This window comes from Solanum dulcamara, chromosome 4 (genome assembly GCF_947179165.1).
Source record: "Solanum dulcamara chromosome 4, daSolDulc1.2, whole genome shotgun sequence".
In the NCBI taxonomy this organism is placed as follows: Eukaryota; Viridiplantae; Streptophyta; class Magnoliopsida; order Solanales; family Solanaceae; genus Solanum; species Solanum dulcamara.
In genome coordinates this window covers 5,876,250-6,017,799 of record NC_077240.1, presented here as the reverse complement: position 1 = coordinate 6,017,799, position 141,550 = coordinate 5,876,250, and the positions used below count along the sequence as shown (strand labels likewise).

The following is a 141,550-nucleotide window of genomic DNA, read 5'->3' as shown; positions in this document are numbered from 1 at the left end:
AATTTTATATGATGCCGATTTCTCACTAGGCACAATATTTAAGAAAAGACATGACATCAAAATTATCGTTAACATATCATAATTTTTTATGATTATTTAGGGAGTGGAATTTAAAGTTAAAGAGTTCTATGCATAGAAAAACACATTCTCCTGCGTGTTAGGATCGAAAATAATTAGGTGTCATTTGAAAGTTAGCAAAGTAAACTTTAAAATACCATGAGTAAAAAGATAAACGAAAAATATATCAAAAGACACAAACATTTAACATGATTCGATCAATCGACGTACATCTACGAGAGGAGATGAGCAATCCACTATATAAAAGAGAGTACACAATATCGAGAGAAATGGCCTCACACAATTAACTCAAAAATAAAAAGAGGTTCACATAAGTGTTAACGTAACATTTGTGTCTCACCATTTCTCCCCTACACAAAATTAAAATCTTTAACCCCTTAAGATTACTTTGTGAATACTATCAAGTTAGAAGTTATGAACCTCTACTTATAAAGTCATAAACATTTTTCTATCAGAAAAAGAATTGATCAAATATTAAAACTTTATATTTTCTTTTAAAAAAAAATTCAACTATTCTAAAAAAATCAAGACAAACATCATCACTAAGAACTGAATTGTGCAGATAAAAGTGTCATAGAATTGAACGAGTGACGAAAAAGGTGAATAAATAAATACAACTGTCAGTAGGAATTCACGTGTTGATACATGTAAAACATATATAGATTTTTGTGTTTTTGGACCTTTATGGGATAAGCCGTTTAAATTTCTTTGTTTTGTATATTGGTTGCAGTTATTACATTTTCACAACCTCTTTTTTTTAATTTTAATGTGGATGGCATTCCTACCTTTTTAGTATTTTTCCAGTTTAGAATTTAGGAATGTATACTCGATAGGTAGTTGGGTTTTCTGGGCTTTGATGCGGCAGAGTGTTTTGCGCATTTGTCATTAAAGCGTTCAAATGATTTGTGCTGGATTAATTGAACGAAATCTTAGGAGTGATTCAATATCGAATTTCAAATCTCAATAAAAAACTAATGGTAAGAAAAGATCGTGACAAAGTGATGTTAATCAAGAGCCGACATCTGATCATACGAACGTCATCATTATATTTGGATAAAGGCACTCAATAATTGTTATACAACTATACAACCAACTGATAAAGAGCCCGTTTGAATGGGCTTAAAAAATATAACTTTTATGTATGAAGTGTTTTTAGAACTTTGAAGTGTTGAAAGTTATTTTTATAAATAAGCAGTTGAGTGTTTGGATAAAAGTGCTTAAATGAGGAAAATGATGTGAATTTTAGAGTTAAAAGAATAAAAAGGGTAGTTTGGGAATTTAGTTAAAAGAAAAGGGATATAAAAGTAATTTTCATGGTCAAAGAAAATGACTTTAAGCACTTAAAAAAAAGTTAGGAATCCTAACTCTTTATTTTTGACTGACTTTAATAACTTTATGACTTAAAGTTAGCATTAGGCAAACACGTTCCAACGACTAAAAAGGGGCTTTAAGTTGATTTTGACCAACTTAAAGACCATCCAAACGGGCTCAAAGCAAAAACAGTATACTAAGCGTAGCCAAACAATTAGGTGTAACTTGATTTGATTAATATATTTAATACATTGATTTTACCAAATATTGATTCTACTTATTGTGATCACAATATTCGTGTATTGATCTTCTTACTTAAATAATTGGAAATTTTTTAAATTCAAGAGATAATTACAGGTCAGTATCTTTCAATGATCTTATTTACAAAATAACAAGTAAACGTCTAGGTTTTGTATACATAAAATATACATAATCAATATATAGATTTTCATTTTATACATTTGAGCTAACATTCAATATAATTAGGAGTGTGCAAAAACCGAATCGATCAATAAATCGAATCGAAAAAAATATTATTGGGTTAACAGGTTTTTAATGATTTTATAAGAAAAAACTATGGGGTTATCGGTTCAGTGTTGGTTTTTAGTATTGGATTATTGGGTAAACCAATAACCTATTAAGACGATAGTAATGTACTACTTTACCCTTCATACATTTTAAATATTAGTAATAATTTAACATAACTAGACACTATATCAGTACGCTACAGTCTTCACAGTACTTCTACTTCATATTAGGCCGCTTTAGTTTTTATTCAAAACCTAAAGATGATTAAACTAAGAACTAAGAATTGTTCAAGATTGTCTTGTTGGAGTGCTTGGTTTTAGTTTTAGTTTTATTTTATAATTGTACCTTTTGTAAATTCGTAAACGTCTGAAATTTGATTAACATCGAAAATTTCATATTAAGTTTTGATTGTAACATGTAATTGTTGCCTTCGTACTAAATCTGCTCTTATTGATACAATTTTTCATTATCTTTCTTGTTTCAGTATATCAAAGCATTTTCAGGCTTAGAACTTATTTGCTTGTTTCATTGTATTGCGCCAAATTGTTAGGGAAGTGAGAAGTCATATGTTTATTTTATGAGCATTTTTTATTGGATAAATCGAAAACCAAACTGTTAACTACCAAAAATTGATAAACCGAAAACTGATAAAAAATATCTTATTAATTTATTATTGGTTTAGCATATTTAAAAATCAAAAATCGATAAACCTAACCCATAAATACATAAAATCGAACCGAATCGACCAATTCACAACCCTACATTCAATAATTAAGTTTGACCAATGGGCCAAAAAAGGCCCTAAAATTAATATCAAAAGTCATCTTAAACATTGATACAACTTTTATGTAAAGTACTTAGTTTTTAAAAAAAATGACCCACTTTTTTTTTTTGTATATTAAAAACAATGACCTTTTTCTTTTTTTGACAATATTTTAATTTTAATTTTTCACGTGACATATAATTTAAGGCCACAAAATTAAAAGACATTTTAATACATTTGACATAATCTCAATAAGATTGAAAAGTCTTTTTTATTTTTTAGACTAAAATTATTTTTTATTATAGGCTTTGTTTGGCGGTTGTGCAGTATAAAAATCCCTAATATCTATCAACTAACTACAACTCAATTTCAAGTTAATTGAAGAATGTTACATGAAACTTATGTATCCATTCAGGTCCATTTGATTCCAATATTTCTGCAAAACAACACAATTACCAAAAATATACAACCTCCTCTTAAATCAACTTCAAGGGATTCACTTATTACACATATTTTTTAAAAAGGAAATTAAAGTGAAAAAAAATTAAATGAAAGTAGTCATGAGTTTTATACTTTAGGTTAAACAGAATAAAATTAATTAACTTTTCAAATTGAATGATGAATCAATTGGAATACGAGTGGTATTAGGCAATCTTGTTCCATGAACAAATGTGGTGAAAAGATGCAAAGCCCTAGATGGTTGTGCATATGGCACCATATGAGCTGCTCCTCTTACTGTTGCAAATGTGAGTTTTTCTCCATATTCAACTTGCCATCCTCCTACTTCTCCTTTGTGAAACCATGCCCCATATGGTACGGTGGTCTTCAACTTTAGATCCCGAGCTAATTCACGCACCAATGTTCTTGACCCTATAAGTGGTACAACTGAGTCTTGATCTCCACTGTACGTCGTAATTAATAATATTTACAGTAAGATAATTGCCAATAAATAAAAAGTGAATTCAAGTTATTAATTTCCTTAGCATTAATTATAATTAATAACTTGTGTACGTACGTACCTAAATATCCAAAGAGGTACATCATGTTGAATAATGTTTTTGAGGGATGGAAGCATATCAATATCACCATCTGATTGAGAGTAATTCAGCACACTGTCTCGTAAAAAAACAAAACAAATTAAATTAATAAATAGAATAGTACGTGTCATTATTTAATTTTCTTATAAGTTAATCAAAACAATTTTTGATTAATTACATACTCACTGCACATGCTCCATTCATAAGGCAAATTAGTACGATTAGCATGAAGAGCCTTTTGAACCTCAGGAAGGTTGAAATAGAAGTATCTTTCTGATGTCATGCAAACATCTACTCCCACACTCAACTTAGTTACCTAGTACATCTCCAACAAATAATATAACATTACGATTAATTTCACGTACAATTACTGAACTTTATTATATATAGTTTTAAGAAATTTGATTGCTTACTTGTTTGTGTAAACGCAGCTCTTGTTGAACAATAGATGGATAACAAACATCCAAAATAACGTCGTAGACATTAACGTAGTCAGAAATTACTTTGTATGCTTCATCAATAGCTTGATTGCACGTGATTGACACATTATGAGGAACTGGGAATTCATAATCATCAAAATCACAATTCTCTTTGATTATCAAATATAACTCATCTGATATCATTCCATGTGACCAATAATAATCGTACACTGCTGCAACATCTCTGTCTACTCTCAAAAGTGGATTTCCAATCTGAAGAAAAAAAGAATTTAGGAGGGATGATTTTAATTTTAATATATAGAATGAAGAATAAAAGTATATAGTATATATATTTGAGTAATATTCTTACAGCTACTCCCGTTAGGTTAAACTTAAAATCCTTGGACTGCTTGTTGTAGTCTAGTATGGCATTTGCCAACTGTGGTATATAATGTCCTATCATCACAATGAATATGGACATTAGTTAGCAAGTCGAAATTTAAATACAATATTATTAATGTTTCTTAATTATGACTCAAAGATGTAACACCCCAATTTTTTTCCATTAAGATTCGAACCATTCTTCATGTACGTATAAGATCGAACTCGAAGGATTCAATTTGTATATATGATCTATGATTGATTCATAAGTATTTAAATTATTATATGTGATTTGGGGTCATAAGGAATCCCAAAAAAAAATCAAGCCAAGTCCAAAGAATTCCTTTCGGCTAAGTTTCCGAATGAGTTAGTATAAGGGTCAACTTCAAACGACCATATCTCCTAAAATATAACGAACTGGGTGTCCCATTACCTATCAAATTAAAGGTCTTTGAGTCTTCTTTCCAACTCCACCAAGATTGTATTTTTCCGAGTTCGGAGTCAAAAGTTATGCTTGATCGAACAGAAAAGACCTGCAGCGAATTTTGGCCGATTTTCTAGATTTTGTAGGGATATTTTGGTAAAATTACCTAATATCTATATACATAACTGGACGCGTTTTGGATCATAATTTCAGTCTTTTTCCTCTCCAAATAACCCAAATCTTTATCTCCTTCTCTCTCAAATTATCTCCAATAAAATCCTCTCAAACTCAAGGATTCAAGTTTCCCTTTGAAGACCTAACATCAAGGTTTCTTCAAAATCTACACTAAGGTATGTAAGGCTACTAAAAACATGGATTAAATTCACCATGTGCCCTACATCTTATTTGAGATTGAATTTTCATAAGAATTGGGTTTTCTTGATAGATTTATGTCCTAATGAGTTCATACATCTATTAACTTGTTTTTGTTATGTTGATATTGATAAGTTGAGAAATTGATAAATGTTTCATGTTTGATATGAGTTGATTGATATGAGTTGTTATACATATTTTGTTATATCTAAGAGTTGATTGATATGAGTTGTTATACATATTTTGTTATGTCTAAGAGTTGATTGATATGAGTTGTTATACATATTTTGTTATGTCTAAGAGTTGATTGATATGAGTTGTTATACATATTTTGGTATGTCTAAGAGTTGATTGATATGAGTTGTTAAACATATTTTGTTATATTAACAATAGATAATTAACTTGCAGTAACTTGAAATCCGTTGGTACGTTACAGTTTAATTCAACTACCAAATGATGGAACATAGAAAGAATACTAAAATGTTGGTTAGGATGTTTTCATTAGTTTAACACCTTCACAGATCCAAATTGCTAGAAATAAGATGGGAACAATATTTGATTAACCTTTTAGTTAGCATGAATCCAATTTCTATGAGTTGATGCCTCAATGGAATTCCATTAGCATCATAAAATTAAATTATATTTAAGAAAAAGTTATATTCCTATTAGTATATTCATATAATACTTCCACTTTGATATATTCTAATAATATAGAAAAAACTAACTTTATCATTTATTTCCTAATTTTACGTGAAGTGTTTGGTTTGGTTTGGGACAACTTGGATAGTTATTAAATAATAATGTTTGGCAAAAGAACACTATGGAAAGACATTCTTTCTAGTCAAAGGTGATGACAGAAAGTAAAGTAAGCAATATTCTTGAGATTGCCTTTAAAATATATATATATATATATATATATATATATATATATATATATATATATATATATATATATATATAAGATTGGGGTTGATTGGATAATATGATTGGTCAAGAGGCTTGATTTGGGATAGAATTGATGAATTGACAGAGGTCCAAACGAGACTGGTCGATATGATTAGATTGAATTGATTGGATAGAGTTTTATGAGCATTGAGTCTTGGGAGGAGTATCGAGCACCGAATTGGGTAAGAGTAAGTAATAACTCGAATCCAATAACTACGTCGCCAAACGTAGGAAGGAATTGGACCGTTAAAGTCGGATGTTTTCCAAATTACTGTCCTGATATAATAGGACTTGATTGGTTATGAATTTATGATTTATTGATTCGTTCGTACCCTGGCAAGGTATGAACGGACGTGGCAACAACGTCGGCTTGTTGTACTATCACTGGCTCATAAGTGATGGTTGTCGGATAAGAGAAACTCCCATATAGGTCTTGATACTACTCTGAGTCGGATTGGAATGGATTTGGCTGGATTGTATGTTATTGGTCCTGTCTAAATTATATTTTGTTTAGACTCAGAACATCTTGATTGAGTTGTACCTTCTTCTGAGTTGAGATTCTGAGTTGATTTGATCCCACCTTGATGTATGTTTCATTCGGTTTACATACTCGTACATTCCACGTACTGACGCCATTTGGCCTGCATCGTTTCATGATGCAGAGACAGGTACTAGAAATCATCAACAGGCGTATCGTTGAAGATCTATTCACTTCCAGCTAGTTGGTGAGTCCTCCTTGTTTTTGGAGGATACCACAGTTATCTTTTCAGCTTTGAGTTAGTTTTCCTTTATTTTGATTTGTGGTAGCCATGAATTTGTCATTGGCACCTCTTATATTGTTGATAGAGGCTTCATAGACTAGAGTGTGGATGATGTTGAATTGTTTCGTTGTGACTAGTTTTATTTTTTCTAGTTGTTGAATGGAGATGTGGTTGGCCTTTGGCTTTTTTTTATGAATAGTATTCTTATGATTTGAGTCTTCCGCTAATAGAGTGTAACTGAATGAAAGTGTGATTGGACCAAGTGGTTCGCTTGAAGGCCAGAAATGATTTTCGAGTGCCGACCACGTCTAGGGTACCCTCCCGGGGCGTGACAAAAGATTTCTCTCGAAATACTTGTCATGTTTCGTTTATACAAAAATATTATAAGTTGTAATTCTTTTTCTATTAAATTTTAAAATATTGATCAAACTTTATATAGTTTGAATATCGAGAAGTTAAAAGTGAAGAAGGGGGAGGGGAGTATATAATAGTAGATAAATACATTAGAATTGTTGAATGGATGAAAGATTAGAGTGACCATCAGCAAGCCCATTTATAATGATTAATCCCGCATTAATAATAGGGAAAACTACACAAAATGGACCATTTAAACAAACTATTTACTATTCCATACCTTTTCTTTAAATAATTTTTTATATACCCCTTTGGCCAAACTAATTACCCTTACACCCCCTCTAATTATTTTTAAATTCGCGCGCTGACGTCATGCTAACGTCAGCGTCCACCCTACATGATACCGATAGAGTATCATATACCAATGAAATATCACAGAGGATTAAGCTCAGTCTTTTCTTAAATGATACCGATATGGTATCAACATACCGACGGAGTATCACAAAGAATATATTTACTAATTAGTTTAATAAATAAGATTGTGATTTTAATAATTTTCTCTTAATTATTTTTTTTTTTAAAAAAAGAGCTCAATCCTATACGCTACCGATAAGGTATCAATATATTGATGTTATGATATCATTGAGGATTTTAAAAGTGTTTCATTAAGGATTTTCAATATCATTATAATATACTAATATACTGTGGTAGTATCATTCATGTAATATCAAATGACTTGGAAAAACTTTTATGATACCATCACAATATATATATATGATACCATGCTATTATATATGATATTATGTGATGACATTATTGATATTCACATACTGCGATGGTATCGTGCATGATTTGAGGAGTGTTACTGATTATATGAAATAATCCTTAGTGATACCATGTCAGTATATGATGGTTTCATGAAAATGTAGCTGAAGGATTGAAGTAGACATCAATGATACCATGAAAATATATAGATATACTGTGGTATCATTAAGAACTGAAGCAGCCTCAATGATACCATGTCAGTATATTGATATTGCGACAGTATCTTACTCGCGAATCTCATGCTTTGGGGGGTATGAATTGTAAAGGGGTATTTATTTTTAATTATTTTGCTTTTATGGGGCATGGACTTAGTTTTTCCTTAATAATAAAGTACTCCTCAGTTCACTTTTACTTATTGTATTTTATTTCATTAGAGTTCATTTGATTAATTTTTGAATTTATATAGTAGAGTTTTTTTAAAATTAATATTATCGGGACCATAAAATATTATTATTTTATAGAGTTATTATTTAATTGATAAATTAATATTTATTAATTTAAAGAGTGTTTTCAAGATTCAATGAAGGTTAATTTTATTTAGATCAAAAGCATTGTATCTTACTAATTTATGTATTAATTCAATAAATATGATACATAAATTAATAAGATACAATGATTTTGATGTAATCAAAATTAACCTTCATTGAATCTCAAAAATATTCTTTAAATTAATAAATATTAATTTTGATTAATAATATATCTACAAAATAATAATATTTTATGGCCTCGATAATATTAATTTAGAGAGGTTCTACTGTAAATTGAATTAGATTAATCTAATATTTAAAATTTAGATATTCAAAAACTATAAGAATTATACTATATATATGTTATAATTCTTCTCATATAAATATAATAGAAAAACACATTTTAAAATATTAATCAAAGTTTATAGAGTTTGACTTTGCATGAAATGTAACATGTAATAATAAACGGAGGGAGTATATGATAATTTCACATAGGGTATATGTCGTACCTGCATAACTTTCACCTGTAAGGAACAAGGGCTTAGATTTTAATTCTGAAAACTTTTCGTACCACTTAAGCATGAAGGTGAGCATATCCTTGGCTGCAAAAGTAAAATAAAATGAGAATATTAATTTTTCCTTTAATTTCTTTTTCATAAATTAACGAAATTAATTAAATACCAGTAGAATCATCTCCGCAAGTATAATCACTCGATGTGTTTGAGTAAGACCATCCAACCCCAGCAGGAGATTCAATAAATAGCAGATTTGATGCTATCAATTAAAACAAATAAATGTTAATGCAGAATTAATGGTAAGAATTAAATCATGATCCTTTTTTTTTTTGTATTTATGTGGAAAATTTAATGTAATATATTAATATTATGATACCTTTATTCCAAGATTTAGTATTTTTTCTGAGACCATGGCCATCACCTCTAGGAAAAAAAGGTCCTAGTTCTGTAAAGGCACCCCCTCCAATTGATGAACATCCTGGACCTGGTAAATTTAAAAATAAAAAGATAGAGTAGTAGTAATAATTTAATTTTTAGAGTAGCTTGTATTAATTAAATGAGTACTTTACATTAAAAGGTTTTAATTCAAATGTTGAGTAATGATGTTGCACATTGCTTCATTGTATCATGAGAATCATCACCAATACTAGTGAAATTAAATTGAAAATCCTTTACATAAAAGTGAAATCATTAAGAATAGACATCTATCTGGAATAGAGAAAAAAAAATATCAAACAACTCCCCACTTTGACTACAGCAACAATACATATATTCTCAAGTCTGGAGAGGATGTTGACCGCTAATCTTACCCTTAATTTTAATTATTTTCGATAAATGTTCGGCTCAGTTTTCAGAACATATTCCAAAGAAATATACCAGTTAAAAAGTTAAATGAAATATGAAGAAAGAAAGAAAGTACTAATTTGTAGAAATAATCAAGACACCAAAGTAAAAGAAAGAGAAACATAGTTACAAAAAATATGAAGAGAGACAAAAAAAAAATTAAAAAAGATAAATACTTTGACTATATTATAGAATAATAATATTAGCCAAATGACTTTCAAAATGGTATAATAATTGTCTAGTTGTCCCTAACCTCATCAGATGACCTACATGCGGCGAGTACTAGGCAATATCTTTTTAGGTAAAAAAAAAATTTTAAAAAAATATGACTTAATAAGGTTGAATATATACTTTTTCTTATTTTTGGTTTATTTCTTTTATACATATTTAAAAGAATACTTTCTTTAAAAACAATCAGACGTTTTGAAGAAATAAATCATTAAACAGATTGGTCCCAAAACCTGCAAATATCACCAACCAACCAAGTTAATTAATAATAAGGTATCGACTAGTATAGTCCAGAGTATATATATCATCACTATATACATATAGATAAGGTGGTGATTAATGGAGAAGTTGAATGCTCTTACATATTATTTCCCCACATAGTTATTAAATCATTCAGTGTGCCATTAAAAAAAATGGGGCAAAAAGAGAAACTGTTCCTTCAATGTTAAGAAATAATATAAAAAGATATTATACATGCAGATCAGAGTAGACCAAAATCATCATTAAAACATTTAGATTTCTTTTCCAAATAAAGAAGAAGAAATCAATTGCAAAATATCAACAAAAAAAACCTCAATTAAGACATAATATCTTGTGATATAGTATATGTAACACATAGAAATGAACATTTTTTTTAGCACAGAATCCACAATTCAAATGACTTTGAATTATCGATACCATTAATTTTTATTTTATTTTTATGATAAAGGAACCCACCATTGCTATTCTTAAGTGCCCCTGCATTAATATAATAGACCGCAAATCATACAGAAGAGAGATAAATCGCAATAGATAAGCTCCCTGCAATGAGCTTGATTAAGAAAACATGACGGGATTGCAAAAGTCAACATTTTTTTGCATATCAGGAAAATTATCCGGCTTCAAATTTTTTACAAAAGTAATCAACTTAATTGGGTCCTTTCAATTGACATAAATCTCAATTAATTCTTAGGCAATAACAATATCTCCAATAAAATTCCATAAATGGTGTCTGTTTTTGAAGGTCGACTATCGAGTCAAGTATCGAAAACTCCAAAGTGGAAGAAGAAATTAAAGAAGAAAAACAAACCTCCATTTAACCAAAGAGTAAGAGGTAGTTTGTGAGCATCTTTTTCAGCTTCAACAAAGTAATAAAACAAACTTCTTCCAGCCTTTTTATCAACATCCACATATCCAGCATATTGTCTAAATCCAACTTTTGGTTGCCCAGGTAAATTTTCCACCAGATCTTCTATTGGATATCCATTCCCAATATTCAAAATAATAATAAACACAAATATTCCTATAAGAAAAGAATGTTGCATATCTCCCATAGTGTTATAAGAAAGTTGAAGGGGAAATTGAGGGAAAGAGGAGGAAAATATAAAGGAGTCAGTCCCCTTTTGACTATTATATTATATATTGAGAGGAAAATTAATAAGCCATGCATGCACATAAAGAATGGCTTTTTGAACAACTAATTAAAGTAAAGATAAAGCAATATAACTAAAAAATAAAAAATATTTATAACTTTGAAATTCTATTGATCGATGATAGAAGGCACGTGAATTCGGGGATTGCTTTTGCTTTCAAACATTTATTTAAATTCATATATAGCTGTAATTTTTTTTTCCTTTTGAAATGATTTTCCTTTAAAAATAAAATATTTTATCCAGATTTGGAACCAGAATTGTGTTTTACGTCTTTCTTTTTATTCATTCTTTTCTGAAAAGAAATATACATACTGAAAAGATATGTTTTGTGTTTAAATAGAAAAAGAATTACGTAAAAGATTTTAAGTTTCCAGATTCTCTTTGGTCAAATCAGTTTTTCCTTAAATTGGATCTTTTCTAACTTTTTGGTAACTCAGGTATATATACTCTTCTCGAGCCAACTAATTTGTGCAATTAATTTTTAAGTATTATATATAATCAAACATAGGTATTACAAACATTTCACTATAATAACTGAAAATAACAAAAGGTAAATGTAAAATATAATGTAGTTAGTGAAATTCAAATCCTGAATATAGGAGTGCATTGGGAAGACCTTATACCACTAAGTTGTGTTTTAGTTCTTGTTCAGGGAGTTCAAACTTAATATATGTACGCAAATACAGAAAATCTATCCTATATATACATTGTAACTTTTTACTGAGAGGGTTCGGGTGAGCCCCCTCTCACCTCCCTAGATCCGCCCCTGATAAGAGTCATATATATACTCAAATATTGTAATAAAACATTAAAATATTTATGATAATCGTCATCAATATTATACACATATTAAATTTCATTTAATAAAAGATCTTAATTTTCATTATTTAAATCCTAATTATAAACTTTTTTTAATTTTTTAATCATTGTATCCATAAAGTAAACCACCTGTTTTGACTCAACAAATTACAGCCTGAATGGACATCAAATTTCAAAATGCAAGTAATTCATTTTCCTTAACTAATATGTGGTCCAAGCTTGACCATGGTTGGTAATTACTTAATAGTATTTGTACACCATAACTTAGCATTTGCTTCGAAGTAGCAACGGCAGAGGGAACTGTCAAGTGTGATTTGCTCCTTAGATTCTTCTGTATTACTCTCGAAAATGAAAAATTTTAAGTGTGATTTGCTCCGTTATTGAGTTTGTTGAAGTTCTATAATTGAAGTGCAGTTTTTATAAACAGTTTAATCCGTTCTATCAAGGGAATAATTAATTAATCCAAAACTTTACATTAATAATTTCTGTATTCATCTTAATTTTTTGTTTTTGAGAGACCAAGGTCTTTGTGATTTTTTACTCTAATTTATTACTTGTTTGAAACATATAAGAACTTGGTCATTTTATTAAATTTGGTTATAGATATCGAAGATAACAATGACTACGTACACAAATGCAAGTTTTATCACGAGAAAGAGACTTTTATTTTCAGTTTTTTATTATTGTATTTTTAATTTTCTAAAAAATAATTTGTCTTTTTTTTTTCTCTTTCTAAGATATGTTTCAGTATTGAGCATTTTTCTTTTCTTAATTGGTCTACTAAGCCAATCCGAATCAATCAGACGGATGATTTCGAATAATAAATGATAAGCAAATAATATGAAAAGAGTTTAAAATTAGATCCGTTTTAATTTTCTGGTGACAAACAAACAAGTATTTGAATTTCCTCGTGTGTTTAATCACACAACTTAATAACTACGTAATGGTGTTTAAAGGTCCGCTTAGACAAAACATAAATTTATTGATTAAAAAGGCCTCTTTAACATAGGAATTCAAAAAATAAGACACTTTTATTTACATTATCAGCAACCTATCGTTTCGCTCGAATAACTTTGTGCTATGTACATGTATCAATGAAGCACTTTTTAAAAAATTGAAGATTTGAAACTAAAATTAAATTCAATAATACAAATATCATAAACAAACTCTCATTTCAAATCAATCTTTAAATTGAGGTTCCAAATCATATGATTAAAGCCTACTAAATGCTTCCTAAAAGAGGATAGGAAGTAAAAGTTAATTAGTTGGACCTTTTTGCCTCATATTTTTTAGGGTTAATTACATTAAACATTTGGGTAATACTACTATTAATTTTGTCTCAAAATGAAACTTGAGTAATGCTACTACTTCCTCCATTCACTTTTATTTGTTCAGTATTTTAAAACTAAATTTTTATTTTTATATATTACTTTTAACATATTAAAAAAAAGACAAATATTTTTTTTATGTTTTATCCTTGATATTTATTACTTATTTTTTTAAATAAATTTTTAAGATATAGTAATAAATATTAATTAATAGAAATAATAAAATAAAATAATCATATCAATTTTTGTTAGTTTTAAATTTTAAAGGTAAAAGTGATCGGAGGAAGCATAGTATTACTTTGTCTCAAAATGACAATGCAAGGGACAACTAGGGACCGGCCATTACAAAGGTTATTTAAAGTAGGGTTGCGTACAGAAAAATAAATGTTTTAAGTAAAATAAAATTAGGGTTAAGAACAGAGTGACCGACCCGATTCTTCAAGATTGGGTTTCGTTTCTTCTTTTGAGTAAACCGCTACCAAAACTTTTCTCCAGTCTCTGCGTATCGTCGCCGCACTCTCACCTTTCTCTTCAATCTTCTACGGTACTATTAATTTTACTCAGCATTAAACTGCAATTTTTGTTTCTTAATATCTATTTTCTTTCACTGTCTCTCTCAAAGATCTAGTTTATTTTGGGGGAGTCTGAAGTTTTAATGGTTAATTAGGGCAATTGGTGATTTGGGTTTTCATTAAAATTGTGAAATTGTCATGCCCGTGTTCTTTTCTTGAAGCAATTTTCTCTACTGTTTGTGTTTCAATTTCTACTTTATCGGCCGATAAAAGATAATGGTTTTTTTATTAATCACTGGATGCCATTTTTCAAGATGAATAAAGAATACACTTCTTGATTAGTGATGAACACAACTTAAAAATATTTTTGTGCTGTACACAACTTAATGGGGGGTGAGAGTATGCTAAATAATTAATACTGATGGGATTTTTTAAACTGAGTTAGAGGTGATAGATTGGGACTGTGGACTTGTTGCATATGATTATTCTGTACAAATTTAGAAACATTTATCCATGTTCCGTGCATAGGAAAGATGGTCATTTGATTTTTGGTGTCTGCCATATGGTAGGTTTTACAAAATGATTTTGTTGGTTGATGAGCTTTCTGTGCAAAACTTATGTTCTCATGTATTTTTATTCCTTTATGTATTATCTCATGGTAACTTTGCAAGTTCTCATTATATTGTTATGAATTTACAATCAGAACACCGAAGCTAATTGTTCAAACCCAACAACTTTGTAACAAAATGCAGTATATTATTATTCCAGAGACTGCGTAGAGGAGTATGATGCAGTCATAATCCTTTTTGATAAAACCTAAAAATAGTAACTTGCAGTTTCTGTTGTTCAAGATTTGTCCCATGGAATTGTATTTTCATCCTTTGTTGTTGATGATTATCTAGAGCTCTTTACTTGTTTATCTAAGCCTATTTTTGTCTGGGATGGAGAAAATTGATCTAATACTGTAATCCACATGAGCAGGCCCGATTATCATAACTGAGTTAATCTTTCTGTACACCTGTTGTAGCTCTTGGCTTGACTTTGCTCCCCTGTCTATTTCCTCTCCAATCTCTCGTCTTATGTCTTTTCTTTCAGTAGAAGCAATCTATTTCAGAAATGTCGGAGGACGATGAATATCGCTGTTTTATCGGTAACTTGTCATGGTCAACTTCTGATCGAGGATTAAAAGATGCATTTGAGAAGTTTGGCCATCTTGTTGATGCAAAGGTGAGGATGGTTGATTTTTAGGTTGTTTTCCAATTGGTTAATTTGTCAGAGCATGGTTTTTCTTTTGCTTCTCCTTTCTTTTTCTTCTTTGTTGTTTTTTGTGTATTTCTGCTGGGATAATCATTTGTGTCAGGCTGCTGGTTTCCCTTGTCATCAAAAATAATAATAATCATTTGTGTCAAGATTTTGTTTTTCAGAATTTCGCCTCTTCGATTAGACTAGAATAGACCATTCTTACTTGTGAACTCCTTCCCTTTCAAGAGGGATGAGGTTTTTGACCATTTTCATGCTATTTCCCTACTACATGCCTGTTAATGTACCTATTTTGACTTCTTTGGGTGAACAATTCAATCTTCTGAGTAATTTCTTACTATTGCTAAGAGGAATTATGCAAAAGTTGAATTTTTATCATTTGTTTGTTGCTTTTTTCGTTGAGCAACTCTAGTTGAGTGCGTGTTTTGCATGAAGAAGTAAAGTCGCTGAGCCTGAATTTGGGACTTGTCCAAATCAGTGCCAAAAATTCTCTACATACTTCTCATTGGTAAATAAGATCTCTTAACTTACCAAAAATAAAAAATATTAGTCTTGCGCTTTGAATGCTATAAACATGCCTTTGTACTGATGTCATTGTACTCCTCAGTTCTGACCTCACTCCCAACTTCTAATGAGTAAAGTGAAGGTAAGTCAGTGTCTTTTTCCCATGGTTGCACACATACATCGTCAAGGGATTGTGGAAAAGGTTTTCTTCTGCTTGCTAGCCAATTAAAAGTTCTGTAATTCTGGAACTTCCATGGAGCATTCTTTCAAGCCAGAAATAAAACCTTAAAATTCATAAGAAAGAAATAGTTACTTTGGGAAAATGTAGCTTAGGTACTATATATCAGACAAGTATTAAATTTTAGTGTAGATGCTAGAACAAATGAGAATGTGAGTTCTTGTCAAACTTTTGTGATTCAATAGATGGTTTCTGGTGTTGTGAACTATGAAGTCTTCGATGAGAGTTAAAATAGTAGTTGTCTACCTCTGTTTCTCTCCTTTTCTTATTTCAATTTCCACTCTCTTCTCCTTTATCTGGATGTTAAATTTCAATGTTCCAATGCCTCTATCCTTTTTGGTAAAGGTTGTACTTGACAAGTTCTCTGGACGATCTCGTGGATTTGGTTTTGTTACATTTGATGAGAAGAGAGCAATGGAAGATGCCATTGAAGCAATGAATGGAATGGACTTAGATGGCCGTGCTATTACTGTTGATAAAGCCCAGCCTCAGCAAGGTTCAGGTAGAGATTTTGACAGTGATCGACCTCGTGACCGTGACCGAGATCGGGGTCGTGACCGCGATCGCGGTAGCCGTGATTATGGTGGTGGTCGGGGATCTGGTGGTGGAGATTGCTATAATTGTGGTAAGCCAGGACACTTTGCCAGAGAATGCCCTAGTGAAGGGAATAGAGGTGGTCGGTATGGTGGTGGAGGTGGACCTGACAGGAACGGAGATCGATATGGAAGCCGCAACAGCAGAGATGGTGGTGGTCGTGAAGGAGGTGATCGTTATAACCGTGATCGTTCTGGGCCATATGATCGTCGCAGTTCTGGAGGCTATCGAAGCTGATACTTTAAATTGTGGTAGGTTTTTATATTTTTTGAGTTTCAGATCTGATGTTCACGGTATCTATTACTTTGGAGCTGATTAAATTTTGATTTTTTCTGGTGCAGCTGAAGAGTTAAAAGTCCTACTAGCTGGATGCAAATGTTTTGGTGTATGTCTACTTGGTGCCTTGTTTCCCTGGCCTGTCAGTGGAATCATTTGAGCTCATGAAACCTGGCTGTTATAAACTACTGTTCTATGTCCGTAAATGTTTGATAACATGGTTTGATTGGGATCTTATGCTTTGCTTACTTTGCAAATTTGAATATGGCCTCACACTTTCGAATGCCATTTGAAAACTGTTGCTTGGTGCTGGATTCATAATGATTTCTTGCATGGAAATTGCACCTCTGAAACTTTGCCTTGTGATTGATGGGTCTGATGAATTACCTGAATTTAGTAACTGGTGATCAAATACCTGGGCCAGCAGGTATTCATATCTAATTGGAATGTGTAGTACATCCTCTTCTTTTCTTCCTTACCCTGTGGGCCGCTGGGATAAAGGGATGGTGATGGGAGTGTTGATGAATTGGTGGAGCCGGAGAAGGAGCTGGAGCTTCTGGGGCATTTGATGGTGATGGAGAAGGTGGTACTGAAAAATATGCAAAACCACCATTTCTTGGGCTGAACCTCCTCAGTCCTAGCAAAGTTCTGAACTTCTCCACAATCAAGATTTGCTTTCCATCCGAGATCTTCTTAATTGGACTTCCTTTGTTCCCTTCCCCATGTCTGTCCTAATAATGTTGCACTTTAAATCCATGAATACTATTCAAGTACTTTGCAGCATTCAATGAGACATCACTAACCAAAATGTGTGTACATACAGCAGAAAGATACAAGAATGAAGATGATGATGACCTATTTTCTTGAATCCAAAATCATGAAAGAAATCATCCATCTTTATGTAATATAAATTTGACCCGACATCCATTTTTTTAACTCTGATTAAAAATGTAGTGCACCAAAGTTATTTATTTTTTTTGAAGATGCAAGCAGCAGAGAACTCCTTATTGCTACTCCAAGGAACCCCTGAGTGTGGCAACTGTAGGGGTACTGGACCTTCTTTACTTTCTATGTTATTGTCCTTGTCACCTCTTTCTCTCCTCTCCCTCCAATAATTCTCCCTGCTGAATACTGTTAATAGTAGTACATCACTTCTCTTTAGTATACTTATGTTCTTACTTACCTTTTTTGAGTCTATCTTGTTCATTCCATGTTGGTGGTGCTCCCACCAGTTCAAGCCTCACTTAGGTTCCTGCCATCTTGGACCAGATGGCTGTTGCAATTTTGAATCAGATGTTGGAATCACTTGGTTTATTTTCTTGTTAAACTTAATATTCCAAGCAGAGCAGTTCTATTTTTGTGTCTGTTTCTTGTTTGTTTTTGTGTTTTTAAGCTATTGAAATATACGTGCAATTTGTGTAATTCTAAAGCGCGAGTCTGAAAATGATAGCTTGGTGAAACAGTTTTTATCGTTTTCCCTGATAAAATATAAAATATTTTATGCGTAAAAATAGTTCTAAGATAGTTTCGAGGTGTTATTCTTGCACAAAGAAGAGCGGTCTTGGCATTTTATATTTTGCCTATCCCCGTTCTCTAGTTATCATATTCGAATGGCAATAAGAAAAAGGTCTTGAACAAAGAGAGTGTTGGCCAATAGGATCTGAAAATAAAAAGCACAGGAGCTGACAAAATTGGGGTTGTATATATGAATGCTAGTTCAATCTAAGGTATATTTATGACGTACTGAGTTAGAATAGCTTCTGTCTTCCATATGACTGAACCAACCAAACTGAAACTTCTGTTTGCCATATGATGAAACTGACCAAACCAAAAAAGAGAGAAGATAATTTGATGGAAGAAATGTAATTTGGTATGTACGAAAACCTTGTCCCTCTCCTTTTAATTTGCTATTCAGATTGATTATAAATTTACTCAACTACGCAACATAAGATGATTCTGAACTAGGTAAAGGGGCAGGAATAAAAATTTCCTAACACATCCCCACGCCAGTAGAGCCTATCGGTTTGGTCAGCCAAAAGGTAATGGCCATAGCCATCCATCCACCAATTAAAACTCTTGCACAAGATTTCACCATAGGACTGCTGCCCAAAAAAGCACCAATTCATCCAAATGCTAATAATGCCCAAGATCACTGCAACCACAATCACAACTAGCCTCAGCTTATCGTTAGATAAGAATCCAGCAGCAAGAATTGGTATTATGCCCCCCAATGAGAATGCAACAGCTGAGGCTATGGCTGCCAGAAATGGACTTGCTAGTCCTTCATCTTCTTCTTTCTCTACATGAGAGTACACAGACAAAAACTCTTCTATGGCCATGCTACAAGCACCTACAAACAACCATGCAAAGCCGGTAAGGATCATGGCGTTGACATCCTTTTGAACAGCGCCAACACCCATCATCAAACACGCAGTTGAAACCAATCCATCATTGGCTCCTAACACAGCAGCTCGAAGCCATTGTGCCTTTTGGGGGTAGTCAAAATCCTCTTCAGGGGCTTGGTTCTGGTTGTCCTGTTCTTTAGGGATGGTAATTTGGATATGGTTTTGAGCAGCCATGAAGAATTCTAAGGAAATGTTTTGAGAAATTGAAGGAATTCTTGTTTATGAAGATTCAATCTTCCCTCTGATGGTATATAAAGGGCAGGATGACTTAAGTATTCATCAGCCTGAGAAGAAAGTGGTGCCATTAAAAAAATTGTAGTGTGGTGAGCACAAGGCTTTAATTTTGTATTTCATCTCTTTTTGCTGATTGCATGCTTTGCTAAAACCTTTTGCTTTTTTTATTAGCACCTCCAACCTTGCAAAATGAATTTGCAATTTCATATCTTCTTTTCTTCTGGTCCTTATCTTCTGGTGAAACTTTATATCTAGTGACAGTTCTGAAAGGATGAGCTTTTTAGGATCACTATCTTGCAAATTACCTGTATAATTGATACAAATACTTTCATATGATGGTTATCTTTCGAGCACCAAAACATAATATTTGAGAGATAGAGGCCATAACTCTGTTACAAATTATGAAATAGATACATGAGAGGCTTGTGAAAATGGAATGCCATATAGGAAAGCACTTTGCATGAATGGAGAGATAATGGACATACTTTCTTTGGTATATAAAAATAGGGTGGAGTGTGCTCTCCACATATTATACTAAGGCCTGAGAAGTGAGAAGGCAAAAATTATAGTATTCCAGGGAGTGTGCCATCACATAAAGGCCACAAGCTCTTCGATTTCTTAATTCCAGAGTTTTAATAAAGCCACTTTGGACCAAACAATGTAAGGATTTCTGTATAGGAAGTCACTTGCTATGATATGAATCATATATTATACTTTCTTATTTATTATAGTGTGGAGTGTGCTCTCCTAAGAAAGTGAAACATTAAAATATTCCAGCAAGTGTTCCATCCACCTAATGACACTGAAGAATTCAGAAGGAAGAAAAAGAGTCAACTCATTGAGGCCAAAAATCTTTATAATCCACTAGAAGATCACATAGTGTTTTAACACCATTTCTTCTATTTGACTGAGATTTTTATCAACCTCTCAGGCTGATTCAAGATTTAACTACTGAGATTTATGGACGTTACTTATAAAGTAGGATTGTTTTGAGAATTTAAACATTTGAATCGAAGCAGGTCTTACAAAATAGGATGTTTGAGGACAGTCTAGGAGCCAAAAGAGTAATACAGAACCTGAATTGCAACGTTATAAGAGGAATAGGGTTTCCAGTTAAACAGCTTGGTGCTTGCCAATTTGCGTAGCTTGCACCCTCAATACATTCCTCATCGACAATGTTTGGGATTTTGAGGCTTCTGGAGTAGGGTACTTTCAAATTTGTAAATACTTACAATTTTTTTAAGATAGAATTGTTAGATTATGACAGGTGTTGATAATGCCTCATCTAGTAACAAGTGCCATGGTTCAAACTTGATAAAAACTCTACATTAGTAATATGTTACTTCACCTTGGACTGCAAAAGTTTGTTACCAAAGAGTTCAATAAAGATTTGATGATGCCAAACATATTGAAGAAGCAAAGATTACAAGTATATAAATTTCAGAAAACGCGTCACTATCATTCATTCACAACAGAACCATTACAGAAAGAGATAACTTCCATTTATTCTAATCTTATCCTGGAAATTAAGTAAGGAACACAACAGACATGTGTTAAAAAAAGATGATTCTGGACTGGGAATAGAGACACAGGAACATAACGTTCCAGTCACATCTCCATTCCAGCAGAGCCGATCAGTTTGGTAAGTCCGAAGGTAATGGCCATAGCCATCCATCCACCAATTAAAACTCTGGCACAAGACCTCACTGCAGGACTTTTCCCAAGAACAGCACCAACCCCTCCAAATATAAACAATGCCAAGCTGACTGCCACCACCACGACACCCATCCTCACCTTATGGTTAGATATAAATCCAGCAGCAAGAATTGGTATTATGCCTCCCAATGAAAATGCAACAGCTGAAGCTACAGCTGCTAGAAATGGATTTGGGAGTCCCTCCTTGTCTTCTTCTTCTTGATGTTCTTGATTCTGTCCTATTGTTTTGGTGTCTCTCTTAATTTGGGCTAACTCTATATCTAGTTGAGAGTACACAGAAACAAACTCTCCTATGGCCATGCTACAAGCACCAGCAAACAATGCTGCAAAGCCGACTAGTATCATGGCGTCAACGTCTTTCTTGACAGCTCCAACACCCATCATCAAAGATGCAGTTGTAACTAATCCATCAGTGGCTCCTAATGTAGCAGCTCGAAGCCATTGTGCCCTTTGGGAGTAGTCAGAGTCTTCTTCAGGTACTTGGTTTCGGTTCTGGTTATCATTTTCTTTAATGACAGTGAGTTGAACATGGTTTTGAGCAGCCATGAAGAAAAGTTTTAAGGAATTTTTTTGAAAAAAGATGATTTGTTGTTTAGGACTTCTTGTTTTTGAAGTTCCAATCCTCCCTCTGATGGTTATATATAGGGAGCAGGATGACTAATAAATAATCAGCCTGAGCAGAAAGTGGTGCCATAAAATAATAGTAGTGTGGTGAGGACAAGTCAGTTTGCATTTGATCTCTTTTTTCTGATTGTGTACTTTCTAAAACCTTGCATTTACTTATTAACAAACTCTTAACTTTGCAAAATGAATCTACAATTTCATATTTGCATTTGATTCGCAGTCTTTCTGGTAAAATCTCATTTCCAGTGAGAATTCCTAAAGGTTTGGCTGTGAATATGGAATGATGTATAGGAAAGCACTTGCATGCATGAATCTCTAGAGATACGGGACATACTTTCTTTGGTATATAAAAATCAGGTGGAGTGTGCTCTCCACACTAAGGCTGACAAGGCAAAGATTATAGTATTCCAGGGAGTGTGCCATGCATAGAAAGGCCACAAGCTCTTCATTTTTTTAATGAAGAGTTTTAAGAAAGTTTCTTACTTTGGACCAAATTTATCCACTAAGAGAACACCTACTTCATATAACAGATGTGCAGCAGTCAGTCAATCAAATTCTTTTTTATGTTGTTTCCCCTTTTCTCTTAATGGTATTGCTTATTAGATTCTGCACGTTCTTGAAAGAAATCACATACCATCATTCTTATATGTGATTAAACGGAAGTATAAACTTCAACATGATACTGATAACTTTGCTTGCTGATTGCCTGTTTTATGAAGTCTCTTGCTTTCGTTTAATCAGAAAAAAGTGAAATCTGTCAACAAGAATCCAAAATTCATGTCTCATAGATTCAAAATGCCTTTAAAAATGATAGATTTCAAGAGGATTAGCCGACTACTGCTTCTTTTTGTTTTCTGTGTTTACTTCAAATGACCTAATGAGGACACATTGCTGTATAGGAATGCACTTAATTGAACAGAGATATGGGATTATATTTTGTTGCATTTTTATAATTTTGGGTGCAGAGTGCTTTCGACACTAGAGGTTAAAGAAAAATACTAGAGTATACCAAGAAGTGTGCCATTCACAGAAAGGCCACAAGCTCTCAATTTTTATATCTTTTCTGATCCACAATGAAGTGGAAGTTACTATCTTTAAACCATAAACTCTAAATCCACTAACTAATACCATCTTCATGATGTTTCTGCACCATTTTTTCATCAAACAGATATTTGTCCCAAGTCTGATAGGTTTTTAGACCATGTCAAAATTGGACGATTAAGATATGTGGAAGTCAGAGAAATGTAAAAACAGAAAGTTCCAATTTTCACATGGTTGAAGTTCGAAACTCATTTCATACAAGAGAAAAGTCTGTAGCATTGTGTTTTCGATTTAAATTACACATTGTGACAACATAAGTAATTTTACACTATCAGTGCAATTGAACTAATTATAACAAGTTATTATTCTATATTCAAATTTACCATATCAGACTTGATAATAAGAGATGGTAGATAGAATAAATTTTTGATACAACTTCAATGCACGGAACTTAAATTCACGTGTTCAATGAACCACATGATATAACAGATTTCTCATCATAAAGACGATAGAAAAATTGCTAGCTAGTTACAGTCTAAGTAGGAGTATGGGGCATAAGAAGGCAAAGCCATTGCAATACAAGGAATCGGGTCTTGCCATCGTTGTATGTCTTGAGGGGTTTAGCAAACAAGTCTTGGTCGGATAGTAGCTAATCTTCCTAGCTTGTCACACATAGAAGTAATCAAGTAAAAGATCTCCACTCAAAAGATCTGTCAGGCTATATTTGGGGCTGTCTTGATTAGGGAAAAAATATACTTCTAAATGTATGAAAGACTAGTACAGATTTCAAGCGTTTAAATACTTGGCGTATTATTTGTCTCAAATTTGATTTATGTGGAAAGCTAACAAGCTTTTACCTTCAATTTGCTGTTGTGCACAATCTTGAAACTGGCCAAGGCTGATTATCCTTTCTTTTCTTCTCTTAATTGTCGTGAATTAATATGATGAAGTGTTAACTCCATCCATACTGCAGAGTATGTCCCTATCTTAAGTCCAGAAAAAGAAGGGTTGCCTTTAGTTAATGACCAGTGTAAAATTAGTCAAATTGAGTCCTCTAGTTAATGGTTCATTGGGAAGTCGGGCCTGAATAGAGAAGAATGTTTTTAGAAGATCTGATATAGCCTTACCCCAACATATTTGGAATTGAGGAGCTGTTCTTGTTTATTGATCAGCCCTTTGACGAAACATTATTTTATCACAGTTGATGATGCCTAGCATATCTAACGAAGTAAAACATTGTTTGTTATAGCTAATCTTTACCGTAGTAAAATGGATTACAGAAAAGAAAATTTAATTGGACATGCATGATACAACAACGATTTCTTAAGCAGCTGCTTCTGAACTAGATAAAGGTCCAGTCACAACTCCATGCCAGTAGTAGAACCAATCTGCTTGGTAAGGCCAAAGGTAATGGCCATAGCCATCCATCCACCAATTAAAGCTCTGGCACAAGATTTCACCATAGGACTTCTGCCCAAGAAAGCACCAATACCTCCAAATGCTAACAATGCCAAGCTCACCGCAGCCACAATTACAGCCAGCCTCACTTTATGGTTTGCTATAAATGCAGCAGCAAGAATTGGAACAATGGCACCCAATGAAAATGCAATAGCCGAGGCTACTGCTGCCTGAAGTGGATTTGTCAGTTGTTCCTTGTTACCTTCTTCACGTTCTTGGTTCTGTCCTCCTGTTGCTTTGTCTCTCTTCATTTGAGCTCTCTCTATGTCTAATTGAGAGTACACAGACACAAACTCTCCTATGGCCATGCTACAAGCACCGGCAAATAGACCTGCGAAGCCAATAAGTATCATGGCCTTTACGTCATTTTGGACAGCTCCGACACCCATCATCAAGGATGCAATTGAGACTAATCCATCATTGGCTCCTAGAACAGCAGCTCGAACCCACTGTGCTCTTTGAGAGTAGTCAAAATCCTCCTCAGGGGCTTGTTTCTGGCCATTATGGTCTTTAGGAATGGTAATTTGGACTTGGTTTTGAGCAGCCATTGAGGAAGTTATAAGTACTTGTTAGTTATAGAAGCTATTCTTTCTTAGAGATGGAGTTGTATGAACACTCGGTCAGCGCTATTTATAGAGTAGGATGATTAAAAAAGTAATTGAACTGTTCCATCAGTTGTGCCATTAAATATTGTGCAGTGTGGAGAGCACAGGGCTTAGTAGCATTTATTGCTTTCTTCACTGACCCCACCCACCCACCCACACTTCACATTGTAAAAAAAAGTGCTCTTTCATCCCTTACACATTACTACTTTGTGAAATCAATTCCCAGAAGATTGGGATAGTAATCTGTTGAAAGGAATTTCTCAGTATTATCTGTTTTCTCTTCTTTCTATTAAAGTCTTATAAGATATAACCCTTATTCTCTTTGATAGTATTGGATACTACATTTTACATGTTCTTGAAAGAGATCACATAACATCGTTCTTAATATATCATGATATAGAACTATAAACATCATTATAATACAGATAGATAACGTTGCTTGCTGATTCCCTATTTCCTGATTACCTTAATTTTTGTACTTCAAAATGATGGTTTTTTTACCTTTGCAAAAGGAGCTTGTGAGGATGCATTGCTGTGTAGGAAAGCACTTATTTGAACAGAGATATGGGAGATATTATATAAACTTAGGTGCTGTGTGCTTTGGACTCTAAAAGATAGAGTAGACTATTAGAATATATCAAGAAGTGTGCCATTCACACAAAGGCCACAAGCTCTTAATTTTTATATCTTTTTTGTCTTATCTGATCAGGAATGAAGGTGAAATTTTCTCTAAAGACCATCTTCACAATGTTTCTTCAATCAAACAGAACTATGTGGAAGTCTTTTGGAAATGTAAAAGAGTTCCAATTCTCAAATGGTTTGAAGCCTTGAAGGTCGTAACTCGTTGCATACATTAGAAAAGTCTTCTTTTTTTCATAGTGTTTTGGATTTGATTTATATATATTGATAGTGTAAAATGAAAAAGTTCCATACACAGTCAATGCACAGAACTTAAGTTCAGTGTATTTTATGTACTTCAGTGAACCTCATGATACATATTACAGATTTCTCAGCAAACTGACGAACAATAATTTGCAATATGAGGAATGGAGACCTGCCATTTATTGTATGTATCGAGTGGTTTAGCGTGTCGAATATTGCTAATTTTCCTAGCATGTCACTCATAGAAGTAAACATTAACATCACAATTGAAAGTTTTTTATTCTGTGTTTGTGACTGCAATGCTTTTGGAGAAATGTACTTCCAAAAATTTGAAATACTTTAATAGATCTAAATGCTTAGATCATAGGCATATTATTTCTGTCTCAAAGTGATTTATGTGGAAAGCTAAATTATCGAGTTTTTATCTTCAATGCACACAATCTTGAAATCAACTGGTCAGTCCGATCAGATTTCCTGCCTCCCTATTGTCTAGTCCTTTTTTCTTTGTATCATTCTCTTATTGAAATAAGCTCTACTCTTTGTATCATAGTCTTTCTGAAATATGCTTTGATGAAACATTTAACTCCAGCGAGGTTCTAGGAACATAGTCAAGTGTGTTGAGGTAAGTGGACAGCTACAACAACAACAACAACAACAACAACCCAGTGAAATCCCACATCGTGGGGTATGGGGAGGGTAGAGTGTACGCAGACCTGACTCCTACCAATGTAGGACGGCTGTTTCCGAAAGACCCTCGGCTCAATAAAAGTATAGAACAAGGTTAGACAAGAATATTAGAGTAAATAAGTAGATAACGAAAACGATCCAAACAATAGTATAATCAAAGCACAAAAAAACAGTAGATATTATTATTGGATAATAACATAAATACCATAAATAACATACAGCAGAGTACCAGAAATCATAGTGCGTTAATACGCCTACGAATAAGTGGACAGCTAGAATAATCAAATCATGATGGATACTCTTATTAATGAATTTGCTGGGACGTTAGTCACGATTGGCACAGAATACTACCAGAAAGATTCATATAGTCAATTCTAACTACATTTGAGAATGAAGTGTAGTTTGATGAGTTTAGCTTCAATGTAATGTTAGATTATGTCAATAGATGAAGTCTGTGTTCCATAGCTAATGTTATCAGTAGGAAGATCAATATAAATTCAGAGTATGTTTCGCATTATTATTACACAGAAGGTTTAGTCAACTAGCAGTACAAATTTCTTGATAAGATGAGATTAAAGTAGAACAAGGGACGGGCCAGGAACAGAAAGTTTCAATCACATTTCCAAGCCAGTAGAGCCAATCAGCTTGGTAAGGCCAAAGGTAATGGCCATAGCCATCCATCCACCAATTAAAACTCTGGCACAGGATTTCACCATAGGACTTCTGCCCAAGAAAGCACCAATTCCTCCAAATGCTACCAATGCCAAGCTCACCGCTGCCACGATCACAGCAAGCCTCACCTTATGATTTGCTATGAATGCAGCAGCAAGAATTGGCACAATGGCACCTAATGAAAATGCAATACTCGAGGCTACTGCTGCCTGAAATGGATTTGGAAGTTGTTCCTTGTTACCTTCTTTGTCTTGTTGATGTTCTCGGTTCTGTCCTCCTGTTGCTCTGTCTCTCTTCATTTGAGCTCGCTCAATGTCTAGTTGAGAGTACACAGAGACAAACTCTCCTATAGCCATGCTACAAGCACCAGCAAACAACCCTGCAAAGCCAGTAAGAATCATGGTTTTAACGTTTTCTTGGACAGCTCCGACCCCCATTATCAAGGATGCAATTGAGACTAATCCATCATTTGCTCCTAACACAGCAGCTCGAAGCCACTGTGCTCTTTGAGAGTAGTCAAAATCCTCTTCAGAGGCTTGATTTTCTTTAGGAATGGTAATTTGGACATGGTTTTGAGCAGCCATGATGAAAAGTTATAACTTGTGAGGAAATGTCAGCTAATGAAGGATTGTTTTCTTTCAAGATTGGTGTTTAATGAAGACTCTGTCTTTGTTATTTATAGAGTTACAACATTTTTAAGTCGAGTTTTTAAATAGTTTCTTACTATATAATATCAAATTTTTAAAATGCCTTTATAAAATCACTTAAGTACTACTTTTCTTTCTTCTTCTTCTTTTGTGTGTGCACTGTGTATGTGTGGTGTGTACCTCAAAATGACCTAATTTTGAAAGGTAGAGAGATTCAGATGGCTTTTTGATTTCTTTGGTGAAGGAGCTTGTGAGGATGGATTGCTGCATAGGAAAGCACTTGCTAGAATTGAGATACTTGTTAGTATATAATAAAACTAAGTGGACTGTGCCTTTGACACTAAGGTTAACAAAAAATACACAAGAGTATACCAAGATATATGCCATTCCCACAAAGACCACATGCCCTCCAGTTATTTAATCATTTATTTTTATCCAAAATAAAGATGAAATTACTTTGTTTAGACCATTATGACTTTATAATCGACACTAGCTTTCTCGATCCACTACTATCTTACTAAAAAAAAAAAGAACTTTTGAGTTAAGAGAAAGAAAATAGACACACCCCTGGCAGAAAAGAAGATGGAAAGAAAGCCGATTGATACCCTAGCTTTGAACCAGCTTCTTCAATCCTGCCGAAGTGTTTGGCCTTTCCTTCTCCGCGCTCGCTCAGGCTTCGCTGACATATCGCATGGTAAATAGAATGTAATTTTTTTGTCACACTAGATCTGTTACTACATTCAGGCTATCAAGTCTGAATACTTTTTCTTTGCCTCTGATTGATTTGAATTATTTTGATGAATTGAACATTTATAATGTAGTGTAATACGACTGTAAGTCTTCTTATTGATTAATTAATATGTTGGAATGTTGGGGTCGAATAGAAAAGAATAGTTGCAGAAAATTCATATAACCGATCCTCAACTTTATTTATTTTATTTGGGACCAAGGCATAGTTGATTGATTTATCCACTATATCGCGAATAAGTAAAACATGGAGAATTAAAGTAGTAATTAAATTGTAAAATAAAAATATAGTTCCAATTAAACTAATTAAAGAATGTAAGAAAAAACTAGCAGAAAGTAATACTAATTACCAACTACCTTCACCAAGCAAAGCTAAAATCTAAATTACCAAAAATACAAAAGAGTAACGAGTGTACTAAGATTTGATCAAGCTTAATTCACCCTTAATGATGACTGCAATAGTTCCTGACTTTGCTTAGGAAAAATGGTACCCTCTTGAATTGCATGAACCTTCTATAAAAACAATCATCTGAAATTGTTGAAATGACTTTGCAGTATTGTATGGATAATAAAATTTTATGCTTAAATACGAAAGTGAAATCTGATAGACAATCATCCATCTTGATGCAAGAAGTTGTTGGAGTTGGGGCCAAAGACGGAGCCGTGTGCGGTGGCGAAACCACATCATCAACTCGGGATGGAGCCGCATGATTTGGTGAAGAAGTCATATGTGATGGCGAAACTACATTATCAACAAGAGATGGAGATGGAGCCACGTGAGTTGGTGGTGATGGCTTTTTTGGGTGACGACGCCACCACCATCCGATTGAAGGTACATGATGACGCCGCCACCACCATAGAATTGAAGAAGTACCAAACAACTCCTTGGTGTTTTCTGTTTCGGGTTCCGTTTCAGAAAAAAAGAATAATTACCGGTGATTGTGAGAAGGAACAAATATGAGTTGATATATATAGCCAAAAGAAGCAGGGGTACTTCTCAATCCCTTTAAACTTGGAACATCTAATTCTATCCAATTTCGGAATAGAATTATTGGCCAAAGAATTTAACCTTAGGCGGCACTACTTCGCAATCCCATTATACTTCAAATATCTACTTCTATCCAAACTCTAATTTCTATGTCAGGAGCACTTTTAATTATTTATAATCAAGACTCCTAAACTGTCTTGGAATCAACCTATAACTCCTTGAAAATTAAGAGAAACGCCAAAAAACAATTTTAAAATTTGTGAATTTATTTGACATCAACTTGGTTGGGACTGCTTTGATTTTGGACAACATATCATAGATCATACTTGAAAGTTGATTTACAAAATTATCCTTCAAAAGTTAAGTGATAATTTTGACCTCATATTAAATAAATGCAATCATGCGTACAACTTAATTAAAAGGAGTTTCATTTACCCAACTTAATTAAACGTTACACGTTATCTTATATTTATTTCCTTTCTTCTCGCCTCCCATCTGTTGTCAGATGATCTATAAACAGCACCCTTAATGTTGCAAAAATCAAAACAGATTATGATCTCTCTTTTCGTGTATCACAAGGACGACATTTTCTCAAATCATACTTTTAACGCATATTATTTATGAGGGGAAATTCAAGAATTTATCTAGCAGAAGTTTAGATCGAGAATCTGAAACAAGAAGAGGAAAAAATGATCCAGATAGTAATTGAGATCAAGAAATTGAAAAATGACCTTTTAAAATTCGATCAAATGTTATTGTCATAGTATAGAAAAATATATCTTTTTATTTTGCGATGTAATGGATTTAGGTATGAATGAACATGTAAATGTATGTTTTGTTTCAATTTGTTGAGAAGTTGGCTTTAAAGCTTTTAATATTGTATGTCTCAATGGTGCAAATATGCTATACATTCTACAACAACAACAACAACCCAGTGAAATCCCACATCGTGGGGTCTGGGGAGGGTAGAGTGTACGCAGACCTGACTCCTACCAATGTAGGACGACTGTTTCCGAAAGACCCTCGGCTCAATAAAAGCATAGAAAAAGGTCAGACAAAGATATTAGAGTAAATAAGTAGATGGCGAAAACGGTCCAAACAATAGTATAATCAAAGCACAAAAAACAGTAGATACTATTATTTGATAATAACATAAATACCATAAATAACATACATACATCAGAGTACAAGAAATCATAGTGTGTTAATACGCCTACGAATAAGGGAGAATAAAACCACTATGTACTAGCCTTCTACCCTAATGTGTGTCCTCCACACCCTCCTATCTAGGGTCATGTCCTCCGTAAGTCGTAAATGCGCCATGTCCTGTCTGATCACCTCTCCCCAATATTTCTTCGGCCTACCCCTACCTCTTCTGAAACCATCCATGGCCAACCTCTCACATCTCCGCACTGGTGCATCTGGGATTCTCCTTTTCACATGTCCAAACCATCTCAGTCGCGTTTCCCGCATCTTGTCTTCCACCGAGGCCACTCCTACCTTTTCTCGAATAGCCTCATTTCTAATCCTGTCACTCCTGGTATGCCCACACCTCCATCTCAACATTCTCATCTCTGCAACCTTCATCTTTTGCACGTGGGAGACCTTAACTGGCCAACACTCCGCCCCATATAACATAGCTGGTCTAACGATCACTTTGTAGAACTTGCCCTTAAGTTGTGGTGGCACCTTCTTGTCACATAACACACCGGAGGCGAGCCTCCATTTCATCCATCCTACCCCAATACGGTGTGTGACATCCTCGTCGATCTCTCCGCTGTCTTGCATAATAGAACCAAGGTACTTAAAACTACTTCTCTTTTGGATGGCTTGGTCCCCGAGCCTAACTTCCGCGTCAACCTCTTGAAGTGTCTCACTGAACTTGCACTCTAGGTACTCTGTCTTGGTCCTACTCAGCTTAAACCCCTTAGACTCCAAGGTGCGTCTCCAATCTTCCAGCTTAGCGTTAACTCCGCTACGAGTCTCATCGATGAGGACTATGTCGTCCGCAAAAAGCATACACCATGGCACCTCACCTTGAATTTGTCGCGTCAATCCATCCATCACCAAGGCAAATAGGAACGGGCTAAGAGCTGATCCTTGATGCAACCCCATCATAACTGGGAAGTGTTCTGAGTCCCCTCCTACTGTCCTTACCCTGGTTTTGGCACCCTCGTACATGTCCTTGATCACCCTTATGTACGCTACAGGTACACCTTTAGCCTCCAAACATCTCCATAGTAACTCTCGTGGGACTTTATCGTAAGCCTTTTCCAAGTCAATGAATACCATATGCAAGTCTCTCTTCCTCTCCCTATATTGCTCCATTAGTCTCCTCATAAGGTGGATGGCTTTTGTAGTTGAGCGTCCCGGCATAAATCCGAACTGGTTCTCTGAAATATACACGCCTCTCCTCACCCTCATCTCTACCACTCTTTCCCACACTTTCATAGTATGGCTTAGAAGCTTAATACCTCTATAGTTGTCACAGCTCTGGCTATCCCCTTTGTTTTTGTAAAGCGGGATCATAGTGCTCGATCTCCATTCTACGGGCATCGTTGCCGTCGTAAAGATGACATTAAATAACTTAGTCAGCCATTCCAAACCTACCGAGCCCGCACTCTTCCAAAATTCTCCAGGGATCTCGTCAGGTCCGGTCGCTCTTCCCCAGCGCATCCTACGAACAGCATCCTTAACCTCATCGACCGTAATACTCCTACAATCTCCAAAATCGTGACTCCTTCCTGTATGTTCCAAATCTCCCAACCCAATTTCTCTGTCCCCTTTGTCATTCAAAAGTTTATGGAAGTATGACTGCCATCTTTGTTTGATAAGGGTCTCCTCTACCAATACTTTTCCGTCTTCGTCTTTAATGCACTTCACTTGATCCACATCGCGTGCCCTTCTCTCCCGGGCCCTGGCTAGCCTGAATAATTTTTTGTCCCCACCTTTCTCTTCCAGTTCAGCATAAAGGCGTTCAAAAGCTGCCATTTTTGCCGTTGCAACCGCCGACTTTGCCTCCTTTCTCGCTATCTTATACAGTTCTCCATTCGTCCACTTCTCTACCTCATCCTTGCTCTCCATCAACTTAGCATACGCCACCTTCTTTGCTTCCACTTTCCCTTGCACTTCTCCATTCCACCACCAGTCCCCTCGATGCCGACTACGACTACTTGTCGAGACTCCTAGCACTTCCCTTGCTACAGCCCTAATATAACTAGCTGTCCTATCCCACATATCGTTCGCATCCCCACTACTATCCCAGGCCCCCATATCCTTCAATTTCTCTCCCATCTCAAGGGCGCTAACCGTTGTCAAACTCCCTCATCTGATCCTAGGTCGTTCTTCCCCGACCCTCCTCGTCCTCGTCATCTTTATCCCTAAATCCATCACTAAGAGCTTATGTCGGGTTGTAAGGTTGTCGATCGGGATGACCTTACAGTCTTTGCACAAACCTTTATCATCCTTCCTAAGGAGTAAAAAATCTATCTGAGTTTTAGCCACTGAACTACGAAAGGTTACCAAGTGGTCCTCCTTCTTTGGGAAACTCGAGTTGGCTATCACCAATCCGAAAGCTCTTGCGAAATCCAACAGTGCGGTTCCTCCTCCATTTCTGTCCCCAAAGCCAAAGCCCCCATGCACATCATCATACCCTCCCGAAATAGATCCGATGTGCCCATTGAAATCCCCTCCCACGACAAGCTTCTCAGTAGGTGGTATGCCTCCCACTAACTCGTCTAACTCCTCCCAAAAGCGCCTCTTATCCTCCTCGCATAAGCCCGCTTGCGGTGCATAAGCACTAATAACGTTCAACGTGATCCCTTCAACGACCATTTTAATCGACATCATCCTATCATTGACTCTCCTAACCTCCACCACCTGATCCCTTAAATCACTGTCTATTAAAATGCCTACCCCATTTCTATACTTCGATTTACCAGAAAACCAAAGCTTATACCCGTCTACCTCCTTAGCTTTAGAGCCGACCCATTTTGTCTCCTGGACACAGGCTATATTAATCTTCCTCTTCTTTAGAATCTTAACCAGTTCTATGGATTTACCCGTTAACATCCCAATGTTCCAAGAACCTATTCTCAGTCTAGACGCTCCTTTAACCCACTTACCTCTCCTTACCCTCGTCCCCGTCCATGAGCGAGAACATGACCCTAGTCTACCATCACTATCCAAAGCCACGAAAATGCGTATGAACTAATAAATTATTCGGGGGTTTAAAATCGGCAAAATGTAACTACAAGTATATGAAATATACAATCTGAAGATGAAATATATATACATTTCTTCAATATGATATAAATAGAATTAAAGCCAAGTATTTCAATACATAAAAAGTAAAGTCTCTTGAATCCCCCAAAGAAATTTTCATATTCACCTGCATAAACAAAAAAGTCAGAATTACTAAAATTGCAGCAAAACTGCACCAAAAAGCAGCAAATCTGCATGGTATAAATCTGAATAGGCAACGCCGACAGAGTCTTGTTCTAGGTTATATGACTGTGGCAGGTTGATAGCTAGTGTGAAAATGTCATGGTAATTAGTCTTCCTATTAATTAAGTTGTTGGGATGTTGGTGTCGAATAGAGAGGAGTAGTAGCACAAAGATTCATATAACTGTCCTCAACTTTACTCGAGGATGCATAGTTGATTAATATGTCTATCGTATTGCGAACACGTAAAAAGATTGTGTCAAGTTAAACATGAACAAATAAATATGCGCAGAAAGAATAGTAATTAAACTGTAAAATAGAGATGAACTAACTAAAAAATTTAAGTGAAAGTATTTAACTACTTCCCCTTTTAACTCCTATTAAGGGACAAAATCCTATATAAAATAAGCTAAAAGACAAAAAAAAAAAAAAGGAAAATGTTGTGTTATCCTATTCTATAGCTAAGATTTGATCATGCTTCAGCCTTGATGATGACTGCAATAGTTCCTCACTTTGGCTAGGAAAAATGATATCCTCTTGGAGTGTGTGAACCGTCCGTAAAAGCAATCATCTGAAATTGTTGAAATCGCTTTGCAGCATTGTGTGGATAATGAAATTTTATTCTTGAAAACTGAAGTGACCAAATCTGATAGACAATCGTCCATCTTGATGCAAGAAGTCGTTGGAGCCGGGGCCCAAGACGGAGCCGTGTGCAGTGGTGAAACCACATCATCAACTGGGGATGGAGCCGCATGAGTTGGTGAAGAAGCCATATGCGATGGCGGAACTGCATTATCAATGGGAGATGGAGATGGAGCCACGTGAGTTGGTGGTGATGGTTTTTTTGGGTGACGACGCCACCACCATCCAGTTGAAGGTACATGATGATGATGATGCCACCACCATCAAGGCCACACTAAAATTAAAGAAGTACCAAACAACTCCTTGCTATTTTCTGTTTTGGGTTCGGGTGCAGTGGCGCCGTTAACGATGCTTATACAAATACCCAATAAAAGAAATATGCATAATAATGGCCACTTGATCTTGACATGTTTCAGAAAAATATCTAATAAATTACTTTGTGACTTGAAAACTTTTTAGAAAAAGAAGAATAATTAGCAGTGAATGTGAGAAGGAAAGAAATATGAGTTGATATAAAAAAAAGAGACAAATAATTTAAGGTACTACTTCCGAATCCCAATCCCTTTAAACTTGTAATATCTACTTCTAACCCAAATTCGGATTCTATGTCACACTTAATTTGAATAATTTATAATTCACTGTCAAACTAAAACTCCTTGTCGTCAACCGCCAAACAAACAATCAATAATCACATGGGAGGAATTTTATTATTTGCACAATAAATTCAGCCAAACAAGTGGAAAGATTCTCCTCTGTTTCTGGAGGAGTTTACTATAATTTGCACAATTCTGCATCATAAGGTAAGTCGTTCCATGTCAAAAACTTTCACGATGTGATAATCAGGAACCTTTTTGAACAACTTCTTATAAGTAAAACATTTGTGAGCAAGTTGATGGGATATAATGTATAGTGTAAACTGTCGTAGCAAAGTCATGATCATAGCAGTACCATTTTGTTCACGAATATATATGGGGACAAGAGAGGTGGTGATGAACGATCCCCTCGAGCAAAAATATTTGATAATTTACGATACTCATCATCCCAATTGGATTGTACCACTTTTATATGACGCTCAAAGAACTTCTCGATGTGAGTTTTTAAGCGCAAAAATATGGTATAAACCTCATTTTTGGAACTCATAGGAAATAATCATGTAAATTTGCTAAAGTCATTCTTGGTGTTGTTGGATTGTAGGCTTCTTAAATGAGTTATCATTCTTGGTGTCGTTGGATTATCTAGCAGACAAATGGACTTGGCCTAATCCTTGTTGCAAAGTTGATGCAAAATTATAATCCTACCTCTAATCTCATCCTATATATCTCATCCTTCTACAAATTCAGGTAAAATATTACGTCACGTCAGAGCTATATAATCATTGATGAACTCAATAGCTTTTGCTTAAATCTCATATTTGTATTTAAAAATCCATTAAATTATATATAAATATTTAATTACGTACGAACCCAGTAAATAAGTAGAAGAAACTATGAATTTGATTCCTCTATTATTCACCAACCCTCTAATACAAGCACGTGTGTTATCAAATGGCCATGAAAGTAAATAGTTGTCGAGTTTCACTTTTTAAGAGTCAATTTGACTAATTTCAAAACTAAATTAGATTAGATTAATTCTATATTTTAAAATTAAAACTTAGACATTCAAAAACTATACGAAACGTACTACAAATTGCAAATTTTCTCATATTAATATGATGACAAAATATATTTTAAAATATTTGTCAAAATTCATTTCATTTAACTCTGGAAAAAAAAAATTGTGACGTTAATCTCTTGTCCTCTACTGACCCACCCCAATCAGCATTATTATAGATTTCAATTCTCCCGTGGCTGAAAATAGAATTGATTTCACTCCAAGTCCTGACAATCATATTTAAAAGTAGCAAACCATAAGGGCTTTCAGATAAGTTTCTTTTGAAAAAGTATTTTGAAATGAAGGGAGTATATATTGCATGCATTATCCTTATTATGTAACATAAACAGAAAGATATTACTACTATTACAACTTTCCTTTAGTGATCTTTATTATGTTTTACTGTTTATCCAATTAAAAGTTTTTACGCTCATTACGTTAGGCTCTTTGTAGGTTGTCTTTGATTATGAAGTTCAAAATATGATGCAGTCATGCAGCTGTAAATACTGTTGATATTAACCAAGCTCGCAAAGTAATGGTGTATAACTATGCATAATAATCTAGTATCTCTCTCTTCTTCGTTTTGCTAACAAATTAAAGGAACGAGAAAAACTATTACAAAAAGCAGTAGCAACTAGTAGTAGTAATTAAACTGTAAAATAGAGATGAAGATCTAATTAAATTGTAAAATAGAGATGAAGATCTAATTAAACTAATTAGATAATTAATTAAACGTATTTAACTAACATCAATTAACTTCTATTAAAGAGGGAATCATATAAAGTAAGCTAAATGAACAGAAAAAACTACATCATCTTATCCTATTCTCTTTAACATCAGTAAAGAGCGGTAAGATTTGATTATACAATAGTTCCCCACTTTACCTAGAAAAAATGGTAAACTCCTTGTAAAAGTAATTATTTTAAATTATTGAAATGACTTTACGGCATTGTCTAAATAGTGAGATTTTACGTTTAAAAATAGAAGTAATCAAATTCAATATGCAATCGTCCTCTTGATGCAAAAAATCGTTGGAATTGGAGCCCAAAACAAAGTCGTAGGCAATGGTGAAACCACATCATCAACTGGAGAAGGAGCCACATGAATTGGTGAAAAAGCCATATGCGATGGCGGAACCACACTATCAACGGGAAATGGAGATGGAGCCACATGAGTTCATGGTGATAGTTTTTTGGGTGACAACGCCGCCACCATGATTGAAGGTACATGATGTCACCACCATCAGGGCAGGTGCCACCATAATAGAATTGGAGAAGTACCAAACAACACCAAGAATGTGCCACTTCCCCACATATTTTAGGAAAAAAGATCAAATAATTGCCTCCGACTTTGAGAAGGAACAAATAGACAAAAAATTTAACCCAAGGTGGCACTACTTCCGAATCCCTTTAAACTTCGAACATCTAATTCTATCCAAATTCTGATTCTATGTCACATGCACTTTGAATAATTTATAATTCAAGACTTCTACACAACTGTGCTGCAATCAAACTATAACTCCTCCTCGTCACTCGAGACAAACGCCAAAAACAATAAAAGAAAAACAAAGAAAAATGTGAATATTTTTCACGACTTGGTTGAGGCTTCTTCGAACAAAAACTCTGAAGCACTAACTAAAATCACGAATGCTCTTCTATGAGTTATTGAATAGGATGATACTGCTCTGATACACGTTTTGGAGGCAATTTGCGCAGGATATAAAGCACCAAAACAGAAGGCAATATCTCCACCACCTGCATAAAATATACATAACAGATGGATTAGCTTGTGAAAGATCTTTTAGGCCTATAAAAAGTCTCAAGGGAGCTTGAAAATTACGAGATGATCATCGATAAATAGAAGATTAGATCAACCAGAAGCATACTATTCAAAAATGGGACAACAGACTCATAAATGTTTCACCAGCTATCGTGTAACAAAATTAACTAAAATTATTACCATGTAATAGAAGAGAATGAGAACTGGATGGTCAATGACATCAACATCAGCATTCCCATTAAAAGCAGAAATAGCAACCTGCAAGAAGGAAATGAATATTCTTAATCATGCTAACTAGGGTCGAACATGCCTACCCCGGATATAGTGGAAACTTACCACAACACATCTGATCATGAAACAAGTGCAACAAATACCAGTCACGAAACCAACCTGCCAAAAGCAGAGCACATATCATTATGCAGGAATTATGTTTTTCCTTAATAATTACTTTTCCCATTATGATAATACCAAATCACATTGAATGCTCAATATTTTTTAGACGTTACCTTTCATGTATAAATTTGTTTGGATAAGGAAGAACAATAGTTACCTTTCATGTATAAATTTGTTTGGATAAGGAAGAACAACCTCCCCCATCAATAGATCCTCACTAGTTCAATCAGAATCTTTCTAACAGACAGAAAATAGAACACAGGATCATGTACCCAACCGCCAACTTATGTTGCTCGGACTCTTCAAAAATGTCATCGGGTGTGTGTCGGATCCTTCAAAAGTAATTCATTTCTAGAGGATCCGACATGGGTGCAACAATATTTTTGGAGAGAGTCCGAGCAACTTAGCCACCAACTAGTTTGGACTTAAGGCACAATTGATTGATTAACTGATATTAATATCATAAATCCTTATTTCTTTAATATTTTGATAAAGGCGGTATTCTTGGACTATTCCACATGTATATCCTCTAATAAGTATAGGTACATTACATGATAACTCTACACTAAAGATTAGACAATTTTTTAAGGGTAAATCCTTTAGTTGTATTCTTTATATTGGAAGATAGTACCTTCCTTCCTTTCTTTCTACTATTTATTTGTTATTGATTATTCAGATTATAGCACCTATTATCTACGCTATTAACAAAAAACAAAAAGGATGGGGCTAGGAACTCGATTTCTAGTAGTTCATTGGTGAAGACACTATTAATAAGGTTGGGTATAAATGGGAGCACTTTATACCAACAAAGGCTTCAAAAAGATGCATTTGTTTCTGAGGCAAAAACAAGCACCAAAATGAAATGTAGCCTCGATTCTGACTGAAGCAGTATACATGGAAAGAGAATGATTTAAAAGAAGAGGAAGGCAGCTATTTCATGTACAAACCTCATGGAGCTTCTTTTGACGGCCTCTAGATTCAATAGGAAAGCGCCGAAGCATTGCGAACAACCTCAAGAGGGATTAAAAAGGAAACGAAAAAAGGATCAATTTCATCAAACATGGATATAGGAAAGTGAATCTGGTCACTTTTACAATACTGGCCACCAATTACCTTCCACCATACATGAAAAATCCCAAAGCAGCACAAAATGAAATAACTGCAGAAAGTACAAAATCAGATTTTTAAACTAAGATAGTAGGACTAAAACGGCCTAGTAATATTGCCTGCCGAAAGAGAGAGAGAGCACTGACCTGCGAAAAAGAGTTTAGCAGTTTCGACACCAGCCGAAGTTGAGCCAACCCTAATGAAGATCCATATGCATATCTGCAGTCATATCATGGTTACATAAATAGGAGGAAACTCAGAAAGGCTTTCGTTGCTTATGCATGGACATACTTCTCTATGATGTAAATAGAACTCTGATGAACTACCTGTATAAGATATACGACAGCATTAATTGCATAATATGCAGGTCGAAGTTCATCAATTGGAAGGTTTCTTGCCTGCGAAAAATAACAAGCAATGAGTAAGACTTGATCAATGATGAAAATAATTAAAATAGTTAGTGATTCTTCCACGAGGAAAATAATTGATGAACAATCCAACATGATTCCCTTGAAAATATCTTGTCTTGAGCAGTTCGTTAAAGACCTTTGAGAACCAAATAGCATTACCTGATGGAATATTTCAGCCCAAAACAGAACTAGTAGTGTATATGTAGAGAAGAACAGAAGACCAGGGAGATCCAGAAGCATCATCTCAAGTGCCTGTTTAAATGTTGATTGGTGTTAGCTAAGCAGACAAATCATAATGCCATAATACCTGTTCTTTAAAGATAATTTGAAATTGAACTCGAATCCCAGTTCTGATGCATGGGATGTTTATAATTTAAAAAATAAAAGTGAAACTGTCCTAATATGTATCCTGCAATCAAATTCAGCAAGGTCTGGAAATATTGGTCTATTAAGGTCAGAATGGGTTCATATCAACCACAAAGTGATGGAATAAGGAGAGGGACAGACAAAAGGAGATAGTAGTAGGAACGGGTGATTTGACTATTTGTGCACTGGGAATTCCTCACACAATGGTCCAAACAGACAGTACTAGCAGAATATGCAAAAATGAGCGCCAAAATATCAAGCTAAAGTCCATACATTATACATTATACATTAAACTCACAGGCTGGCAGCAACTGACATGGTTTCCTGATATGGTGATAAGTTGATGCTAAACAAGGATTTGCATATGATTGTTTCATCAACGTAACATTAAACAAATGCTACTTAAAAGGTGACGTTCATTAGTTAAAATTCCTTCTTTTGCAGTGTAATTCCCTTGAAAGTCCATTCTAAAAGATTTAGGAGTCAATAGTCTACTTTGCAAATTATTCGCCAGCAATGCAGAGAAACTGAAATAGTCCTATAGGAATTGACTGGTCAAGTAAAGAGAAAGAAAATACTGTGCGGAGAAACTGAAAATTGTCCTATAAGAATCGACTGATCAAGTAAAGAGAAAGAAAAGACTTACTTTTGGTCTCAGATAGAACACACTCCTGTAGACACCAAATAAAATTGCTCTCACTGCCAACAATCATTTGGTTCTAGTTAGCATTAGAATAACTTGATACGAACAGTTTCTAGCAGAATTTTGAGAGAGTATAGCAAATCTTACATCCACAGACAACAAAATTCATCAAGTGAAAAACCTTTTGTGTTGTCCAACCAATTCCTGAAAGACGCAATTGGATGCGGATGAGTTGTACCTGTAATGCAACACATGGAAGCATGCTGAGGTGTTGAACTCCAAGAATTTGCCATATGTCTCATCGAGACAAGCTAGCTGGAATGCTGATGGAAATTTGGATACATTTCAATTATTTTTCAAATCTCGCTGTAGTAGTTAAAAAACCTGCAGTGGCATCATTACTTTACCAGTGTCCAGACCATTAAAATAGTAACAATCCAATTTAGCAATGAACTTTTTGGGATAACTCCAACGGGTTTTAATATAAATTATTATTATTATTGACATTCCATTCATTGTTCAGTGTAATGAAATCTGCATCTTGCGGATTTTGGTCCAGTCAAGTGTTAGGCTTCACAAGGCTCTACATATAGACCATAACTGTAGTAGTTATTACTAAATGTGTCTACATTGTTTTTTAATAAGATTATGAATTATTGATCTGAAATGTAAAATCTTTGTTTTGACCCTACCTCATTCAATACATAAGGCAAAATATACATGGTTCAACCAGCATCCATGGTTCGGCAAAACATGTCCACCTCATCTAAAAGAAGTGTGAGCAGCCCTATGTTATTATTTATCACTTACAGCAACAGAGCGATGTAAAACAAGGTATCGCTTCTTATTGCTGAAGCAATGCAACTTCAAAGAAATGTGCACTTTGGAAACTGAGGGGCAGAGTAATCGAGCGATATCTAGTAGTTTCTTTGAATTGAAAAGTGTGGTAGAATCAAATAAGGCTATCTTAGCAAATATGAACACAAGCTCATTTAAGACCAAGCTGACATAGGCCTATGGTATGCACTAGACATTGTCTTAATCTAATATTCTCACCATTAATCACTGTCACGCCTTCTCCATCTGCTAACCAAATGACCCCTTTGCTAAAAGAAGTCAATGTCTCAACCTGAAGGTACCATTTGGTTGCCATGAAATGATTAGAAAAAGAAATGCACTGAAGAGTTAATTTTCTTGCTTTTTGTGTATTGGATAAGGAGGGATTTTAGGAAAAGCCATTTAAAAATTTCCAAGATAAAAACTTAGAAAAAATGTATAAAGCTGAGGGAAAGGATTTATTCTTAATTTGAACTTTCATTCCCCTTTCAAACAAGAAAATAATCTCCTTTTCCTTCACTAGAATTGTAACAAAGCACTTGAATCCGAATAATCCAAGGTTTGAATAGTCATCTCTTTCAAAGAGAGTAAAACACCCACGATAACATGTAGAGGATATCGCTTGCCAATAAAGAGTAGCTAGCCTATTCTTACACAGATAAGCGGTCATCATTGAATTAGCTTTACTAGGGATCCTATAATAGGAATTTTCATTCCTAGTAGAATTCCTCAAGCAACTTCACTAATACTAACAAATAAGAGGAAAACCAACATTTTATATATTGAAGGCGCCCAACCTAGCTTTCCACCTCCATCTGGTGGTACTGCTACGATGTAATGTGCAGTCGACCTAAGCAAGCAGAATGTATGGTATAGCCTATAGGAGCCTCTTTTTTTTTTCTCCCTTAAAAGTCCTTTATGGGCTTTGAGGAGTCAGGAATAGAGTTGTGGCTATCACAATTCATTCTCTTTCGTACAATTTTCACTAGACATCCATACGAAACTGAAGAAGGAATTCCTAGACCTAAGAAGTAGGGCTAGGAGCACACTCCTCATTATAGATGGAGAATTCCACTAAAAGATAGGATTTTAAAACGAATTTAATTAGGGATTCGGCATTAAACACAAAAAACAGTTCATCAGGTTGCATTAAAGGTCAATCGAATAAGATCCAGATGGTAGAGAATAAATCATAAATGTGGTGCAAATTGAGAAAAAAAATAGTATACCAGGGCAATAAAGGAGACAAAGGCGTAGGCGGCACATAGAGTATAAAAGATGCCTTGTTTCCCATCATCGGAGACGTCCAACATTCCATTGAACCAATCAAAGATGGGAACTCCCGCTGTTCCATTATCGTAACCCTTTGCCAATTCAAGAATAAAACTTTTAGCTTTTACCATTGCTACGTCTAACAAAAAATGGCGATTGAAGAAAAATGTAGCTTTGACTGAACTGATACGAAATGTTTGTTCAAATAGAGTGAAGAAGGAGACGGGGAGGGTTTGGAGGAGGCGCACGTGGATGAAGGGGAACAACTGTACAGAACACGTGGGAAGCTCAATTTTTCATTCTCTCGAGTCATCTTCCCTAGATTGATATGATCTTGCCTTCTTAAAATTAATTTATTTTTGAAAAAGTGTTTCTATCAGAAGTATTTTGTGTTTAATTAATTAATTTTAAAAAATATTTTTCAAATAATAATTACTAAACTTTAGTCAATAAGATTTGAGAGACTGATTTTAAATTTTAATTTCAAATTAACATTTATTTAATAAATTTACAAAAAAAATTAATTTTAAATTTAAATCATGATTTCAAATCTCAAACTCTCCAACAATTTCGAATTTAAATATAAACATTAATCTGTAATTTGATACTATATATATAATTTTAAAAAATACGTGATCAACGCGAAAACATTATTTGTATCATTGGCAAGTGAGAAAAATTTATCAAAGAATAGCTAGTTCCTATAATTGATAGTATATTGACATGTATATTTTTTAAAATTATATGTATCTGAAAGTTCGTAATAACACGTATCGTAAAAATTTATTTATAAAAAGAATAAAAAAATATCTTATTTGTGATTATAATTTGCTTATCTGATAGATTTGTATAAGAATTGAATAAGTTTTGATAATCTTCACAAATGATAGGAATGTTCATGTTTATAAGAAAAAATATAATTACGGAAATCTGAATTGTAGGTTGATTTGAAATTGTCATATCCAAACGAGCCCTAGTGTGGTCAAACTTTTCAAAAGTTGTGTAGTTTTACTCAAAGTTTTTTTCAAAAATATACTTTTGAAAAAAAAATTAGCTTTTGAAAATAACTTATTTATTTTCAAAAAACATTTTTTTTTCTTTTAAAAAATTAACCAAATACCTCATTTTTTAAATAAAAAAAGAGCATTTCTCAAGAAATAAAAATAAAAATAAAATTAAAATTTCTCAAAAGTTTGACCAAGCAAACTATATATTAAGTTTCCAATTGAATAAGTTTTATTTCGATTAAAATTTATCATGTATTTACACCCATTTAATAAAGGTAACATGTGTCTTTCATACACAAGTTTATCACTTAATTGATATGTAACTTTACCTTATTTTTTATTTGACTAATGACTCACAAGTTTATCACTTAATTGATATGTAACTTTACCTTATTTTATATTTGACTAATGACTATTTAGTTAGATACAGATAAAATTTTATGAAATTACTATTTATAATAAGAGTCTACAACACAGACACAGTAGAGCATACAAAAGGTGGTCAATATCTGTGCTTTTAGTAAAACCACAACACACAGTATTAGCACATAGAAGGTGGTCAACTTGTGTGCTTGCAAAGTTGCTTTTTATGGACTCAAAAAAAAAAAAAAAAAAGGCTTTCACTCAATTATCATTGTCGCCATAGCTAAAATTAGAGTATCATAATTGGCTGAAAAAGAAATCTCATTATAGCTATAATTAATATAAATATCTGTACTCCTTGTCCAAAATGCCCCTATGTTTATCTCATCAATCATGGGGCTACCTGCTACGTGGTGAAATTAAAGGCATCTTCTCAAGACAAGTCATTTTATGCGGGACCCACCTGCATATATATATCCTTAACTCTCTGTTTGTGTGATTGTTACGTGTTATTTTATGGAAAAATTATCAAATTACACACTTTATATTTTTATATTTTTAATTATTTCTTATCATTGGTAAAAGTTTTAAAAATCCTCTTCTGATACATAGGAATAATGCTGATATATCGCGATTTGATACATAAGTCTTTTTCATGATACATCGCTAGTTGATACAAGTCAAACACAAAATGTATCAGTAAAACATAAGTTTTACTACTATTTTTATTTTGTTCGTGATATATTATGTGTTATAAGCTGATTCATAAGTTTTATTAATATTACAATGCTATTATATCACATAAATTAAAAAAAATAGCATATATTGAGCCCATATTGACACAAACTCTAATATCTTATAAAATATAAAAAGATTTAAAGAGAGTCTTAGTTTTAGATAATTCATAAAGTAGGAGGCCGTTTGGATTGACTTATAAGCTGTTTTCAGTTTTTTTTTAGTATTTGGTTGGCCAACTTAAAGTCATTTTGTGCTTAAAATAAGCTCCAATAAATAGTTGGGTTTATTTGGATGAACTTATTTTAAGCAGTTTATAAGTTGAAAACAATTTATAAGTCAAAAAAAAAAACTTGGCTTGCACCTACTTTTAACTTATAAGCAATTTTCAACTTATAAGCTGCTTAAAAATAAGTCAATCCAAACAGGCTATAGAACATACATTTCCTTTATATATCTTATAATCTTGAAGACTTTTTTTGGTCCATTTATTTGATCTGTGACTAAAATTTAAAATATTTTCTTTTTTTTTCTCTCTGTCATTTTAGAATGTGATTTGTTAGGTGTAACGGTAGCTATTTAGGCCTTATTTATTTTCATTAAGATTAAAATATTTGAAACTGAATGCACATTTGAATGACTGATATGTTATCTCTAGATCTGAACATTGAATGATTCAAACCGTTTGTTTTTCATCTGAATATACATAATCTATTTATATGTACATAATAAATATACAAATTAAATAAAAATTAATTTTAAAAAAATAATAAAATAAAATTATTATTTGATTAAAATTATGACAAATTTATACTTGTTTGTGATGATAGAGATAGTTTATAGTGATGGCCTGATGGTGATGGTAATAGTTGTTGTTAGTAGTTAGTAATGATAATGGTGATAGTTATGATCGTGGAGATGATTGGTGTTGAGATGACTATCATAATATTGGCGATTGGTAGTAATATTGACGGTTGTAATGATGAAGTTGATTGATGTTAGTAGTTGGTGGTGGTGACTTAAGGATGTGGGCTGATTGGTGATGTGTTTGTGATAATTGGTGGCGGTGCTAATTATGATGATAGAGGTGGTTGGTAGTAGAGATTGACCACAGTGATGGTAGTGCCTGATAGTAATAATGGATGTGGTGGTCACAGAAGAATGCATGATGATAGTTGACAGCGGTGTTAGTTGTGACGTCGGAGTTATTAGTAGTAGAAATTGACTATAGTGATGATAGTGATGGTGTAGGTGCCATCAGCTACATCGCAGCGGCTATAGAGACGATGGTAATAGTGGCAATGCATATAATCATAATGATGGAGGAGATAGATAATTAGTAACGGTGGTGGTTGTAATGACACATGTGGTTAGTGGTAGATGACGGTAATGGTGATGGTTGTTTTGATGGTAGAAGTGGTTGATAGAAGTGGTTGGTGATTGTGGATAAAGTGATGGTGAATATAATCCACACAAAAATACCTCTTGATGATAATAATATTTTGTTCTAGATCTTATACCCATTAAATTCGTAAATCTTAATAAAAACAATATACTTAATAGTCTAATATCTAAACCATTCAAATTCAAATCTTCATGGTTTATACCGAAATGGAGTACATCGTACTTCGTTCAAAATTGGAGGGCGAAGAGTTTTTTCCAGAATAGGAAAAACAACATTTATTTTAGTTTGACTGATCGTTTTTGTTGGGAGCTCAGTTTACAGACCAACCATAAGGCCCATGGAGACGGCTCACTTCTAGAAATAATTAGGGCCTGGGAAATCGGCCTTTCCCTTCCCTCATCTGATGCAGCGTATTAGACTCCCATGTCATTTTCTATAGTGATCCTTCAAAATAATTATGAAATATAGTGAACTCTTATAATTTTATAGTATATATATACACTAAACATATATTTGTATATTTAAAGACCCTACTTGTCATTGTCCATTCCAACCTCACCCGTTGAAGCATCAGTGTTTGAGTTGGCTGTCGGAAAATTGACGTTGCTTCATCGGAGATCGTTGAATACATACAACAAATATTGTACATACCTTTTCACATACAGTTAGCCGATGTTGTGTGTATACAGTTTGAAACATATATATTAGATCCTAAAGATCACATATACAATTTAATATCTTAACATATATACAATACATCTCTAGCTTCTGCTTTGAAAATACATGTATTGTTGTCACACATACATAGACAATTAGATACTATGTCCACACGAATCCAGTTAGGATGAGATATTATATGCATGCGGATACAATATTTTGCTACGTTTTGAAATCAAAATGCTGCTAACATTTTAAAAAAAAAGAAAAGCACAATCTCACTATATTTTACGAAACGGGTTCTAATCATGTTATTTATGAAATTTTCCGTTTCTTATTCGCCTTTCAATATTCAGCCAATAATTAAAATGAAATTGAAAAATAATCAATTTTCAGGTATAATGATCCATTTTTCCTCTTTATCTTCTTCATTTGAAAGCTGTGATCCAAAAATTGAAAATTGTCAGTTTCTTCCTTGAATCTCTAGGCTGAGAATAAGGATGAGTGTTGAATTTTACTTTAGTTACTGCAGTAATTTTCAGCTTAATAAGTTGCTTAAGTTTAAATAATTTGAATTTTAAATTTCTGTTAGATAGATTAGTTTGTTGAGATATTTTAAATTTAAATTATGTCAGATTTTTATTTTAAGTTGGCTATTTAAAGCCCTCCTATGCTTAATAAAAAAATATTTAAAGACATTTCAGTTCAAAGAAAGTTATTTCAATCCACAAGATTTACCAAATGATACCTTTTCTTTGCCTCCTTTTAGCTTGAAACTAAAACGAAAGATTTTGAAAAATTATTAATCATTATATTAATCGAAGGGGAGCCTTGGAGTAACTGGCAAAGTTGCTGTCATATGATTAGGAGGTCACGAGTTCAAACATAGAAAACAACCTTTAGCAGAAATGCAAGGTAAGGTTGCGTACAATAGACCCTTGTGGTCGGACCCTATGCATAGCGGAAGCTTTAGTGCACCGGCCTGCCTTTTTTATATGAACTTCGTAAGTTCCAATTCTATACTATTTTTGTTCTAGTCTCTTTTTACGGAATTGTTTGGAAAATCAATGCACTCAATTTTCTCTGATTATTTTCATGAATGCCATAAGAGAATAAGTCAAATGAAAAAAAAATTGGGATGGGAAGAAATCTTCTATGATATTTGTGATTTTTTTAACATAGTTAACAGGGAAGTATGAAATGCGTAACTATAAAATATTCTATTCATTTTCGTTTTATATAGCAATGTTTGACTAAGCACAAATTTTTGGCACATCAAAAAAACAAGCGTGAAACTTGTCATCTTAAGTTATGTTAAGGATGAGAATAGAACTCTTGGGCATCTATTGGTTGTTGGACTGTTTCCTTTGTGTATTTGTACGTATATAGACTTCAATTTCATAAATGTGAAAAATCATTCATAAGATATGGTGTGTAAGGCATGATATGAAGTCATTAATACCCAATTGAATAGTCAATGGTCTTCCTAATAGAATTGAATTTAGTTCACAAAAAGATTGTGTCTGCAATGCGCGTTGAGACAGCCCAGGCCCCAGGGCCCTCCTTTCACTGCTTGACCATTCATTCAACATGTATATATATATATATATATATATATATATATATATATATATATATATATATATATATATATGGTTATATGCCGGTTGATTTGAATCTAATATTTTTTTCTTACGTTTTCTGTATATACTTATAAATATTCAATGACTTCATTCAAAAAATTCATACACTTTAAATTTTGAATCCTCCTCTTCTACACGTTTGTTGGAAAAAATATGGATACATAAGTTACGGAGGGACACGGGAAGCTGGACTCAGTCTTGTCTCATTATCATGTGGTGTAATTTTAACTATGTCAATGTTAATACTTAATAGTAGTATATACGCATTGTTGAACTTATTGAGGCATTTGGTCTACCTGATTGTTTTCATTTGTCCTCCTCAACATGGAAAAACTTAGGTCCGTTTGGTTTGGTCCCCTATTAAATTTAATGTTGATATTATTTAATTTCGTCAATCAAGTAATATATTATTATGCATTGTATGTAAGCTTATGCTACCAGGCCCAGCCAAACAATTACTGATGTTAATACAATCAATTAAATATTCCTTAACTCAACACCCAAAATTTTATTTCTCATATCTAATTCTATAGCCTGTGCCCTGTAGTAAGAAAAAATAAAAATAACGATCAATTGAAAAAACAATTATTCTTTTGACTTTATTTGCCCCACATTTTCATCGAAGTGAGTAATTTGCTTGGACATTATTGGTAAATTTTGGGAAACTCATCATATCACGTGAACTGCAGATGCCAATTTTGCTTTTGACGACAGAGAGGCGAGAGCTTTACAAAAAGAAACTTCATCCGTTCATTTTATTTATCAAATATATTATTTTGGGATGTTTAATAATGTTTGTTAAGTTTATAAAATTAATAAATAATTTATGATAATATATCTATTTTATTTTTACTATTAAATATTATTATTTTTAAATATTTATATGACTTGTATTTAATAAGGATGGTTTGATAAAATTTTCCTATCATTTAAGGCTTCTTAATCTGTATCAAATCAATAATAGATAATTATTATTGAACGGAGGAAGTATAAGAAAAAGAAAAGGAATAAAAAAATAGAAGAAATAAGAAAAAGCTTCAAGTTCTCTTAAGTTGTTTAAAATACGAAGTACATTTTTGTTTTACTATGGCAAGAATGAAGTTATTATTATTACTATCATTAATCCTTAAAATAAAAGTTCATGATTTTTTTGGGGGGAAGAGTAGTGGGCAAAACTGGTGATAATTGAAGAATTGAAAAGCAAGGTTTTATTAAATTGAACCAGATTAAATTTAAAAAGTACAAAGTGCTGACCAAAGAACATGGTCTCAAGTTTTGATGATCAGTTCTTTTAGTACTACTTTTTCTGTTAACAAATTAATTTATATTAGTACTAATTCCTTAAACTTCCCTTTTTCATTCAGATTTTATCCCTTAACATTCTGTTTCGACGGTGACATCTCATAATTTCATAACATACGGTATTGTATGTTATGATATGATATTGTATTACATGTTTAGATAGATTGTATGGTTTATTGTTATTTAATGATAATTTTGATGTTTAATTTGATTATATGGTACTATATAGTCACTGATAAATTTACGAAAATGCACTTAATTAAAGATAAATTAAAATTATTTAAAATTAAGTAAACAATGGGATACCACCAAATTGGTGGTTTCAAAAATTGAGAGTTTTCATGATTACAAAACCATGAAACCAAACAAAACCATACCATATCATGCAATTAAATAAACAATCAAAACAAACATGGTTCTCTTACTAACCATACCATATCATACCATGGAAAACTACCATCAAAACAAGCTGTAAGTTGTTTGGCAGTTGGTTAGAGTCATGTAAATATTAGTAATGTAGAGATTAATTATGAGTAAATTTATGTACTATTTTATGCAAGAATTAGTTATACATATATTAATTATTGGAGAAATTACGCAAAATGGCAAACATTTAATGGTTATTATAACTTAAGCTATAATTTCGATTTATAATTAAACTCGACTACAATTTAATCAATTTTGCTATTTAATTTGTATAATTTGATTCCTAATTGTATAAATACAGAATTTGTATATGCTTATCCTAGTTATTTGTATGCGGTTTGTTTGATTTGTATAAGTTATTCATAATTGTATAAATTCAAAATTTATTTATAATTATCCTATTTGTATATGATTTATTGATACATGATAGCTGACACGGCCGAACGAACTCACCGATCTTGATTTGTATAAGTTTTGAAAATTTCTTAAATGTATAAATACAAAATTTCTATATACTTACCCTGTTTGTATATTGGCAAGCAAAATATACAAACGGTGTTTTGAAAATTCCTAAATGTATAAATACGAAAATTGTATATACTTACCATGTTTGTATATTGACAAGCGAAATATACAAACAGAGATATCCATAGGAAATGAAACTATATCCATGGAGCGTAATTAGACAACTATAGCTAAGGAGCATAATTAAGTACTAATAACAGATATTTGTGAAATTTCCTCTTAATTATTTCATCTTCTATCTTTCATTAAATAATACATAAAACTTCTCATAAATTATACATGTATTAATTATACTAGTTTCTAAATTATAATCAAACACCATTTTAATTTTATATATAATTAATTTACCTTCTAATTAACTATCAAATATAGTATTAATTATGCAAAATTTAACGCACGCATAACTCACATGTAAATCAACTATCAAATGACCCTCAAATCTTTTCATTTTTAGAAATAGAAATACCCCTTCTGTCTCATATTACTTGGTGATAGTATTAAAAATATACGTTTCAAATTAATTGTTAATTAATAAAATTAAGATAAAATTAATTAATTTTTCTCTATTTTATCTTTTGAAAAAATATATATCTTACAATTTTTAAAAGTTCCTTAATTGTTAATTTGATATTAATAAAGAAGGCACATAAATAAAATGTATTAAGAATTATTAAAAGATACTCCCTCTATTCTTATTTACTTGTCAAATTTTGACTTGATATACCTATTAAGAAAATAATGAATGTTATAGTGAGTTTACGGTTTTACTCCTATTAATTGATAGAGTTTTAAACATATTTATTTATTATATTTTTCAAAGACATTAACTCAATATTAATAAATTGAGGGTATAATAGAAAGAAAAAAAATATACTTTCTTGATTTCTCAAATTCAACAAGTAAAAAGAAAAATCAAATTAAAAAATATTTAATAAATAAATAGAAACGGAGAGAGTAAATTATTAAAAATATTTTTATTATTTATGATTTTTTTAAAACCGTATAAAAAGGAACATAGACAGAGGAAGTATAGAAGAAGAATCAAAGAGGAAACAGCTGTAAGAAGAACGAAAAAAACAAGTAGTCCCCTCTGACTGGCTGTAACATTAGTACAAACACAATTAAAGAAATACATAAAAGGCAACAAAGTCAATAAGGGAAGCCCCAAAACCCAAAGCAAAAGCCTTTTCTTGACAGCCATTCTCCCCTACACCCACAGCGAATCCAAATCTTTTTCTCTCCCAAACTCCATTAAACTCCTAAAATAATTCTTCAAGCTTCTACCTTTTCTTCTTTAAATCTCTGATTTTTGGTTCTGTTTGATCTCATGTATATTTAATTTATGTTTAAGCCAAAAGTCAAATCTTATTGATCTTTGTATCTTTGGAGTTTTGTTGACCGGTGGATCGGTGAGTAGATCATTCTTTTGCAATACCCAAATCTTGATTTTTCAAGAATTTGGTGAATCTTGAAAAAAAATGGATTCGTGGATATATTTTGATTTTTAAAATTTATTTGACGATCAAGATTCTGTCTTTTTGATGTTTCAGGTGGTCGTGAATATCAGGATTTTTAGGAGGGGGTTATGGTACACGTTGCTTACTATAGGAGGCAGCTGAGGAGTGACTGAATTATATGGATAATTTATGCTGCTTCAATTCAAAGTTCTCAAAGGTGAGCTGTAATTGGCAGCTAAAACTTTTGGGATCTCTTAGGTTTTGCTCCATGAATATTTATTTTCCCTATTGTTTAGCACTGTTATTTTAAGCCGATGATCAAGGGTCCTTTAGCTTTTCAGATGGAAGTATTTGAGGGTTTTAGTTTAAGAGTTTAAGTTATGTGCACTGGCAGCGTAAAAAGTATTTAAACAATCATGTCGTTTAAAAGGATAAACATTGATTGGTAACCTGAAATAAACGTTAGTAGCATGCTATAATAGATTAAATTACACTAATTGTGTAAAGATTCATTGTCAGTGTATAGAGTCCTTAGCTAAAGTATGCAGGGTCTTATTGAACTATTTTCCTCATTTGGGAGTAAATTTCTCTGTCTATCCTAGCGGGGGAGGGACAGGGAAGAGTGAGGATTTTCTAATTTATTTTGATATCTTTTTTTTGAATAATATGGTGTCCGGCCTAGCTTATGTGCACTTCAACCCTTGGGACTTAAGGGTGTGTTTTGTATGAAGGAGAATTCCAAGCAAATGTTTTCTTGGAAAACAAGTTAGCTTCTTACTTATTTTCTATTGTTCGGTAAGTAAGCAAAGTAATCTAGCCAAAAACTATAAGGGTGGGAGGGGGTGGGGTGTGGGATTGTCAAGGGGTTGGGAGCGTTGGGTGGATGAGAGGATACAATAAACATAGAATGTCACTTATAGAACTTGTTTTCCCTACTTCCATTAAAGCAGTCATTTTTAAGGTAATTGTTTTCCTAGAGAAAATGTTTTTCAAATTTTTTGTCTAACCAAACATGGAAAAATAAGAAAACATTTTCTGAGAAGTGTTTCCCTCCATACAAAACACACCCTTAAGCTGTTGATTTCTCTTCTTTGTTGGCCTCCTAAAATGCCTTGCTTTGTCCTACAGCATGCTTACAATTTTCGCAATGAGTGTATTTATGGAGTGTAATTTCCTGATATATAGAGCATCCTATCCTTGGTTTAATTGGGACATGTAGCATTGCTCTTTACCCCCCCTCCCCGCAGTGGATTACTGCCAATATTTTCCATGATTGGTCTTCCATTGATCTTCTTTTTACGAGCTCGATGATTGATTCCAAGAGTTTACTTCCATAACAAAGCCCCTTCCTGAATAGGTAGGTACATAGTATCAAAAAATATCCAGTGAAGCTTTCTTTTGTCTTCATCACCGCCTCTCCAAAAGTTTGCAATGATTTTTTCTTTAGTAAATTTTTTGGGGGTGAGCATTTAATCTCAGTTTATGGGCTGTCTGCATTGTATATTTGACTGGGTTGATCACAAAGCTGAAGTATCATTTTTCCTTTAGCTTGCAGGAGGACGGTCATCATGTAGCTCGGGGAAAGGAAGAAGCAATCAAGGGCCTACCAAGTATGGCTTCAGCCTGGTTAAAGGGAAAGCTAATCATCCCATGGAGGATTACCATGTTTCTAAATTTGTCCAGTTGCATGGACATGAGCTAGGACTTTTTGCTATTTATGATGGGCATTTGGGAGATAGTGTGCCTGCCTATTTACAAAAGCATTTGTTTTCCAATATCTTAAATGAGGTATATTGTGGGTTTAGGAACCTCTGCAAATTAAACGTCTCTGCTCCTTGAGGATCATTGTGGTTTTAGTAAGACAATTTACTTTGGGTGCAAGTAATGATGGCTATGTTATCGATTTTCATCAAAACATATTTAACACATGCTTCCGTCGCCCCCCCCCCCCCCCCCAACCAACACACACACACATATAGTGAAGATTCTTTTAGAGATCAACACACAATGCTAGTAGAGATGTTGATCAAGTTCGATATAAGTGTACCATGCCAAAAAACAAAGTCCTAACACATTACTGCTAACCAATCTAAGAAATTCCTTTTTACATCAAATGCATGATAATTTAATCTTGGGCTGTTTTATTTCTTTAATAAATTGTCTGTTTATTGTTTTCCTCTTTGGTGTTAGGGGGCGGGGTTTACTTGGGATTTCTCTCACCTTTTATGTTAAAAATTTCTAGGAGAATTTTCGGAATGACCCTCATAGGGCAATCTTAAAAGCATATGAGAGAACAGATCAGGCTATTCTTTCACACACTCCTGATCTTGGAAGAGGTGGCTCCACTGCTGTGACTGCAATTCTTATAAATAGTCATAAGCTATGGGTAGCAAATGTTGGGGATTCAAGAGCAGTGCTTTCTAGGAGGGGTCAGGCCATCCAGCTGTCAATTGATCATGAACCAAACACCGAGCGAGATGACATTGAAAATAGAGGTGGTTTTGTCTCAAACATGCCAGGTGCTTCTCACTTACTCCTATGGATATAAAACTGTTGTTCGTCTCTCTTCACTGTATATTGTAATACAAATTGAAAAGGATTGCATATATTAAGTTCCTTAAGTCTTAACTTCGTCCATACATATACGTATACATATACATATACATAACCTTACTCTTAGGCATGTATGGTCTATCTTCACTTATTCTTAATAAAGTGGAATAGTACCAATTCTGTGCTTCTAATAAAAGTCAATGAAATTTAGTTTAATTTCTCTGTTCTAATTAATTTGATACTTCATCTCATGTTACCGGGGTTCAGGATTAGTTGTCCAATGCGTCTTTTCGTGGTTTTATGTGATTGAAAGATTTTTGTTAACCCACTTTTTTTTACATATATATATGTACCTTCTTTTTTATAATTTTTAATATTGTTTAAAGTGAATAAAAATCATAAACTTAACCATTAAAAATTTGGGGCCTCAACATTTTGGAGGCCTAAAGCAGACGCGTTATTAGACTCACCCTTTACCACCCTTGCTAATTTGATGTTGACTTAAAAGGCATCTCAAGTAGTGTTGCATTTGGAGATTGTTAGTGACATACCTATTAAAATGTATATAATCTCAGGAGATGTTGCTAGAGTGAATGGGCAACTAGCCGTATCTCGCGCTTTTGGTGACAAAAACCTGAAATCACACTTGAGCTCTGATCCTGATGTAACAAATGCTGACGTTGATGCGGATACAGATCTTCTCATACTTGCAAGTGATGGTCTATGGAAGGTGCCATTAGCTCCAAACATCTCCTATCCTTCTGTTTTGGCACTCTGAGGTGCACTTTTTCCTTTTCTTGCTTTTGATTGTGGATTTCTCCAGGTAATGTCAAATCAAGAGGCAGTTGACATCGTGAGGAAGGTCAAAGATCCAGAGAAGGCAGCCAAGCAGTTAGCAATCGAAGCATTGGTCAGAGAAAGTAAAGATGATATCTCGTGCATTGTTGTCCGATTTAAGGGGTAATTTTGATCCATGGGAATTCATCCCAGTGTGCAGTATATATATATATTTATTAGAGGGGTATTTGTTAGATGAGGCGCGGTTTATAGACTGACAGAAGCACCAAGTCTCAGACAATTCTGCATAAATTATTAAAATGTTACCGCGAAGGAGATTATGATATGTTCCTCTCCCCCAACCCTCTGTAATATTTAAGTTCTTTACTCGGGCCGTGTGGTTGTTATGTGTTGATTTATTCAGTTTGTAGATTCCCAGAATCATTCTTTCTGTCACTTTGCATGAACACTCCAATTGTTGCATTTGTTGGCCAACTATTGCATGGTGAAAATGAGTGAGCGTTTTGATGATTTAGTTCAACAATATAATTTTGCAGAATGCCAAGTTTCATAATCTTAGTATGATGTTTTCAAAATCAAAAATCAATACTTTTTAAGTTATGGAATTTTGATCTTAAAATGGATACATTCTTTGGTGAGGCTTATAGGTTATGTATGATTTTTCATTATTTACTCAAATCGTATCCTATTTTTCAAGTAACTTGGTGTTACCAGTAGTGTAGTGATGAAATTCTCGTCAAAACAGATGGAAAAAAAGAAGAAGAGAACAACTACTTTTTCATGTGTATGGGCTTCGTTCTGTAACAGATTTTTGGAGATACTACTAACAAATTTTTAAGTTAAAAAATTATGCAAAAAATACATGTGATATATTTATTAGTTAGTATTAGTTATGTAATTGTTGGCTATTTTTAATTTAGACGGTTGGGTGGACGCCTAGACGGCTATGTAGATTAATTATAATACTGTTTAAGATATCAAAAACATAGACAAGAAAGAATTAAGACTCGTGCAAAACTAGAGAGACGAGATAGTTAACAACTCAACATAGCGTCATCAAGTAGCTAGGGGGTGGATTGGGACATAAGACCATAAGGAATTGTCAATGAATCGTGTTGAACAGTTCAACAATTGTACAGTAGCTACAATTCTTTTATGTGGCTGTCTCAAAATAAGAAAACGATGTCTTTTGACCTGCCAACCCAACTTGTTATCGAAGACTGATTATTGATTTAAAATTTTATGGATTTTAATCATTTTATATTAAAGTTTTTATCATTGAATCTATTATATTTTTAAAGTTATGACTTCATATTTATTAAGTATAATTTTAGTGAAGCTTTATTCTATATAAATTTACACAGCATTAAAATGAGTGAATTTAGAAAAACTCATTACCCAAAAGCTACATCCGCCCCTGCTTGTCATGACAGAGAGAGCTAAAGCTCAAGTAATAAATCGCTGTAAATGTAAGATCTCCAGATATAGTATAGTTCTTCTGCCTATTGTCATTAATTCTCCACCCACTAACACCGCGGATATAAGTAACAATTTTCCAAAAAGATAGGCACCAGTAAAGGCGTTGAATTTAATTTTTCCTACTTTCTTCTTTATGGAGGGTTGGATATCAATAGTCCGCATTGAAGTTCAAATTAAATTCGGATCGCACACTGCAGGTCCACTTGGGAGTAACGCTTCCAACAAAATTTTCTCTATACTTAGGGCTCGAATTCAAAACATCGGTGAAAAAGTTTCACCACTATATACCACAACCCATGTTAGTATCTCTGCCTCATAGTACTCTATTTGATCTGTTTGACCCACTCATTTATTACCTTTAATGATCATTTTTTTTCTTTGCATATAATAATAGCGAAAGGTTGATGTAATTCCAACTTGTATTAAGAGGTTGGATATCACAAGTTTATACTGGTCTTGAAACAGCAAAACATAATATTTTCGCCTTGCCTAATTTATTTTAGCCCGGACTCAACAAAGATGCGGCTAAGGTAACTTACCAGTTACTTCTGTTTCTTTTCCATTATATGTTGCGTTTTTTCGAGAATGAATTTGATTAATATTCAAAATTAAATTAAATTATATTAATTTGATATTTTAATATAAAAATTTGGATATTCAAAAATTATAAAAAAAATATTATAAATTGTAATTTTTTAATATCAATATGATGAGAAAATAGTACATCTTAAAAATATTAATCAAAATTTATATTATTTGATTCTCTAAAAAAAATCATAACAACTAAAAAGGAAGAAAATGTCAATCATGTTTTAAATAATGCAAGAGAAATGTGTACTAAGTATCTACACGCGAATTTACTGCCATTTGACAATAATGCCGATGAGACCCACCTTTGTGTTCATTTCCAATATGTTACACTAGTAAGTGAAGAAATTATTACTCTTTACCCAAGAAAACAGGATAGTTGACTTTGTAATGAGGTTAATAACATACATCGAAATTTAACTCGTTATGTTTGATTATTAAATGCTAAGTAAATAAATAAAAATGATAAATAAAGCAAATAAAATCGTAGGAAACAATGAAGCTCCGATGATGTGTGTTTGCACTGGATCCGGTGATATTAAAGTGTTGTTGGTCTCAAATTAGGGGACGCTTCAAGGAATAAAAGTTGTAAAGTAATAGCGAAATATAAAAAGCTTGAGGCACTAGAATAGTACAACTAATAGCAGTATCCCACATTACAATACTGTTGGCTAAACAATTAATATTCCTCTGTTGTTGATAATAGGATTTTACAAATATATCTAGCGTATTTGATGCTTTGTTTTTTGGGAAAATTACCTAACTATACACCTTATATTACTATATTTACTATTATTTCCTATCATTTATAAAAATCTCAAAAATTCCTCTTTTTTTAATTCTCTCTCCAACTCACTGATACATCCCATTCCTTCTCCCCAACTATCCTAAATTCACGCCTAATTTGAAGCCCCATATACAACGGTTTCTTTTTGAATTTCAATTCATATTTTTCTGAAATTCAAATTTCTAAATAAGGTAATTCAATTTCTTTCTTCTCTAGAATCTCTCTTCAATTCCATCTCCTTCGATTTTCCATTGATTTCAACTGTATGTTTTTGTTGATTTTAATCTTCTATTCACTGATACATATGGAATCATATCCATCATTTAGTGTTGGTCTCACATAATTAAATCAAAATAAAAAAATTCTTGTTTCATCGGAGTCTGATTCTTCTGGTGAAGGGTATAAAGAGATTAGATCCAAGCATCTCAACGATCCATTAATTATGGATACTTTACATGCAAAATCGAAATCTCAAATTGCAAAGTCAAAATTTATAGTTCAGCAATCACCTCAAAAAGTAGAGGAGAAAGTCGAAGGTGTTACAACACGACATAATCTTCCAAAGGTATGAATTATTCAAATATATCAGACCTTAATGCAGCGAATAAATGCATCAGACTATATGTATCAGATATCTTTTAACCATATCTGATATAGTCTATATGTATCAGATTTCTTTTCTTGTATTTTTAAGTGTTGATAAACATTTCATATGTTGATACATAAGGTTCTAATAAGTTTTTTGCTATTATGTACATGACACATAAGGTCTTCAGTTTTTTACGATTTTTCTGATACATAAGGTTTAATGCTTGATACATAATTTTTTCTGATACATAAGGTTTAATGCTTGATACATAATTTTTTCTGATACATAAGGTTTAACGCTTGATACATAATTTTTTCTGATACATAAGGTTTAACGCTTGATACATAAAATTTTCTGATACATAAGGTTTAACGCTTGATACATAAATTTTTCTGATACATAAAGTTTAACGCTTGATACATAAATTTTTCTGATACATAAGGTTTAACGCTTGATACATAAATTTTTCTGATACATAATGTTTAATGCTTGATACATAAAATTTTCTGATAATAAGATTTAATGCTTGATACATAAATTTTTCTGATACATAATGTTTAATGCTTGATACATAAATTTTTCTGATACATAAGATTTAATGCTTGATACATAAATTTTTCTGATACATAAGATTTAATGCTTGATACATAAATTTTTCTGATACATAAGATTTAATGCTTGATACATAAATTTTTCTGATACATAAGGTCACTTTTGTATCATATATTCTAATGTATCAAACTCCTATGCTCTGTTTTTTGAATTTCAGGAAACGTGACCCAACACTCATTAAATGTGAAGCTGCAGCAGAGATAAGCATTAAGCAGGAGCTTTTGTTCTCCATTCAGTTATATATCCAAGCATCGGAAGGGGAAATTAAATAGGATTCCTCTTCATCGTCTTCCATTGGCAAGACAGTCACCTCCGCCGCCATTCCGCCAATAATCATATTCTCTGTTTTTTAATTTTTTCAAGTCCCTCATAACTGTTACGCTTTGTATGGGTTAATTCCCTTATTTAGCTAAGTAATTGATTGAAAGAAGGAAACTTAACTTGATTTAAGTTACCTTTCCATAAATAAATCAACAACATTAATTATTATGTACACAAAACGTGATGTATCAGAAACACCACTAATGTATCAGAAATCTGAGAAAAATCAAAGAAATCGAATAATTTAAGAAAAAGTAGGGATAAGTTATAATTGGATTTTTTTTTATTGTGTCATCGAGACACATGTCTTTTTTCCTGTGTTCGGGCCTTAAGCTTCCGCTTTTTTTTCGATGACGATTATCACACGACCTCGATAACAAATCGGGTTGAGTTACAATTAAAACTAACAATTTTACAATGAGCACGTGTCCATCCTCTACTCTGCCACACATGCAAACTACTTTTTACCCAATATAATTATATCATTAAATACAATAGGAGTATATACGTATTTGAATGGTAAAACATTTACTACTGAGAATATCCTTGCATGAGTGTGATTCTGTTCCTGATTCTTTGACCAAAACATTTCACACGTTCTAATTTCTTTATTAGTAACAACTAACATAAATTTAGAGAGTATTGATGATTACTAATTGGTGGTGAGGAGTATTAGTCTCATTATTCAAATCTTCACCATTAACCTCAAATCTCGTTGGCCTTAAAAATAACAAATACCCCATTTTTTTTTCTTTTTCCCCCTCAAAATCTTTATTATTTGGAATTCAGAATCATAGTATATTATATTACCAATACCAAAGGAATATTCTTCCAATAATAACGACCTTGTTCATTTTATATTTCCCGGGATAATTAACTGTGCAGGAATTTTTTGCATGCAATGACGTTTAGTCCAATGTTTTTATGGTCCAAAATCAATCATCCGTGATTTTTCTTTATGTTTCTTCCGGGGCACCATTAAGCTGTTCAACCCGACCCGTTTTTTTGCCTATAATGCGTTTTCTTGGGCCTCAGATTTCCCATAATTGTCGTCTACCACCGGTGGGAGATTTTTCCGACCAACTGGCCATGACGGAAAGTAGTTCTTCCTCCATAGCTCCTTTGCTTCTTAGAAACCTATTGACATCGGCGTTTGTCTTTGCTGATAAACCCTTCATCCTCTTAGCAGAAAGATACAAACTTCTGGAAACTATACGTTATTTCCTTATTTCAGCTTTTCTCTTTTTTCTTCGCCTTTTACCTTCCTTATTCCCTTCTGGAGAAAATTACGGCTACCCTTTGAAACCCCAAAAGGGGGAGACTTATTCTCCGGCCGCAACGAGCGGGGGTGCGGAGTCCGGGATATATAGGGCCTTGACCCAAGTGTTGTCGATTATGAATGATATTCCGGTGAGTTCAAGGAAATATGAAGTGGTGAGATCATTGGCTGAGAGGCTAATTGATGAGAATCTCTTGGAGGGTAACGAAGCTTTGAGGGAAGTGAATTGCGCCGCCTTGTCCGCGGCTTTTACGCGGACGCTTAGCCAGCTGGAATCCGCCATGATGGCGGAAGAAGGCGGAGGTGTTAGTGGACTTGTGGCCGGTGGGGGTCGAGACGGCGGCAGTTACATAGGTAAATTGAGCCGCGGCTTGAGAGCGATTAGGTATTACGGCGACGTTGTGTGGCAGCGCGGTAGGGCGAGGAACCAGATGAGCCAGTTTGGGTGCTCGGCTGAGAAGCTGGCGGCGGAGTTGCTATGGCTGGCTCAGAAGATGGCAGCTTGTGGTTGTGTTGATGAAGCTATTTATATGTGGGCTTCGGCTTCACATGTGGCCTGGCTTGCTCTTTCTGCTGAACCGCGGCTTCAGGGGTCACTTGTTAAGGTTTCAGGTAATTGTCTATGGAATATTCTTTGACTGCAGTTTCTTATTTTCGCAGTTCTTTTTATTGGGCTTCCAGTCATGGATCTGTTTCGGATTGAAGCATAGTTGTTGTACGTGGAGATATCGAGCATAAGTTATATAGATTTAAAGTAAAATGAATCTGAAATTGAGCAAATATATACGGAGAACTCATCTGATATGGATTATGATCAATCTAGCGAATTAATATGTCTGATCGTCTATAATTGTCTAAAGATCTCCCATTGGATTTGCACTGCAGTGGGGTATTTAGATTGTAGTAGCAACTTCATAAACCTGAATGATTGCAGACACATATATATTTTGCATTGTACAGCCTCACATTTCCCTTCAAAACATCTTTTAATCCTTTTATACTAGATTTCTGCAAGAGAAGAGTCTTTCGTATTGCTTTCCTTGTCTTTCTCATCTTTTTTTCTTGTAGGCATTTCAGGCAATAGGAGTAGAGTCCAATCAAGAAATAGATGTTCAAGGTTTCCCAATTCATATTATTACATAGGTTGCACCTGCTGCATATGCTTAGACCCCTTTTCTGCAAATTAACTGTGTAAAACGTGGTTCGTGTGAGGCAAGCCATTTTAAGGAGCCTTCCATATAAGCTTCTATGGCCATAATATGTTCTTTTCTGTATTCCTCAGCTTTCCATAGCCATTTGATGAGAAAGTTTTTATTATGTATTCACATATTTTATTGGGTACTACATCTCATCATGAGTTGCTATTCAAATTTGATATTTGGTATGATATAAAGTTATCACCATTTGTCTTATTTAATTGCTTTTTGGGATAGTAAAAGCGCCATGTTCTGAATTTCTCTTTATGTTTTTGTGCTCTTTCTAGCGTTCTTATTCAAACAATCCAGAGAAATAGCAAAAGACGCAGAGGATGAAGAAAGTACAAAAGAGCATCTCAGGCGGACAAACATGAATATGCTGATGTCATGGCTGCCATTGCTATGTCGAGCAAGCAACGGTACAGACACTCCAGTCCTAAGTATTAGCGAAAGGGCTGAGCTTGAAAGAATATTAGAGCAGATCATAGGGACATTGGAACAAGAAGACGAGCAAGAAAAGGTGTTGTCCCTTTGGCTTCACCATTTCACCTATTGCCCTTCCTCTGACTGGCCCAATCTTCATGATTGCTACACTCACTGGTGCACAGCTTCTCGTAAGCTTTTGCTTCACTGAATTTTCTATGAAAAACCTTTGGGTTAGATTGATTCTAAATACTTGGAGTTCCATCTTTCTGGCAAGGAAGGAGTCTGTGATGGGAAGTGGAGGAAAAGATTATATTGCTGTGTTAATTCCTCTATCTGGCCCATCATTGTATGTAGGTTTTGCTCCTTAGCAGGAAAATGCTTATGAAGGTCCAAAGAAAGTGTATCAGTTAGCTATGTGTTGTAATTATTTTTCCTCTAGTTCAATTTATAAGTCCAGAGCACGCTTTCGTTGCATATGCACGTTTGATAGTATTTATAAAGTGCTCCAATTTACAGCAAATTTATAAGTCCAGAGCACGCTTACATTGCATATGCACGTTTGATAGTATTTATTAGGGCTGTACAGGGCAAATCGATAAATCGCACCAAACCGGAAAAACAATCCGACTAGTGGTTTGGTTTGACTTGGTTTGGTGTTGGAAAAAAAAATCCGACCATTATAGGGTTGGTTTGGTTTTAATTAAAAAAAGTTCAAACCGATCCGATTATAGATATACTACTTTTAAATTATGTTATACATAAAAATATTTATTAAAATGTAATTTATATATATTTTTTAAATTTTTTTCATGATTTTTGTTTTCTTTCTTACATTTAGATTTGGACTTGAAAAATCCATCTAAATAATATACAGAAAAACTCTATCTTATAAAGTTATATTATAAAGTTAAAACTTCAAATAATATTCTGCCTCCATCTTATATGTTGATATTTTGTACTAGAATTCTTTTTAAGAAGCACTGCTCTGTGCTTTTTATTAGATCTATGAAAAACCCGAGAAATCCGAAAAAACCTGAAAAATCCGAGAAAAATTGATATCGAAAAATCCGACTTTTATTGGTTTGGTTTGGTTTATAGATTTAATAACCCGACACAAATGATTTGGTTTAGTTTGTAAAAAATCCGAACCAACTCGGTCCATGTAAAACCGTAGTATTTATAAAGTGTTCCAAGTTACAGTAAATTGAGAAGAGTAGTTTACTTAATATCAGGCCTCAAATGTTCTTTCCTGCAGATTACATTGACTTCTCTTCTAGTTTTCTAATATTTTGAAGTTTTATTATTCGAGTACTCCATTTTGTGATATATCAATATAGAAACATCCCTTGATACTTAAGTTATGTCGAAAATTCTTTATAGGATAACAACAGGCATGTGGTGATTTCAAGCCTTCATGTAAAAGAGTGCTTCTTTTAATTTCCTATTGTTCATGTGGTTCAATTATCTTCCATGCCCTGTTCGAAATAACAAGCTCTGCTGCAAATTCACGACATAAAGGATGTGACAATATGTAGCTGTAGACAAGCTGACCGAGCAAATTTCCATCTGGAAGTTTTTCAGCGATATTGATTAAGTAAACATAACAAAAATATACGATTAGGATTCACACCAGAACAATACTACGAGTAAATCTACTCGTGATGGGGAGGGAAGCCGTATTCAAGATGGAGTTGTTAAGTTCCTATATAGCCACCACCTTGGCGTGTATATCAAACGGCTCAGACGAGGATAATTGAGGCTCCTGGGAAAGACCAATAAAATGCATTAGACAAGTACGACGAAGGTGCAACAGTGTACTGTTTTTTTCTTTTTCTTTTGACAATCTCATAGAAGCGTACCTGAGTTTCATTTGCACCATTAAGGCCTAGTCCTTTCTGTGCTTCACGAATCTTATTATGCATACTCATAATTAACCTTCCATAAGTCAATTTAGTCTCTTGCTCCAACGTTTGGATGAAACTATAAGTCAGGGCACCCATTGGAATGCCTGTGAATGCCTGCATAAATCCAAGATTGATGATTGAAGGTGCTAAAAGTGAACGTACCAATAATATCTCGAGAAATCCATGTGTCTTAGAACATAACACAGCACGATAGAAGTTAAAGACCTTTACAGGCAATACAAACTAAGTTATGATTAAGACTATTCCTGTTAGTATACTTGCATTAGTTTGGTCATGTTTGTACAGAAGTGTGTGATTTGCATTTACAAATACTAACCGTTGTATCTCCAGAACTTTGATGGTCGTCACAGGCACTGATAGAGAAAGCTGTTCCGCCGCTGGTACCTTTGTAAGAGCCGATCCGGTGGTCTTCCCACTCAGAGTATCCTGCCCTGCTTGATAACATTTTGTCATACTACTTTTACTATTAACTTAATCTGAAGTTTCATTGCAGGATCAAGCATCAATAGGGTTAGTTGCTTAATAACCTGTTTTTTATTCTGCAGACAAAGGCCAAATCTAGGAAAGTTCCACTGTAGCATGCATCAATTATGCCATGAAGTCTGGCTCCTGGGGGTAAAGGCCTTACAATGGTACTATTGATCTCATCATCTAGTATCCTTCCTTCTGTCTCATAATCAACAGGGCATAATGATTCATCATGCCCATCAATCTCATCACCATCGCGGTCTCGTACTCGTGCCCCGTGACCAGAGTAGTGGAACACTAGTGAATCTCCTGGTCGACAACCATGAACAAGCCAACGTAAGGCTGATCTGATATTGGCCTTGGTTGGGTATTTGTATGGATCTTTCTCATCCTCTGCAAAATTTTGTGTGTATACATGTTAGAAATCTGATTATTTATGTTGAAATGTCTAGTTTTGACTGTTTTCATTACTAGAATGTTAATTAAGTGAGACGTTCAAACATATAACAATACATACCTGTAAGGACAATTACTGATGCATTTGGGAACCCCAACTTCTCAACCAGAAAATATCTCATGGATAGAACATCATTAATGCTTCCCTTAAGACTCTTTGGATGGCCACGGTAATTAATTCCGCACAGAACTGCTCGTTTTCGTCCATGTACCGCAGGAGCTCGGATATTATTAATCTGCGGTGACATAGGGCGGTTGAATTGTTGGGGCTGGAAATTATTATTAGCATTTGGACTCAATCTTCTTGCCCTTGCAGGATAAGCTGGAAGTCCGGGGCGCATATTGTTGTTGGCAGGGGGGAAATTAGCAAAGCCATTGTTTCTTGCAGGTTGGAGTTGTGTAACAGATTGACATCTTGGACAGCTAATTGTTTGTGCTCCGATGGGAGCTGCCATATTCATGCCGCACCGCTGGCATTTGCATCTTCTCCTGTCCATTATGTGAAGGGTGATCAAAGTGAGGGTTTGTTTTGATTAATTTGAGAGGATCGATCAAGATTTATATAGGATGGAAATATGATGGTTTAATTACACGTTGTTTGAAAAGGAGTTCAAACGCTGGTGTGGTCGAAATCAATCAATGGACAGTTTTGATCCTATCGAAAATATCAGTAAATATCCCAATAAAAGTGAAAAATATTCCTAGTTGGAGGAATCAAGACAATTCTATTTACAGTACATAGAGAAAGAGACAGACGGGTTGCATGCTTTAAACATTATATGGGTGCCAATTCAAATTCAAAATCTATTATGTATGCTTTATTCATTGGAACTTTTTAATACATGCAAGATTTAAGCTAAACCTGTGTAGAGTTTGGATCGACTCCTTACTCTAACCGCTATATTTATCCCTATATATGGGGCAATTTTACGACATTCAACTTTCAATTTGTTGAATGAACCATAATCATATATAAAGCTGATTTTTTTTAATAACGAAAGAGTAACTTAATTATGCCTATTTTTTTTTTCTAGCCCGGTGCGTTTAAACTCCCGCTATGCACAAGGTCCGGGGAAGGGCCCGACCACAAGGGTCTATTGTAAGCAGCCTTAACTTAATTATGCCTATATAATAGAAAATAAAAAAATATCGAAAAATGTATATTGTCACATTTACAAAATAACCATGAAGTATAACTACATCAACAACTCACCAGGAGAACTTAGTATCTCAATTGATTTTATCTTATTGGTGAGGGATCGATTCCCCACCTTATAATTTCCTTATCCAGTCCCTAATTTTGTAAAAAGAAACAAAAACAACTCACAATACATAATACCACGTGGTTTTTAAAAAAGAAAAAAAAAACTCATTTTGTGAAGCAACCTATTATTTAGTGACTAATATTTCTTGACTTTTTTTAAAAATATTCTGCGATGTATTAGACATAATTGATTTGCTTTATCTTTCGTAAATTATTATTTTTATGACAGTGGAATAAACTAAAAGTTAGATGATCATATGATTAAATTAACCTCATATCAATATCATAAAAGTTGGCAATTAAGCACTTACAAAATAGATCCAATTGTAAAACTATTTATCTAAATTGAATTCAACTCAAACTATATCCTTAATAATAGATTCATGTGTAAATTATTTACCCTCTTAACCAACTTTCTTCCTTTTAATTTTGAACTCTTTTTTAAGAAATAAAAATAAAATAATTAAAAGAAAATTATTAAAATCACAATATTATTTATTAAACTCAAAATTAGTAAATATATTCTTTGTGATACTTGGTCGGTATATTGATACCATATCCATATCATATAAAATTGAGTTTAATCCTCTGTAATAATCCATTGGTATATTGATACCTTAAAAATGAATTTATGTCATTTTAAAATAAAAAGAAGTATGAAAGTAATGAGACATTTAAGGATTGCTGATGTAGGCGTGAATTTAAATAAATCTATGTTATTTTAAAATAAAAAATGGTATGAAAGTAATAGGTATTTAAGGTATAAGTGTTATTTTCCCATTAATTAACACATGTATTTAGGGGGAAAATGATTTTATATGTCAAATCAGCAAAAACTTTATTCTCTTTCTGTTGTGGATTGGTGATGGAGGAAACAAAACAGAATCATTTATTTGCGCCTTTCGGCATGATATATTCATCTTGTCTTCTGAAGGTATGATTGTTTTTCACGATTCTCTTAGAAAATTGAGAAATTTCTTTAATTTTCCTGTGTACTTTATCCATCCGAATGCATTGTATGGGAAATTCACTGCCTTTTTAACTAGTCAAGGAATCTTATTAGTGTTTCGTGAAGAATTACTCAATATTTTCCAGAATCCGAATTTCGCTACACAATTTATATATAGCACGTTGCCTGAGGAATTGTTAAATTAAGACAGAATAATTTTTTTAGTGATCTTGTTTCGTCTTTGGTTGTAGAAAATTACTATTGGCAGATCTGTGGTCTGCATCTAAGTAAAAATTAGGCACAAGGTGTAAACTTGTGGTTAATGAAGTGAGTTTAATATCTCAAGTTCAAATACCAGCAAAGACAAAAACATTAAATGGTATCTTTCCATTTGTCCTAGCCTCAGTAGACAGTTACTTGGTACTGTTGTTGATGAGAGTTATCCAGTGGAATCAGTCAGGTGCAATCAAAGTTTAGCCACCATTTCAAACGTAATTAGAAAATAGCAACCTTTTAATGCGATAATAATGTCTAAACAAAAATATCCCTTGCAAAAACACTCAGTGTTGAACTTCGACACTTCGACAAGTAGAATATACTGGAATTAGGAAAGTTCATGGAATTTGAAACGCCTGGAACAATTCTTGGAGTTTGAACTTAGAAAGGATCAAACTGATGTAATGGCTTCCTTTGCTATGTCGATCAAGCAATGGTACAGAGTACACACACTTTGGTCTTGAGCATTACTGAAAGGGCTGAGCTTGAAATAGTATAAGAGTAGATGATAGAGACGTTAGAAAAGAAGAGGAACAAGAAAAGGTGCTGTCCCTTTGGCTCCATTATTTCACCTATTGCCCGTCTTCTGACTGGTTGAACCTCCCGATTGCTACACTTGTTGGTGCACATCTTCTCTTAAGCTCTTTCTTCACTGAATTTTCTGCAGAAACCCTTTGGTTAGATTGATTCTAAATACTTGGAGTCCCATCTTTTTGGCAAAGAAAGGGTCACTAATGAGAAGCTGCAGATTTTTTTTATTGCTGTGTTAATTCCTCTATCCGGTCCATCAATTTCCGGGATGTAGGAATTGCTCTTAGCAGGATTTGCCTATGAAGGTCCAAAGAAAGATGTGTATCAGTTAGCTACATCTTGTAATTATTCTTCCTTTAGTTCAATTTATATGTCGAAGGCATGCTTAAGATGTATATCCATGTTTGATAGTGTTTATAAAGAGCTTATATTTACAGCAAAATTGAGTAGATTAGTTTTCTTGAACTAGTTTTGCTCTAGGCACTCTATCAGGTAACTGTTGGAGTGCCCATTCAATTTAATCTTGTTGTACAGAAATGAGACATTTATGTATATTAGCAGAAATAAAATCAGGCATTGTGCGATATAATAGGGGTAGTGCTGCAATATCTTCTTTTGAGTTTTGACAGATAACATGGTTCTATTATCGATGTACAAGAAAAACATTCATTTCTGGTTTATCTGTCAGTTTTAAGTGTGAAGTGCGCTGCAAATTTATCTGATTGTACAAATACATCGTCGACAATAAAATAGGCTGCTGATATGCGAAAAAATCGCACTGCACATCTTCAATAGAGTGATTTTGACAGATTCTTGTGATATGGTTTAATTTGCGTTATAGATGGACATGGAAAGAGAAACAAATTCATGACATAAAGGATGTGAACACATGTAGCTGTAGACGAGCTGTTCTGAGCAAATTTCCATCTGGACGTTTATTCAGTGTTACTATTAAAGTTTTACATAACGAAAATATATGATCAAGATTCACGCCAGAACAATACTATATGAGTGAATCTACACGCGATGGTAAAAGGAAGTGTTGAATTTATTACAACAAGATATAAGTGTTGAAATTTATTAGTACAGCAAGATTATGCAAGGGAAGTCGTACTCAGGCTTGAGTTGTATACTTTAAGTTCCTATATAGCCACCATCTTCGAGTGAATATCAAACTGCTCAGACGAGGATAGTTGGGGCTCCTGGGAAAGACCAATAAAATGCATTAGACAAGTACGTAGGATGATGATGCAATGAAATTTTTTGGTTCTCATAGAAGCGTACCTGAGTTTCATTTTCACCATTAATGCCTATGCCTTTCTGTGCTTCATGAATCTTATTCTGCATACTCATTAGTAAGCGTCCATAAGTCAATTTAGTCTCTTGCTCCAATGTTTGGATGAAACTATAAGTCAGAGCACCCATTGGAAAGCCTGTGAAAGCCTGCAGGAATCCAAGGTGCGACATTTTGATGATTGAAGGTGTTAGAAGTGAACGTAATCTATAATCTCTTGAAGTAAAAGACCTATACGAGCAATACAAACTAGTTATGATTATAGCTTAGTCGTGTTAGTACACTTTCAGTTTGGTGTCTTCCAGGAATCTTTTTAATTTATTTAGACATTTGAAACTCATTATAGGAATAATTATTTACAAATGCTAACCGTTGTATCTCCAGAATTTTGATGGTCGTCACAGGCACTGATAGAGATTGCTATTCCGCCATTGGTACCTTTGTATGATCTGATCCGATGGTCCTCCCACATAAAATATCCAGCCCTGTTTGAAAACATTTTGACATACCACTTTTACCATAGCTTAATATGATATTTTATTACATTAATCAAAGCGTCAAAAGTGTTAGTTTCTCAATAACCTGTTTATTCTGCACAAAAAGGGCAAATCTAGGAAAGTTCCACTGAAACATGTATCAATTATTCCATGAAGAATGGCTCCGCGGGGTAAGGGCCTTACAATGGTACTATTGATCTCATCATCTAGTATTCTCCCTTCTGTCTCAAAATCAACAGGGCATAATGATTCATCATGCCCATCAATCTCATCACCGTCATGGTCTCTTACTCGTGTGCCATGGCCAGAGTAGTGGAACACTAGTGAATCTCCTGGCTGACAACCATGAACAAGCCAACGTAAGGCTGATCTGATATTGGCCTTGGTTGGGTATTTGTATGGATCTTTCTCATTCTCTTCAAATTTTGTGTATTACATGTTAGATTAAGGCTAAAATAAACATTTATGTTCTAGTCGTAGGCGATCAATCATACATACCAGTAAGGACAATCACTGATGCATTTGGGAACCCCAACTTCTCAACCAGAAAATATCTCATTGATAAAACATCATTAATGCTTCCCTTAAGACTCTTCGGATGGCCACGGTAGGTAATTCCGCACAGAACTGCTCGTTTTCGTCCATGTACTGCAGGAGGTCGCATATTATTAATCTGTGGTGACATAGGGCGGTTGAATTGTTGGGGCTGGAAATTATTAGCATGTGGACTCAACCTTCCTGGCCTTGCTGGAAATCCTGGGCTTATATTGTTATTGGCATTGGGGTAATTAGCAAATCCGTAGTTTCTTGCTGGTTTGATTTGTGTAACAGATTGGCAACTTGGACAGCTAATTGTTTGTGCCCCAGGGGGAGCTGCTATCTTCATGCCGCACCACTGGCATTTGCATCTCCTGCTGTCCATTGTGTGAAGGCTAAAAGAGCAGAGTGATCAAAGTGAAGTTCCTCTTGTTTTGACTACTTCAGAGTTGAGATGATCAATCCAGATACATATGGGAGGGATATATATATATATATGGAACAAGTGGATGTATGATTTAAATTTTATGGGTGCGAATTTGTAAGTCTATGCCACAACCCTTTTGATTTGTAATAACTTGTACTTGTTTAGTGAATCTTTTAACACATATACAAGATTTGAGCTAAAGCTATTTGGTTCGGATAAACCCATAACTCTAACGCTATAATTGTCCTTGTATATGAATTTTTTTTACGACATTCAACTTTCAGTTAACGAAATTGAAATTTAATATTTTTCATATTCCCTTTTTTTATGTATATAAACATAACTGAGTTACTTTTTCATTTCAAAAATTAGTTTATGATTTTAGTGCAATAAACTAGTAAAGACTAGATGATCATGGTTGAATTAACCCCATATCAATATCTTTCAAAGTGGGCAATTAGGCACTTCAAATAGAATTAATACATGTGTCCCAGCTAAGTTTGAGGCAATTCGTATTGAGTTTCTTTCAAGGCAAACATTTTTCCCTCCTTTGACTTTTAAGCTGACTCGGGGATGTTTTCATAGATTCGATCTTGATTTACAATTATTGCTATCACATCAATTTGTTTTTTTTTTAAATCATTTTTTGGGATAAAGAATGAATAAGAATAAAAACAAATTGCTTCAAATAAAGATTTTTCTGATATCCTGTATCAATAAAAGTAAAGGGAAAAGGCATAAAAAAAATTTTAAAATTTGTGTCGAAAAGTCAGTTACACATTTAAACTATCGCGACGATCTACTACACACTTTTACTATTTAAAAGTGATTTTAATACCCCTGAGATGTGTAGCACCACTCTCACAATATATAGTGTATTACACTCACTGCCACATCAGCGCTATGTCAGCGCCATGTCAAAATTTATAATTTTTTATATTTTTTTTGTTTTCTTTTCTTTATTAATTAACTTTTTTTTGTTAAATATATTTTACACTAATTAATTTCTAATTAATTATTAAAATTCTCTAATAATTATTTCTTCCTTATCACTAAATTCCACCACTTCATCTCTCATTTGACCAAAAAAAAAATCATGTCCGACTACCTTCACTATCGATTCTTCTTCACCATAACTATATCACCTTCAATTCTTCCTCTTCTTCGCCCACCACCAAATATCACCACCATCATTTTCAGAATTCCAAATACAGAGCACTAGATTTTTATTTTTTACAAAAGAATCTTGATTTTCTCATCAACTTCATTCGATTAAAGTTCAATTCTTTATGAATTTTAGCTAGATTTGTTTTTTTTTGTTTTGAAAAAAATCAAGATTCAAAATGAATGATAAATGAAAAAAAGCAAAGTTTCCATTGAGTTTCCTCCGGCGATGGCGGTGGTGGCTAGAGGGAGGTTTTCCAATATTGTATTGTCGTCTCACACTTTGAGGTGATGAAAAAATAAAGAATTGTGATAAAAATAAAGAATGAAGAAGATGAGGATAATGGTGGGTGTGAAGAAGAAGAGACACGGAGGGTTGGGTGCAAGGAAGATTTTGATTTTTTATTTTTTTTTACTTTAATTTTTTATCTGACGCGTATGCTTTTATTTTTTATTTTTTTGCCACGTCAGTTTTAGGGGATAAATAAATTCACTTTTAAATAATAAAAATGTGTCGCTATGATAATTTAAACATGTAACTGACTTTTCAAAATAAGTTTGGGAAGCAATTTATGTTGTTTCCCTAAAAGTAATAGGAAAGATAAGGCAATATCCTTTACCCAATTCTTTGATGGGTCAAGTGGCTATCTCCTAGTGCTTTGTATATCAAATCAGCAAAAAGGCTTTATTCTCTTTTCATTTTCTTAATTGGGCATTATATAATTTCAGAATCATGAGATTTTCCATTTTCAGCAATGTACTTCACCCCTCTTTATCATACTCCTCAAATGTGTTACTATTGTAATCATTTACAATTTATTAAATATAAATTTGTAAAATGGTTTAATTTATATTAACAACAACAACAACAACAACAACCCAGTGAAATCCCACATCGTGGGGTCTGGGGAGGGTAGAGTGTACGCAGACCTGACTCCTACCAATGTATATTAAATTCAAGATATATTAGTCCAAATAAATATTTTGTATTAATAAAATTGGGTCAATTATTTAAGCCCAATAAATGTGGATTTAATTAAAAACTTAAATCCATTTATTTGGGCTATAAAGATGACCCTACTTTGTTAAGCCCAATATCATCTCATCCTAGAGGCCCATTTTCATGCCACGTGTCAAAGTTATGTGGCAATCTAAGTCAAATTAAATAAGCCACTAGAATTATGTCATGTGCCAAAGTTAGGTGGCAATCCAAGTCAAATTAAATAAGCCACTAAAATCATGCCACATGTCAAAGTTAGGTGGCAATCGAAGTCAAATTAGATAAGCCACTAAAATCATGTCACATGTCAAAGTTATGTGGCAATCTAAGTCAAACTAATGAGCCACTAGAACAATGTCACGTGTCTATGTGACATGTTCTGACCAATCAAATTAAAACTCTTCAACAAAGAAATCTGATTGGTCAGTTCAAACCAACCAATCAAATCACACCCTCATACCACTCCCTACAACTATAAATAGGGCTCCTCATTATTCTGAAAGGAGGGTTTTTTTGGAAGAACAAGAAGCAAGAAGAGAGCTCGTGGATCAAAAACCGCAAATTCTCTACAAAGCTACGAAGTTCAAGTAATCAAATTCAAGTTCATGTTCAAGATCAAGAACGAAGAAGAATATGAAGAAGATCAAGATCAAGTTACTTGTTCATATTTACTGTTCGTCATAACCATACAAGTGTTCGTGACGAATAATCCAAATCCAAATTTGAAGACGAAGATTCAAGATCAAGCTATTCAAGCCCTTGACTCTAAATCAAATTCAAGTTCAACGTGTTTCATATTATTTGAAGAATCAAAGGATTATCATAGAGATTGTAACCCGTACTATATTTTGAAATCAAATATTACACTTTGTTACTCCAATTTTCTGATCTTGATTATTTATTTTTCTCAACTCGAAAATTTGTTGTTTACAACTATATAGAATTTTGAAGTTTGCGAAGACAAATTCCAACTTGCTGGTTGCATCGGATGCTAATTTTTTGTGGGAATTGGCATTTCTAGTCAAAGAATCAAATTAGTGTGTCATTAATTACTAGTAAGTATTTTTGAGAATCCGAATTTTCCCCAACAATTGTTTAATTAAAAGAAATTCATCTTGTTTCGTCTTTGATCGTAGAAAATTAATATTGGAAGCAACTAGGAATATGAATCTGTCACCTCCATCTTATTCGATAATGCGAAAATAATATGCACTAGTTCGAGCATCCTTCTAGATGTATCGTATTCTCTTCATTTAATTAATCTTGAGATATACAAGAATCATTTTTGTCTTTTAATAACACATACTCAACATAAGATTGAGAGTTTGTTTTCGAAAAAGCTGGCTTAAGTTAAAAAATTGGCTTTTAACAAAAAAAAATAGTAATATTGTTTTGACCTCCAAATCAGTAAGTCCATAGATCTTTTTGTTCTGTTTGCAACGGTTTCTTAATTTTGGCAGAAGGCATAAAGAATTATAATGGCGGACAAAGTGCCAGAAAACTCAGGCCCAGCCGGTCTCGGGGTAAAGGCGAATGTACAACAGTCTTATCTCTTTTATTGGAGATTCGAAATGACTTCTAATGCATAAATTTGTTTATCCGGAAATCGGCGCAGTTGAATTTGTCACGAAGTCAAGAGCATGTGAATCGATCTAACTCTTGATTTGATTATTAAGTAAATAAATCCATTGTTAAATAAACTTATTAAGAACAACAAGATAAATAAATGAAACAATAAAATTCGGATGTTGTTGATTGTTAAAACACCATTGAAGGTGTTCAAGCACACTCTTCCAGAGATGAAGAGTGAGCTGAGAAGAGGAGAGAACTAAGAGACAGAAGCGTAGATAGAGAGAAAGAGAGAGAGAGAAATAGAAGAGTAAAGTTAGAGAGAGGAATATTGAAAATATCAGTATATTCAACTTCCTTATACTGTACATTTATATATTTATACTTGTACATGGAAGAGTATGAATATAGTTACTAACTAACTTCCTCTAACTGCTTCTTAACAGATTACTAACTACTTTTAGTTAGTCTAACTAACTCCTAAAAACCATTAGCTTGTCAACTAATCATTTAGTCAACACTCCCCCTCAAGCTTATGGTTTAAACAAATTCATGACTCCTAAGCCACTTAGGAGTGTTTGATGTTGTGCTTTGCCCAAGCTCTTTGTGAGCAGATCAGCCAGTTGATCTTCAGTGTGAGTGAACTCAATTTTCAGAACTCCTTGACAAATCTTTTCTCTTACAAAGTGACAGTCTATGTCTATGTGTTTGGTCCTTTCATGGAAAATTGGATTTGCTGCAATTTGTATTGCAGATTTGCTGTCACACATCATTCTAACAGAAAGATCAACTTGGATACCAAGTTCTCTGAACAAGCCAATCAACCAGGTTACCTCAGCTGCACAATTTGCCATACTCCTGAACTCAGCCTCAGCTGAGCTTCTGGAGACTGTCTCTTATTTCTTGGATTTCCAGGAGATGAGAGCCTCACCAAATTTAATTAAGTAACCTGTGACAGATCTCCTAGTTTCTAGACATGCACCCCAATCTGAGTCACAATAAGCAAGAAGTTGATTTGAAGAGACTGCTGGCATGAAGAGTCCAAGGCCTGGGGCATCTTTGATGTATCTTACCACTCTGAGTGCTGCAGCCATGTGTGATTCCTTGGGGAAATGCATATATTGACTTAACTTCTGTACTGAGAATGCTAGGTCAGGTCTGGTCATTGTAAGGTAGAGAAGTCTTCCAACTAGCCTTTGGTATCTGCCAGGATCCTTCAGCACAGGATCTGTGTGTTCTTCTTTGGGAGGAATACATTCATCAAACTTTACAGATGTGAGTTTCAGATTTTGTTCAAGTGTACCTGCAGGTTTAGCTCCCCCTAGACCAGCTTCAGCTATTAATTCCAAGGCATACTTTCTTTGAGACAAGTGTATACCTTGACAGGATCTGACAACTTCAATTCCTAGGAAGAACTTGAGTTCTCCTAGATCCTTCATCTTGAATTGTTTCTGCAGGTCTTTCCTTGTATTGTCTATAAGAGTTTGTCTGCTCCCAGTGATCAGAAGATCATCTACATAGACTAAAATAATAACTATGTCACCTTCATCTTGCTTAGTGAACAAGGAGTAGTCATAGTGACTCTGAGTAAATCCCAACTGCAGCAGTGCTTCTGTTAGCTTTAGGTTCCATTGTCTGGGAGCTTGTTTGAGGCCATAGAGTGACTTGTGGAGTTTGCAGACTTTACCCTTCTCTCCCTGTCTGGCAAACCCAGCAGGAATAGTCATGTAGACCTCCTCTAAGAGATCACCATTGAGGAAAGCATTATGAACATCCATTTGATGAATAAACCAGCTGTTAGCAGCAGCTAGAGCAATAACTGACCTGACAGTGACCATTTTTGCAATAGGGCTAAAAGTTTCACTGTAATCCAAACCTTCTTGTTGGCTGTACCCTTTTGCAACTAGTCTGGCCTTAAATCTTTCAACTTCACCTGAAGCCTTGTACTTGACCTTGTATACCCACTTGCAGCCAATGGGTGTCTTACCAGGAGGCAGGTCCACCACAGACCAGGTATGATTATCCTGCAAGGCAGAAATTTCAAGCTGCATAGCCTGAATCCACTAGGGATCTAGAGAAGCTTCAGAGTAGGATGAAGGTTCAGAGATGGCAGAGTAAGCAGCAAGAGTATGGACATAGGCTGGGGACAGATGAGCATAGGACAAGTGTGCAGAGATGGGGTATGAGGAGGAGGTGCTATGAGTGGCAGTGACAAAGTCCTGAAGCCACAGAGGAGGCTTAGTTTGTCTAGATGACTTCCTAGTGGGAAGAACATGGAGTGGAGAAGAAAGGTCTGTAGAGGGTGAAGGCACAGCAGGACAGACATTAGAGGAGATTGAAGGCATAAGAGGGGAGAGAGGAGGTGATGGAGAAGAGGGTTCAACAGAGTGTGGGGGAGCAGTGAGAACAGGAAAAAGTGGATTTGAGGAGGTGTGTAAATCTTTGAAAGGAAAGACATCTTCCTTGAACACTACATTTCTATTGACAAACAGTGATTTGGAATGCAGGTCATATAGAAGGTAGCCCTTTTGGGACATAGAGTACCCCATCATGACTGCAGGAATAGCTCTAGGGGCAAATTTGTCTGAAATATTTGGACAAGCAGCATAACACAGGCATCCAAAGGTTCTGATGTGAGTGAGTGAAGGAGGCTGTGAATGTAGCAATTCAAAAGGAGATTTGTAATGAAGTAGTTTGGAGGGTAGTATGTTGAGCAGATAGACAGCAGTTGTAACACACTCACCCCAAAATTTCAAGGGAATGCTGGCTTGAAACCTGAGAGCCCTGGCCATGTTCAAGATAGTTCTGTGTTTCCTTTCAGCAACACCATTTTGTTGGGGTGTATATGTACATGTACTCTGATGAAGAATCCCAAGGGTGGACAGTAGAGATTGGAATTCATGACTGAAGAATTCCCTGCCATTATCAGACCTAAAGGTCTTAACAGTGGTAGAAAAGAGATTGTGAACCAGTGAGAAGAACTTTCTCAGCACCACTATAGTGTCAGCTTTGGAGGTAATAAGAAACACCCAAGTATATCTTGAAAAATCATCTACTATAGTAACAAAATATTTCATTCCAGCATGAGTTGGTACTCTATAGGGACCCCATATATCACAATGAACAAGTTCAAACACAGACTTAGACACATTAGAACTAGTTGGGAATGTGAGTTTAGTTTGTTTAGCTAAAGGACAAACAGTGCAAGATAAATCCACAATTGTTTGTACAAGGTCAAGGCTTGTGGACTTCTTTATTATATCTATAGGTGCATGACCTAATCTTCTATGCCACAAAGACATGGACTCAATTTGACTTGATTGATGTGCTGAAGGAACAGGAACAGTTGTGACTGAATTGATGAAATCTTCCTTGAGGATGTAGAGACCTTGCTCTTCTCTACCAATACCCCTGACCAGTCCATTGGAGAGATCCTGAAAGATACAAAAATCAGGAAAGAATACAGCCATACAATGAAGTTCCTTAGTAAGCTGTTATACAGACAATAAGTTACACTTGAAGTCTGGAACAAATAGCACATTGCTGATACTTTGGTTTCCAAACACTTTTGTTTTCCCAGTGTGCGAGATGGATGTTACATTTCCAGTGGAAAGTTGTACTTCTCTCTTATCAGAGTTAGGCACAGGTTGAATTGTGTCCAGTGCATCAAGACTAGCAGTCATGTGATCTGTTTCTCCTGTATCAACTATCCATTCCATAGGTACATATTTGGATACTAAAGCAGACAAGATACTACCTGCAGAGGCTGCTTTGACTGAGTGCTCCCCTGCATTTTCAGTTCCTTTTGCTAGCATCTGCATGATCTGCTGGTACTGGCTTTGTGTGAAGAAGCCTGTTGGAGCTGGGAGATTTGAACTGGTAACATCAGGTTGGAAGGCCTCTGCTTGATTTGCATAGGAAGTAGCACCTTTATTCTTTGACTTCCAGCCTGCAGGATAACCTTTAACCTTGAAGCATTGTTCTTTGGTGTGTCCCCTGTATCCACACACTTCACACACCACCACAGCTTTCCGAGGCTTCTGTGGATGTGGCTTATATTGAGAGTCATAGTGTCCTCTATTTGGTTGAATACCTCCACCTCCTCCTCCTTGTTGATGTCCAAAGTTATCACTCCCTTGAGTATGAGTTTTCTGACTGAATAGGGCTGTGCTTTCAATAGTCCTATGATTGGAAGTGTCTGAACTTGCATTCATCAGATTTCTCTGACTCTCATGATCTAGGATGAGGGAGAAAGCTTTGTTTAGGTTAGGAGTGGGAGTCTGAAGTAGAATTTGACCTCTGGCAGCTGAGTAGGACTCATTCAGTCCCATTAGAAGCTGAAGTAGTCGTTGATACTTAAAATGTTCTTTGAATTTCCTGGACTCATCACACGAGCATCCTGGACACGGCATAATTGAGTCAAACTCATTCCATAGGCTCTTCAATATAGTATAATAGTCAGTTACTGACAAAACTCCTTGGTTTAGACTGTGAATTTCCTTATGAAGATGGAACACATGCACTCCATTGATCTTGTCAAACCTCTCCTTCAGGTCATACCACACTCTGTGGGCATCATCACTATACACAACACTACTGAGCAGTCCTGATCTTACAGCGTTCATGATCCATGACAGGACAACCGCATTGCACTTCTCCCAAATGTCAACATACTCAGGAGCAAACTTAGACTTAGGAAATCTACCATCCACAAACCCTAGCTTGCTCTTACCTCGAAGTCCAATACGCATGGATCTACTCCAGATTGCGTAATTTTCTGAACCTGTGAGTTGCAAGGAGATCAAGGAGCTTCCTGGAGTGTCGTTTGGTTGAAGATAGAGTGGATGGTTGTGGTCTATCACCGGAACTCTAAAGTGGTCTGTTTCAGCTACGAAGTTTATGTTTGGGTTGTTCATTTCTGAAGATCCAGCTTCAACCTCAGTTGTGACAGCCATGTTTCAACGCCTTGAGCTTTGATTTTCTTCTAAGTTGTGAATTGCAGATTCCACTGTTAGGCTTTGAATCTTGAGCAATTTAGTGTCGCAACACACCGTAGGCCACAGTATGGCTCTGATACCATGTTAAAACACCATTGAAGGTGTTCAAGCACACTCTTCCAGAGATGAAGAGTGAGCTGAGAAGAGGAGAGAACTGAGAGATAGAAGCGTAGATAGAGAGAAAGAGAGAGAGAGAGAAATAGAAGAGTAAAGTTAGAGAGAGGAATATTGAAAATATCAGTATATTCAGCTTCCTTATACTGTACATTTATATATTTATACTTGTACATGGAAGAGTATGAATACAGTTACTAACTAACTTCCTCTAACTGCTTCTTAACAGATTACTAACTACTTTTAGTTAGTCTAACTAACTCCTAACAACCATTAGCTTGTCAACTAATCATTTAGTCAACATTGATTTAGCTCAAGTTCCGAATATAGTTTGTTGTTGTTAGTTCCAAAATCGAGTGTCCGTATATATGTTCTTGAAAATAAAGGCATAGTATGTGAGGGAGAGAAAAACTCGGAGCACAAAAATATCAATATATTACTCGAAAATTCAACCCAGTGAATGAAATAACTATTTATAAAAAAAATGCATCACCCAATGAGAATCCTCCACCTGGAAATATTGTTAGGCCTTTCAACTGTCTCCTGCTGTTTGGTGGATTTTGTACGTTTCCATTTCCATCTTTTGACGCAATAGAAACTCTGGTGGTGAAGACATTCCCCACCTAGCTGACGTGTCTGTCCTTTTGTTGTTTTAACGCGTCGAGTTCCAGCGTTTTTCACCATTAGAATCAACCGGTTGAAGCAATTACGCCCGAATATATAATGATCAAGGAAGCTTTTCCCGATATCTCTATTCTGAATTCTTTTCCGGATTCACTCTCATGTTAGGTGTTCCTCTATCCTTAAGGACCACTGGTACATGACAATTTTCCCCAATACAAACACAGATGCTTTTGCTGCTCTTATCATTTTATCATAATTGATTTGGTTTGATTTTAAATTTTGAAAACTAATACTGTTTGATTTTGGTTTTATTAAAAATAAACTGCACAAAGAACCAAATCGAACCGAGAAATTATATATATATAAATTTCATAATTATTTATAAATTAAATATAAATATTTTATTAAATTTTAATTAACTAAAATCTTTAACTTTACCATTTTCTCAAGCCCAACACTTCAATTTTGGTATATAATTTTCTAGTACCCGTCCCCCGAGTAGTTCCTCAATTGTTGAGCTTGGGGGTTATCTTTTTTGTTAGAAAGATTTGATCTTTTGACCTTTGGTGTATAATGACTTTAGTATTGCTTAACTAAATCACTTTTTTCGTGTAATAATAACTCTAGTATTGCTTAATTGAATCCACAGTAGTTTTTCGGTGAATTGTTTCTGTATTAGGTGTTTGTGTCTATCAAGATGCGTGCCTTTAACAAATTTATTATTTGCAAACCGAAAAAATCCAAAAAAATTGAACCAAACCAAGCCGACGGTTATTTTTTTTGGTTTGGTTTGGTTTTAGAAATTTGAAAACCGATTAAATTGGTTTGATTTTAATTTTAAACAATAACCGATCCAAACCGAACCACAAACGCCCCTACATCCGAGTAGTGCAGTAATAAAAAGTTGCACAAGTAATTTTGTATATATGCTTATATATACAAAAGCTTATGATAAAAATTAGTTAAGACCCTGCTACGGACTTGGAAAGGACACCATCAGAACACAATTTCTTATATGAAAACTTTCAATTATTAACTCAGAGATGTAGATATAAATTATATAGTCAGAATGAGCATAGAAAAATGCCAAAGAGAGTATTTTTGATGCAATTCTTTGGATTGTCTTTTTAAGAAAGATAAACAAGGGTCAAACGAAATTGAAGCATTACAAGAGAAGTGTGAAACAAACAGCGCCCACGCCCTCATTTTATGATGGAACTGGAAACATCTACGTCCAAATCGTCTTTCTGCAGCAGATTTAGAGCTTGAACCTTATGTTAGTGTTGAAGTTTTCAGAAGATGATAACACTGGTTCCTACAAGGTTTAAATGTGATGATACAATATCATATCAGAAAAATAGATAAAAGCAAAATATCCAGTAAACCTTACAAATAATCAATTCTTATTGATGAGGCATATGCATATACTGTACTAAACTGCTAAATAACAACATTCTGAATTAACTCGGAAGATACAACACGAGTTTTTCCAATTTCTGGATATTTTCCTTAAATCCTGTGGATGAATGGTTATCTTCTAGAAATTATAGTTGAGAAGAGGTGCAGAACTAGTTTAACTTTTATATGCTAACAATGTAACTTTTTTGCCACTATCAAATCACCTGATAGTAACCTGGAAAATAAAGGTGAGTAACCTTCTCCTTGCATTGATTGTGTAAAAATTCTTTTAAATTGTCATATAAGTTACTAAATCATTAGAACAATAGCATTAGTTGATGCAGCATAAATTCGAGAATGAATATTTCAGGCTCGGAGATGAGTTACCTGGTCTATCTTGCGTTGGAGTACCTTCAACAGTGGACATCTAGCTTTGTTAACCTTTTCGATTGCTTTGTGAATATAATCAAGTAATCCTTGGTATGTTATATCCGGAATTTCCCAGATAGCTTTAATAAATGTGTAAGTCATGGCACCCATCATAGTTTTTTCAGCAGAGAAAGCCTGCATAATATTCATACAATAGTAGTTGAGGATAGGATATATAGATCAATCATATAAAGAACCGACCGAAGGATTGAAAAATAATAATCATACAGAGGTATCTGCAGCTAGTTGATTATCCTTGCAAGCACTGAAACCGATGGCCGTGCCACCATTCGTGCTCTTATTAACGCCGGATGGGGGTCTGTTATCAGTCCATTTATTCCTGTTAAAATTCAAATAACTGATTTAAGATTCTATTATTTAAAAGTGATTCTGAAGATGATACCGATTATCAGAATAATGATGAAACATCAGTTCATCTGAGCTTTTTAATTGATCGACTCTGTACACCATCAGTTTCTCTCATTTGTATTGTTTAAACTGATCATTAGCAAGAGGAAAAACTGAAATGTATAAGAATCATAGCTAAAAGTTGAGTAAAGAATGACTTATGCTAGTGTAAAATTTCTTATATTGTTAATGTAAACAAGTTAAATCCTATGTATTTTGACCAAGATTGAATAAACATATGAAACACCGATTGGAAACTAACAAGAACTTTTGGATGGTAAGAACATACTCTTTGTATACCCAAGGTAAGTCAAGAACAGTTCCACTATGACAAGAGTCAACGATAGCATGAAGTGTAACACCTGAAATCAGTGGTTTGACAAGAATATCATTGATGTCATTATCACTGATCATGCCGTTAGTCCTAAAGTCAAGAGGACAGATCGTTTCATCAAAACCATCTAGTTCATCATCGATAAAATCAGGTTGTCGTAAGCCATGTCCTGAGAAGTAGAACACCAACGAGTCACCTGATTTAAGGTCTTCCATCAACCACTTGAAAGCCTCCAAAATGTTTCTCCTAGTTGGAGGTTTATATGCCTCTTCTTCTGCAGGAGTTGTTTCATTCAAAAGTAAGGCACAAAAATTATTTCTTACTTAGGTGGATCAAAAATTTAAATTTAATGCGTTCAACCATTAGGTTCTTTCCACTGGTTCAAAATTTGATATATTTGTTAAGACTAGTGATTTTACATATATATATATGTGTGTGTGTGTTTTGTGTTGAAAATACTGGTTGAACCCATTGATATATATGTGTGTGTATAAAACTACTACAATCTCAACAAATATTAGATCCTAAATCCATAATTTCAAATGTACAACATGTCCAATATTAAGAACTTTAAAGATCAAACATACCAAATTTAAAATCATGAATTCGCCTATGATCATACTGTCAATAGAGAAACTGGAATACCTGCTAGAATGAGAATGGAGTCATCTGAAAAGTTAAATTTCCGAACAAGCAAGTCACTCATGCTGTGTACATCATGTAATGTTCCTCTAAGTCTGAATTTCTCCTTCTTGTAAGTCACCCCACAAAGAAGTGCGCGTTTCCCACTTGGTGGTGGCTTTGTGAAAATAAGAGACAAACGTGGACTAACGCTGGGAGAAGTAGATGGGCTGTTCTTTCTTGCACTGTCTCTCCTAAATTTATCTCTGAATCTTCTCAGTTTAGAACTGAATCTACCATGTTCTTGGACTGTCAATGACCTCTCACTATTGCCTAGAGGAATCAAATTGCCACACTCGCAACGATATAGTAGACTATGTGGTGGCAATGACAGTTGCTGTCGACATTTTTGACATGCCATAGACATTGCAAGGGGTATAAACTAGCCTCAGTAAGTAAAGTCAGCAGATCATAAGTAAGAACTGGGACAAGTTACTTCACTAAATGCACAACTTATTAAATGAATGTGAAATTGATTATTGTTCTTCTATCTAATTAATAATTAAAAGAAGGAACATATTCATAAACATTTATCAAAATGTGAACATGAGCTGTTCCATAAAACAAAAGTAAAGACACTTTCTAATTGCTTTTTTTTTTTGGTTGATTCTCAATTAAGCTTGTCCCTGTATTTCTATATCATTGAAATTCAATTGGCAATGCAATGTGTGAACTAGAAGAAGATGCCACTACAGAAGCAAGGGATGAAACTTTCCTTTTTCCATCTTCTTTTTGGAAAGTGAAGATTCTTATATAGATTGGCTTAGCACAATAGCATATTCTAAGACTTGCCTTGAAGTGAAAGAAAAAAACCAAGTTATCTTTAGACTTGATCTTTTTTGTCCTAGATTGGTCGATTAATTGGATCCAAGTACGAAGAAATTGATTGAAGTTGACATCCTTTGAGAAATTGATTTAAGTTTGACATCAGATTGAGCTCATGCTCGTACAACTAGCTCCTGTAAGATTGGACGGATGTCTATTTCCCCATGTTGTTTGAATGAATTCAGTTACATATAAAAGGAATAAAGTACTTTGTTCTGCTACATGTATAGATGAATTTCACTCTTTTCTCGTATTCTAGATATGCTTATGAATATTGGAAGGAATATTTTAGGGATTTAACGTGAAAAATGATAGGGTAGAACAAATGGTCAAAAAGGCAACTTTATTCTAGCTTATATCTAAAGCACAATTGTAAACATACTTTAATAACTTAATCCCTTAGCAAAATATAAAGCATTCCCAACAAAGCCCCTCCTCTTTTTGATCATCAAGATTCTGACAAGCTCAATGAGATTAATTTGCCAAATGCAAAGTGAGAGGGGAAGAGGGGTTATTATATTTGAATGACCATTACTGTGCCATTTAGTTTCGAACATTCACAATAACAAAATACTTTTCTTTCTTCTGCCCAAAAGGAGTTCAGAATAGAGTGTCATTGGAAAAGAGGAAAGGGTCTGTCTACAGCAAAATTTCTTACTTTTAATGTTCCTTTTACATTTATAAATGAAGGATAAAGAACAAGATGCTCATCTTCCCAAGTGGACTGAAATACTGTGTCACTTTTGCTTGTTCTGCTCATCTACATATAACTGTTCTCAAGTCTAAAAAATGGAAAACACAGAATTTAAGGCATCATCCAAGGATAACACAAAATAAAAAGTTACATTAAAAAATGGCATTGACTCATTACTTGGGAAACTTCACCAGAAAGCATGTTAGAGCAACCGTTCAAGGTGGCGAAAGTAAGCACAATCTAACATTCACAAGCTCGTGTCACAAGAAGATTAACATGTAAACAAACTGAGAAAACAAGTAGATAGTGTAAGACAACTGAGAAATGTGGTGGAATGATTCGAATCAAGCCCTGGGATTGGAGATCCTTTTGATAGAGAGCACTCTACCTACTTAGTGCGCCGACCAGGTGCAAATGCAGATCAATCCAATTAACTGGCCTCAAAAATACAGATGGTTAAACCAGAAAAAAAAATGGTAGAAAGCCAATGGGGGGGGGGGGATGTAACCCTCTCAAGATATAACTAGATTATAAAGAGGCTCATAGAGCTAACCAGTGACATACATAAACAGATATATACACATGACCAGAATATACACTGTTCAATTTCATACATAGAAACACATCTTCTGTCTTCTGTAATTCAACATACCGGAAAGAGGAATATAACAAACTACACTATTCCGGGGATGAATTTACAGCAAACTGAGTATACCAGCTAAAACTCCATCTCCTAAGAAAAGATCGCATGCATGCTTTGTAACAGCTATCTCTTTAGGTAGAAAATAGACCTGCAACTTCTGTAATTTAAGATGATATATGTTGAGTCAGTAAAATAAGTTTGCCAAAGAATAAACTAATACAGTGTAGTATTTTAGCAAGAAAAACTAGCTGCATGCCAATTTTTCACAGTTGAGACATGTGAAGAAGGAAATAAGTGGCAGAAATATTTGTTTGTTACTAATTGCAGCTAGAGCTTAAGCAAGTCAAGGAATTACCACATGTATCAGGACATTGAGAAGCACGCACCACAAGATGTCCCAGTGGAAATCAGAAACGTGAGGACTCAAGGAAAGACACTCTCCAGATGTCCAGATATTTTAGCCTTGCAGTCTGGACACATAAATCCAATTGAATCTGAATGAGCTTCTGTATCATAAGCTTCAAGCTTGAATTCCGCTCTGCACCACACACATACTGTTGAAAGTTGATTCAATTCTTCCATGTTTAACATGATTCCTCCAGAATCAAATCCAACCGATGCAAAAGCCTCTTCCATCCTTGCATCATTACCCAATCCAATAGAAGTTGCGGGTAAAGATGGAGATTCATGACCATCATCAAAGCTGTATTCAAAAGGTTCTATCTCATCCAGCCTAAGCTCCTCAAATCCTGTTCCATTATCCAGATTCTGACCAATAGCAGAAACTTCGCCATTGTCCTACAGAGGTTTTAGGAAAAATAGATTACAAACCCATGAATTAGGGAATTAGTTGAACAAGAATTAGCAGGAGTTATAGCATCTATCAAACAGAATAGTCATGAAATAAGCTAATATCCAAAACCTTGCTGCATAAAACCACAACAAAACAGTGATCTGCACATATGGAATTAGCAATAACAGCGATAATTCTCAAAGAATTAAATCCTTTCAAACAGTCAGGATAGTGGAACTAATAACACAAGTTAGATTAATGTAAGAAACACAAGAGGATAGTAACATGTTCACTACTTAAGTAGATGCTACAGTAAGTGGGATAAAAAGTTATAACATCTTAATGATTCCTAATGATGATAAACTGACGGATAAAAAGGCTTCTTCCTCAGTGCATCAGATAGGTTGGGTTATCAATAAGTAGTAAAAACAGTATCGAAAGTTGATCAGACCAGGAATGTATTTAGAGGCTTGGTAAACCTTGAGAGTAGAGGGGTGTCTTAACATAAAACCTTTTTTCTGGATACATATTTTGGACACCCTTATCTTCAATCTATATATTTTGTTTCCATACAGACTGAAGTAAGCACATTATAGCTTTGGCCAAATTGACCTGAAATTGTCATCATAACCAAGTCATGCCATTTTTCATTCTCACCTATGTTGGAGATGAACAAAAGACAAAAAAAGCCCTAATACAAAAAATCCTAGGCAAGATAACCAAATTAAGTTTTGAAAAAAACAAAATGATCAGGAATCAACGAAGTTGAGTATTTGTCAGGAACTCAGAAAAGGAGGAAAAATTGCTTGGTGCATTTTTTTACAGGATAAAAACAAAGAACAAGGTCGTCCTCAGCAACTATGAGATAAATGTATGACCTCCACAGATGCAGAAAATGCATTTTTACCTTACTTGATCCTGAAAGAATGCCAGTAGAGTTGTGGAATGATTGCACCATAGGCGTTGAAAAGCCAGCTAGCCCATCTCGAGTAGCATATTTCTGAAGAGTGAACTCCATAGTCTCGGATTCCACATCATTATTTGCTTTAGTCAGGCTGTGTCCAAGACAAACTGATAGCTGGTTATTCCCATCATTCTTCATGTCATCACTCTCAGGGTGCTCAAAAGCACTATGAGATGGTTGCACCATAGACACCGAGAAGCTGGTTAACCCATTCAGAGTAGCATTTTCCTGAAAAGTCAGTTCCATAGTTTCTGATTCAACATCATTTGCTTTAGTCAGGCTGTTTCCCTTACCCACTGCTACCTTATCAGTTCCATCCTTCCTCACGACACCATCCCTAGAGTGCTCTAAATCATTATGCAGCGACTGCACCATAGAGACTGAAGAGCTAGTTAATGCATTCTGACTAGCGATTTCCTGAAAAGTTAATTCCATGGTCTCTGGTTGAACATCATCATTTTCTTTTGCCTGCTTGTTACCCAGGTCCTGCGTTACCTTGTTGCTTCCAGCCTTCTTCGCATTATCACCCTCAGGATGCTCAGAATCATTGGTGGAGATCACTCTCGGATTGAACTTGTTGGCCAAGATCTCACCACTCTTATCTTTATCTACTTGCGTGAAGGCATTATCAGGCTGATTTCTGCCTTGTTCAAGACATGTTTCAGCCTTAAATTCCTTGGTATCTGATAATCCAGTATCAGTGTTTGACCACGCCACTTGGTTAATGTTGGTAGCCATATTTCCATCCAAGTCCATTGAAGTACTAGATGGCATGCCGCTGCCCTTGGTCGCAGGTCTAGCACTAGTAGTTTCTACAACTGCATTTTGGGCAATTTCAATTAAAGCATCCATTTTACATGTCCTTGAAAACAACCCATCAGGATGTGGAGATTGAACACCCTTGTTTGCTGCAACAGCAGCAGCTACATCCACAGTTCCTCTAGCATTGTTTCTAACATGGACTCCTACATGACCATTGTAACTACGCCGTTCTTCAAATACCTTATGACAGAACTGGCATTCATATTTTCCACCTCTAATTATGACCCCATCACCAACAGATGGCCCAACCTTGTACCTTCTTGTGGTCCGCTGGTGAAATGAGAACAGATGCTGCAAATATGCATTCTTTTCTTCAAATGTCAAGTTGCATTTATAACATTCGAAAATGTCTTGAACTTTAACCTCAGGGAGATTATCCATCTCCATCAAGCAAACTTCACTGAGATGTAGGTCTAGATTAGATAAACTGCGTACAGCTGTATGTGCAACTACGCCATGCGTTGCTACATCACCTTTTTGAAGAGAACGAGGATTTTCTTGGATATCTGTTGACAAAACCAAACTGGTATCACTGTGGAAGTTACTCACACTTTTAGCAACAGTGTCATCAACCTGCTGAGTAGGCTGGTTTGCTTCACCAGACAAAAAATGGGACCGCAAGTATGATGAAGCCTCTTTGCATGATATAAACTGTTGACCAGTAGGGCTAACAGAGAAAATGCCAAGTAAGAAGAAAATACTGGAATTAGCACACAAAACAAGAGAGGTTCAGTAAACATCTTATAATTAGGACATAAACACTTTTACAAAAGGATCAAGCAACCTATCCAGTGAATTAGCATCATGAATACAAAATCCGGGTAAGTCAATTAACAAATTAAAAAGTTCGAATATACAGCATTTGAACTGAAAATCTTGCATTTCCATCAACCATCTGCCACCAACAGGAACCCCATCTTATGTTCTTACATGATTATAACTGAAAAATTTAATGTGATCTAGATCAATAGTGTTAAAGGCTTTCTGATCCACCCACCATAGCACAGCTTCTGGTTGCTTTCCCAAAATACGAAAGACCAAAAAAGAGACAAATAACCCTCTGCCACTGCGAAGAGATTAAATTCTCCATAGAAGTTCTCTGGTTTAGAAAAAAACTGATTGACAAATGTAAAATATCCAAAAGGATGGCTTCTAGAATTAGTTTTAGATCGGAATTGTAATTACAATCTTCATAATATGTTTTCAGCAACCACAAGAAAGTGAACCAAAGTATACCCTAGTATTTGCAAATGCAAGAAATGCATCAAGCAGCAGATGGAAATAAACTTCAAGCTTTTTGATCAACAACCAATGAGATCTGTGAAACTTCAAGACAGCATTGTCTTTACCAAAGGGTCATTAAAGAGAAGGCTATGGCATCCAACTAAAAAATTAAGTACCATCATGTGGAGCACACCTAATTTTTTAGCATCCATGAGACTTCACATTTGGACTTGGATAATAAAAAGGACCTCAGACTGTCTGATGCATATTATTTCTTAATGAAGAGAGGGAAGTCTGTATAGAAATTATGTTAATATGTGAATGAGCAAGGAAATTTTATGAAGACCAAAATGGTAATCTACTCAAGAGATTCGAGTTTTTTTCCTAAATCTTCCTTAACAATCAAATGAACTTTACAAGGGAAGGACTGTGTAGTGAAAAGGAGCCTTCACCTCCGAAAATGAGGTTGAAGCTTCGAGTCAACTAGGGAGCAAAGTGGGAAGGGGCCATTGGACAAAGGGGCTGGTGCAAAGTTTTGCCAATATTTCAGTCTTCATAATTCTAGAGAAGAAATTCTGGAGACAAATGTTTATTTACTTGCACCAAGCTGTGCAGGAGCTTATTCAAGGTAGATTCAAAATTTCAAGTTAAAAGTAGGTTTCTATTAATCAGCTAAAATGAGTTCCATGTGAAATTGAGTGATTATCTCGATCTAAGTTATTATGCTAAATCTGGTAATACTTCAATCTCAGCTAATGCTTGCATCCACTAATTTGAAAATGGTCATCATCAAGATGCAACACAATAATTTTACCTACTTCACGATCGTAGAAAATTCAACAAGCGGAACTATTCAATCATTCCTACTGTCCTGCATGTAGATTGTAGGCTGCAATATGCTTAGGATTGGGATTCCATGAGCTATGTACCCGGTTCTTGAGAAAGAAACCTGATTGCTTCCATGCTATCCCAATAGCATGCATTGTATCAGTGCATATACTTTCAGGAATCAAATATAAAATATGCACAAACTCATTGAAGAACTCAAACTTTCCACAACAAAACATGCAATTTCATAAAACTTCAATTAACACGTGCAATGAAATCGCAACACATACAATCTGCAACAGAATGACCTTTAGCATTTCCATCACAACATTAGCAGTTCATACTACGCAATTTCAAAAGCAAACAACAATGACCCGCATAACCATAATGCATAAAAGCTTATAAATGAAAATGTAATTAACAAGCAAAAGTAAGTAGAAAAAGTTAACAACCTCACAATTCTACGACAATAAACCCAAACTCGACCATCCCGTCTTCGTAAGGCTAGCAAGAGCTTCCAACCAATAGGCAATGTATCACCAAATCCACTAGCATCAACATATTTCCTCCTCTTCCTTCTGCTACACCACTGTCCCTCCAAATCCCTAACAAAGCCGAGTACGTCTTCTTCAGTCTGTAACCCGACAGTCCTTTTCTCCAATTCTCCACTGTATAATTTATCCCCATTATTCTCCAAATTGTTTAAATCCACCACCTCACCATTTTTATTCACAATTTCCACTTCACTCCTAACCCCAGTCTCTTTCAGCTTCTTGTTATCCTTAGGTTTCCGTCCTCTCTTCCTCTTTTTGTCATGTTCATTCATTAAAAGTAGGGTCTTTTCTTGAATCCCGGAAGTAACCGACTGTGTAATCGGAGGAGGAGGAACAAACGGTGGCGGTGGCGGCGGCGGTGGAGATTGAGAATTGGGATTGTGAATTAAGTACTTAAGAAAATGAAGAATTGCGTGATTTTCAGGATCGGAAGTAGAAGGGGGTTTGAGTTGTGAAGTTGAAGGGTGAAGACCGGGCACGCGAGAACGGTGGTGCTGGTGGCGGAGACGGGAATAGGTTTGACGACGGCTTCCGGCGGATTCATTGAAGAGGGACCGATCAATTTGGGGAATAACGACTTCTTTAGTACGCCGGAGATCGTAAGCGGAGTCGGAGCAAAGGGAAAGTGCGTGGAGCTCAGATTGGGAAAGTTTACTGATATCTATGTGAGACAGTGCTTCCAACTTGGGCACGCAAGTGCGTGCAACTGTCGCCATTTCCGATGAGAATTCCGACAGGGAAAATAAGGTGGCGCTGCTTACTAACGACTTACATGTGACTCCATCGACCGGAGGAACATAACCAAACGAAATGATATATGAATATTTTTATAAGGTTTGACACCTAATATGGAAAGAGTAATAACTAGTAATGATGATTAATCAAATTCAAATCCTCAGTATTTGTAACTTGGTAATATAAGGGGGTGATTTGATTATTGGGATTAGGAAACTAATCTTCTTATTAAATTTGAGATTGTGTTTATCCATCATTTAATTATTGTATTAGATAAAAAATTTGGTATTCTATCCCATAATAATAGATAAAGAAATTTTAATTCTATGATTATAAAGAGATAAAAAAAAAAAATTGAACCAAGCAACGAGAATTTATAAAGAGAGATAAAAAAATAGCATTTTTTTATGTATATAAATTCTTTTAAAAAAAACTTTTTCAATTGAAAGATTATTTAACTTTTTAAAATTATAATGGTATCATATAAAAATAAGCATTTACTGTAGTAAATTAGTAATAGTAATTTTTTGGGATTGCTTAAGATAGGACATCAAAGAAAAAGATCAAACACAATTAGATCTTACCCTTTGTAGGTACAAAAAGAATGCTATCTCTATTAGTGGATTCATGCTCAAACCTTAATTTGCTACAAAGTATATAGTTCACAACTTTATTACCATATAAATTTTCTTTCAGTTCTTGATGTGTTTATTATCACATGGAAGAGTTTGAGATATCAAAAACTTAATTCGGACAATTTTCAAAGTAGTTATTAATTCACAAAACAAGTAAAAAAGATACAATTGAGTCCATTGGAATTAAATCACATAATGGTTAGCTAATGGTGAAATAACATGCTTTTAATTAAAATGATACTACAAGCTAATGCAACATTTTTTTTTTGGTTTCTACTTGGTGTTCAGAGCCCGCATTGGACCCCGATTAAATCCGGATGATGGATCACGCATTGCAGGCTCATTCGAAGGTGACGCTCCCAACAAAATTTTCTCCATACTCAGAGTTCGAACCCGAGACCTCTAGTCAAAGATAAAATAGTCTCACCACTCCAGCACAATCCATGTTGATAGTTAATGCAACATTGGTTGGGCAAAAGGAGCGAAAATGGCCTAATGAGATATTTATGGAATTAATTACGAAGTCAAATACAAATCTGTTTTAAATGTTTGGAACGGTATTTCTCATATAATCATCCAGACTAGTAATATTATTAAACTAATTTTTTTAATGGAAAAACAACTCACCTTTACTTGCACAAATTGGCTATATTATCAATTGATTTTTTTTTTTGATATTATCAAATATAATTATTTGCAATCATTTTAAGATGTCTTTTAGGAAATATGTTATTTGTTATTTAGGTATGAGCTAAGTCTAAGATAGAATACAATAACAACATATTCAGTAAAATCTCACAAATCTAAAATAGAATAATCTCTAAAAATTCAAACAGAAATTGTATTCGTGTTATAGTCTTACAAAATTTTATAATAATTGAATCTGTTTCATTATATATTTATTCTATACTCGATTAAGTATCCATATACAATAAAAAATTGATTTTAAGGCAGCTATTCTATACGGGTACATTCAAGTAGGAATCAACTCACGTCAAGTAATATTTGAATGGGCCAGATATTTGTTGAATTGGGTAGGGCGCAGACACAAGTTTAAGATACAGCGAACCAATATAGAAGCCTAATGTTAGTGGTATAAGTATAACAACAGATAGCCTATTCTCGAAAGCTCTCTCTCTTTTCTTCAGTCTTCGGAGCCTCATCTTCGCAAGCACACTTTCTCCGTCACTCCTCTCAACCACCACACAACCACCGCCGCCGTTACCGTTGCCGTTGCCGTTGCCGCAGCGGCACGTAAACATCGCAAAATTCCGGCCAATCTCAGTCACAGTTCAGTCCTTTTGTAGGTTATCAAAACTCCATCTGTATTTAGTAAAGATGTAAAAAGAGGAAACATATTTCTGGTCTACCTGTATTGACTTTTTAATTATATGGGCGACAATTTCTATTTCTGTTATACTATGCTCTGCTCTAAAAATCTTAACATTTTCATGTTTGCTTACAAGATTATGTGTCTAATTTTGTGCTATTTTTTCCCTTTTCATTTAATTGTGTGTTAACAACATCTTGTGTTTGTTGTTAATAATTACTTCAATGTGGAAAGTGGAAGCTTGTAATGAGCTTTTAGAATCTTTATCTCCAAACAATAGGGAATGATAAATGGCACCTAATTTCAATCTTACCCCAATAACCAGGAGTTGGTACAGACTAATGCTTATTTTTGGGGGAGGGGGAGGGATGCTCTTCTCTATAGAAATATTCTTGGCTTAGTTGATTATTATCTGTATTTACCTATAAAGAATAATGAAACAGTACAAGATTGGCTGTCCAAGTGTCTTTGTATGTAGCGAAAGATTCTTTATCACATTCAATTATTGTAAATTATGGCGGATCTTTTCCCTTGGTCCATCTTCTTGTTAATTAGCGGAAAGACGTTTTAAAAATCTGTCCTTTGCCTTCTGAATGTAGTCCTTTCTATTCTACCACTACCTCTCTCGGAATGTTTTAAGTGGAAATAATTCAACTTGCAATGAGGAACTCATTCTAATGTGATGCTTGATGTACATGCAGTAAATTAGATGGCAATCATACCTTGTGGAAGCACATGGGTTGCCCAGTGGGGAGTTCAGCCTCAGTTTGTGCCAAAATTTCATGTTACAAATAAATTATCGGCATCTACATTTTGGTGAGTCATACTTGGGCATTATTGAACATGAATCACTTATTTGTTGTATAAGCAATATGCTTTCTTTCGAAACTTCATGGATTTTGTCTGGAAATGTTTCTGTATTAGCCGTGACAACTAATCTTTGTTATCTTTTGTGTATCTACCTATTAAACCCCCAAACCCTTTTGCCGACTATAATCTTTTCATTTTCAAATTCTCAAATGTTGTGAACTCATTCCTGTGGACTGACTTTCTATTTACTTATGCTTGGTTAACCTCACAGCCTCATCTGTATTCTGTTGGATTTTAAACTCTGTATGTTTTTTAGTCATTAATGCAAACTTTGTTTGCTAAAAGTTAATGTAATTGGTGATACAATTTAATTAGATGGGGGAGAATATTTCGGTCCTCTTCTGAATAGGGACGTCTTGAACTAATACGTTTCCTAGTTATAATTCAGAATTTTACGTAGGCTCTAGATTTGAACCTACAGCACTTTATGACAGTTGCATGAGTAATTTTTTGCATTAACCATTTGGTTGTGACCTTGATAGAATATTGTCCCACAGTTCAACTGTAAGAATCCGGAACAAATGAATGTGCCATTAATGCATACTCTTTTGGAGATTAGTAGTTTCCATTGACAAATGTGGTTGGCGTTGGATGATGCATATCAGTAAAAGTTGATGCAAAAGTGTCATATAAGGTCTGTATAAAAGATGAAAGTTACATAATGTTCTGAATAGTAGAAGGTGAAAGATACACGTTGACTTTAAAGAGTTTCTGATTTTTCTGAAAAAGAATAGATAAATATATGTAAGTGCAACTTGATGGTTTTAGTTATACCCATAAATCATGTCTGTTTGTGTTAACCACAACACAATTTTAATCCCACCTACTTTCTAATGAAAAACAAACGAGACGTTGATCCAGTCCAGCCCCATGGCTAGTCCACAAAGAAATGAGGAGTATGTCGGGTTTTTTTTTCTCGTTTGGAGCATGCTCCTCTATAATTTAATAGGCCATGCTTGGGAGAATTTGACATCTCTTTTTACACTTAAGTGAGTACTTGATATTTTGGCCTGCATAGATGATTGGGCATTGGATTTCCTTCCTACTTTAGGGGCCAGTTGAATTCTTCTCGCACAGTCATTTACATTTAGCCCTAGGGCTTTGTTTAGTGGTAAGAAGGCAATGGGTAATGTGTGGGTCATGAGTTTGAACCCTGCCACTGACTAAAACATTGATGTAAGTTGAGAATGGTAGAGGGATGGATCCATTATTCACCGAGGTTCAAACTGTGCACCAGCTAGCTCTTGGGGAATGCTCGGTTATCTAAATGAATAATCCAACCATTTACACATTATGAAAATTGACATGTTTTCTGCCCCAAGAGACGACTGCCATATCTACCTGCTTAGCCAGCAGATGGCCATCTGCCCGCACTTTTTGACCTTGTTATTGTCTATGCAGTTTCTCAAGCAAGATAAGGGCATTGTCATCCCCAAATTCAACCCTTTTTTGTCAAGAATCCCTGCAAGCACTTTTCAGTTCAGTATCAAACAAGAGCCCATATCAACGAAGGGGGACCCGTTTAGTTGTTAGAGCTGAAAAAGTAAGATGCTATGCAGATATACACTTCCTAGAATGTGATTTCATTGTGAGATTATGAGTTACATTTATGTTTGTGTGTGAGTTTGTAAATATATAGCATAGTAAAGCTGGTTTAATGCTGTTACATCCTCACAGGATTACTATGATGTCCTTGGTGTATCTAGAAACGCTAGCAAATCAGAAATCAAAAGTTGTGAGTACAATCTTCACTCTTTTCTTTTCTATTCTCTGGTTTCGAGTTTCCTCAACAAAGTTCATTTTAGCTTCTAGATGGTATTGTATAATGAGCCTTTATTGGCAGTCTCTGTGTTTGTCAAGAGATAAGGTTGTGACTAGTATTGCTTTCTTAATTTGCTGGTGGTGGTGAATATTACTATAATTGTTTTTGTGCATTGATTTTTGTTTTGGTAGTAGTGGTGAGAATCAGAATATCTGGTATATAATGTGCAAACAAGAATTATCCTTCTTGTTAGAAACTAGTTTTATCTTCTTTGTATGCATTTTCAAAATGGGCCTCCTGAAATTTGGTCTCTCTTGAAAGTTTTTAAGTTATAGAATGTCAAAATTAGCATCCTAACCTAGTCAGTTTACATATTCTGTCTACTAGAATTCGCTAATCACTTATGTCCTTGAATTTTGACTGTAAATTAGAACTACTGATAGGTTGCTCAAGATCTGTGTAATTGATAAAGATACATTCATGTTATGTTTCTGATCCACTGTTTTTTCTTGTTTAGCTTATCGAAAGCTTGCAAGGAGTTACCATCCTGATGTGAACAAGTGAGTATAGTCCTTGGAATTTTGAGATGTGATGCCCTTTACTGTGATCTTCTTGTTGAAAGATGGTCTAAAGTAGAATATATTTGGCTTTTCTCTAGCTTGAAATTTACTTCTTTATTTTGTTGAAGAGCCATGTTGACCTACTCAAGCTCAGATGATTGAGTCCTTTCACTGATTTTATTTATAGTTCGTGGAAATTTGAGATTGAGATGCTTTCTACTATGGTCTTGTTGTTGAAAGATGATATAGAGTAGTACATACTTATCTTTTTCTCTACCTTTAATTTTCTTTTGTATCTTTTTGTACCTGCTCAAGAACAGATGATTGACTTTACAAACTTTGATTTTTCCTTCTTTTGTGAGGAGAATAATAGTAGAAACTAGTAAATGAAGGTTCAGACTTAAGGAATAGTTATGGAGGAAGATGGATGAAGAATTTTGGAGTGGATATGTGAAACTATGAATTTACCATATAATAGCATATCTTGTCTAGATTATTTTTTTATCCAGGTTATACTTTTATTTTTGAGTGGGTAAAATAATTAAAATGCTGCTAGTTGCTGCTGCAAGGAATTGCCATGGTATTTGTCTCATATTTCTTTGGAAAAGGGCATTATTTGAGGCCTTACACCGACTCTTTATGTTTCTTTACATGTAAATATGTTATATTAACATGCTTTTTACCATAATTCTGTGGCCTTTCTGTTGTATGTTTGAACTACATGGAAATTAGCAGAACATATCCATATGATTCCATCCACAAATTCTAAGAGTTATTTTTTCAATTAGTAAAAAAATAGGCAGGGCTTATAACAGTGAGTATTTGGTCTCTGATTACTGTAAATGACCCAAGAAATTAAAAAAAATCAACTTTTCCCACTATAGAGCATTTTACTGGAAAGGTCACACAGCTGATGATAAGAAGTTCCCGTAGAAATAAACATAAGATGTTGGGGATAGCTATAAAGTGTTTATTAGTTGAATTTACAAGCTTTAGTTTCCTATTGACATATGTAAGTATATATTCATATGAATGTGCAGTGTCATTGTAGGTCTATACTTTTTTTCCTTTACACTATGTAAGATCCTTATATGTGCATTCATGTTCTTCCACATTGTAGAGAACCTGGAGCTGAACAGAAATTTAAGGAGATCAGCAATGCGTATGAGGTATAGTTCTTTTTCTTGGTCCCCTTTGTCCTACTAAAAGGTACTGACAATTGCTGACCATAATGGAGAATATCTCAAGCATTTCTTATGACATTTAATGTTTTACAACAGGTTTTGTCCGATGATGAGAAACGTTCCATATATGATAAATATGGGGAGGCTGGTCTTAAAGGAGCTGGCATGGGCATGGGGGTGAGAATTTCTTACTTTATAAGAAGATATAGCAATAGTAGCAGATGGTTATCTTACCTATATAATTTTTTTGACTTATTGTTCCTTATTCGTAGGATTTTAGCAACGCCTTTGATTTGTTTGAGTCTTTGTTCGACGGCTTTGGTGGTATGGGTGGCATGGGTGGTATGGGAGGTAGAGGTTCTCGGAGCAGGGCCACAGAAGGTGAAGACCAGGGCTATAATCTGGTTTTGAATTTCAAAGAAGCTGTATTTGGGGTTGAGAAGGAGATTGAAATTAGCAGGCTTGAAACTTGTGGCACCTGTGATGGATCAGGTGCAAAACCTGGGACTAAACCGTCGACCTGTAATACTTGTGGTGGGCAAGGGCAGGTTGTGTCCTCAGCAAGGACCCCACTGGGTGTTTTCCAGCAGGTGACAACATGCTCTTCTTGTGGAGGGACTGGAGAGATTTCTACTCCTTGCGGCACCTGCAATGGTGATGGCCGAGTGAGGAAGTCAAAACGCATTAGCTTGAAAGTTCCACCTGGTGTAGATTCAGGTAGCCGTTTAAGGGTTCGTTCAGAAGGTAATGCAGGAAGGAGAGGTGGACCCCCCGGAGATCTTTTTGTCATGATTGAAGTCCTCCCAGATCCAGTATTAAAACGGGACGACACCAATATTCTCTACAATTGCAAAGTTTCTTACATTGATGCGATATTGGGTACAACTATGAAGGTTCCTACAGTAGATGGGATGGTCGATCTAAAGATTCCAGCAGGTACCCAGCCAGGGACAACATTGGTCATGGCCAAAAAAGGGGTGCCATTCCTGAGCAAACCAAATATGAGGGGTGATCAATTGGTAAGAGTGCAAGTTGAGATTCCAAAACGGTTGAGTAGTGAAGAAAGAAAGCTCATAGAAGAACTTGCCAATCTAAACAAGCCTAAAGCTGCTACCAACAGTAAGAGATAGCTTGTAGCTGAAGCAACCAGATTGTTTTTGTTTTCTAATACTTGCAATGATCAATATTCTGGTATGCTCTACCTACTGGCACACCAATATTAATGTTGATTCCTCGAACTCTATATAGCATAGTCGTAGACAGAGACAATTTTGAGGTTTGATTTTTTATTATGTACTGTACCTACACCCAGTGAAATGCTTAAAAAGGATCAAGAGGGCTGAGCTAAGATTGTTGATGTCTCAATATTTATTCTATATTTATCATTTTCTTCTCCATCAAAACTGATCTGAGGTTGCTTGTAAGCTGTGTTATTCAATAACCACTTCCATATTTTTACCTTCAAGCTTTAGTTTCAGTGTTCCTTTTTCTGTATCATAAGTAATAATTCTCCCGTCCTTTTCTTCATTTTGTTGATACGAGATGAAAAAACTTGCAACTTGTCTTCCCTGACCAAAATTTTTGTTCGGCCCAAAATAAAAGGTGGGCATGCTGGATCGGGAAGGAGAAGTTCTGGTGCATATTAACATGGAGTAGCTTTAACTTTTACCTCAAAAGTTAATTCACGAGATGAAGAGTTGTGGACAGTTAATTCACAAGGTGAAGAATTGCAGATCTGCTATAAGTTGCCTAGTCTCCTTATCCTCCCCGACGTGATGAAGGCATCACACTATTTTTTCAGTCCTTCATAGAGCACTAATAAGAGCAGAAGCACCTATGCATCCTTTTTTTTAATTTGTGTAGAATCTTAGAAATAGCAACAGCCGCAACAATATATTACGGAGAATCTCACGTCCAAGCTAGAATTGGATAGAAATATGATGATTTTCAGATATTAACGTTACGATACAAGGCAAATGGCTCATGGTTCTAAGAAGATAAGCTGTCTATGAGGGGGGAAAAATAGAAGGTATATTAGTGAAACATGGGATAAACAGAAAAAGTATAAATAATGCTGTTAAAAAAGAATGGGGTGAGAGAGGCTCGAACTCTCGACCTCAGGATTACTCAGAAGCTATGAGACCTACGCGCTAGCCAACTGCGCCACCACCCCTGTTTGTTCTATATCTAACATTTTTGCTTTATTTTGAAATTTCTCACCTCCCAAGTCTGCAGTTTCTTAAAGAATTTCTGCTCATTTGAGTGAAAAAGACAGCAGCCAGATCTTGAATGGATTCTCTGGTTTCCCAAGCAATTTAATTAACCAGAAAAGTCATATTAGTAGAAAGAAAAAATTAATGATATATTTTAAAATCATTTACCAGAACATTCATGCAGAATATTGGAAGTAAGTATATATATATATATATATATATATATATATATATATATATATATATGTGTGTGTGTGATAATTGTGGATGGTAGGGATAAAATGTCTGGTGAAAACAGTGATAGAAAATATTTCTTGTTGATAACGTTCAATGTGTTAAGAAATATACTAGTTTAACAATTAAAGGGAAAAACAGCAATTAAAGGATTAATAAATAGAAAGAGAGAGTTTAGAGAAAGTATGTAATCTTTGATTTTTTCTCTATCAGAATAGCCAAAAATGGCCTTATTTATAGATGAACAAACGTAGGTAAGTTGGACAATTTGCCAACAATTTGCCTTAGTGGTGGGTTGAAAATAGACATCCACTCACTTAACACTTCCCCTTAGATGTCCATGTGAAATGTGTCTTAAAAGTTTTATATGTAAATAATATACATAAAAAAGGGCAGCCCGGTGCACTTAAGCTCCCGCTATGCGCAGGGTCCGGGGAAGGGCCCGACCACAAGGGTCTGTTGTACGCAGCCTTACCTTGCATTTCTGTCAGAGGCTGTTTCCAAGGCTTGAACCTGTATTTATGTAAATAATATACATATTTATCGTAAACATTCATAAATATTGTGTCTACATATCTGGTATTATGCCTTGATTGCTACCTCATTAAAAACCTTACCAGGAAAACCCAGTGGGACAAAACTTTGGTTAAGAAAAAAAGAGTGCAACGCGTATTTTACTTCCCCTGATAAAAACTTCATTTGATATTTTGTAGACGACGCATTCCAACCTTATATCTTAGTTTCTCATTATGAAGCCACCTTTCAATTGAGCTATGCACTTGGCATTGTCTCTGAATATAACTGTGGGTACTTTAACATCATTTTTCAGACCATATCTTTCTTTGATGAACTGTATCATCGATCTCAACCACACACATTCTCTACTTGCTTCATGAATTGCTATTATTTCAGCATGATTTGAAGAAGTAGCAACAATGGACTATTTTGTAGATCGTCATGATATAGCAGTTCCTCCATGTGTAAATAGATAGTATGTCTGAGATCGAGCTTTATGTGGGTCTGATAAATAACCTGCATCTGCATAACCAATAAGGTCTACGCAACCTTTGTTAGTATATAACAAACCCATATCAATAGTATCCTTTAGGTATCGCAAAATATGTTTGATACCGTTTCAATGCCTTCGCGTTGGGGATGAACTATACCTTGCTAGCAAATTAATAGAAAATGTTATATCAGGTCTAGTTGCGTTAGCAAGATATATAAGTGCACCAATAGCACTGAGATATGGTACTTCAGGACCAAGAATTTCTTCATTCTCTTCTGGAGGTAGAAATTGATCTTTTTCCACTTCAAGTGATCGAACAACCATTGGAGTACTTAATGGATGTGCTTTGTCCATGTAAAATCTTTTTAAGATTTTCTCAGTGTAGGCAGATTGATGGACAAAAACTCATTTGTTAAATGTTCAATTTGCATACCTAGACAAAGTTTTGTCTTTCCAAGGTCTTTTATTTCAAATTCTTTCTTTAGATATTTAATTGCCTTTTGGACCTCTTCAGGGGTTTCAATGAGATTTATGTCATCAACATAAACGGCGAGTATAACAAACTCTGATTTTTTTTCTTAATAAAAACACATGGACAAACAACATCATTAATATAGCCTTCATTTATTAAGTACTCACTTAGGCGATTATACCATATGCGCCCTGATTGTTTCAGACCATATAATGATCTTTGCAGTTTTATTGAGTACATCTCCCGAGATTTATTACATGTTTCAGGCAATTTTAGTCCTTCTAGGATTTTCATGTAAATTTCATTATCCAGTGAACCATAAAGGTAAGCTGTAACTACATCCATTAGATGTATTTCAAGATTTTTATGTACAGCTAGACTGATGAGATATCGAAATGTTATTTCATCCATAACAGGTGAATATGTTTCTTCATAGTTGACCCTGGGTCTTTGAGAGAATCCTTGTGAAATAAGGCGTGCTTTGTATCTTATAATTTCATTTCTCTCATTTCGTTTTCGCACAAAAACCCATTTATAGCCAACTGGTTTCACACCTTCAGGGGTTTGGACTACAGGTCTAAAAACCTCACGTTTAGCAAGCGAGTCTAATTCTGATTGAATTGTTTTTTTCCATTTTGGTCAATCACATCTACATCGACATTCTTCGAAGGATTTAGGCTCAAGACTAATGAGGACCTGCAGGTGGAGGTCACAATAGAACCCACCACGATCTGTGAAGGCAACTACGTCCAAAATATATTTCTGGTCTGAGACACTCTTGGTTATATCAAGATATTCAATATCCATTTCATTTAGTGTCTCAACATGATATCCATTTCTGCGGATATCTTTAAAACTTAACAAGTTTCTTGAGGATTTAGAAGAAAATAGTGCATCTTCTATAACAATTTTTGTCCCCTTAGGCAGAATTATAGTAGCTCTTCCGGAGCCTTCTATTATTTTTGAATTACCAGAAATTATAGTAACATTTGATTTTCTTCTTAGCAAGTTAGAAAAATATTTCTCGTCTTTAAATATAGCATGGGTTGTTTCACTATCAATTACACAAATATCTTCGTGATTGGTCATTGATCCAAATAAAATTTGAGGCATTTCCATATTTTCTTCAATAAAAAATATAATAAGTATTAACACATGGTACATTACACAAATTTTATTTATCTACATTGACTAGGAAAATACAAACATCATATTTAATACAGATAAGAAGAAAAATATTTACATATTATTAGTCCTATCAATATTCATATTTTCGTCTGGAAAATTAAAGAAATAAGCTACATCCAAATGCATGGGCTCAATATTATCTTCAGTGATAAAATTTGTCTCTAGATTATTTTTTGTCATTTTTAATGATGCCTGATATAGCTGAACCAGACATTTTGAAGACCGGCAAGTCCGCGACTAGTGCCCCACGCCTCCACATTTATGACATACATTTTCTGAATTATTCTTCGGTAAAGCTTCTAGCTTTTTACCCTGCCTTTTATATTGCTGATCATTTCTCGATGCCAGCCGAGTATCATGATTAAAATTCCTTCTTTGACCACGACCACGACTGGGGTCATGACCTCTTTCTCGTTGGTTATAATATGCATGATTCACTTCAGGGAGTGACAAAGAACCAACGGATCGACTATCATGATTTTTCATTAATAGTTCATTGTGGTGTTCAGCAATTAGAAGGTGAGAAAGTAATTCAGAATATTTTTTAATTTTTTTTTCGCGATATTGCTGCTGCATGAGCATATTCGCGTATGGAATGTGAAGTATGTCTTTTCAAGTTTATCTTGCTCAGTGATCTCTTCTCCGCATAAATTTAACTGAGCTATAATTCTAAACAGAGCAGAATTATATTCAGTTATATTTTTGAAATCCATTAATCTCAGATTTAGCCAATCATGACGAGCTTGTGGAAGCATGACCAACTTCAGGTGGTCATATCTTTCTTTTAAATTTTTTCACAATTTAAGGGGGTCTTTTAATGTGAGACATTGTAATTTTAGCCCCTCGTCAAGATGGTGACGGGGAAATATCATGCCTTTAGCACGGTCTTGATTGGATGCCGTATTGTCATCTTTAATGGTGTCTGCCAGACCCATTGATTCTAAATGAATTTCGGCATCAAGTGCCCATGATGAGTAGCCTTTTCCAGAGATATCAAGAGCAGTAAATTCAAGTTTGGAAATATTTGTCATTTTATAAAAATAAAATTAAATAAAACTCTTACCACTTTTGTTACCTTGAATAAATAGCAGAGTTTCGTGTTAATAACGTGTTAAAAAATATACTAGTTTAACAATTAAAGGAAAAAACAGCAACTAAAGAATTAATAAATAGAAAGAGAGAGTTTAGAAAAAGTATGTAATCTTTGATTTTTTTCTTTATCAGAATAGCCAAAAATGGCCTTATTTATAAATGAACAAATATAGGCAAGTTGGACAATTTGCCAATAATTTGCCTTAGTGGTGGGTCCATGAAAATGGACATCCACTCACTTAACACAATGCAAAAAATAAATAGATTCTCTTACGTCTGATTTTGTCTCTTCTCTTGGATTCTTCATTTGTTTTAATTGTTCACAACCCATAAATTATTTAACATCTGTTTGTACGCCATAAATTATTTAACAGGATACTATTTTTTATTAGAAAAATATTTTCTGATATTTAGTTATCAGAAAATGTAAATACTCTCATTCAAAACGGGTAAAAACGAAACTCATTATTTTTTCAACAATTATTTTCAACTTCTAATCTTATACTATACTCAACAACTTTAATCAGAAAAGAGACAAAAATATCTCTATATTATAAAAAATAGTTGATAAATATTCTTCATCCATTTTTTTTTGTCTAAAAATACCCTAATCTATTATTTTTTTCAAGAATATCCCTAAAGTCAGCATCCTAAACTTGATGAATTTTTACAAATTAAAAAAAGTCACATGGCCTAGTATGATTGGCTACATATATTACTTAATTTAAAAACTAAATCCCTTTCATTTCTTTAATCCCAAAGGCCAAAAGCACGCGTTTGAGTTACGTCTTACTACTCTCTTCAATTTCCTCTCACAATATATCTAATATGGAACTTGCTTTAGGTGACAAATGCACCTCATCTCCAGAAATTTCTCGAATTAAAATCTGTTAAACTTGTTTGCTCGATCCTCATTGGCCCTGCCACATGTCAATTAGGTTCCTCACAGTCAAATACTGAGAAATATTTTCATAAAAAAAATGAACTTTAACAGGAAAAAATGACTTTATATATTCTAGATTATTATTCTTGAGCCACAACCTCAATTATAGAAACGGAGTAAAAATGGAGTGTCATGAAGAAAAAAAATCCCCAAATCCTCATGCTGTGTGCATACCATTTCCATCACAAGGCCACATAAATCCTATGCTAAAACTTTCCATTCTCCTTCACTCCAAAGGCTTTCACATAACATTTGTCAACTCAGAATATAATCACAAGAGATTAATCAAATCCAAAAGCCCTTCTTTTCTTGAAAATAATTTCCAAGATTTCATCTTTGAAACAATTCCAGATGGACTTCCTCCTATTGATTCTAATGCTACACAACATATTCCTTCTCTTTGTTTATCCACAAAAGGAAATTGTTTAGCCCCATTTAGAGAGCTTTTAATCAAGATTAATAATTCATCTGATGTTCCTCCAGTGACTTGCATAATTTTTGATGGAATTATGACATTTGCTTTATTGGCTGCTCAAGAAATTGGTGTACCAAGTGTTAGCTTCAGAACTACAAATGCTTGCAGTTTCATGTGCAATAAACATTTGCCTCTCCTTATTGAAAAAGGAATTCTGCCTCTAAAAGGTAATAACAAGTCTACTTTATTGTCACTATCTATATTATTCAACTTTGTAGTTTGCAGTGCTAAAGGCATAAAAATTAATTTTTGTAACCGTAAAATAATTTTTCTATATATGCACCAATAAATGAAAAATGGGTGGAAAATCTTACATCCCACAGAAAAACACAAGTAATCTGTTAAATGCATAAAATTGATGCATACATTAATAAATTATATGCCTTATTTTATTTTCCATGCAGATGAAAGTGACATAACAAATGGGTATTTGGACACGGTAATAGATTTTATACCAAGTATGAAAAATCTTCGTCTTAGAGAATTTCCCAGCCAAATCAGAACCACAAATATAAATGACAAAATGTTGAATTTCATTATGGGAGAAACTGAAGGAGCTTCAAAAGCATCAGCTATTATTTTCCACACTTTTGATTCACTTGAATTTAATGTGTTAAACGATCTATCCTTAATTTGTCCTCCACTTTACACAATTGGACCTCTTCAATTACTCACTGATCAACTACCAGAAAAAAGCCTTAAATTCCTTAGAGCAAATTTATGGAAAGAAGATGAGGATTGTGTCCACTGGCTAAATTCAAAAGAGGAAAAATCAGTGGTTTATGTGAATTTTGGTAGCATAACAGTATTGACAAAAAAACAACTCGTGGAATTTGCATGGGGACTTGCTAATAGCAAGAAGAATTTTTTCTGGGTAATTAGGTCTGATGCAGTTGTTGGTGATGATTCTATAATGTTACCAAGTGAATTCGTCGAAGAAACAAAAGAAAGAGGCTTAATTTCAAGATGGTGTTACCAAGAACAAGTTTTGCAACATTCATCAATTGGTGCGTTTTTGACTCATTGTGGATGGAATTCAGTGATGGAAAGTATAGGAAGTGGTGTACCGATGATTTGTTGGCCATTTTTTGCTGATCAGCACATAAACTGCAGGTATATATGCATGTTTATATTTTAATCATTGATTGTATATGCATCATATAGTTTTGACCCAACAGATCTTATAGTTTTGTCTATTGGACAACAATTATAGTTTGACCAGGCTTTTAAAAGCATTTCAAAGTATATTTCAAAAAAGCACTTTTTGAGGAAAAACTACTTTTTCAACTTCTGAAAAGCTTTTTTTTCCCTTGAAAGCTTGTTTGGCCAAACAGAGTAAGTAGGGTGGATTCAAAATATAAGATTTCTTGATTTTGATGTGCAGGTATGCATGTTATGAATGGGGTGTTGGTATAGAAATTGGCAAGAATGTTAAGAGAGATGAAGTTGAAAAGATTGCAAGGGAAATGATGGATGGAGATAAAGGTAAGAAAGTGAAGAAAAAGGTAAGTAAGTGGAAAAAATTGGCAAAAGAAGCTACTGGAATTGAGGGTTCATCAAGCTTGAATTTAGATAAATTAGTGAAAGATGTACTTCTATCCAATTATTCAGTTAGTAATTAGGTGAAGATTATCAAATTGGAGTTGATGTCTCATTAAGAAATTTGATTTCCTCAATATATCTGTTAACTCATTTTATTCTTCATTGCTTCTCTCAGGAGATTGAACATTGTCTAACTTAAAACTACATTTGATAGTGACGTTCGATAATTTAGAAAATATCTTCAGTTACTATCGATCGTTACTGGCACATAGGCAATATTGATGGACCCTCTATTTTACCTAACACAATATTTTTTTCACTCTCAGCGATAATCTTCCAGGAAAAGTTGTAAGCATTGTCAAACTTAACTAATTTGAGTTTTATGATTATTAACTTATTGATGTTACCTATACTATTAGTAATCTTGTTGAACGTAAGTACATCAAGGATGCTTATTTACTAAACAAAACTTATTAGTGATACTTTGGAATTCTAAATTTGACTAATATTACTATTCTTTTATATAGTTATTTAATATTAAGGGATCGTTTGGTTGGGAGTAAGTTATCTTGGATCAACTATTTCAGGATAAGTTATCTCACCATATATATGAAATAATTTATCCCATCATTAAGGTATAAATGGTGGGATCAATAATCTCATGACTACTTAATACCTCCAATCAAACACAGGATAAAATAATCTTATATTTTGTCTTGGGATTATTTTTCCTTATACCTCACACCAAACGACTCCTAAGAGTGCATTGAGAGAAATATAATTAAAGTTAATTGATTTTCTAAATTGAACAAGTAAAACAAAATATTTATTTTTGGTATAGAACCAAGTAATATAAAACGAAGAGAGTAGGATGGAAACAACTTAAATAGTAATAAACATGATCAAGTGTCACACTTCTTGCCTTTAATTAAGTAAATATATAAAAGCGTAAAATAAAAAAATTATGTCTAATTTCTCATTTATATGTGCTTGATATGGCAAAATATTTTGAGAGTATCACTTATTTCCTCAAAAATATTTTTATTTTTGTTATTTGCTTGGAAAATGAAAATATTTATTAACGACTGATAACAATATTGGTACATGGGACCCTTTCCTTATACAAGTTGCCAGAAACTTTAGCAAGCATATATCATTGAGAGCTATAATGCACCTGTCAATTAGTCATTATTTTGAACCCAACCTATTTTAATACGTAGAAACTTTGGATCATAATTTATTTTATGAACTTGAGGCGTAATCGAAACCAATTATTTGCCGGCAGGAGGGAAAAGCACCTCATTAAACAATTTGTTCACGTTAATACAAGAAGAACCTCCTGGACCAGCAGCCTTCTCTGCTTCCTCCTTCCAATTCATAGCTTTCAACTTCATCTTCTTTCCCTTTTCTCCATCCATCAATTCCCTCACAAGAATCTCAACTTTACTTCTCTTCAGATCATTTATCTCCATTCCCATCTCCCACTCAATGCAACTGTACCTACAATTCGTCTGTTGCTCCGCGAAAAACGGCCAACATAGCACTGGCACTCCTGCACAAACACTATTTAACGTTGAATTCCATCCGCTGTGAGTCAAGAACCCTCCAATCGCGCCATGTTTCAACACTTCCTCTTGAGGACACCAATTGGCTATCATCCCTCTGTCTTTAATTTCACTTAAAAAATCTTCTGGCAAATTTACAGAGTCCCCTGTAATTAAATCAGGCCTAATTATCCATAAAAATTTCTTCTTGCTATTAGCAAGTCCCCATGCCATTTCTGTAAATTGGTCGAAATTCATCACAGCTATACTTCCAAAATTCACATAGACAACTGAATTTGGCTCTTTTGTATCAAGCCATTCAATGCAGCTCAAATCTTCTTTCCACAAATTTGAACTAATGGATTTGAGTTTCTCATCAATTGTGTTGAGCATGAGCTGTAAAGGACCAATGGTGTAAATGTGAGGATGTGTGGTGATAAGGGCATTCAAGACATTATGCTCAAATGCATCAAATGTGTTCAAGATTATAGCTGAGGCTTTAGAGATTCTTTCAGTTTCAGCTATGAAGAAATTAAGCATAATGTCATTGGGATCTGTTGTTCTGATGAAACTTGGGAAATCTTCTAGCCTCATGTCTTTCAACATTCCAGGGACCCAATCTACTATTGTTTCCAAGTATCCGTTTGTAATCTGACTTTCATCTGCATAGAGAAAGAAAACAATGGTGATTATTATGGGGAACTTATTGTTGGATTCAAAAGAATCAGGGCGTTGTGGAAGTTTACAATTACAAATCATACTATACTAAAAGAAACATAATATTATTTTATGATTTGACCAACTGGTGTATATATTTAAAATTAATAAAAAAACATAAAAAATCTCCTCATAAACAGAACTTTTAAACGTCTACATTGTGGATGTTATTGTGTTTTTGGTATAAGAAGATAGTCCTCAATTTATTGAGCTCCAAAACTTTTGCTCTACCAAAAGAATAACCAAATATGAAATAGAAAATTATGTTTCCCTATTAGAAAAAGTAAAAATAATTATGGTAATACTTTAACTTTTCTTTTAGAAAAAAGTAAAACTCAAATCGGGGCAAAACCCTAAGAATAGTTATTTCATAATCAGTCTGATTTATATTTATATTCAATTCATTTCAATTTATTTGTATATCCATATATAGTCCATGGATATGTATTCACGTTTCTAAAAGAGGATGGTAACAACATTAGAAGAAAAAAAATGCATAACTAAGGAATTGATGAGTCGCTGGAGCCTCAAGCGTACCTTTCATAATAAATCTTTTACAAGTCCATTAGTGTAACCTTATCTAATATTGAAGCTAAGGTTACTTACCAATTATCATTTTTTCTAATTAGTTACCAATCAATGTCTCTATTAAAAAGAGTAACATGCAATTTTTAAATGACTAAATATTTTTAACACTTAACACATTAAAATTTGATAAGAATTCTTACCTTTGAGAGGTGTATATCCTCTATCAACAAGTTGTCGATAGTGCAGGTAACACATGAAACCACAAGCACTTGGAGTCCAAAACAACACCTCCGGAAGACCGAATTCCTCAGCAACTTCCAACGTGAAACTCATAACTCCGTCGGATGCGATGCATGTCACCGGAGGAACGCCCTCAATTTCCGCGTTAATTTTATTAATGAGACCACGAAATGGTGCGGAGCAATTCTTGGATGTGGACTCACAAAGAGAAGGAATATGTTGTGTGGCATCGTCGTCTGCCGGTGGGAGGCCGTCCGGTATGGTCTCGAACCGGAAGTCCGGTAATCCGTCGAGGGAGTGTGGCCCATTGGACCGGAGAAGACGTTTGTGGTTGAATTCAGTGTTAACAAAAGTTACGTAAAAGCCATTGTGATGAACAAGTTTGGCTAGTTTTAGCATTGGGCTTATGTGACCTTGTGCTGTCTTTAATTTCAGTTTTTAAAAAAATCTGGCAGTTTTACAGTCCCCTGCAATTAAATCAGGCCTAATTATCCACCTAATTGGCTATCACTCCTGTCTTTAATTTCAGTTTTTAAAAAAATCTGGCAGTTTTACAGTCCCCTGCAATTAAATCAGGCCTAATTATCCACAAGAATTGTTTCTTGCTATTAGCAAGTCCCCATGCCATTTCCATAAATTGATCAAAATTCATCACTATGATACTTCCAAAATTCACATAGACAACTGAATTTGGTTCTTTTGTATCAAGCCATTCAATGCAGCTCAAATCTTCTTTCCACAAATTTGAACCAATTGATTTGAGTTTTTCATCTTCAATTGTGTTATTGAGCATTTGTAAAGGTCTAAAGGACCAATGGTGTAAATGTGAGGATATAGGTGAAAAGGGCATTTAAGACATTATGCTCAAGGACATCAAATGTATTCAAGATTACAACGTGAAACTCATAATTACCTCAGACACGTACACGATATGTCTGATTACGTCGGACACGATTCCACGTGAAATTTATAAAAGCATAAATAAAAAAGGTATGTCTAATTTCTCATTTATATGTCCTCAATATGATATAAAATATTTCGAGAATATTACTTATTTTCTCAAAAAAAAATTATATATTTGATTGAAAAGTGAAAAATATTTTTTAAAGATATATAGGGACATGGCCCATGGGACCATTTCCCTACACAAGTTGCCAATAACACTAGCAGCTATCGTCAAGAGCTATAATGCACACGTCTATTAGTACACAAGACAGACTGAGACATAATTGTTTTATTTTGATCCACACAAACTTTGAATGAGTTGGATCATAATTTATTTTATGAACTTGACCCGTCTAATACACCTAAGTTTGATCGAATCCGATCATTTGCCACCTCAGAACTAGGAGCGAAAAGCACCTTATTAAACAATTAGTTCAAATTAATACAAGAAGAACTTCCTGTACAATGATATCATCATAAAGATGCAACTCCAGTATCAAGTAAACAAATAGCAAATTGGAGGATGATAAGACACAACTCCTATATCTTATTTCTACCTTATTCCACTCTTTATTCATGTACAATTTTCTTCTTTTCCTTGTTTTTCCTTTCTGGATTCATTTAAGTGCACTCTTGGCACATAATGTGTGTTCAGTTCAACTTATAGCTTACAAACCAGCAAATGCCACGAAAAGTGACCACCTAATAATTTGGTACCTAGTTGTTCTGTCCTGCAGACTTAATTCACAGGCGCAAATTGTTGATCAATCAGTCGCTGTGCCCCTTCAACAATCCTCTTTATCGCTTCACCTGCAGGTAGAATTTCCTTGATAAGACCAATGCTCGCACCAGCATACATCGCCATGCTTTCTATATCGCCAGTAGTTGTGGCATTTGGAACTGTACCAGCAAACCGACGAACCTCTCTTTCCTATTCAATAAAGAAAATGAAACTAATTACTACATTCTTAAGAACAAAGGTATAGATGGAAGAAATTCACTCATGTTTATTGTCCACATACTTCTCACCCAATGAGATAAAATGCATAGAATCAAGTATCAAATGATAAGACGAGCTGGTATCAGTGTCAAACAGAAAACTAACAAGAACATTCTAATTCTTTAGTACTCAAAATGTAAAAGGTTGATCACAGAGTGGAGATGATGTGATAGTCAAAAGAACATTTTCAGGATTTCATTAGTAGGGATGTAATGGGATACTCACCCTGCCATGTATGATTGTGCGGCCAATGACAGGTTGATTTGACTCATTCTCATGACTTGGGAGCGCCTTCCATTCCATGAAGAACGGGGTTGCCAGAACACGTTGTGGTGCCCCTGGCCACCTTGCACGACCAAATATGTCTGTGTACTCTGTTTGATCAAATTCAATCAGCTTCCTCTTGTATGTTGGGTGAGCATAGCTTTCCTTTGTTGCAAGAAACCTAAAAAGGTATAAGAAGTTAATAACTTAGCAACTGGTTTTCGTATACACAAGGACATGAATAGTTTTTATGTGAGGGAAGTTCCTAAATATTCCTGTCTAATGCGCTGAAACATCTATTATCATAGGGTATGTTAGCATCCTATGACATATAATTTCATCATTCCATCTAATATTGCCAGGGCAAAACATTACAGCCTAGAATTTAAGTCTAAAACTTAATTTAAAATTATTGATGCCTCATATATATGAATGTGAGATAAAAAAATCTATTGACCAAATCAGAGTTCACATTGACCCACAACATCAAAGATCAAACCTACAATGATGTATAAGCAGCAAGATTTCACATGTTTCCCGAGTTAGAACGAGGCAATATTTCATGTTAATCCACTGGTCAGTTACGTTTCTCATAGAGGTTCACTAATATCCATACTCTAAAAATGCACATAAGAAACTAGCTAAGCAAGAGGGCATGGGAGACTGCAATCTAAAAGTAAACTTACTTACAAACAGCAATCTACCAGCATGTAATGAAACACCTTCAAAATGTAAGAAGTTAAAAAGTTTCATACCTGGTACCTAATGAAACACCCTGTGCACCAAGGGCCAGAGCAGCAACATAACCACGTTCATCCACTATTCCTCCAGCAGCAATTACTGCAATGTCACGACCACGGACAAGATCGACTACTCTAGGCAATAAGGTGATTAAGCCATCCTAAAAGGAAATCAATCAAGTAGATGGTACATATATTCTTATCTTGATGACAAAAATTCACGCATATCATGAACGTGATCAAAATTATACCTGGCCAATTACATGGCCTCCTGCTTCCCGACCTTGGACAATAATTGCATCTACACCAGCATCAGCAGCTTTCTTTGCTTCTTCGTAGCTGCCAATCTGAAAACCAACACATGTCCTTTATAAGCTACATTTTAGGTAACAATAGATGAAGGTAAGTCATCTATTCTTTCACAAATCTACCGACTCTAACTCTAAAGGAAAAGTAGACTCTTAACTCTAAAGCAAAAATTAGAAGCCAACCAACTTGCAGAGGCATTAACAATCATGCCAAAAGAAGTCTGGATCGGCTATACGAATCCTCAACGATCATGTTTCTCCATTAAAATTCATCTCAAATCAAATATAAAAAGAACATTGGATATAGATTTTCAAAATAGGCAATACCATTATATGAAATTATGAACTCTTACACCTTAAACTTAACTTGCAAGAAAGAAATAACTCATGTAAAAAAAACAAAAAATAGGAGTATCTACTATTAATATTCTTACATAATTCAACAACCAAAATACTGGGAAAGAAGGGTTACTACAATAAATAAAACAAGGATGAAGATAATTGATTTGAACTTTTTTTGTTCTTTGCTCATATTCTAAGAATTTGTGTATGATTCTGGTGAAGATTTACCTTTGTTGATGAGCTACATTTCTACCAGAACAAGCAGAACAAAGGCTACCAGAACAAGTGAACCCCACCCTAGTCCAGTTAAGTAAATTCACAAAAGGATCCAACATCATGTAATGCCACTAATTAATGATAGCGAGAAAGCCAAGTTTTGCGATTTTCAGTGACAAATAGTGAATTTTTGAAAATTCGAAAAGAATAAAGTGTTGAAAGCTTACTTGGGGTACAACTTTGACCCCAGCTTTATGAGCTTCAAGAACCAACTCCTTTGAACTTTCACCCCAATAAAGCTGCAGTACTGCAATCTTCTCATCCAGTATAGCTTTCACATTTTCCTTGTGAGGAAATGCAAGAATAACACCAATCCCAAATGGTTTGTTAGTTAAGGTTCTAGTCTTCCTTATGAGCTCTCTCACATAATCAGGATCTTCCTGCCACACAAAAAAATTACACTGTTAGATTCCTATGGACTTCTTAAGGGTTATAGCTACAGCAGCGCGTCGTGCTATAATCGGACACTTCCACCATTATGAGTGAACAATTCTGAATCTAATCAAAGACTGATCAAAAGACAAGATAGCCATTGATCGAACCTGTAAAAAGTAAGTTCACTGTACAACTTTTATTTTGCTTATATTTCTTTAGTTTTGGGGGCTAGTCAGAGAGGGGATTAAAATTAAGCTCTCATTTTTGTACAAAGACAAGTTAAAATAGGAATTAAGCTAGTAAAAAACGTAAAACAATCTGAAATTTTGATGAAATATTGATATTTGAAGGGTTTTCCCTCGACACCTTAGACAAATCTCGCACGGGAGAGATGTTCAATGTATTAAAAAACAAGGTTTATAAAGTCAAGCAGACCAAGGCCTAAAGCACACAATATCAGCATAAAAAATCACGAGAAGAGGGAACACACCCAATCAGGGACTCTGAGAAAACCAAGAGCACCGGCATTAGCAACAGCAGCAACAAGCTCTGGACTTGAGATATCAGGTCCCAAGGGTGACTGAACAATCCCATACTCAAAACCCATAATCCCTCTCCAACCCATGTCTCTCTTTCTTGCCCAAAATACGTGACCAACTCATTTTTCTAATTGGACATTTTTATACTCCATAGCAGACAAACAACACGGCACAAAGTTGTGGACTATTGAGAAATATGCGTAAGCCACTACGTCTAAAAAGCACCAGTGTCTGTCGACATTTGAAAAATTTATCAACTTCAAATTTGAAGGTTAGTTTTAAACATTTTAACCACCTAATCAATTTTAAATTTTATATTTTAAACGTTTAAAAATTAATATATAAACATAAAATTATTTAAAATATTTTATATATACAATGTAATTTTTTATAGAATCTCCTTGATTATCTCTAGGTCCGGCCCAGTTGATGAGGTGCCTCTGATTCAAAGCTTTCTCAAAAGAAAATACCGATTCAAAAGCAGATTGGAATGTTGATCCATAAAAATTAGCACGGAAGGAATTAGGATCCTATGCACTTTTTTCCTTGTTTTGCGCTGATATTTAATTTCTGACCCTTGTAATCAATACTATATTGGGTTTTATTTATTTGGCAATAAAAGTCCACAAAAACATATTTTTCTATTTTAAAAATTTATTTATTTTAAGGATAGTTCGAAATATTACAAAGTCTTTCCATATTTTTTAAATTTCAGATCCAATCAATTTACATCACATTATTGAAACATAGAGAGCAATATTGTCGAGAAATTGCTCTGAAGTCTATTCAAATTTCATATATATTTATTAATTCTAACTATGAATTAATTTGTGAAAATAGGCTTATTGTAAATAAACTTGGTTTATCAAAACTAAATCATAACATTAGTCGAAGTAGGTGTCTATGATTTGTCACATTTATTTGATTAGAAGAAAATGGGGCCCTTTTTTAGCCCAATGAACTGGGCCTATTTGGTCCACCATCCATACAGTTGGGCCTTTATTACGTTTTCCGTTAATAATCTTGACCCATTGGGCCGTTGGCTCAGCAATCAAATTCATTGGGTTATTCTTTGCCCGACGAATTTGGGCTCCTTAGGCCATATAGTTGGGCCTTAATTACGTTTATCATTAATGTTGTTGACCAAGTATACAAATGGTTATGGACCCGAGTCCAATAGAGCTATTCTAATTTTCATATTTTAGCTATAGAAAGTTTAGATAAATAAATTAAACTGAAATTAAATTCAAACAAGAAACTATGCTGGTAAATTGACAAAAAATCTGAGTTATATGATTTTAATTTAAACACCTTTCACTGATTTTCTATACTTTTTCTTATTATTTTATTGTTATCTCTTTTTTTTTCCCATTCATATTACTTCTCTTGTCCCACTTATTACACAAATTAATTAATTTCTAGAATTGTACTTGCCTAAATATGTTTCTAGTTTAAGAGGATATATAACTATTTCTTTTTTCTTAGATTTTGTGAAGTTAGGTTGATGCTGATCTACTTCACCTTTATATTTTTAGAACTTTCTCTTCATTTTTTCAATTGAAAACAAAAATAAAAGCACAACAAATATTTCAGGTAACATACTGAAATATTAATTTTTAATATTAATAAAAGGAAGTAATAAAAATATAACGGGGAAGCAAATATATTTATTGAAAAAATTAAAATTCACGGGTGGAAAAAACTATACTTAAAAAATTCTAAGAGTTCTTACCGTTTGTCGCGATTGAATAGAATCTCAATTATTTGTAATAGTATAACTTATAAAAGAGGTGGGTTAGGATTTAGGTAACGAATCTAATTAGAATTTTTCATCTCAGCATAAAATGATTTTGTGAATCACATGCTAAGCAAATTTGTGGGTTTGCTTGATATTTTATTAATCTCAATTGCTTAGTATGCCTGAGTTATGGCCTAATTAAATCCTTCATGAATAGAATCACGATTATCGCGAATTGCATACATACGTGTAAAGAATTGACTGGTCTTAATTAGTCAAAGATAAGGTTAGACTTGTTTTTCAAATAGTCATTTTTTGTACCGTTGAAAGTTTTATTTTCTTCTTCGATTGAAATTTCTCTATCTGCTTCATCTAATCGAGAAAGAATCGCTTAGAAATTCTTTTACCAACACATAATAAATTCATTAAAATCTAATTAGTTAATTATCACGTGGAAAAAACTGGTACTTAACGCCATTTTGTGTTTCCTATGCAAATTTATCCTAATCAGCCATACAATTCTGAAACTATATAGTTGTCTTTCTGAATGAAACAAATGATTTAATCAAACAATATAATAATGTCGTGGGAATTATTGACTTGTTCACCAAAGTAATTAAAGGCAAATGATGTTTCGTTATCTTCCTTTATCTTTACGTATATATGTGTGGAATTCATGATTGGAGCTTGGTGTTATTCTGTCCATAAGACTTGTTTCCTCCACATATGATTTTCTTGTCATTTTGTGATGTTAAATGTCAATTAAATTGATTTATCATGTATCGATTGATAGAATTAAATTAATAAAAGAAGAAAAATATAAATAAGTATATTTTTAAAAAATATTATAGTAATTAATAAGGATTATTATCCATAAATACAACATTTACAAATGAGAAAGGAGACAATTCTAACAATAACAATTTGAGACAAATTTACTATTCAGAATCAAATAAGTTTAGGATATTGTGATCTTAATTATCTTATGCATATATTTTTAATCTATTTTTATATTTGTGAACATATATGATTCAAGTCAGCAATAATTTGTATAATTAACTCCATTGAACTCTCCCTAGATCGATTTATATTAACAACAGATCACTCACAATCATACTAAAAAGATAGTTAAAGATATTGTCTCTAATGAAAAATTGGAGGTTGCTCTGCTGCAGGTTGATCTTCCGCGCAAATTTTACCCCACTATCGATCTATGATTTCTCGAGAACAAAAAACTTTTTGCAAAGAGCTTAAATACAATTTAGTATTTGTATTCACGACATATATGAATTATAAAATCTTGGCATTTAATTTAGGGCCATGCCAGAAAGCGGTGTGGTATATAATATTAGTATATAATCACAACAACATTTTGTGTGAAAACAACAGGATAGTTGTATTTGTTTATTGTATATGCCTATATGGATTGGATGACATACATTCCAATGAACAAATAATGAAGGTAAGTGGGCCTACTAATCAAGAATTAAGCCTTTATTGAAAAAGCTCCATTACTTTCAATAATTTCCTCAAGGAATATTGGTCTATTATATATATTACTTATTACTAGTACAATAACATGATATGTGTTTTTTCCACCCAAAAAATTTACCGCACAAGTATGAACAACTAACACATATTTTTACATCAATTTATCACTTAATCATACTAATAAATTACATGATCTAATCAACGTATTACTAGAAAATATGGAATTAGATATGTAATTTGTCAGTAATTCCTAGTTAGCCTATTGCTAAAAAGCCGCTCCTAGTTAATTGAGTTTTCTTATAGAATTAGCATGGAATTTTCGTTGTTTAGATGTGAAATATTGTTCGTCACTAATTCTATATTTTTTAGTAGCTTAGTAAGATTTTTTTTGTCACGATTCCTGTTTTTTCCAATTTTTTTCTTATTGGTTCTTCTTCTAAAATGTTTCTAGGTCATTTTAAAAATAATATAGTAGTTTCTTTTAAAATTGTTTTGAATAGAATATCATCCATGACCTATTCAAACATTGAGGCTTTTCTCCATAACACGTTTATAATGACTAGGTCAAGGTCGACCCATGAGTTTGTTTTGGTTTCTTTGGTGGGTCTGTTTCAAGTGGCCTCCCAATTATATTGATTTTAGCCAATGTAGAAATTGTTGAATTTAAGGTTAGAAGGAAGATATAAATTTGTCTAAAATCAATATATGAAATGTCATTTTCACACGTGTGACTTCCTTATCACCATTATTAGGATAACTTAGATTACAGTTAAGCTTGTGAAGGATCATTGCATAGTCCAGCAAGTAACATTTATTGTTCTATATATATCTATCTATATGGACAAGGTTGTCATGATCAGTGACAGATCAATATATATAGCACATCAGTAGCTTAAAAGATTGAGAAACTACATATAAAGTGTAATGTCCTCTCATCACACTATGTTGAGATTATTTTTAGACTAATTAAGGTCAATAAATGATATCTGAGTTAATGATTTTACGAAACGAGTATGAAGATAACAGAGTGATGATATGTCCAGGCTCAGTTTAATACCCTTACCATGTTACACATAACTTGAAGATACATGTTCTCAAGAAGAAGCTGGGCTAATATGGGCCTCATGGCCATAAATGTTTTGTTATCGTGAGTGGAACATAGTGAGTTTTGAAAATTGACCCACGAATTGTGGTAATATGTCATGTCGAATTTAAATCGTGGCAAGATAGTAGGACGTGAAAACCTAACTTTAACTTACCTAACGATCGAATATGTTTTTTTCTTTTCACTTAGTGCAGTAATTACGTACTCACACCAATAATCAATTATTATTATTAGAAAGAAAAAACGTTATGGAGAAACGACTATCTCTGAGAAACATACATACACAAGTGTATGAACGGCAGTTTATAATTTATTAGTCACGGATGATTAAAATCTCAATAATATTAGGGGACGTTTGGTTTGAATACAAGTTATGTTGGAATTAGTTATGCTAGATTAATTATTCTGCCTTTATATCTAATTTGACTGTTTGGCTTGGTGTACTAAAAATAATACTTCCTAAAAAAATAAATTGTATATTTACTAAAATACCCTCTTATTTAGCTTTTTGTATATATATTTTTTGGTAGATCTTTAGTTATTCATTCTTAAAACCAAAACCTCCACCTTATTTAGCTTAGTTATTTTTATGTGTGAATTCTCATGAATTTTCTTTGTGTTGCCAATTTTGGAGGAACAATGCTTATTATTTTTCGGATTTTGGAACTCTAGAAGGAAGAACTATGCCTTTGAATATCTTTACAAATTAGCTATAAAAATGCCTTCTTTTCTTTCTACTTTCCCAGCAAATATAAATGTTATATACACTGCATTGTTCTAAGTTTCTCCTCAAGTTTGTGTTGTTAGTTTCAGGTTCTTCAACCATCAAACTCAAATAAGAGGAAAGTTCTGGTAGCGCGTATACTATATACATTCCTTTTGTTTTACATGTTTACATTGTGATAACACAATTGCGCAACATAACTGTGATTGAAGTACATAATTAATCATAGACACAAAGGAGGTATAACTGCCTATTCACTTCTCACATCAAAGAGAAGTCGAAAAACTTTTTGAACAGGGAGAGGTAGAAAAAATTGATGAAAATAAAAAGTACAAAATATAACTTGACTCAAAGAGAGATTTTCAATTTAGTAGATCCAAACACGACTTTTGCGGGAGCAACTTAAAGAAAATAATTCACTATAGCACATGAGGACAAAATGATGTGTAACTGGAGGGTAATTTTTTCATTTAATAAGTTTATCCCATCACAAATTATGATGGGATTATTATACCATCTCTTAGGAGGGATAACTTATTCCGGTACTATTTATTAGTCCGGAAATAAGTTATTCTGAATTTATCAACCAAACATCAATTTAAGTAACACTATAATTTTATCCTGGGATTAATTGTTGTTATACTTCACACCAAACGACCCCTTAGGATAAAAGAAAAAGGGGAATATATGAGCATAAATAAATAATGAAAATAAAATAAAGAGGCTTTGGTAAATCACTAGGCCAAGAACCCGTTTGATTTGATTTTAAAAAATAGATTTTAAGTCAAAAATAAAAAATCAAATTAAAATGTCTTTTAAGTCAAAAAATAAAAAGTAGGAGAATCCTCTCCTACTTTTGATTTTTAACATTTTTAAAGTCATTTTAAATTTATTTTACGTTATTTTTAACTTTAATTTATTAAACACTCTCAAACATTTAAAATAACTTTAAAAATAGATTTGACCAACTTTTAAATCATTCCAAACGTATTCTAAGAATCTTGATATTTATCAAAACTGATAAATAGAGACAGAGAGAAATCATTGAGCCATTAGAACAAAGATTATATAAGTCAATATTTTATTGGTACTTGTTAGTTGATTAGTCTTTTTCTCTGTCTTCAAATGATTGAGTAGATCTTAACTCTGAACAATTTGTTGTATTTTTGTCAAAACAGTAGTCTTGTTAAGAATTGAAGCAAAACAGAAAAGAGAAGCATACATAATCAATCGGTCGTGATGGAGTGGTAAATATTCATCCTTTCTTAATCAAAAGTTTGGATTTGATATTTTATGAGTACAAAATCTTTTTTATTAGTACAAAATCGTTTTACCCTCAAATTTAATCGAAACTCAATACAGATTATCAGACACCGGGTGATGTAGGGGAAAAAAAGATATTCGCCACGGTAACACTTCATATAATTCTCTAATAGAGGGGTTTATGTTTTTTACCTGTGATTATATTATGGACGAGTAAAAGAAATAAATGATCTGTAGGGGAACTATGTGTTCTTGATTCTTGATATAAATAGTTTTCTTCGTCCAACTGAATTATGACTTTTTGAGAACTAATTATTGAGAAACATAATTCTCGACTATATGGTAGATAGAAAAAATTGCATGAAGGTGCGTGGTGCCTAACATATGAATAATTTTTTTTCTTCTTCACATCGCATAACGATGGTGCCTAACATATAAATAACATTTTTTTTCTTCGCATGGCATGAAGATGGTTGGGGTTATTTTGTAATCGTGTAATCTCTTATTTTGTAATGTATCGTATTTTTTGTTGTCTCATTTTATTTATATTTTGTTGGTTTTCTGTAATTTTATTCTTGTAATCTTACTTTATTAACAATTTTTTTTGAGCCGATGGTCTATTAGAAACACATGTCTACCTCACAAGAATAGAATAAGGCATGTAATTGTGGATTACACTAGATATGTTGTTGTGAGTCATAAAGTGTTGGGATTGACATTTTTAACAAGACACATCATGCGGAAGATAACAAAATCCAAATCTTGAGTGATGATAAATCACACGACATAGAATAATATACTAAAAATGCATAATCATAATATGGTTTGGTCAATTGACCTAAATATATATGAAAAAATTGATATAAAAAAGCATAAAAACTAATGAGAGAAAAATTTCTCCAACCCTTAAATAAGACTATTTTAACAACTACATCGTGGATGTTTTTTGTATGATAAGTTATGATCTATTCTAGTTGTAGAAGTCCAAAACTTTTTATCAAAAAAAAAAAAGATAGATATGGAAGAGTTATTTTCTACCACATAAACTTTTCATAAAACTTTTTTAAGTAAAACACAATTATGGTATAGAATCAAAATAAACTAGTAATAAATTCAAGGCAATAATTAATCCAAACATGAAGATGCATGGTGCCTAACTTATAAATAAATTTAATTTGTTTTACTCACCAAATGCTATTATGCAACCTTATCCTAAATCCTAATGATACAATTCTAACACACATAATCCCATTCCAATGAAACATTACTGTATATATGAATAAAATGATCACTTAATCAGATCAATAATTCTTAAGGGAACAATGTTATGTCATTTACCAACCATATATCCTCTAGAAAGCTAAATTAAGTTTTAATATTGTTGAATTCATTATTGGCTCTTGGATGGAACAGGACTTGTTTCAATCATGATTTTAAGTCTCCCTTTCTTGTCCTTTTCAACTATTTATCACCATAATTAATATAATTTTGAGTCATATAATAATAATAATAATAATAATAATAATAATAATAATAATAGTTTCAATTAATTAGTATTTACCTTAAGACGTCGGTCAGAGAGTTGCGTACTTAGTATCAACGAATCATTTAGAAGTAGCAATTATCATGGATAGAGAATACAACTTTATTATTATATTAATGCCAAATAAGTTTGAAAATAACATGATAAGAGCTGCAGTTGATTAATTTTAAGTTATTTGGTTCAAATGTAACAAAAACATCAAAGGAAGGTAGGCCTACTAAGTACTAATCCAAGAATTATTAGGCATTTGGTGACAAAATTTGCATCCTTTTCGATAGCGTTTGTTAAGGTCTTGCCAACATTTTTCTCTCACTGCAACTTGCAATTCTCTATGGCGTATACAGATTGGTTTTCTTTTTTTTCTTATTCTTTTTTGGTTGTTTCATTAAAAGCTTTTAATTTCCATATATTATAGTCGTCATTTTTTCTTTGAATAGAAGGATAATGATATGGGCAAATCGGAGGTTTCATTTGAATTTGGGCGGAATAAAATAGGTTGACTATACCCAAAAGTTAGTTTGGATACTATGAATTGAGTCATCAAAGACACCTTAAATAATGGACCATTATATATTCAGTTTGTGCAAATTTTTCAGGCAGGAAAATTAAATAAGTAATAACATGTGTATGTTTTGATAAAATATTATTTGATGATAGTTTAGAAAGGAAAGATGGGTTAAATATGAAAAAAAAAAAAGAAACAAGATATTTTAATTGTGTTTTTGATTCTTTATTTTTTTTAATCCTCAAACAAAACTAATAAAACATCTTAAGTTATTTATTATAGCCATACATAATTATGATATATATAAAAAAAATGATTTAAATATTTTGACAAGGTTTTCATGTATCAATTTGAATTACGTGCTTAACCCAAATATTTAGTAGTCTGATTAGTAAATAAATAGATAGGTTAAATTTGAACGGATTGATCGGGGTCATACCTTCAATAACTTAAAGTGATATGTTATTATAAAAAGTGTGGTTTCCTTCCTTTTTATTTTTTTTTAAGGATAACTTAAATTTATAGTTAAGATTATGACTAGGGTAATGTACACTACTCCAGCAAGTAACATTAAATTGATTTGTTACGTGCAGCAGTAAATATTTTACATTTTCCTTTGTGATGGATGATTTTTATTTTTTTACCTAATCAGATACTGTTGCAAGAAATTAAATTGCTGCCTCAGGCATTATAACTGTGCGTCCTTGTCTAAATTTTACTACTATCGTGACTATTTAAGTATTATCCAGTACAATTTTCAGACATCCAGTACCAGTTGCAGGCCAGATACAAAGAACCTATTATAGTTCCTTGCTTCATTTTTATTTATTCATTATATTATTTTGAAATTTTTAATAATAGTTTTATAATTTATAAAATTAATAAATAATTTAATATGATATGTCTATTTTATTTTTACCATTAAATATTATTAATTTTTAATATTTAAATAACTTATATTTAATAAGAATAATTTAACCTATTATTTACTGTTTTTAATGTATGTGTTAAGTCAATAATTGATAATTATTATTGAATAGAGGAAGTAGTTAATTTACTTGGTCTAGGCCACACCAACCCCTGGTCATAATTGGACCACTGATAATATTAATACAGTATTAAATTTTTGTATGTGAAAATATTTATGAGAAAAAGAAAGGGACGATATATTAAATTGCAAAGAATTCTTATTCGATTGAATACTGCCTCCACTTTGATATGGAAATATGCACAACTTGAAGCCATGAGTTATTTAATTAATTAATTTCTCTGTTTAAAATTCAAGAGTCTGAGTATTACTTCAATTGGTATATTATAGGATGAGTGTCCGATTAATATCAACATGATAAGGAAGTATATATTCTACGGTAACTATAACAGATTTATATTAATAACAAGTGAATGGATCTAGGGTACTTTTATGCTATCTTGAATTAATGGTCCCTTCATTTACCTTCAAAGCTATTGTGATAATAATAAATATTCTTTCATCTTAATTATGATATTTTAAATTTAAATTTTAAAAATAAATTATATTTAATAAAAAATATTTTACCTCAAAGTGAGACGTGTCAACAAAAAATCATATTAGCCAGAAAGAAAAAAAACAAAGAATGGTCCCTCCAATCAACCGGATATGATCATATGACTTTATCAAATCCTATGCACGAGAGATTTGTTAGCTTGCTGTCTCTATGAATAAATGAGAAAATACAAGCTAAGTTTGCTTGATTTTTTGTCTTCATTTTGTTATCTATGTATATTTTTTTTATTTTGTTGTTAATTATATTCATTTTTTCCCGTGGATCGTAATTCATGAATTTTGAATCGGAATGGTGAAAGCATCCAGTAATATCCATTTTACATTTATTAATACAAATATCTAAAATATGTAGTAGGAGTATATATACTTTGTTTTAACCATGTACAAATCTCTGAATTTGGGAATTAAGGACAATAACACATCTTAAATTTTGTGATATGTCATTTTCACACGTGTTGCTACCTTTTCATCATTATTAACTTCACTTATCGCCCTAGTAGTTCACAAGTAAAGCTCATGTATTGTCTCATCTACATTTATTCATTCATCTAACTCCTCTACCATTTTAAATGGTCATTTTTATTTGCTTATTTTAAATTTTGTGCATCTCTTAAATATAACAATTATTATAAAAATTTAATTATAATATTTATATTAATTGATGTATGATTTTAGATCTTAGAAAATTATTTGAGGAAAGAGTAATTAATATTGAGGGTAAAATAAATAAAAAAGTTGTAATTGTTTTTAATATGTTAAAAGTGAGAATAAAAGTGAAAATATATTTTTTTAAACAGTGTACGGTAAAACCTTTATAAATGTATATGTTTGGACAGGAAAAAAATATTCATTTATCGATAAATAAATATTTATTATTTTAGAGAGTATTTTGCAGTATGTACCATAAGAAAAAAAAATTGAATTAAGAATTTCAAAAGTTTAAATCTAGGAAACTAAAAAGTATAGTTTTGCATATTTATTATTTAAATTTAGGAAAGTTAAACGAATTTAGTGAAGTTTAATATTTCTAATTGTATTCATGTATATAGAATATGAAGAGATTTTATGTTTAACTATAAAAAGAAAAGGCTAGATGCTTAAAAATCATAATCCAAGTATAATGTCTTCTCATCATTTGAAAGGCGTAACAAATCATCTTTAACCAATAAAATAAGAAACGCAATAAATGAATATAACAAAGAGAATCCAACTATAAAATCATATTTTAAAAAGAAATAGTTATTGATCCAGTATTATTGATTGATTAAATATATATATATTTGATGTATTCCAGTAATTATTATTTTATATTTTTGGGGGGCATTTAAAACTTTATTTTTAATTATTATATAATGTATTTAGCTAGAATATTACTTTAATATAACTGGCCCAAGTCGGGACTGGAGAAAAACATTTATTTAGCGAGATTATTATTTTATCGAATATTACTTTATCGAGTTTTTACTGTAAAAGTAAAAATAAACAGATAAATTATCAAGTATTGACTTGATATATATTTTTTAATAAGGAGTGATAAATAGAATGAGTATTTTATCATGTCAATAAATTTAATTTAATTTTTTTGGTAAATGACTTGAATAAATCATTAGAATAAATTAAAAATTAAGTGATAAATTATCTTTTAATTTTTTAAATTGAAGAGAATAAAAGCCGATATTTATTATTAGGAAGATGGAAAAATAAAAATGGATGAAGGGAGTATATAGTAGTTGTGTTAATGTAATTACTCCATTTAACTTCTTACTTGCAAAAAATATATTTAACATTATTGAATTTTAATTGACTGAATAGCTACTGATCAGATCTTCGTCTTAACTGGGCAAATGATATTTATAGGCAAGTTGAGTGATTATTTTTTTTTTAAAAAAAGGTATTTAGTGACTTTGTGTCATATCTAATTATAGTTGAGTTAGTATGCTCTTCGTTTATTTACTTGTCTAGTATTTTTAAAATAGATTTTTATATTTAGTTGTCATTTTTAAAAAAAGATACATATTTTTATTTTATTTTGCCATTAAAGTTAATTACTTATTCACCAAATCACTTACCAAAATCTAAGACTATACAATAATTAATATAAATATTAAATAAAATACTCATATTAATTATTATTTTTAAGGACAGTGTAAAATTTAAAATAGATAAATAATAATTAACGGACGGAGTATTTCAATTATCTGCAGCTTATACATAAAAGACAGCTGTCCATAAGCAAATTAATTACAAAGCATGAAATTTTCCGATGGATTCATAACTTTAAATCATATAAATAGGGTCTAGCTAGACCAAGCCAACCTTATCCTAATTAGACTGTTGATTATATTATTCCATTGGTTGTGTATCACACCAACTATATACTCTGTGTTAAAAACACTACAGGAATACATACAATTTAAATTAATGTCAAATAAAGTAAAATAACTTGTAGAACTAAATAAGGTTTCTACATATACGTACAGTATTAAACAACTATTTTTGCCAACTTAAATTTGATGAAAATGGCTCAGCTGTGAAAGGGAAATGTGCATAAATTTGAAGTATTTTGTACTTTTCTGCCTTTAAGATGGGTGAAGGGATATGCCTAATTGGTAGGTTAGCTCTGACTATTCGCATAGTTCCAACTTACATTTAAAACGAGTCACACCCCTCATTAAAAAATAAATAAAACTTGAAACTTTTTTTTAAAAAATAAAATAAAATAGAACAATAAGTTCTCCAAATCAAACACTTTGCCAAAAGATACGAAAATAAAATGATTAGACTATTTTGTTATTATTATGTGTGTGGTGAAAGTGGAATAGGGAGAAAGGGGTCCTTTGCTGTCCCGGATGGAGTGAATATTTCAGAATTAAAATTATATTTTGTTGGTTCTAGAGTATAAATTTAATTTCAATTAGAAACTTAGATTTCTTATCTAATTACATCCAAGTTAGTATTATTTTATTCCACTTTTCAAATAAGATAAATCTTTCCTATGATTATAATTCCATGATAACTTTGTTTGCAAATCAAATAACCCCTAAGGTTGGTTTATGTTTTTTAAAAAAATTTAATATATTTACTCTAAATATTAATAAGTATGTTCAAATTTAATATTTGCACTTCTAAATAATCTCAGATAATATTAAAAAAATTTGGATTAAAGCTATGAAGTTCGGCAGCGGTACAAAGTTATAGAGTCAAACCGCCAATTTAAAGGTAGACCCCTTGCGCTCCATTATTGGTTGTTGTTGTCTATTGACATTTTGGATACAAATTCATTTCATGCTTTTTGGAACACAGCTAAAATCTTATGTGTGGGGCACTTTGATTAAACATTATACCATCCCAAAAAAAAAAGTGACTGAACGCATTGCATCAACACATTTCATGCAGTTTTCTAGTGTTAATTCTCGTGTATTCATTATCCATATTTTAATTTGAAAAAAGGACACACGAGAAATGGTAAAAAGTGAAATATTTGGGGGAAATTCTTTTCCTTTGGAGTGTTTGGCACCATTTTAGTTACTCGTGATACTTCCTCTTATCCTTTTTATCTACTCATTTTACCTAAAAAAATGTGGTCTAAATTGCCAAAAAGTTCTCCCTCCGTCTCTATTTACGTCTCAAATATTTTCAATGTTTTGTATGAAGGAAAACATTAAGAAAAACACTGATTATCTCCTTTTAACCCCAGCCCTTATCTCCTCACTCCCGGCCGAAGAACTCCGTCCACCCCATCATATACTATTTGTCTAAATTATACTTTTTTTTATTTTAATTTTTGTGACACTTTTTATTTTTTTTGAAAATTAAATAATTTAAGTTTGACCTGAAAAATTGTGCATCGGATCTTCAAAAAAAATTAAAAGGAAATTTATATATTTATAAGTTACGTAAAATATACTATAAGACACAATAATTAGCAATTTAAAATATTTTAAAAAAATATAAAATATTTATAATTAAAAAATATTTTTTTTTGAATCTGAAAGTCTTAAAAATGTACAGAGGGAACACTATATTAGGACAAACCACACACCAAGACATTTTCGAGATAAGATTCTAATTTCATCCGCAACAAAATCACATCACATACATTTAATAGAGCAAATATAGTACACAATTTAACCCATCAGTTCTAACACCTCTCAAATCTTGACCTTCACAATTAGGGATTGATAATTTCTTAATTCAATGGCACTGACAACCGACAGAATAGATCGATTTGAAAAGTTTTAAAAGAATTCCACTAACCTAATTTATGTCATTAAGAGTACTAGTCGATATCCTAATTAGTGACTTGGCCTTTGCCAATGTGATTAATGTAAGATAGGTGGCAATTAAGCTATGGATAAGTATTAATTATGAAGTCCACTAATGTAAGATAGGAGTACTATATTTTATCGTGCTACTACTTGTTACCAAACATTTAATTAGATGGAATTGATGGGCCTCATTGTTCACAGATCATTGCATGTTTTGGAAGTGTTTAATTAGCACAAACATAATTGTCACTAGTAATTATCTACTTATTACTTCGTCTATTTCAATTTTATTTTTGTTTTAGCCAAAGAAAATTATTCCAAAATATTTTTCACTTTAAAATTAAAGACTAAAGTTGATCATTTTTTTCAACTACACCCTTAACTTTTAAAAAGTATGCACAATATCTATAAAGAAAAAATATTCAATATTTCATTTTTTTAATAGACGTAAAAAAAAACTAAAACAACATTTAATAAAACGGAATGTATCGGAGGGAGTAGAAGCTGAGGAGGATAATAATATGTTAAATCAAAATATGGACTAGTTTATAATTTGAATAATGAATAGGATATATATAGCTGCAATTTGGCAACTCTTAAGTTGACCAAATTATAAGAATAAAAAACATTTGCATTGAAGGCTGGGTATATATTAGCTGTAAATGAATAAGATGAACACAACTGTTCACAACTCAAAAATCTAGTGTAGTAGCCTTCTTCCACTCTTAATTAAATATAAAATAAAAAGTAATCCTTGGACCAATCTACTTCATGTTAAAGACCCAAATTAAATGTGATAATTTAAATTCCATTCAGAACAACTTGATGAAGTTTCTATAATGACTGTGACCCCAGAAATGATAACATTCCGACCTTATTCCACTATCTATCCCCACAAAAAGAAGATTGTTTTATTAAGTTACTTTAAAATTTTTGTATGAAAAAAAAAGAAAGAAAAATTCTAAATTAAATAAGTTACGAATTTCGTCTTTGGTATGTTGTTAAGTACGTAGCTCCTAGTTAATAGATTTTTTTTACATAATTTATTGCAATTTCTTGTTAAATAGAATTACCAATAAAATTTATTGTTTAGTTACAAAATTGTGTGTCGCTATTTTTTTTATTATTAGTCTAAGACCTTGTTTGTGTTCATCTGTTCATTTTTACTTGCTCACTATTTTAAAAATAATTTTTTATTTTTTTACTTGTCATTTTTAATATTTCAATAAAAGTTAAACTTTTTTTTCATGTTTTACTATTAACATTAATTACTTAATTCCAAATTATTTTGCAAGGTTTAATACGAAACATCAATTAATAAAATTATTACTTTCTCCGTTAAAATTTATGTGATACAATTTTCTCATTTTATTGAGATGATTTATAGTTACACTATAATTTTGTGCGACTATTTTTTATCCATTACATGAAAAATTTACTTAACTTGGGCATAATGTTTTGGTAAATTAAAGGAAAGAGTTATAACATGAAGGTTGTGGGTTGTGACATTGATTAGTACGTAACCGGGGAAAATAAGTTAAAAGAGATTTTTGAAAGAGGAATGAAGAATAGGGGATTTTATTATTTTTTTTTTTGTTATAAATATTTAATTAGGGGTTAATTATAAAGAAGTGGGTTGATTTAAAATATTTGTAAATTTATGGTAAAAAATTAAAAGATCAAAAACACAATTCAAAAAGTCTCCTTTTTCATATTTCAAAATTCAAAATTTTTTATTCCCTCCATCTTTTTTTTTTACTAATCTCTCTTTTTCTTCTTTTCTTGTTCCTTTTATATTTCAAAATTCAAATTTTTTTATTCCCTCCATCTCTTTTTTTTACTAATCTCTCTTTTTCTTCTTTTCTTGTTCCTTTTCCCTTTCATCTTCTTCCTCCTTAACTTCTTTGCCTTTTTTCTTGTCATTTTTTCCCTTTCTTTTCAAACTTTTTGTGTTTTCATCTTCTTCTTCTTCGGATGTTGTCATCCTCATTTTTTTCTTCACTCTGATTTGATTGTGAAAATTATATAAAAAAAAATTGATATGTTGTTTATATAAACAGGAGTCGTTCAAGCAACCAAAAATTGTTTAAACAATCCTAAGTTGTTTAGTTCAAACAACAGAAGTTGTTTAAACAACCAAAAATTGTTTAAACAACCAGAAGTTGTTTAGTTCAAACAACCAGAAGATATTTAAACAACCCTAAGTTGTTTAGGTGTTTTTTATGATTCTTTAGTTAAAATAATGAGAATATTTTAAATATCAGCTACTTGTTTGGAAATATATGAAAATATTAGCTAATTGTTTTGGAGATCGAGATATAAAAACATTAGTTAGTTATTTAGACAAATGCTTGAACATCTGCCAGTTGTTTGGAGGTGATGATGACGTGGAGGAGAGGAGGTTGGGGAGGATGGGGCTGGGGGGTGGATGAGGGGCAGGAAAAAAAAGAGAGGGGTCTTTTATAAATTAAAAAAATTTGTGGATTCTTAAAATATGTGTCATTATCACTAATTAAAGAAGAGTCCCTTTTACTTCATTTTTAAGACATATGTCCTATTTTTTTTATTTACACTCTCAAAAGTCTCTTTTAATTTAATCCCCCACAAAGCTGTGTCAAATATTGCTAACGTTACTTCATAAAATAAAAAGGGTTTTCACGTGAATTGATATGTCTTATCCATAAGTGGCAGGGTAAAACTTCTTCAAGTTAATCTTTTTTACTACTTTAATATGTTAATCTAGAATAGTGTTTTAAAAAACTTCGTTGGGACTCGCCTCGGGGTTTGTCTAGGAGCGGAGCTCTAGCAAAATACTACAACACTCAAGTATGAAACTTAGTTCTGTAAGATTTACATCCTAAGCGCTTGACTGTACGCTTTAAGCATGCCCAACGCTCGGAGCTTGCCTAAAAGATCTTACACAAATTATGTGTTAAAATCTTTAGTTAACATTGTTGACCCTCATAATTCTTGAATAAATGAATGATACTCAATAACAAATTGTAGTATCACATCTTTACTATTTGGTAACACTATGAAGGTAATTATATATTACGTAACATTTTTAAAAAAAATACGTAGCAAAATTTTACTTTTTCACTTATCATTGGTCTTCATGATGTTGTCATATGTCTCAAAATTATCATATTTTATTTAGCTATTTGAAAGTAATTTTATTTTTATTCACGATGGAATGATGTTTTTATTATAATATACTAGTAAGTTTTATTGATTATTTTTCTTTTTTTTTTGGGGGGGGGGGGGGGGGTAGGGTAAATTATATAGTATGATAAAAAATATTTTGAGAAATAATGATTCTTTTATTATTAGAAAGTTAAGATATTAGATTATTTATACTTGTATAGTCATGTTTGAAGTTTTATTGTCTATAAATTTTCTTAATCATATTTGTAATTATTTCAAATTATTGATATATTTTTATAATTTTGTGTTATTATATTATTATATCATATTGTAGACTTAAAATTCATAGGGCTTACGCCCATGTCTCGAGAGTTACGCCTCGCTTTATATTAAGTAAAATGTCTTGCCTCATGTCCCGCCTTTTAAAAACTGATCTAGAACATCAATTCACAAATTTATTGACAGTCTATCTATCTTCTAAAATTAGGAATAATATATATATAGAAAATTCACTTCTCAACTTTACATTACACTGAATATATTTTATTCGTAGATAAGAAAAACTATTGAATCGTATTTTTGAGTACTAAACAGAGTACGGTACGGTTTTGTCGTCGTGCAAGAGCATTGTACTTTGGAAATTGAATTTTCTTTAGAATAAGGACAAAAAGTATTGAGGTGCTAAATTGGAAAAAAAAATCTCCATTTCATATTACTTGTTTGTATTAATAATTGAAAAGGTTGTTTGAGATTACTTGTTAATTTATAAAATTAAGTAAAAGTATTTTTAAATAAATTTTGTCCTTAAAATTAGTTCTTGTTGTAAATATAAATATTGTAACAAATCAAAAGAATTATTATTAATTTTGATATTAATGAATAAGATAATTAAATAGATTACTTTAAAACGAATTAAGAGACAAAATAATATAAAAATATATTTAGAATGCTTATTATTTATGATTTTTTAAAAGAGGCGTGTAACAAAAAAAATTGGACAAATAATACGAGAAAGATTTTTTATTTATTTTTAATAATAAATTAGTTTGTCCCGTGTTTGTGTGCCTGCAGAATTTTTGCAGTAATAGTAGGGCCCAGGGGGAATGGGTAAAAATCTAAGAGGTCACGCATGCGTACGGCCATTGGCGAATATTTGCAGGTTATTACTTTATTTTTAGGGAATTCAGAACACGTGGCAGGAGGCAACTCTTTATTAGTCGGCAAAATTCCAAAAGTGACCCTACTTTTAGATTTGGAGTATTTGGGAGAATTATATTTGGTAGGACTATAACCTTTCAATTTTCAAAGCTATATTTGGTACCTTCCTTGATACTCATCCACATTTTTTTTTTCACTCCCTATTTATAGTTTGTATTAGAATCGTGATTAAATTTGAATTAAAAGTTTAAACTGATTTTTTCTTTTGTTGATTTTGTAAATTCGTTTTGGCAGTAGCCTCAAATGTTTCTTCTTCTTCTGTTTATCAATTTAATTTCAAGAACTAATTTTTTTTCCCAAACGTCTACCAAGACATCCCTGTGTTTAATCACAGCGCAAATATAGAAGAAAAAACAAAAAAACTATAGTGGCAATTGAAGGAAAATGGTCGGCAGCCTTCCGTTGGCTCCGCCCATATTCGATTCGGCTGCGCGTTTTCGTAAACCCTATGGGCCAGCTCTCACTTCTACAAATACTTTTATGTTCCAACAATTGGAGTCGCTTGTTTCAAGACTCAACAACCCACTAAGTTTTTCGCCTCCCAAATCAGTAGCACCAATATGCTACCAAAAGGCAAAAAGCCCCAACTTACACCAGCCTTCTTGGGAAATGAGTTACCTTTTAACTTTTGATTCAATCGACATATATATTCTTCGATTTTAAATTTATATTGAATTAAATATTTTTAAATTTATATTAAATCTAATAAATATACGCATGTGTTTTATGTGACACAAGCTATATAGGACATAAAATTATCACGTAAGATGAATATCTGTATTTATTTAATTTTATACTCTCTTCGTTCATATTAGAATGACATCTTACTAAAATGTTTATCTCACTTTACTTGATTACTTAATAAATTAAGATAGAATTAATTAATTTTTTTTATTTTACCTCTACAATTAATATGACCTTTTGAATGTGAACAAATGTCAGTACTAGCAATTTTTATATTTTATGTATGTTGCATTGATATGAATAATTGGCAAAATAGTAAAGGTAATCAATCGATTAATAATTTTTTAATCACCGTGTAAAATAGAAAGTTTTCATCTAGTATGAGATGGAGGGAGTATAAATTTAAATGTCTACATATACACACTTAAAAATTAGAGAGTATAGATTTTAACTGATATCAAACTAAAGAGCACGCTTTATTTATTATTATAGAGTACCGGTTTTATACTTATACTTTGTTCACTTTTTACTGATTCATTATATTTATTTTTATTTGCTTATAATAAATTCGTAGGATATTAACTCGCACATTGTCATCCCGTTGTCCCATAAAATCATTACTCCTACTTTAAAATGAGTTATGAGACGTATGGTTCACAAAAGGCGACTTATCAGATGGTGGTAATAAAAAGTCTGGGGTTTGGAATTTAATTAAACACCTATTAGGAAAGATTAAGTGTGGAGCCTCTATAAATACTTATTTGGCTCCTTGTAGGAAGTCTCCCCATTCAAAAGTGCTTTATACTTGCTCTCCCCAATGTTGCATTGGAAGCTTCGCGCACCAACTTAGCCTTCAATTAATTAAACTGGACACAATTTTAAAAAAAATTATAGTAGCATATTTAGGACTATAAACCATATTCATGAGCATACATAAGAAAAAAATTAATAGTTAAAGAGATTGCATATATTCTTTTGTGATACTTAGATAAATTAAGTTATTTTTTATTATAAAATATTAATTTAATTATTATATTATAAAAAATTGAAAAAAAGGTAATCATTGAAGTAAGTTAAAAAGTAAATGATCACGAAATAGAGAATCAATTCTAATTGGTTCGATATAAATGTGGCTTGTTTGGACTCCGGCCGCATTATTGAAAATAGGGAAACAACACAAACATATTTGTACATGATCTGTTTCTTTCTTAATCAGACATTGAGTCTTAAATATGAAAAATTCTTGGTTGAAAAAGCCAACCTCCCCTTACAATAGGTCTCTATTCATGAAAATTCAAATAATCAAATTTCAATATAAATATCAAAATCAGGTCAAAATCAAAATAAAAATAGTGAAACATACATGCAGAGAAGCAGTATAGATATATATAGTTAGTGGCCTTGGAATCTGAAATGGGCCATCCTCAAATAATGCAACACACCTTTCCCTTCCATTTCAATTAGAGGCTCAAGCAAATTCTTTGCACCTAAACTTTGTTTATATACTTCAAAATAAACATTAGGATCAGATTCCACCTATTTATAGTCTACTCTATTCTCTAAATTGGGGATTTCATTTTCTAGATTATCATGCACTATTTGATTCTCAACAAAAACAAATGACATATATATTGTCCCAATGTCACATCCTTTCTTTTTTCAATACGCTTATTTTTTTTTCTTTTTTATAATTAGAAAAAAAATAATTTTAAATATTTTGTTTTACTTTAATGGAAATTATATAGCCACAAAACTGTCAAAACTTTATTTTAGACACTAAATTTCAAATTTATTTCTTTCATTCATAAATATTGTATCAAGTCAACTGATGTCATATAAATTGAGATAGAGCGAATAATATTTTTTTAAGGTAAAAGGCAATACACTATCTAAATAAGAGTGTTTTCTGAATATTTTTTTCAAATAAATCTAAACGTTGGTTGAAATATGTGTATGAAATTTAATAGGGTAAAAATTCCTGTTTTGATAAGAAAATCTTTTTAAAAATTTAAAGAATCATTAAATTAGAAGATGATTTCATTTCATTAGATAAAAGCAACTTCAGTCATAACTCATAACATACATACAAATTACTATTAGTATAAAATTATTTGTTAATTATAACACTACTGAAGTGGTCCATATGCTACCAACTCCCAAAGCCTAAAATACGCTGCGGCCTTCCACAAAGTGTTATATAATTTCCCCATTTTTCAACCTTTTTCACATTACTTTCACTGCCCCATTGTCCCACAGCCTTGCTTACTTCAAAATATATAATCATTGCCTAAAATCTTCTCTGAAAATATTTCATGTTCACACACAAGCCACATTTTTCTTTCAATATATCATTATGGGGTCATTTGATAAGAAGTATTAGTAGAAATAATCTATGTATTACATATAATATTATTTAATATTATATTTAATAATAGTTTTGGGCTTATATATAACTAATTAATGAATTAGTTATACACCTTATATGATATTAAGTGATGGATAATAAATATCTTTCATTTGATCGTATCGATAATACATAGGTTTAATTTTATTAATTAAGCTTTGTAAAGATAAAAATACCCTTCAAATATTTTCAATTATTTTATTTATTTTCTTGATTTTATGTTTTGTATTTGTACAAGTAAATTTATTTAAATAAATCAACTTACAAATGTTATTATTTATAGAGAGTCGTTTATTGCTAAATAAATTAAATACAAATTAATACTATATTGAAAATGTGAGTTGTTTAACATTTGCTAATTGAAAAAGTAAATACGTCCCTACATGACATTTGTGATTTTAATAATTAAATGTATTATTTGTTGATATATATGTGATTATATGTATTTTGAATAATTTACAAAATTGTATACATAATAAGACTACAACTTGCAACTTTTATGTGTTAACATAGATGATTTATTCGATTTTATAATCGTTTACCGTTATTTCAATTTTAAAACTAAATGATCCATTTTTTTAAAATTTAGTAAAAGAAATATTTTTAGAATGTAAAGTTAACATGAGTTAGAGCTTGTTTGGATAGACTTTTTTTAAGTTGGAAATTTCATTTTTTCACTTTAATCTTTTTTTAAAAGTTGTTTTACCTTAAAATAAGTGTTCAAAAGCACTTTATTTATTTTACCCAAACACCATAAAAGAACTTGAACGCTATTTTAACTTAAAATAAGCTTATCCAAACAAACTCTTTTAAGTGTAAAAGGAATAGATAAAACCCAAATATCCATATAAGCAAATACCGTCAAATTATGATAAAGTAATTTGGAGAATTACTACTTCCGTCCCATATTAGATGAGCATTTTAAATTTTATACTGATTAAGAAATCATTAATATATTGGAAGACTTACCATTTTGCCATTTGTTTACATCAATGCAATATTTATAGAATATAGAAATAACTAGTATTGAAAATTGTTTACATTCAAAAGGATATATTAGTTGTAGGGGTAAAATAGATTTTTTTTAATTAATTCTATTTTGATTTAGTAAATAATTAAGTAATATGAGACACATATTTTTAGTACGATGTTTGGAACTAAGGGAGTAATATTTCTTTTATATTAGCCACTCACAAAATTTAAATATCAGCATTAGAACGATTTCAAATTTCATTGTGCGGCAGCTTTCAATTTCCCTATTATTTGCCATTAGGATTTCGGTTAAATGCAGTAATATTAGTATAATTAACCTAATATAGCATATTGCTCTTTACTTTTTATTTAAGATTATTGATCAATTCTTGTTACATAATGTTACATACAATACTCCCTTGTTTTTATTTTTTTAGAGAACTTTAAAAATACAACCGTCCTACATTAATATGAGTCGGGTCTGCATAGACTTTACCCTTTCCAGACCCACGATGTGGGATTTCACTGGATTGTTGTTGTTGTAAATAATTTTAAAAACAATATATATATATATATATATATATATATATATATATATATATATATATTATCTTTTTAAATCATTCTTTAATTTTACATTTTTCACATTACATTAATTGTTTAGATTATATAAAATTAGAAAGTATTTTGTTATCAAGTTAAAATTAAAATGAGGAAATTAACAGACACGTCAATATCGCTGCATGCAGTGCCATGACTCCACGTCATGCTCCAGACCATGGCTGTGCTCAACTCTCCTTCATTAAGGTCTTCCTTGTAGACGACCACGTCACCCTACGAACCTTCCAGCCTGGCAATTTACTGCTCCCTTAGTTTCCACCAGCCCCCTATTACAATATTCCACGTGGCAAATCATGATGTTGACATCTCCTTTGCTACAGCTGTCTCCTCTTCTTCCTAAATCTTTAGCCCTACTATAAATATCACTACTTTCCTTCTTTTTTACTCACTTCTTCTTCTTTCTCCCTTGTTCAATACGCTTAATTAGAGACTTTTTAATCCTCCAATATGGCTTCAAATTACATCTCTGCCACTGTTTCTTCAATCCTATTGTTTCTACTGTGTTCCTCTTCTCTCTTCTCAGCTTCCATGGCTGCTCTGGTTCAGGAACAACCTCTTGTTCTCAAATACCACAACGGTGCTCTTCTTAAAGGAACCGTGACCGTTAATCTCATTTGGTACGGTAAGTTTACGCCTATCCAACGGTCTATAGTCGTTGATTTCCTTCAATCGCTGAACTCCCCAAAAGCCCCAAATCCATCAGCTGCTTCCTGGTGGAAAACAACTGAGAAATACAAAACGGGCGCCTCCACTCTCATCGTAGGAAAACAAATCCTCGACGAAAATTGTTCTTTAGGAAAATCTCTGAAAAATTCGCATATTGTGTATTTAGCTTCGAAGGGTGGGCATATGGGTAGGTCGGTGAACTTGGTGTTGACGGCAAAGGACGTATTTGTGGAAGGATTTTGTATGAGCAGATGTGGGTCCCATGGTTCAACTCGGGGCAAAATCCGTTTCGCTTACGCTTGGGTTGGTAACTCGGAAACTCAGTGTGCGGGTCAGTGTGCCTGGCCGTTTCATCAGCCCATCTACGGCCCACAAACGCCTCCTCTGGTGGCGCCCAACGGCGATGTTGGCGTCGACGGGATGATCATCAACGTCGCTACGGTTTTAGCGGGAACCGTGACGAATCCGTTTAACAATGGGTACTTTCAGGGTCCAGCGACGGCGCCGTTGGAGGCTGTTTCGGCTTGTACTGGTATGTTTGGGTCGGGTTCGTACCCGGGTTATCCGGGTCAAGTACTGATTGATAAGAGCACGGGTTCTAGCTATAATGCGCATGGGGTGAATGGGCGTAGGTTCTTACTCCCTGCTATGTGGGACCCTACTAAATCTGCATGTTCGACACTCGTTTGAGAAGGAACAAATAAGAGGGAGATAAGAAGAAGAGATGGCTGGGATTGGGTGTGGAAGAGTCCTACGTATATACAATGTACTGCGGGATTTGGAGGAATGGGAGTGTGGGTGTGGGAGTAGTTGGTTGTCGTTTTGTATGACTGTATATTCCTTTGCTTTATAAAAAAATGTGTAAAATGCAATGCCTATAGGACTATAATAAAATAATATAATCTATAATAATATTAGTGTTTGTATAAAATATGATTAAAAAAAGGCTCTTCTTTCTTTTACTTCTTTTTCTATGTTGGAGAAAATATTGGTATGGAGTAGGTTTAATTAAACAGATAATGACTGATTAATTACTAAGTATTATAAATTTAAATATTAAAATTTTCTTGTTAACATTATTAAAATAAGTGATACATGATCATGCTTTCCACAGTTGTTGTTATTGTCCGAAACAATCATTTTCTTGTACCTTTTCAAAGGGGTTTTAGGCAGAGGTGGGCGTTCGGTTCTTCGATTTAGTAAAAGGAGTGTTTGGTTTTTTGTTTCGATTTTTTTAAAGTTTGATTTCAAAAACGTGTGTCATGTTTCAAATTAAATTGAATTGGATTGATTGATTTATTTTGGTGTTTTTGAAATGA

General features: G+C 33.4%; 18 protein-coding genes, 1 long non-coding RNA gene and 1 other non-coding gene across 22 annotated transcripts; 7 read left to right on the top strand and 13 right to left on the bottom strand.

The window, feature by feature from the left end:
• Nucleotides 1-3,002: 3,002 nt before the first annotated feature.
• Nucleotides 3,003-11,705, bottom strand: LOC129884580 (serine carboxypeptidase-like 42). The gene is made up of 9 exons (XM_055958868.1): nt 11,321-11,705; nt 9,557-9,664; nt 9,347-9,439; nt 9,175-9,267; nt 4,507-4,592; nt 4,131-4,409; nt 3,900-4,033; nt 3,700-3,792; nt 3,003-3,582 (listed from the first exon to the last, which is right to left on the bottom strand). The coding sequence occupies exons 1-9, from the start codon at nt 11,562-11,564 to the stop codon at nt 3,279-3,281; spliced, it is 1,434 nt and encodes a 477-aa protein (XP_055814843.1). The 5' UTR covers nt 11,565-11,705; the 3' UTR covers nt 3,003-3,278.
• Nucleotides 11,706-14,147: 2,442 nt separating this feature from the next.
• LOC129885762 (glycine-rich RNA-binding protein RZ1A-like) lies at nt 14,148-17,490 on the top strand. Of its 2 annotated transcripts, none has more exons than XM_055960167.1 (4): nt 14,148-14,354; nt 15,421-15,549; nt 16,670-17,169; nt 17,260-17,490. In XM_055960167.1, the coding sequence occupies exons 2-3, from the start codon at nt 15,439-15,441 to the stop codon at nt 17,153-17,155; spliced, it is 597 nt and encodes a 198-aa protein (XP_055816142.1). In that variant the 5' UTR covers nt 14,148-14,354; nt 15,421-15,438; the 3' UTR covers nt 17,156-17,169; nt 17,260-17,490. The 2 variants fall into 2 exon arrangements, with proteins under 2 accessions (XP_055816142.1, XP_055816141.1); XM_055960166.1 differs by having other exon boundaries at nt 14,206-14,354; nt 15,418-15,549.
• A 1,694-nt stretch (nt 17,491-19,184) lies between these two features.
• LOC129888006 (vacuolar iron transporter homolog 4-like) lies at nt 19,185-19,773 on the bottom strand. The gene is given in 2 exon segments (XM_055963263.1): nt 19,185-19,343; nt 19,345-19,773. Coding segments are annotated over 2 exon segments (588 nt in total).
• Nucleotides 19,774-21,275: 1,502 nt separating this feature from the next.
• Nucleotides 21,276-22,145, bottom strand: LOC129884579 (vacuolar iron transporter homolog 4-like). The gene has a single exon (XM_055958866.1). It carries the CDS (start codon nt 22,093-22,095, stop codon nt 21,442-21,444), a length of 654 nt encoding a protein of 217 aa, XP_055814841.1. The 5' UTR covers nt 22,096-22,145; the 3' UTR covers nt 21,276-21,441.
• A 2,408-nt stretch (nt 22,146-24,553) lies between these two features.
• On the bottom strand, nt 24,554-25,369 carry LOC129884578 (vacuolar iron transporter homolog 4-like). The gene has a single exon (XM_055958865.1). It carries the CDS (start codon nt 25,218-25,220, stop codon nt 24,573-24,575), a length of 648 nt encoding a protein of 215 aa, XP_055814840.1. The 5' UTR covers nt 25,221-25,369; the 3' UTR covers nt 24,554-24,572.
• Nucleotides 25,370-27,361: 1,992 nt separating this feature from the next.
• LOC129884577 (vacuolar iron transporter homolog 4-like) lies at nt 27,362-28,151 on the bottom strand. The gene has a single exon (XM_055958864.1). It carries the CDS (start codon nt 28,100-28,102, stop codon nt 27,461-27,463), a length of 642 nt encoding a protein of 213 aa, XP_055814839.1. The 5' UTR covers nt 28,103-28,151; the 3' UTR covers nt 27,362-27,460.
• A 9,861-nt stretch (nt 28,152-38,012) lies between these two features.
• LOC129885761 (tobamovirus multiplication protein 1-like) lies at nt 38,013-43,744 on the bottom strand. The gene is made up of 11 exons (XM_055960165.1): nt 43,401-43,744; nt 41,482-41,572; nt 41,338-41,390; nt 40,485-40,577; nt 40,242-40,313; nt 40,062-40,134; nt 39,922-39,967; nt 39,756-39,819; nt 38,752-38,805; nt 38,596-38,673; nt 38,013-38,390 (listed from the first exon to the last, which is right to left on the bottom strand). Exons 1-11 carry the CDS (start codon nt 43,572-43,574, stop codon nt 38,298-38,300), a joined length of 891 nt encoding a protein of 296 aa, XP_055816140.1. The 5' UTR covers nt 43,575-43,744; the 3' UTR covers nt 38,013-38,297.
• An 8,819-nt stretch (nt 43,745-52,563) lies between these two features.
• On the top strand, nt 52,564-56,734 carry LOC129885759 (probable protein phosphatase 2C 10). The gene is made up of 6 exons (XM_055960164.1): nt 52,564-52,915; nt 53,057-53,180; nt 54,512-54,751; nt 55,206-55,482; nt 56,092-56,246; nt 56,340-56,734. Exons 2-6 carry the CDS (start codon nt 53,142-53,144, stop codon nt 56,478-56,480), a joined length of 852 nt encoding a protein of 283 aa, XP_055816139.1. The 5' UTR covers nt 52,564-52,915; nt 53,057-53,141; the 3' UTR covers nt 56,481-56,734.
• Nucleotides 56,735-61,562: 4,828 nt separating this feature from the next.
• LOC129885758 (uncharacterized) lies at nt 61,563-64,065 on the top strand. Its single transcript, XM_055960163.1, has 2 exons — nt 61,563-62,581; nt 63,453-64,065. Exons 1-2 carry the CDS (start codon nt 61,615-61,617, stop codon nt 63,797-63,799), a joined length of 1,314 nt encoding a protein of 437 aa, XP_055816138.1. The 5' UTR covers nt 61,563-61,614; the 3' UTR covers nt 63,800-64,065.
• Nucleotides 64,066-64,735: 670 nt separating this feature from the next.
• LOC129884575 (metacaspase-3-like) lies at nt 64,736-67,113 on the bottom strand. Its single transcript, XM_055958863.1, has 5 exons — nt 66,502-67,113; nt 66,044-66,377; nt 65,833-65,947; nt 65,451-65,609; nt 64,736-65,353 (listed from the first exon to the last, which is right to left on the bottom strand). Exons 1-5 carry the CDS (start codon nt 66,935-66,937, stop codon nt 65,294-65,296), a joined length of 1,104 nt encoding a protein of 367 aa, XP_055814838.1. The 5' UTR covers nt 66,938-67,113; the 3' UTR covers nt 64,736-65,293.
• Nucleotides 67,114-70,251: 3,138 nt separating this feature from the next.
• On the bottom strand, nt 70,252-72,173 carry LOC129885756 (metacaspase-3-like). The gene is made up of 5 exons (XM_055960162.1): nt 71,750-72,173; nt 71,337-71,667; nt 71,125-71,239; nt 70,745-70,903; nt 70,252-70,662 (listed from the first exon to the last, which is right to left on the bottom strand). Exons 1-5 carry the CDS (start codon nt 72,171-72,173, stop codon nt 70,603-70,605), a joined length of 1,089 nt encoding a protein of 362 aa, XP_055816137.1. The 3' UTR covers nt 70,252-70,602.
• Nucleotides 71,946-72,403, top strand: LOC129885757 (uncharacterized). The gene is made up of 2 exons (XR_008766122.1): nt 71,946-72,035; nt 72,119-72,403. It is a non-coding gene; the product is annotated as an uncharacterized LOC129885757 (long non-coding RNA).
• A 10,326-nt stretch (nt 72,404-82,729) lies between these two features.
• Nucleotides 82,730-85,951, bottom strand: LOC129884574 (metacaspase-1-like). Its single transcript, XM_055958862.1, has 5 exons — nt 84,898-85,951; nt 84,208-84,526; nt 83,739-83,850; nt 83,469-83,645; nt 82,730-82,998 (listed from the first exon to the last, which is right to left on the bottom strand). Exons 1-5 carry the CDS (start codon nt 85,298-85,300, stop codon nt 82,942-82,944), a joined length of 1,068 nt encoding a protein of 355 aa, XP_055814837.1. The 5' UTR covers nt 85,301-85,951; the 3' UTR covers nt 82,730-82,941.
• A 990-nt stretch (nt 85,952-86,941) lies between these two features.
• Nucleotides 86,942-93,157, bottom strand: LOC129885755 (uncharacterized). 2 transcript variants are annotated; one of them, XR_008766120.1, is made up of 4 exons: nt 92,179-93,157; nt 88,796-90,341; nt 87,451-87,893; nt 86,942-87,252 (listed from the first exon to the last, which is right to left on the bottom strand). XR_008766120.1 is itself a non-coding variant. In XM_055960161.1 (4 exons), exons 1-3 carry the CDS (start codon nt 92,994-92,996, stop codon nt 87,519-87,521), a joined length of 2,739 nt encoding a protein of 912 aa, XP_055816136.1. In that variant the 5' UTR covers nt 92,997-93,157; the 3' UTR covers nt 86,942-87,252; nt 87,482-87,518. The 2 variants fall into 2 exon arrangements, 1 of the variants encoding a protein (XP_055816136.1); XM_055960161.1 differs by having other exon boundaries at nt 87,482-87,893.
• A 1,537-nt stretch (nt 93,158-94,694) lies between these two features.
• Nucleotides 94,695-100,741, top strand: LOC129885754 (chaperone protein dnaJ A6, chloroplastic-like). The gene is made up of 8 exons (XM_055960160.1): nt 94,695-94,953; nt 95,682-95,796; nt 97,252-97,393; nt 97,528-97,585; nt 98,130-98,172; nt 99,293-99,341; nt 99,453-99,533; nt 99,629-100,741. Exons 2-8 carry the CDS (start codon nt 95,690-95,692, stop codon nt 100,484-100,486), a joined length of 1,338 nt encoding a protein of 445 aa, XP_055816135.1. The 5' UTR covers nt 94,695-94,953; nt 95,682-95,689; the 3' UTR covers nt 100,487-100,741.
• Nucleotides 100,742-101,444: 703 nt separating this feature from the next.
• TRNAM-CAU (transfer RNA methionine (anticodon CAU)) lies at nt 101,445-101,529 on the bottom strand. Its single transcript is given in 2 exon segments — nt 101,445-101,480; nt 101,492-101,529. It is a non-coding gene; the product is annotated as a tRNA-Met (tRNA).
• A 4,877-nt stretch (nt 101,530-106,406) lies between these two features.
• LOC129885753 (7-deoxyloganetin glucosyltransferase-like) lies at nt 106,407-108,689 on the top strand. Its single transcript, XM_055960159.1, has 3 exons — nt 106,407-107,149; nt 107,387-108,095; nt 108,367-108,689. Exons 1-3 carry the CDS (start codon nt 106,630-106,632, stop codon nt 108,602-108,604), a joined length of 1,467 nt encoding a protein of 488 aa, XP_055816134.1. The 5' UTR covers nt 106,407-106,629; the 3' UTR covers nt 108,605-108,689.
• Nucleotides 108,690-109,562: 873 nt separating this feature from the next.
• Nucleotides 109,563-112,346, bottom strand: LOC129888005 (UDP-glycosyltransferase 85A8-like). Its single transcript, XM_055963262.1, has 3 exons — nt 112,109-112,346; nt 111,514-111,972; nt 109,563-110,730 (listed from the first exon to the last, which is right to left on the bottom strand). Exons 1-3 carry the CDS (start codon nt 112,344-112,346, stop codon nt 109,796-109,798), a joined length of 1,632 nt encoding a protein of 543 aa, XP_055819237.1. The 3' UTR covers nt 109,563-109,795.
• A 553-nt stretch (nt 112,347-112,899) lies between these two features.
• On the bottom strand, nt 112,900-116,557 carry LOC129885751 (uncharacterized). The gene is made up of 6 exons (XM_055960158.1): nt 116,294-116,557; nt 115,596-115,808; nt 114,754-114,849; nt 114,518-114,663; nt 113,724-113,943; nt 112,900-113,429 (listed from the first exon to the last, which is right to left on the bottom strand). The coding sequence occupies exons 1-6, from the start codon at nt 116,426-116,428 to the stop codon at nt 113,238-113,240; spliced, it is 1,002 nt and encodes a 333-aa protein (XP_055816133.1). The 5' UTR covers nt 116,429-116,557; the 3' UTR covers nt 112,900-113,237.
• A 23,393-nt stretch (nt 116,558-139,950) lies between these two features.
• LOC129885750 (protein EXORDIUM-like 2) lies at nt 139,951-141,193 on the top strand. The gene has a single exon (XM_055960157.1). The coding sequence runs from the start codon at nt 140,013-140,015 to the stop codon at nt 140,919-140,921; it is 909 nt and encodes a 302-aa protein (XP_055816132.1). The 5' UTR covers nt 139,951-140,012; the 3' UTR covers nt 140,922-141,193.
• Nucleotides 141,194-141,550: the final 357 nt, after the last annotated feature.

Excerpts from the sequence above, each read along its gene's own strand:
- LOC129884580 (XM_055958868.1), bottom strand. The coding sequence starts at position 11,564 with ATGGGAGATATGCAACATTCTTTTCTTATAGGAATATTTGTGTTTATT. Across the intron at positions 9,665-11,320 it reads TACTCTTTGGTTAAATGGAG|GTCCAGGATGTTCATCAATT; the intron begins GTTTGTTTTTCT and ends TAAATTTACCAG. Across the intron at positions 3,583-3,699 it reads GTACCTCTTTGGATATTTAG|TGGAGATCAAGACTCAGTTG; the intron begins GTACGTACGTAC and ends TACGACGTACAG.
- LOC129885762 (XM_055960167.1), top strand. The coding sequence starts at position 15,439 with ATGTCGGAGGACGATGAATATCGCTGTTTTATCGGTAACTTGTCATGG. Across the intron at positions 15,550-16,669 it reads GCCATCTTGTTGATGCAAAG|GTTGTACTTGACAAGTTCTC; the intron begins GTGAGGATGGTT and ends TTTTTGGTAAAG.
- LOC129884579 (XM_055958866.1), bottom strand. The coding sequence starts at position 22,095 with ATGGCTGCTCAAAACCATGTTCAACTCACTGTCATTAAAGAAAATGAT.
- LOC129884578 (XM_055958865.1), bottom strand. The coding sequence starts at position 25,220 with ATGGCTGCTCAAAACCAAGTCCAAATTACCATTCCTAAAGACCATAAT.
- LOC129884577 (XM_055958864.1), bottom strand. The coding sequence starts at position 28,102 with ATGGCTGCTCAAAACCATGTCCAAATTACCATTCCTAAAGAAAATCAA.
- LOC129885761 (XM_055960165.1), bottom strand. The coding sequence starts at position 43,574 with ATGGTAAAAGCTAAAAGTTTTATTCTTGAATTGGCAAAGGGTTACGAT. Across the intron at positions 41,573-43,400 it reads TTGTCTCCTTTATTGCCCTG|GTACAACTCATCCGCATCCA; the intron begins GTATACTATTTT and ends GTTGCATTACAG. Across the intron at positions 38,674-38,751 it reads TCATGATCAGATGTGTTGTG|GTTGCTATTTCTGCTTTTAA; the intron begins GTAAGTTTCCAC and ends TCCTTCTTGCAG.
- LOC129885759 (XM_055960164.1), top strand. The coding sequence starts at position 53,142 with ATGGATAATTTATGCTGCTTCAATTCAAAGTTCTCAAAG. Across the intron at positions 55,483-56,091 it reads TTTTGTCTCAAACATGCCAG|GAGATGTTGCTAGAGTGAAT; the intron begins GTGCTTCTCACT and ends ATATAATCTCAG. Across the intron at positions 56,247-56,339 it reads CAAGTGATGGTCTATGGAAG|GTAATGTCAAATCAAGAGGC; the intron begins GTGCCATTAGCT and ends GGATTTCTCCAG.
- LOC129885758 (XM_055960163.1), top strand. The coding sequence starts at position 61,615 with ATGGTCCAAAATCAATCATCCGTGATTTTTCTTTATGTTTCTTCCGGG. Across the intron at positions 62,582-63,452 it reads GTCACTTGTTAAGGTTTCAG|CGTTCTTATTCAAACAATCC; the intron begins GTAATTGTCTAT and ends TGCTCTTTCTAG.
- LOC129884575 (XM_055958863.1), bottom strand. The coding sequence starts at position 66,937 with ATGGACAGGAGAAGATGCAAATGCCAGCGGTGCGGCATGAATATGGCA. Across the intron at positions 66,378-66,501 it reads ATCAGTAATTGTCCTTACAG|AGGATGAGAAAGATCCATAC; the intron begins GTATGTATTGTT and ends AAAATTTTGCAG. Across the intron at positions 65,610-65,832 it reads AAAGTTCTGGAGATACAACG|GCATTCACAGGCATTCCAAT; the intron begins GTTAGTATTTGT and ends GGATTTATGCAG.
- LOC129885756 (XM_055960162.1), bottom strand. The coding sequence starts at position 72,173 with ATGGACAGCAGGAGATGCAAATGCCAGTGGTGCGGCATGAAGATAGCA. Across the intron at positions 71,240-71,336 it reads TTTTTGTGCAGAATAAACAG|GGCTGGATATTTTATGTGGG; the intron begins GTTATTGAGAAA and ends GTTTTCAAACAG. Across the intron at positions 70,904-71,124 it reads AAAATTCTGGAGATACAACG|GCTTTCACAGGCTTTCCAAT; the intron begins GTTAGCATTTGT and ends GGATTCCTGCAG.
- LOC129884574 (XM_055958862.1), bottom strand. The coding sequence starts at position 85,300 with ATGTCTATGGCATGTCAAAAATGTCGACAGCAACTGTCATTGCCACCA. Across the intron at positions 84,527-84,897 it reads CTCCATTCTCATTCTAGCAG|AAGAAGAGGCATATAAACCT; the intron begins GTATTCCAGTTT and ends CAACTCCTGCAG. Across the intron at positions 83,646-83,738 it reads AACTAGCTGCAGATACCTCT|GCTTTCTCTGCTGAAAAAAC; the intron begins GTATGATTATTA and ends AATATTATGCAG.
- LOC129885755 (XM_055960161.1), bottom strand. The coding sequence starts at position 92,996 with ATGGCGACAGTTGCACGCACTTGCGTGCCCAAGTTGGAAGCACTGTCT. Across the intron at positions 90,342-92,178 it reads TATTGTCGTAGAATTGTGAG|CCCTACTGGTCAACAGTTTA; the intron begins GTTGTTAACTTT and ends TTTCTCTGTTAG. Across the intron at positions 87,894-88,795 it reads TTCTTTCAGGATCAAGTAAG|GACAATGGCGAAGTTTCTGC; the intron begins GTAAAAATGCAT and ends AAACCTCTGTAG.
- LOC129885754 (XM_055960160.1), top strand. The coding sequence starts at position 95,690 with ATGGCAATCATACCTTGTGGAAGCACATGGGTTGCCCAGTGGGGAGTT. Across the intron at positions 95,797-97,251 it reads TTATCGGCATCTACATTTTG|TTTCTCAAGCAAGATAAGGG; the intron begins GTGAGTCATACT and ends TTGTCTATGCAG. Across the intron at positions 99,534-99,628 it reads GAGCTGGCATGGGCATGGGG|GATTTTAGCAACGCCTTTGA; the intron begins GTGAGAATTTCT and ends CCTTATTCGTAG.
- LOC129885753 (XM_055960159.1), top strand. The coding sequence starts at position 106,630 with ATGGAGTGTCATGAAGAAAAAAAATCCCCAAATCCTCATGCTGTGTGC. Across the intron at positions 107,150-107,386 it reads AGGAATTCTGCCTCTAAAAG|ATGAAAGTGACATAACAAAT; the intron begins GTAATAACAAGT and ends TTTTCCATGCAG. Across the intron at positions 108,096-108,366 it reads GATCAGCACATAAACTGCAG|GTATGCATGTTATGAATGGG; the intron begins GTATATATGCAT and ends TTTGATGTGCAG.
- LOC129888005 (XM_055963262.1), bottom strand. The coding sequence starts at position 112,346 with ATGCTCAATAACACAATTGAAGATGAAAAACTCAAATCAATTGGTTCA. Across the intron at positions 111,973-112,108 it reads TGATTTAATTGCAGGGGACT|CACAAGGTCACATAAGCCCA; the intron begins GTAAAACTGCCA and ends AATTAAAGACAG. Across the intron at positions 110,731-111,513 it reads AGGATATACACCTCTCAAAG|ATGAAAGTCAGATTACAAAC; the intron begins GTAAGAATTCTT and ends TTCTCTATGCAG.
- LOC129885751 (XM_055960158.1), bottom strand. The coding sequence starts at position 116,428 with ATGGGTTGGAGAGGGATTATGGGTTTTGAGTATGGGATTGTTCAGTCA. Across the intron at positions 113,944-114,517 it reads GGTGTTTCATTAGGTACCAG|GTTTCTTGCAACAAAGGAAA; the intron begins GTATGAAACTTT and ends ATACCTTTTTAG. Across the intron at positions 113,430-113,723 it reads GCACAATCATACATGGCAGG|GAAAGAGAGGTTCGTCGGTT; the intron begins GTGAGTATCCCA and ends TTTATTGAATAG.
- LOC129885750 (XM_055960157.1), top strand. The coding sequence starts at position 140,013 with ATGGCTTCAAATTACATCTCTGCCACTGTTTCTTCAATCCTATTGTTT.